The 144179-nt window shown below is 36.7% G+C and overlaps 2 protein-coding genes and 1 long non-coding RNA gene across 5 annotated transcripts in view; 1 reads left to right on the top strand and 2 right to left on the bottom strand.

Moving 5' to 3' along the window:
- The window catches only part of ccdc22 (coiled-coil domain containing 22), a 91583-nt gene extending 79927 nt beyond the window's left edge, over positions 1-11656 (bottom strand). The window contains exons 1-2 of the mRNA XM_039774576.1: positions 11343-11656; positions 2362-2539 (exon numbers count right to left, since the gene is read on the bottom strand). Of these exons, the coding sequence (XP_039630510.1) occupies positions 2362-2539; positions 11343-11392 (228 nt within the window). The 5' untranslated portion in view covers positions 11393-11656. The remainder of the gene's footprint in view (positions 1-2361; positions 2540-11342) is intronic.
- A 35802-nt stretch (positions 11657-47458) lies between these two features.
- slc38a5a (solute carrier family 38 member 5a) lies at positions 47459-142006 on the top strand. 3 transcript variants are annotated; one of them, XM_039775561.1, is made up of 16 exons: positions 47459-47654; positions 100641-100840; positions 105167-105254; positions 105361-105476; positions 113765-113838; positions 116263-116355; positions 117307-117388; positions 118075-118157; positions 120220-120278; positions 121967-122110; positions 123119-123198; positions 125012-125112; positions 135786-135910; positions 135995-136139; positions 137759-137862; positions 139522-142006. In XM_039775561.1, the coding sequence occupies exons 2-16, from the start codon at positions 100740-100742 to the stop codon at positions 139624-139626; spliced, it is 1500 nt and encodes a 499-aa protein (XP_039631495.1). In that variant the 5' UTR covers positions 47459-47654; positions 100641-100739; the 3' UTR covers positions 139627-142006. The 3 variants fall into 3 exon arrangements, with proteins under 3 accessions (XP_039631495.1, XP_039631494.1, XP_039631496.1); XM_039775560.1 differs by lacking the exon at positions 47459-47654 and adding an exon at positions 73951-74093; XM_039775562.1 differs by lacking the exon at positions 47459-47654 and adding an exon at positions 90338-90358.
- On the bottom strand, positions 58898-73883 carry LOC120542860. Its single transcript, XR_005636243.1, has 2 exons — positions 73702-73883; positions 58898-59311 (listed from the first exon to the last, which is right to left on the bottom strand). It is a non-coding gene; the product is annotated as an uncharacterized LOC120542860 (long non-coding RNA).
- Positions 142007-144179: the final 2173 nt, after the last annotated feature.

The raw sequence follows: 144179 nt of genomic DNA, 5'->3' as shown, positions 1-144179 counted from the left end.
TACTGAGGATGTATGACTGAGCGTGTCCTGTGAAAGAATATAAACTGATCCAGTCCTAGCCACAATTCTGCTTTGATATACTCTGGCAAACCATAAACCTTCTGAAATTGAATTCAGAAAATAAATGAAGGCATTTCAAATCAAATTGATAACTTTTGTCACAAAGTAGACATTTCAATTTAAACAATTATTTCTTCAGTACAAATATGAGAACAAATATCTCATTTTAAATACATTGGAAGAATCAATATTAATGTACTTGCTGAGTATTCTGAAAGTAAATAATCATTACTCAATTGCATTTCCACATTTTTATGTTAGTAGGTGTATAAAAATATCTCTGTATGTACACAGTTAACTGCACTGAGCACATTAGAGCCAATAAACAATCCATACCACTACATGCATTTATTTATCATTTTGGTAAAAAAAAGTTGTGCACACCATACCTTTTTTTAAATATACATAAATTGTTTAACCATTTAAGAACACATGCATGGCTATACAATTTTATAATTCAGTATGTATGTTTTTACCCAGCTTACCAAAATCATTCAAAATAAAAAATAAAAACATCTAAAGTAACAAAATAATTTCATGGGTTTATATTTAAATACTACACAGCACAAATGTAAATTAATTCCAGTAAACAAAGCTAGACTGATGAATCACACATTTCTGTCTAAACCAATCTCAACCCTTTTGGCTTTAAGCACATGCCTATCAGTTACTTTGTTCAAGTCTGAAGTCACTAAAAAAAACTCAGATCAGCAGGAAAGTGCAATAAAATTTCTCAATATTTCTGTAAGCATTTTCTACTAAATCACAAATAAATGGTAGGTACACTCTAGTACTGCTGCCTAAAGCAGTTCATCAGGAAGGTTTGTAAACCAGGTTTCTTTTTTTATTATATTCCTCCCACAAATGTTTCTGGAAGCATCTTTGTGCAACACTGGACAGATCTTGAAGTAATTTGTTTAAAAATTGCATCGGTTTTGGGGTTTTTTTTTTGTTTCTTTGTACTGTTTATGACAGAAAGTGTTTACATATTCTATAGTTTTTGCCTGTGCGATATTTGACAGAACTTTGGATTTTTACACTATAATACAATATGTTCTGTTCTTGGCTGTATGATGCGCAATTCACCTTAAAGCTGAGCAATTTATGTTTATCAACTCTTTAATGTTCATATCCTGTCCTTCAGTTATGATTAGTATTGTATTCCCTTTGGATTCATATCTTGTCTACATTAAGGGTAAGTGTCTGTTTAAAATGCTCGAACTATAACAGCTTTGTAATTTTTTGTGTAAATCCTGTAGGTCACTTTGAAATGGTTTACTCATACATGCACTGTTTGATCTCAGTAATATTTTGTCTGGTGATTTAAAGTTTTAAAGTTATTTTACTTCATTTTAAACTAAATAAGACAAATTTTCCTTAACTGTTGTTACCATTAATCTCATTAGTAAACTACAATTAATATCCTATTAACAAGACCAAGCTAGATCAATAAAATTTTAACACATTTTTAAAAGATGCAAGATATTGTCTAATTATTGTTATCGTCAAAGTCACAGAAAATAATTCGACATAATTTTTTGCAAATATTGTACACCCCTATGTGATACAAATAATTATTTTCAGTATTGTTTGTACAGTATTTGTTTGGCTTACACATCAGTCTGCAAGCTTCTGCACTCTTTCAGAAAGCTCCAAAAATACTTCCATTTAATTGCTTACGGCCAACTAGTGAAAAACTGAAACCGTGAATGCCTAATTCTCAAATCTGGAAGGGTGACTGTGCTCTAACCTTTAGAAACACAAAGAAATTCACAGTACAAACCGAAGAATTTGTATGAAAACTTAAGTTACACATTATACAACACATATTGCATACACTGCATATTACTTTTCACAGGAGAAAAACTTTCCATTACTCAATACAAATCCAAGAAAACATAGTTGTGCATAAACAATCTCTAATCACTAGAAAGAGCTTTAGCCAGTTTTGCCAAGAACAGGCGAAATGAAACATGTTGTACCAGTGCACAAAGCAGGAAGAGGCTTACCCAAAAGACTTAAGAGTTATAACTTTAAAAAGGGTTTTTCTGTTAAATACATTACCATCAACAGACTTAAGTTATAATTTATATAACTAAGTCTTCGTGGTCAGAGTTTAAATAAAATCTATGAACAGAAAAATAAAATTAAATACTATTAAAATTGTTCTATACATATTAATAAACAGGAATATCATATCATTAGTCTGAATACTGTTTTTATGAGCTGCTTTAGATTAGTCAGCATAATAAATTAGTAATACTCCCTGTTCAAATGGATTTTTCCAAATTAATGTCTCACCTGGCAGGCCTGTGCAAGACTCATTCCTAGTCGAAATCGAGCTGACATTCCAGGTGGTAAAATGTGGCTCAGCCCATTGGCAAGAGAGGGCTCGATCACTCGAAGACATCGGACCACAGCTTCAACAATGAGTTCACTGGAGAATTGCTTCACGCTCTGTACTTCCTCCCCGACTTCTCTGAAATTAATATAACATTTAAAATTAAATGTAGATGTGCAATTGTATTGTAACGGACTTTATGTCACTGAAAGTTAAGTTAAATTAAGTAATACAGAACTCTGATGTATCTTTGCCTCATTTACATTATGAATGCCAACAAACACAATATGTATAATATTTGTTCTCTATGAGGTGACTATATTATTAATCTAATAAAAACAATATTACATATATCAATTCATTAAAAGAAATATTCTGGAAGATTTTCTAACATACTAAAAAATAGACATTTATGCCTTCTACTTTGATGTTATTTATACTTAAAAATGTTGAAGACTTTTAATTAGTCACTGCCTGATTGCAAATACAGGTTTAGACATTGTCAGGCATTGACCAAAATGGCTTCAGGTCTGCAAAAAAAAACAAAACAAAAAAAAAAACAAAAAACGTTAGCCGAGGATTAGGTATTTATGGGTAGTTCTAAAGAAAGCCTTTTTTCAATGAACTGTCTATACTAAGTAACATTCATGCCCTAATGAGGCGTGATTAGTAGAAACTTCCATCCATCCATTTTCCAACCCACTGAATCCGAACACAGGGTCACGGGGATCTGCTAGAGCCAATCCCAGCCAACACAGGGCACAAGGCAGGAACTAATCCCGGGCAGGGTGCCAACCCACCGCAGGACACACACAAACACACCCACACAGCAAGCACACACTAGGGCCAATTTAGAATCGCCAATCCACCTAACCTGCATATCTTTGGACTGTGGCAGGAAAACAGAGCGCCTGGAGGAAACCCATGCAGACATGGGGAGAACATGCAAGCTCCACGCAGGGAGGACCCAGGAAGCGAACCTGGGTCTCCTAACTGTGAGGCAGCAGCGCTACCCACTGCACCAATGTGCCGCCCTATTAGTAGAAACTTTCTCAAACTAAATAAGAAAAAACAGAAGTCTTAGAGAATGGAAAATATGGAAATAGTGAGGGTATTAGAAATAAGCTTGACCCTTTAGGTTTAAAAGACAAGGCACAAGTAAAAAATTAAGGGATAACCATTGACTCTGACCAAAAGTTTAAATCGCATATTAACCAGATTACTAGGACTCCATTTTTTCACTTAAGGAACACATCAAAAGTCAGACCTCATAACATTACAAGACACTGAAAAATTAGTTCATGCTGTTGTTGTTAGTCGACTAGATTACTGTAAGGCATTCCTAACAGAACAACCTAAGAAAGACATCAATCGTTTGCAATTAGTCCAGAATGTAGCAGACAGAATCTTCTGTCATTCAAGTCAATACAGAATTGACTTTAAATACTACAAATCTATATATGTAATTCACTAAGGGCACACAAGACACTGAGCACAAGCAAGACAGAGACCCACCCGCCAACTCTAAGGCCATGGGATACGCTCGACAGAGCCCCGGCCACCAACTCTAACCCTTCTACCGTGTAATGGAATACGCACGACAGAGCCACACACACCAACTGTAACCATCCTCCTGAGTCCAGCGTCACTCTCGAGGCACGCAACAACTCACCAAACACAGTCTCAGTCGCTTTCGTCTGTGCAAAAGTCCACATGCCCCTCTGAGCCACTTGACTTTACACCGCACGCAAGACAGAGTGCCATGATCGCCAACTCACAGAGCCCCGCCTGCCAACTCTAACTAAGGGCAAGCAAGACAGAGAGCGCACGCAAGACAGAGAGCCCCGCCCACCAACTCTAAGACCATGGGATACGCCCACATTTAGTGTAAAAATGGATATAAATAATTGCATGTAAACGATTCGCCAAAATCTGTTGTATGTAAACAATACTGTTTAAAACGTTATTGTATTTTCATCAGAAAACCTGGTTTCCACGTCTACCTGTATTAGTTTAAATGGCACTTTTACCACTCGCAATATGGCGGACGCGCTGACTTATCGTGTTGACTGCGTAACACAGTGAATGTGGCGTCTATCTATATATGTCTATGTTTTCCATAGCCTGCTACAGGAAGGTACTCTCTTGACCATTGGCATTGGTTTCGCTCCTTGCTATTTTCGTTATACTGCAACGGTGGTTTCCTAAGCCTTTGTAATACTGAATTCTTTTCTCACCGTTTTCCGTTCCTATTCTTACACCGCCATATGCTACGGCGGGCTTCGGCTAGTGGTATATAAATCCTTAAATAATCTTGCTCGTTCCTATATTTTAGAATGCTTTTCACCCTACACTCCAAGTCGTAACCTTTGATCTTCTAATGGTGGTCTGCTTATAATTTGAAGAGGCAAGCTTTAAAGAAGTGGTGAGACAGCCTTTGTTGTTATGCACCTAAAATCTGGAATACTTTACCAAGAGAAATTCACCAGACTAATATTGTAGAACACTTTTAAAAACTTTAAAATACTCATTATTTTATTATGGCCTTTTCGTCTATTTTAGTTGTATTCCTAATAGACTATATGAGCATAGAATGATATTCTTCATGTCTCCTGTGCCACCACCACCTGATCAAGGCACCATGCAGTCACCTGTGATGATAGGAGAGCACCCCAGCTGTCCAGGAGACCAACTTTATATTTCATGATGGCTGGAAACAAAGAGGAATGACTTAAGAACATTTATGTTAGGTTGAATGCCCAGTGGAGGATAAGTGGTCTTTAGGCCTTGGAATCCCTGTAGATTTTGTTTTTTTCTCCCACCTAGATGGTGTTTATTTTGTATGCTTTTTCTGTCCTCCCGGCCATCTTACCTTATCACCGAACCCATATATATGAGCATATAAGGATGCTAGTTCTACTTGATCTTAATCTGCTTTTAAGATTGTTTAATTTTCTTTAAATTGCCTTATCTTGTTTTTTTTTTCTCGTGTAACCTTTTCTATGACATCTTGTAAAGCACTTTAAGCTACATTCTTTGTATGAAAATGTGCTATATAAATAAATGTTGTTGATGATGTTTGTGCCATTACCATACCTAGATCAAAACAGTCCTCTAAGGCCTTCAGGAAGGTTAAAGATGACTTGACTAAAGATTGCCTCTAAATATTTAGGCAAAGACCCGGACTTCTGGAACAATGTGGTATGGACAGATGAGAGAAGGATAGTGTTATCTGGCCACAGTACGAGAAGACAAGTTTGGTAAAAACCACGGACAGCATTTAACAAGAAGAACCTGATCCCAACTGTAAAATACTGTGGTGGAAATATTATGGTTCAGGGCTGCTTTGCTGAAACAGGACCTTGGCTCACTGTCAAAAAACTGAAGCTTAGATGAAAGTGGACCTGGCACTATGATGATAGCCCAACATACACTAGTAAATTCACCAAAGAATGGCTATAAAAGAAAAAAATGGAGGGTTCTGGAATGTCTAAGTCAAAGACCGAATCTGAATCATGTCGAGTTGCTGTGTGGGAATTTTTAAATGACCTATACATGTAAGACACCTCTCAAACATTACAGAGCTGAAAGAATTCTGAATGGACGAGTGGGAAAGTCAATGTCAGAGACTGCTCAATAATTATAGAAAACACCTGCTTGAAGCCATTCCTGCCAAAGGCAGCAATAGCAATTATTAGACCCAGGGGTGTACTTATGTTTTCTACAGACAGTAATGACATTCTGGTCCTCAGATCCTGTAGCAGTACAGTGAGCAAAAAGTTCACTTACCATACATACAAAACTTCATCATCAATACATCCGTACTAAAAGGCACAGTTTCTCATGTAATAAAAGAGAATATAATTGTTAAATCTATTGAATGAAGTAAAAAAGAGATCTAGGCCAAAATATATGTTAATAACTGAACAACCTGAAATGCACCTTTTGTTTTTGAAAAACTTGAAAAGACAGAAGCCTGACAACTTTTAACTCACATCACTGAACTTATCTGAAAAGTATCAGTTTGGCTTCCACATAGGTCAGAAGACTAATACATCACTGACTTATGCTGTCAAGACAGAAAATGCCATAATTATTATGCAGTTACATTTAATTACATATTTTGACCACACTATAGTATTCTATAGGCTAGAAATTGCTGAGATATCAGGCACAGTTATTGCATGGCTCACAACTATTAAATTGATTTCAGGATCAACAAGAATGTTATGATGGTTCTGACATTAGACATGGTGTTCCTAATGATTCATTACCAAATTCATTATTCTATTTACTTTACTTGGGGGCTATATAAAATATATTCAGTTTTACTATATACAGATGACATTTGGCTCTATCTTTTGTTTAGACCTAATAACTTTTTGCCTAATATGCCTTAAGTTATTGCTTCAGTTAAAAACTGCATTGCACAAGCAATATCTGTAAGGTATTTTATTTACAGGAATATTCCCTCCTACTTGAAATTGTGCTATGTCTTTTCTCCACAAAAACATGAGGTTAAAAATTCTTCTCAGCCAACAAACTACAATGGGGAAGCAACATATAAAACTATATTTTTTGGGGAGAGTATTCCTTTAAATTCAGGAAAGTAAGAATTTTAAATATTGGTAGAAAATATAGACAGTACCCTGGTGGGTCACTTTTTAACCTTATACCATTATTTTTGCTGAAATCAGCATGAAACGTTGTCATTGTTTCTAATATTGTTAGTTGTAGCAATGAAATCACCTACCACACTATCCATAATCCTTCTTTTTCTTGCTAAGTAATAAGGTTTCCTCACTGTACAGATCACAGAAACTCATTTACGCATTCCTTCCAAACTGAATTAAGTACTGTTATTTATCATTCACGGACAGTTCAAATCATTCTATTTTTTATTATGGATGCACTTTTTGACAACAATACCATTCCCAAGTAGCAGTACTTAATGAACACTGTAGGCCAATACTGAGTACTGAGTACCTAGTAGAAAGAAAAGAATGTTGCTACAATTTCACCAATAATAAACAAGGACAATTATACTTTTATTTAATAAACCACAGTGAATAAAATGTACCGGTTTTGTTCAAGATGGAATAAACATGTTATTTTAAGGAGATTTATTAAAATTAATAATAACTCTTGTAAATGTTTCCATTTTTAGCCAACAAACTCTTTTAATAAACTGGAATTTTATTAGAAATGAGCTAATGTACATCTTAACTGTAATTCTTGGTAACTAAAATAAATAGCTAGTAAGCTCACAAATATTGGAGGGAGGTTCTTTTTAATAAAAATAACATTTCAGATAATTACAAATTAGCCTGTTTTTTTATGTTATCATTTAACGTTTGCAATAAAAATCCAGGTACACCATGCTGAAAGTATTGAACCAGATTACACTTCTTGCCCAGTAGTGAAGAACACTGTCTCATTTTGTGTTTAATAGGTTCAGACAGGTATGTCTGCACTTTAAGCAAACGTTTATTGTCATGTGCACATAGCAGAATAAAACATTTCTCCTCAGACTAGTGACTATAATACAATACCAACAAAAAGCATATATATGAACTACTGTAATGTACTGTATGAGGTTTTTTTTTGTATTATCAATATTTTAACTTTTTTTTCTTGTGGTGCAGGGCATCTGTAAAGCAGAATGTTTTCATGACTCACACACTGCTGCATGATGAGAATACATATTGAGAACATAATAAAAACTTCAATCTTCGCATGCACAAAGTGACTTAATCAAAGAGAAAATTATCAACATTATATCTTCCTATATCAGTTCACCCTACTCTCAGTAACTGTTAGATTTATCCTGACAAAATACTTTTTTCCCCCATTGTGAAGCATGCACTAGTAGTATCAAACTTAAATAGATTAAGATCACAATGCTAAGTAGGTTCTTATATATACAGTAAATCGTGGCACCTCAAGTCTTTATGTGCTTTACAAATAACAGAACTGAATGTACAAAAAGCTGTGCTCTGATGGTGTTAAAGTATTTGTCCTTATCATTATCTTTCTATATAATACGCTACCGTGGCTGTTCGTTTGTCTGTCCAGGATTTTAAATCACCTGTAGCTCGCAAACCATTTGACATATTGACCTGAAATTTGGTACACATAAAGTATACTACCAGAAGTCTACTATCCACTTTCAGGGTGATGATTGACCTCCAAGGTTATTCCTCTTTTTATTTTATTTAATCAACTCTTGGCAGTGGCCAGCAGGGCGGCCATGTGGTGCATGCATACGGGCATCGTTCTCATCCCTACCACCTTCGCCATCATTTCCCCTACCTCTTCACATCTTAAATTATTCTTGAGGCAGACTGAAGACTTAAGTGCCAGTTTAAGTGAAAAATGAAAGAAAACATACTAAGTAAACGCAACACAAACACACTTTTTTTCATTCAAAAAGATGCAGATGAAAGAAGAGAAGAAGCAGGCCGCTAGGGTGGAGAAAAAGAAGAGCTGCAAAGGAAGCAGCAAGCACATCAACCTCTGAGCAAACAAATGCTAAATGTACAGAGAAAGAGGATAAAAACTATGAATGCTAAAGTCAAGTGTATTCACTTTATGTTATCGTGCAGTATGCTGTTACTGGTTTATTAATAATGATGATACAAGCTAATCACTCAAAAATTCAAACAGGCTTACTCTTGAAGTGACGAGGTTTCTGATATTTAAATTGCTAGCTACATAAAATCATCACATGCCCACAAAATTTTTCAATAAAATTTACATTTTTGCTTTGTTTTTTAATTTGAAAAACTTCCAAGCATCATACAACAATTTTAAATGAACTTGGAACAAATCGCTTTTGAATCATCGAAATAACATTAAAGAACGCCACTAATGTGTGCCGAGTTACAGTAATCTGTGAGACAACAAAACTACTACGTCCCAAGCTAAAATGCTCTTGCAACACACACTCCCACTGCCCAGTATAGATGCTTGTGGATTACCAATAATTGGCAGCTCTGCCCACCTACAGTGGAAAGCATCTCTCTACCCAAGGTTCCAACTGCCCCCAACCCTGGCCCAGGGTGTTGGTGTCATACATCATTAATGTTTTGAAAGGACGATGTGACAAGGTAAACTCTTAAGACATTACACAGCCCTACCTGCCACCTTACAGTTTTACAACTTTCTGTATTTTACACCCAGTATCTGTTTACATTTTCTGCCACCTGACCACTGAGTCCAATATTTGTTTGGTACTCATAAAATGCCAAAAGACTGCATTAATACTGAGTAAGAGTACCAAAAAAAATATGGCAATGGATCAATAGAAGTACCAACAAGCATTATTGGTGCATCCCAACTTTTAGCTTACACTGCCATTGGTATCACTACCGAGACTGTCAAGTATGTGCTACATTTAGTGCTACCTTTAAAATCCTACCTCTAGCACATTAAACTTTAAATAGTTTTGATCTTATTTATTTATGAAAAATTATTAATGTGCACATCCCAAAATGTAAAAAAATCACAAGATGCTACGGTTCTAATTATTCAATGGAAAATTACAGGAGATCAAAACTTTAACTACAGGCTCCCAAAACTGTGGCACGATCTGTCTGTTAATGTATGGGATGTCCCATCAGTCTCCGCATTTAAACTGAGGAAAAATAATTTCTACTTTAATCTAGCATAGCATTACCAAAACTGCTAATTAGGTTGTCCATACTACAATAGTATTTATTAGTTGTTTTCTCAAGAATAAAAAGGTAGCAGTCATTGTAAAATGTTACTGATCATTTTCTGTTCTACTTTTCTTCTTGGTATCCTGCTGTGGTGTGTAGTATCACTGCTACTTTTCCATCTGCCCAAAATTTGCCCTTGGAATGAAACATAACTGTGACCAAGAACCTCAGGATTGAACGTTTGCTGGTAACACGCCAGACAATTTTAAGTAATAATATTGCCAAAGGTGGAAGTTACTTTGTCTTTTATAGATAGATAGATAGATAGATAGATAGATAGATAGATAGATAGATAGATAGATAGATAGATACTTTATTAATCCCAAGGGGAAATTCACAAATGACCATCAAGACTCCAGTGGTTTATTTAGTGTTTATGGGAATTTTTTCCCCACTTCTTCACTGCCTGCCAGCAATGTCTCAACAAATATGGTAATAAGAATTTACAGTATCAAAACTTTTTTCTATTCAACTATGAAGATTGATTTTTGTTATGTGTGCTGGCGTTAGTTAATACTGTAAGGTTCATTACATTGCTGTTAACGTTTTAGCACTCGTAAAAAGTGGAATTCTCAGGACTAGGGCAAAAGAATGAAGAAAAAAGAAGTACAGTAATATTACAAAATAATACATAAATTAAATAATGTGTTCAAAAAAACCTACACTTTTCGTACAATGAGATCTAGTAACTAAGAATGAATGGAAGTAGATCCCAGCAATGACAGCTATTGTGACACTTCTTGCTTTTCGTATGGTGGTCTTATAAGATGTAAAAACCGAATACATACATCCCTACCCACACATTGATAAAGTAATACATATGCATATGCTGGCACAGTGGAGAATAATACATTTTTTTTCTATTCTATTAACTTACAGCTACTCATAATCACGTTCTTTAACCCCGCCCTAAATGGACTAACTGTCAGATGATATGTTCGAAGTAAGCAAACCAGGAAGACAGACACTTTCTATAAACTCTGCAGATTGTACGATGGAAGCGGAACTCAAAACTTGATGCAAAACTCGTGCAGTTGGCAGACCATGTACAGTATACCCTTACCCATATACGCCCATCATCTGTCTGTTTTCGATTAAGGTTTTAGTAAAAACGAGAGTTCTGCACCCGTTACACACAGGATAAAAACACTGCTGAAAGAAACAATAAGGAGACACAGGACAGTTAAAAAGAGAAATAAAAATGGCACGTGTGTACTTACGTTCCGGTTTGCCTTAAAGAATGGATCAAAATTTTATCAACTTCTTCCATAGCACAGTGAGTCTTATTTCAGGTGTGCGTTTTAACAGAACCAATAAAAAAACACACACATCTATTTACTGTCAAGTTGCTCAACCTGCTGTGGCCTTCTACTGCCGAGAATACATTGACCCCTTTCGTAGCTTGTCCACTTTCCAGCCAAGTCCTTTGTGTTAATGAAAGTTACTACACAATAAAGAGAAACATGATGCATATAAGCAACCCTGAGATACCTAGCTACTTTGCTATCCAGCAATGGGGGGAACGGAAATCATATGCTCGAAATAACCCGCGTCGTGAATTCTGGGATATGAAGTGCGCTTTCTAACGAGCCGCTCCGTGTATAAAGTTATAAAAATGGCAGCGTAAACTACAATTCCCAGAGGGCACAAAAAAATAAGAAGCGCCTGATAGGAAACTTGTGAAACGCAAGGGATGGTGGAAAATGTATTTTTTCTTTTTTTCAAAAGGTTTCGAAGTGAGCTGTGTAGTTGACAATTAAAAATTATACACCCAGTTCATAGTTTGTTTTTTCAAAACTGCTGAAGATATAGTTTTATATTCGGTATTGTCGCTTTTTATTTATATAGCTAACATTGTTCACCAATGTTTACTGTATTTTAAAATAACATTTGTTGTTGTTGCAAGCGTAGCCACGGTGGATAGTAATGCAGCCCCACCGCATCTGTGGAGCTGGCATGTTTTCTTAACGTACAAATAGCGTATAATTAAGGAAACTGCCTTCTCTAAATTGACTGTCTTTTGATGGATTAAACAGGGTTGGTTCCTGCAGTGCCTAATTCTGCCTGGACAGGCTTCAGCCCTTCAGTTCATTTTGATAATGAATACATTTACATTTAATCTAAGCCTAGTATAAATAATCTATATGCAGCATAAACAGTATGCAGCGTGTACCAAACTGTTCTTTTTCTTTATACAGATCATTTTGGATATCCCTGCATATTTTCGAAGCACTCAGTTTAAGGAGATCAAATGGAGCCTCTGTGTCAGCCCATTCTCAAGCTTCCTCTTTGTCTGGCTTTGCCTCTCTGCATCCAAATGGCAGCCCTCTAGTACTTATTTGGAGACTAGACCAAGCCCCTTATATGGCACACAGCCTACTATTTTATCGTTAGAAGTTTCCAGTCTAGTGAGACAGCCAGCTGAAATCACTATCAATCCTTGCACCCACCCATTAGGATAGGGCAGCATATTCATTTATTTTAGTCTTTTAAATTCAAAATTGTAAAATGGGGGGATTTGGGATGGGCAATCATCTGTTATGTAAATTGTCTACTTAGCTCACAAGTATCTTTTCAGTTATTTGTAATGTTCTATAGGCAAATATATGTAAACAGTATACACTGTACATGTATGGTAAATAACCCCTTGAACTGATCGAGAAATATGCAACTTTCATTTTATATTTAAGTAATTTCCCTGCTAAATGAAGGGTGTTTTCAAAGCATGCACATTTTTATAACAGCTGTGAAAACAGACTAACTGATATCCTACTGACAAACTCAGCACTGAAAATTACAGAGCTTTGTAAACTCAAATTCTGAGTACAGAAGAGCTCAGTGTGATGTCAGTGATGCTAAGTTATAAAATCATGACTAATCATTAACTGCTTATTAACCAATATAAACTAGACTAAAAGATGTCGTAAGTTCTCAGGCCTGATTAATCAAATCCGGTGTTGTGGTTGGTATATGGAGTCTATGAACAGGGCACACTACTGCACACACCCACAGTCACATTCACACAATGCCAATTTGGAATCAGCATTTAACCTAATAGGCACACATTTGCAGACGTAAGAGGAAAATCAAATTACCTAGAGTAAAATCAACACAAGTATGAGAAAAATATGAAAACTTTACAGAGACAACAGCCAAGTGCAGAATTTAAACCCAGGATTCTAAATCCAAGAGCCATATTCATTATGAAATGTGCAGCCCTGCACACACAGTTTCTTGTATCAAATTCTGCTTTATAAAAAATTTACAGCAGCAATGTCACTTACATTCTGTAACCCCAATGTTAAAAAGTCTGGTCTTGATGCTGACAATCTTAACAATTTTTGGCCTATTTCCCACTTACCTTTTCTGTCAAAAGTTCAACTCACCAACTACTTAACTTCTAATAATTTGGTGGAACCCTTTCAGTCTGGTTTCAGAGCACAGCATAGCTGTGAAACTGCTCTGCTATGGGTAACCAATGATTTGTTTATGACAGCAGACTCTGGACAAACCAGCATATTAATTCTGTTAGAACTCAGTGCAGCATTTGACACCATCAGACATGACATTCTACTGTCCAGAATGGAAAACATGCTGGGTATCTCTGGCACTGCCCTCCAGTGGTCTAAGTCCTATCTGACTGATAGGCAAGAGTTCGTTAGTCTTGGCAAAAGCAGGTCAAGTACAGCTCCAGTAACAGCAGGAGTTCCTCAGGGCTCTGTCCTCGGTCCTCTGCTTTTCTGTATTTATATGCTTCCCCTTGGCCATATTATTCATAGCTTTAGACTGGGTTATCATTTTTATGTAGACAATAGTCAACTCTATTTCAATGTTAAAAGTGGAACTTCATCAGAGCTTTCTCAGCTCACAACTTGCCTCAGTGAATTTAAAACCTGGATGGAGCAGAACCCTTTTAAAATTAAATTGCAACAAAGCTGAACTCCTGCAAATTGGGACTAATGTGCTACTTAATAAAATAAGCTTCCCAGTCAATCTTGACGGTGATCTCATCATACATGCCTCTACTGCAAAGAATCTTGGTGTCATTTTTGATTCCTCCCTTTCTTATTCCGCCCACATAAATCACATTAAGAAACTTTCTTACTTTCACCTCTGTAACATATCCCATGTTCACTCCTTCCTCTCCCTTTCTAATGCTGAGAAACTTGTCCATGCTTTTATCACATCCCGCATCAATTATTGTAATTCCCTACTAGCAGGTGCCCCTTCTAATCTTATATCACAGCTCCAGCTTATTCAAAACTCGGCTGCAAGAGTCATTACATGGACTAGAAACAGTGAGCACATCACACCCATCCTGCTTCGCCTTCATTGGCTCCCTGTGTCTTACAGAATCGAATATAAAATTCTACTAATAACCTTAAATGACCTTCCGCCAAACTACATCAGTGACCTTCTCCATCACTATGTGCCTGTCCACGCACTAAGGTCTTCTGATTCTGGCAATCTTGTTGTGTCCCACACTAATCTACACTCCATGGGTGACAGCAGGGCCTTCAGCTGTATAGCGCCCAGACTCTGGAATGACCTACCGAAATTAATCAGGTCAGCTGACTCCATGAATTCTTTTAAAAAAACAACTCAAAACCCATCTGTTCAGGAAGGCTTTTGGCTCTACCTGACTTTATTACCCTTTTTTCAGTTTACCTATATGTCAAGATGCTCATGTAACCTGTGTGTGTGTGCTATACCATCAATTATGTTGTCTGTTAGGCTTTAACTCTGAATATACTATCTTATTCTTCTTTATTTATTTATCTAGTTTAGTGGTCTTTCTCACAAATCTCTTTATAAGCTTCAACTAGTCCAGAATTCCACCGCCCACATCATCATCTATTCACCATATCACTCCTGTCTTGAAGCAGCTTCACTGGCTTCCAGTTAAGTTCCCCATTCAATTCAAAATTCTTGTGTTAACTTTTAAGGCTATCCACAATCTTGCCTCTCCATATCTGTCTGACCTCCTCCATGTTGCCATTCCCTCCATACCCTTAGATCCTCTTCCTCCATCCACTTGACTGTCCCCTTCGTACATCTAACCACCATGGGGAGCAGAGCATTCAGTTGCTCTGCTCCCCTGCTCTGGAACTCACTACCGTCCGAGCTTAGAAATATTGAATCATTTTCACTTTTCAAATCTAAACTTAAAACTCATTTATTTAAGACTGCTGGGCAGTCTCATGGTCTGGATCCCCTGCAGATTTTATTTTTTCTCCAACCGTCTGGAGTTTTTTTTGTTTTTTCTGTCCTCCCTGGTCATCGGACCTTACTTTTATTCTATGTTAATGAGTTTTGTCTTATTTTTCTTATTTATTTTGTCTTTTTTCTCTTTCTTCATCATGTAAAGCACTTTGAGCTACATTATTTGTATGAAAATGTGCTATATAAATACATGTTGTTGTTTTTCTCTTTGACTACAATTACTCTGTCTGATTTTAATTTTTGTATTTCAGTTTTGTTTATAATGTGTGTTTTATCTATTGGTCGGTGGCCTTGAGTGTTTAGAATGGCACCTATAAATAAATAAAATGTATTATTATTATTATTATTATTATTATTTACAATGCTATACAGTATACTGTATACCCTGCCGTTCTTTCTTAAACTCTCTGAAGTACCTTGAGCATGGGAAAGGCTCTATATAAATGTATTATTATTATTAATATTACACCTTACTTGTCATCATCATCATTTTAATGTAATGGCAGCCTCAGTTCAGTGCTCACTAATATTCAGTCTGTTTTTGTTTACAGGTAGTCGTCGACTTACGACCATGTTAATTTCCAACGGAATGTTCGTAAGTTGATCTGAGTGTAAGACGAACTGGTATAGGAATTCAAACCTGATCGTATGTATAGTACTGTATGATAAGTCCCTTAAGACATATTGTTTGTTTTATACTCTTTTATATCATCATTTTTAGCACATTGTGTAGATTTTCTATCAGTCTTTTTTGTAAATAATTTTTTAAATATTTTGTTTTATTATTGCCGTTCCTCACATGGGTGCCAAACCTTGAACAGCTTCACAAATCCCATTTTTGTCTGTTTTATGTTACGTCATCAGTGGAAGCCGATTATCGATTGTGCTAACTTATACTTGGAGAGTCACCAAAATCAGAGTCAAATTCCTTGTATGCTTGCATACAATGAATATGATTCTGATTCTGAGGTAATTTATGTGATTATAACCCAAATACAGGGCTGTCCAGCATTTTTTAATTCCTGTGCTACCCCAATTCTAAAATATTCATTCTGCCATTATGCTTCGGCTGCCTCAAATACAGAGACAACTTCAGTTCAGCCTGCTCCTGCCTACAGAATTAAAACTACATCTTGCATCACACATTACCCAGTAGAGTCCCACATGTCCCACAGGACTCCCATCAGAATACAAGCCTCAAACTGCCAGTGAAATGTTGCATAAATATGACCGAGACTATGTTATTTGATTGAATATCCTGAAAAGTAAATTCACACCATTTTGGTTGTTTTATTTTGAACTCATATGTCACCTTTATATTTATTGTTGTGGATATTTGCCCTTTATAATTGTGGTGAGTGTATGCTAAATTTTGCACAAATATATCTTTGCTACCAGACACCAACCAGTTTCTTTTCTTATTAACTTCAATGGAAAACAAAACACATCTGATGTGTGTAAAGTCAGTATTTTAAGACATTTTTGGAGTGAGGGACATTCTTTTTAGCTAATACACAGTTTCTGAATATTGTACGTCAAGCTTCTGACGTGATGGGGTGTGTTTCACGGTGTACATTCTCATTGACTGTTGTGTATCCATAAAAAAATCATTCAGATTTATGCAGAAACTGAAAAAAGCAAACATTTTAAAGTCTTTAGTTGTTTTAGTTTCTCATCTTATTCCTAACTCAACCATTGCTATTGGCAAGTAATAAAATTACATCCTGCACCACAGAGGATTAAACTGGGTTCCAAGGAATGTGTGGGATTACCACAGGAATGCAGGAAAGATAGTAAAACTTTCTTCCAAAAATATTAAATGTAAAGGCAAAAGTAATTATAATGTAAAGCCATTCCCATTTTTCCTAAAGATAAAGGGTCTAGCACATACTAGTATATAGAATCTGATTCACAAGAATTTCCCAGGAGCAGGGACACCCCTAAGATGACACAGTCCCACAACAAACTTCTGAAATAAAGAGACAAAGAGCTACAGTATATTGGCAGGGGGAAGGAATTCAGCATGTCAGTGTGGAAAGTCAGGGACCTCCAGGGAACTGAAGACCATATTATACATTTTGCCAAAGAAATTAAAATAATAATGGCACTTGTGTAAGATGGAATCAATAGAGGGAAAGTAATTCAACAGATGTTGCATAGACCAGTCCTCTACCTGAAGAGAGAACGTAAGAGAGAATGGCCATGGCAGGACAGGAAGAGGCCAGGCACAAGACACTCTGTCTCACAGGTGACTTCAGATGTTTCCTAGCTTAAACCAGATTCCCTAATTAAGGGGAATGTGTGGTAGGAATTTCCCAAATGTTAAAGGGCAACGCACAGCCCTGACTACAGAGAGTGATACTGTTTTACTTCTTGAAGGGGTGTCACACACGTGCGCTTAGGAGACAGTCAACAAGCCCTGAGGTGAGTGAATTATCATCAGATGGGGGGTTGTTTTGTGGTAATAATGCCTCTCTCTCTGATCTTGTAGAACAAAAGAAGATAAATAAACCAATACCATCATCAACAAACCATTTCCTAGAAAACAATGCCACAACAAATCCCACTTATGTCCATCCATGATGAAGTCACTGCCGTCCAGCCTGAATGACGTCACTTCCGGTCTCGTAATGATGACGCAACATCCATCCAGCACAAATGACATCACTTGCAGTCACACGATGATGACGTCACTCCCTGCCGCATCACCTCCGGAGGCCATTTTACCTACCGTATAAAATCCCAGCCATACTATACATGTCTGTTGATTGTTTTGATCTTTATTCGACTCAATTTGGACCAACAAATCGCTGTAAAACAATATAAGGGGCTAATCAGCAAATCTTTATGTTCGTTTGTGATCTTAATTCCATCACAGGGGCCATGAAGGGCCAAAAAACAGAACACTAAATTGGCGCGCCTATAGACAAAGAAGGGTCACCCTGACCCATGCAATATGGCAGAAAATAACATTGAGTTAGGGTTTAAAGCTGCCTCATACTAGAGGCCTAGCTGACTTTAATTCTGGAAGGAGTAAAGATATGTTGATTAAAGGAAGAGGCCAGGTTGATAATATAACTGAGAAGAAACAGAATGTTCAGGTCTAGTACAGTACTTAAAAATTAAGTGTTATGCTGAGCCAACCCATCTTATAGATAGAGACTTCCAATATAAGAACACCTAAAGAGCTGATATTTTGTTTCTTTGATTATTTTTTTACATAAACTTTGTATTCTCTCTATTTTTTCCATTATTTGTGATTTAATTGTTTAAAATAAAGGCCTCATTTTTGAAAGTTCTATCATGGCAAATATTCAGAGTTTAGATGGATTTCACGAGAATACTGTCCCCTGTTTCGAGTGTAATTCATGCTGAAAATAGCACAATAAAAGTTGCCTTCATGTAGAGAATAAGCATTGTAAAAATTCTGAGGCAAGCAAATCTGCTCTTTTAGTGATTAAATGATTTCAAAACAGTCAATTTATTAAATCAGACATAAATATTGTCTTTCATTAAATTGTTGGATCTATCCTAGGTTTATATCTTACTCAGGACACTCTCTGTATGTAGGTTGTATGTTCTCCCTTCGTCTGCTTGGATTTTCTCAAGGTCTTTGTTTTTCTCTCACATTCCTAAGATTCACAGCATAGGTCAAGTGAAATCTTTACATTGGCCCCATATGTTTGAAAGAGAGAGAGAGAGAGAGAGAAAGTGTGTGTGCCCTGCAATATACTTTGTCCTGTCTAGGCCTGCTTTCTGATTTAAACTCAGTGCTTCTGGAATAAGCTCCTCACCCCTCACAATGTTGAACTGTATTAAATAGATTGGAAGTATAGTATGTATTAGCTTTCTGACAAACCTTAAAATCCAAAAACAAAAACATTATTGTAAAATCAAATATCACAGGCAGCTGGATGGAACAGCTGTTAGTGATTGTGCCACACTGTTTCAGATGTTTCCCTAAGTGAATTTCTCAAGATACTCTGGTTTTCTGTTCCCCCAACACACATGCCAAATTAATTGGTAGCTCTAAATTACTCCTTTATGAGTATGTGTGGTGTCTGGTCTAGAGATATGCACTACTGGATTATGCTCCAGCAGATTACTAAGCATGCAGCTAAAGTTATTGGGACTGATGCAGATGATCTGGCAAGTGTGTGTCAGAGGACAATGCTAAAGAAACTGGAAATAATCTCAACTGACAACAGACATCCATTGCATGTAGAACTTAATTTCAGTAAATCAGGAAGGATAGTCGCTTTGAAAACCCATACAAATTGCTCCAGAAATTCCTTTCTTCCTAGTGTCATACAACTTTTTAATAAGGAATATCTGAGAAAATGATTAAGGTTTGATATGTATCCTGTAACAAATTTTGTGTAAATATGCATTATCAAATTGCCTAACCTTAACCTGTCTTGTCTCTTGTAAATGCCACACGGGCTGGAAGGGCATCCCAACCAGAAGAGGGGATGGTTCTATACCCTGTGAGGAGGCTCCTAGCAAGCAGACAGGCATCCTGGCCGGGGAGGAGAAGGGGATCAGACCTGGAAGAGAGACCCAGAAAGGATGGACGGACAGCCCAATGGAAAGAGATGATGTCACTGGGGTTTTTATTCCCACAGCACGCTAGATGGCAGCGGCCCTGGATATCGGTGCCCAGTGGGAAGCTTGTAGGGCATGCCGGCAAATGTAGTCCGGCAGAGCAGCCCTGCTGGGGTCACAGGTAACCGCAAGAGGGCGCTGCAGGAAGACAAGCTCCTTGCTTTAATGGACTTTCATATGACCTGGAAGTGCTTCCATCAGGCAGTGGCACTGGCACTAGAAGTACTACTGGGTCCTTAATAATAGGAGCTGCACTCCCTTACCCAGGTGAATCGGAGCTGGAAGAAAGAAAGGCAACACTCAAATGGAGGAGGGCAGTATGGTGGTAAGAATTGGAAGGAGAGAGAATTTTGTCTATTGGACAGAGAAACCTGTGCTTTCGTGCTACTTTATAGTACTGTAGAAGGAATTGGGTTAAATAAACCATCCTTTATTTGCACCTGGGACTCTTGGTGTGTTCATGTTGGGGGTTTGGACCCTTGATGCCCTGGTTTCCTTCACATTCTATTTGTTTAGTTTCATTTCTTTCTGTCTTGTTATTAGATGCAACTGAGGAGGACAATTTCATGTTTTCTTCTGTAAACATAACTAAATAAAGCAACCTTGAACCTTGGCTTATACTCTGGTTCCTTGCAATATTTGTACTTTAAAAAATAAAAACATGGAAGTAAGTTACATTTCCTTGACCTACTTGCTAAGCACTCTCATTGTTTTAGTTTTTGGATAGAAGCTGAAGAGCTATGAAAAGCAGACATAATGTCAAGAAGAGAAGCAGCTTGTTCATGCTAACAAATACCTCTGCCTGATGTTACATATTTCTATCAGAGCTATTTACAAAAGTTACAGCAGGTAAGATACATTATGGAGAGACTGCATTGCTTTGTACTAAAAGTCTTCATGTATTCTGTTCTAAAGATCCATTTGTCCCTACAGACTGACTGAAAAAAGAATAAGCAATATTAATAGCGTGTCTTCATAACAGAGTGGTTGAGATGGTCACCTTTAAAAAAAGGTGGTTCCTGCTCTTGTGGGTTTGAAACCGATTTTTGGAAAGAAAAAAAAATATGTTTATAGTGAGACCCAGAAAGCAGTTAGAAAACCAGCAATCCTAATTTAAAAGCAAAGAGACTTTCACGTTAGAGGATGAATTAGGTTGTTTTGAAAAGTATCTTTCTATTTTATAAGAAAAAAAAATCCTGGAGAGAAACACTAGGGCGTCGAGACGTGATCTTCACGTGAAGATCACGGAAGACACTTAAAAGAAACCGTAAGATGAAAGAGATTGGCCATGGAGCGTCTCGCAGGGACCTTAAACATGAGACTTTGTGCCAAGAGATTGACCCAGGACCGTCTCGTGATGACGTGGAACATGACATTCTTGTAAGACACACCCTACTTACAATTTATATCAAATAAGCTCAGTTGTGTAAAGGAGGCTTTGAGCACACACAGATCCAGGGCTCTCAGCGCATATAAAGTGTAAAAGGACAATACGTTATAAATGAAACGCAGATGACTAAGCGAAGAAGAAAGCAGCACAGAGAAAAGAGACTCAAAAGCATTGGAGAGAAAAAAAGGAAAAAAGAAGAATCTAGGTGCAAATTCAGAAAATAAGGAAAGTAATTATGAGCCTGGAAGAAGTGGAATTGAAAAAAAGCAAGTCCAATTGGGCTCAGAATTAAAAGACAGAGTAAAAGAAAAAGTAGAACTTCATAAAGACGTTCACAAACGTTGGCGCTATACACATGCAGAGCAGGTTAGAGATTATGAAAGCAGTGGAATTCGAAAGGCTAAAAAAAAAATGGCATGATACACATGTGGAGAAAGTTAAAGAATATGAAAGTAGGAAAATTAAAAAGTATAAAAAAAAGAAAGTAAAGATTGAAGTAGCGCAAACAGATGGAAATTATTACTCGAAAAAGGGAAAATAATCACCACGGACCATGTGTCCTTGAAACAAAGCAGGATAAAGCAAGGACAGAAATAAAAGACAGAGTAGAAAACAAAGTAAAACGTCATTAAGAGGTTAACAAACAAGGGGGCCAGACATGCAGAACAGGTTAGAGATAATGAAAACTGGAATTCAAAAGACTCAATAAAAACGTAGGCGTGAAACACATGCAGAATAAGATACAAAATATGAAAACAGAAAAAAACAACAGTGTCAAAACAAAGAAAGTAAACATGGCATTAGTGCAATTAAGAGAAATTATTACTCAGAGAAATAATAAAAAGGCGAATAGAGACCGAATATATGAACATAGGTGATATGTCAGAAGTATGTAAATATTGTAAGGCTTTGAAGTTTAAGTCAAAAGATTTCAAAAACGGAGTTTACCTCACGTGCATTTATTGGTTACTTTGCAAAAAAAATTATTAACTACTGATGATGTAGATCGTTTTGTCTGTGCTGAAATTCCAACAAGAGAAACCTATACTGAATTATGGTACAAAGTCATTAAACACATGTCTCACTGACCTCATTTAAAAGATTCAGCATACAGGGACTCCAAAGATTTCAAATATTGTTTTTACAGAAGTTCTGAAATCAAAGTGAAACTAATGAAATAGCAACAATTCAAAGAAAAAAAAATCTTATAAGTGTGTAGCCGGAAAAACAAAAACGGGTTGGCGAGCGAAGCGAGCAGGGACGAAGCCCCCAGTTTGTAAAATTATTAAAGCACTTTGTTCTCCTGGTTGATGATTGAGGTGTCAGAGGGACACAAAATAAGAAAATCACTAGAATGTTGAAAATGCATTAATAAGGTAAGGGTCATAGTTCAAATTCAGTCTTAAGGCTGATTTGAAATTATTTAAAATTAATTCAAAGCTGATTTGAAATTATTTAAAGTTAATTCAAATGATGGGCATAAGGTCTTGTGGTCTGGTATGTTTAGAGGTTTGGGAGAGGTACCATGAACATGCTAAAACCGACGCTTAGTTTAATCTGACTGACTAGCAAAGAGAGTATTGCAGTAATTTAATATAAAGGAACAAAATATGAGGAATTTAATTGAATTAGGCGGTAGACAATAGCAGAGCTGAATTTTATTGATGAGCTGGATATGTGATGATTTAAAAGTATTGTGTTTGTATTGTGATGATTACTAGTGTTGTGTAGTCGAAATGAAAGATTTACATTATCTCTTTTTAATGTGCGCAACTTCCTAAATAATAACATGGCATCATTTAAACTGAAAATATTTGCTGTGCTGTCTTTTTGTGGTTACATATAGTTGATGTTTTTTAACTCTTCAGGAATAATGAGAGTGACATTAATCATTTAACAGTAAAATTCTCACACCTACATTTGTATTTACTTAAGTAAAAGTTTTGTTTAGATTGTCATACCTAAGTTCTACTCATCTGTCAGTAATGAAGTAATATTTAAATATTAAAAAACTTTTCTTAACTGCTTATCGAGATCAAGGGTTGCAGAATTAGTAGCAAGACATAAAGCAAGCCTGGTCAAGTGCCAGCCAATCCCTGGCACTTTTAAGCACCTACCTATACATGCACATTGTCCAGTTGGCCTAACGTGCATTTTTATGATGTTAAGAGAAAAAAAAAACTAATATTCTCTTAAAAAAACTAAACATACTTGGAGAAAATACAGAAACTCCACATAGGCAGGCAGTGTGCTGGGATTCAAATTCTGGATACTAGTGCTGTGAAGCAGCAACGCTAATCTCTTATTGTGCATTAACTTTGTATTATTAAATGAATCTTACATACTTGAAAGAAAAAAAACAGGGAATCTTGCATAAATACCCAGAGAAGACTAACTGGCCACCAGCTTCAATACATAATATGTTTTGTTACAATCTGGCCAGGGTTGGCATCTGTCTTGATCACTTAGGTTCTGGGATGTTATGTTAAAGATTTGATGTTTGCTGTTGAATTGTAGTTTAACTTTCATAGCTGATATTTCTTGATAATGTAAGTATTTGTTTCTACATTCTTTGAGACTAATTACTTATGAGATGTGCCATGAATTAAAGTTTCTGTTTGAACTTAAAAACTTTCCAGATCCATTTGAAAAGTATTTTATATTTATTTGTCTGGACATAGTAATTACCAAATAAGTGATGCATTTTACTTATCCCTTGTTTACAAACAAGGAAAATCTTGAAAATGCCTCACAGAAGGTAGTAGTGCAAGGGATCCAGTGTCCAGATAGATAGGTAGATAGATAGATAGATAGATAGATAGATAGATAGATAGATAGATAGTGTAACGGACAGCCGGGTCCCATGCCCGGCCGGGACGCCTCTGCTGCATACGTCCCGGGGGAGCCATCATGGACATTGCAGTACCTTCCCCGGGGTGCTTGGGGGGCAGCCTCCCTGGCCATGGATCCCTCCTCAATCTTCCCCGTGGCTCCATGGGACATGGAGTCCACCACAGCAGCCCGGTTGGGAGATGGGGTGGCCGCTAGGGGGTTCTGTGGACAACCAGCCACCACGCTGGACGGTTTATCAGCCCCACCCGGAGGAGCAATTAAGACCAGCTGGTCAGGCACCTGGAACACTTCCAGGTGGGGTATAAAAGGGCCTGCCTCCCAGCAATCAAGGCCAGAATGGGGAGGAAGAGGACGAGGTTGCCTGGGAGGAGTGGTGGTGCCAGGAAGCGTTTGGTTGTGTGGGTTATTTTGTGCTTTAGACTGTGTTGGGCCTGTGGGACACGGGGAAGGCGTGTGCCCACAGCTTAAGAAAATAAAAAGCCCTTTGAGTGTGAACACGTGCCTTTGCGTAGTCTGTGCCGGGTCGGGCGCTATATAGTGTGCCTTTATCACAATAGATAGATAGATACTTTATTAATCCCAAGGGTAAATTCACCTACTCCATTCCATTTTTATACCATTTTTGTTAAACATCAAAGGTAAGGCACTAAATTTCAATCTGGTATAAGCACACATGTAACTTTAACTCTCCCTCGCTGGTGCTACTGCCTGCTACCCTTTCAGTACAAACAGTACATGTACTGGGAAGTACTGCCTTTAACTCCCATCATTCTGAAGGTAATGCAGAGCGGGTATAGGCCAAGGCTGTGGGGTTGGGGTTACAAAAAATAAAAATGCTAAGTATAGAGCACATATAAAAGATGTTTGTGTTTATTTCAAGTTTGTTTGGAGAAATTATTTTTCCTTCATTTCTGTGGTCCCAGTTGCCTTTTAATAATGAATAATAATGATTACAGTCCTTACAGTATTTTTTTTTCTGCAGTATGTTCTGTGCTTATATATTTACTTCTGCATTCATCAGTTCCAGTTACATTTACTTATTTGGCTGACGCCTTTATCTAGGGTGACATTTATGATACAATTTTTAGTTTTTTCTGATTGGAGCAGAGGCATGTCAAGTGACTTGCTCATGGTCACACTAAGTCAGTAGTGGGATTTGAAGCCACAACCTCAGGGTTTGAAGTCCACAGCCTTATTCAGCAAGTGCCCAACCTGAAGAAACAGACAACTGTTATTACATTGGCAGAAACCACACAACCCAAAGCATTAAGTGACTTTAGACAAACCCTTTGAGAAGTTATTTAAGGGACAACTGTTTAACAAAATCCAGGACAATCCTTACCCTTACCAATCTGCATACAGAGTAAAAAGGAGTGTGGAGGATGCCACAGCAACATTTCTGAATTTACTGTATGAGCACTTGGAAGGATCGAAAAACCAAGCAAGATTGCTGGTTATAGACTTTTCATCAGCTTTTAACATGATCCAACCCCACATTTTAATTGACAAACTGATTACCGGTAATCAGTTCTGTTTGGACCCTAACTTGTTGGGATGGATTCCGGATTTTTCTAACAAACAGAACACAAATAGTGAGTGTTAATGGCTGTTTCTCTAATAGCCTAAGTGCACCTGTTGGTACTCAGCAAGATTTCTGCCTATCTCCTCTTTTTTATCTTATATACAAATGACTGCAGGAGTTTACACAAGGATAGATATATCCTGAAATTTGTAGAAGACTTTGTTATAGTGATGTCTTTTACATTACAAGGAAAACAGCCATGGACGTGTTTGTCAATGTGTTTGTACAATGGCACAATCACTCCAAATTATGACTAAATATTTCAAAGACAGAAGATATGGTTGTAGATTTTAGGTGCTCCCTACCATCTACTGTCTCACCTATAATTAAAGGAGAGACAGTGGAGATGGTAGACCAATACAAATATCTGGAAACAATCAACTTTACTTTAACAAACTAAACTAATCTTAACACAGCAAACCTGTAAAAAGGGTCAATCACAACTTTTCTTTCTTAGGAAACTCAACTGTTTTAAGGTGGACAAAACAATAATTACACTTTTTTTCTTTATTGAATCCATTGTTATATTTGCTTTTATCTATTGGTTTGGCAATCTCAGCAATAAAAATAGAAACCATCTTAACCACATTCTAAACATTAGTAGTAACATTATTGGTTCATACCAGGCCTCCATCACTAAAATGGATTGCAAACAAGTTAGAAAGAAAGCCAATGAGTTCTGCCAGACAGTAGCCATCCCCATTGCTCTAAATTCCAGCTGTTGCCATCAGACTGCAGATTTAGGTTTCTAAAGGTAAAGAGCAACAGGTTTAACAACTCTTTTATTCCTAGAGCTATACACATTTTATATACTGTTACTTGTAGGGATCCTGCTAAATGTTAAATCCTGTATTATTGTTTTGTGTTCTGCTGAAAGAATGTATTCTTTTTTTACTAGTGTGTGAGTGTGTGTTTATGCAATAACATTGGTTGTGAAATGTTGCGTCTTTGTTTATCTGATCTCTGTAACATTGTCTTCAGGTTTTGTACTTTTTTTCTTCTGCAAACAGAAGTCTACCTAGCCTAACCTAACCACTACATCACACTGCCAGTTAAATGCACATTCTTTCCAGAGAGCAGAATGCTTTTTATACTTATTTTTCCAGTACTGGCTGCCAGGATGGTCAGGCATTTCAACACAGATTGTAGTCACTGTAGCTTTAGCCTTTTCTTCTGCAGACCTAACATGGTCAGTAGGCATATTTCCCTTGGCAGGTTCAGCAGACCTGTCACCAATTCCAAAAACATGGTCGGAAGAGCCACTGCTAGCAGAATTTGGTGGTGTAATGCAGAAAGCACAGGGAAGGTTACTCATTTTAGATTGTTTTGACAATTAGAAAGCTAGGAACTGTGTTTTGTTTTAGACATTGTTGCTGAAAGCCACAATGAAAAGAGTTAATGTTATAAGTGACTTTGTTCTTTTTTGTGAACCAAAACACCTAAAATTGACTTGAAAGTTTGTGGGCTTTCACCTGAAAATCTAAAAATAGTGCATTCCAGTTTATAATAATACATTTGCCTCATCAGTTTGATAACCAAGGTAACATAACTTAGGAGGAAATGTTGCCTATAACATATATTTTATACTTTTAAGTTTGCGTGTGTAAAATAGTAAAATATTAGAAACTGGCCATTTAAATTATAATAGAGACTCTCACAAATTTTCACAATTGGGTCTTTTAGGGCAGCTATTTTAGGAGAGCTGAGCCATTTCCAGTTCCTTTGCAATTCAAACCATGACTTCTCCTTTTGGGATGCTGTCTTTCTTCGGTATTAGAATGTTGATTTGCCTTCCAATTACCTGTGTGGGATTTTTTTCATACCTTCTTAACCCTGTCCATGTCCTATGGCACCCTTTCTTCTCTGTCAACTCAATTCCAAATAGGCAATTCATCACACAATCCATCATAGCATGGCTAGCATGAAGAAGCAGTATCATGGAATCACACTACTTGGGAGAGGCCAGTGTGCCTTTTCTGTTATGGAATTTTTAGTTGATATATAATCTTTTACAATTTATTACAAGTATATAGCTTTATATGAAGCCATAACACAATGAATTATTAAACATAAGGAAAAGGACTGAAAGTAACTCAAGGGATAACTAAATGTAGCTTAAAGCTTAAGCATGTGAGGTCTGCCTTATCTTAGAGAAACCACCAGTGATTTTTCCAAGGTTGTAATAAGGTAAATAAGTAATAAACAACCCTCTAGAAAGCAAGTGTAGCAATATTCAAGGGAAGAAAACACACCAGACAATGTTTTCTCGATGCAGGCAAAAACTGCTGAACTTTATTATTGAACGTACTTAAACTATATACATAAATGTTGCCTTTCCATTCATCACACCTCCTGCCACACTGCAGTGCATGTGAACTGTGTCCTTTAGAGGCACAGAGCCTCTAGCAGCTACACAGCCCCTATCAGAATTCACGTGCACAGGCAACATTAACCTGGTTGGGGCATGCACTATGCGCCTAGTCCTAGTGCGACTAGTTAGGGTTGTTATTTGACCCAGAGAACTAACATCTACATGCAAAGTAGGTACAGGTGTGTTAAGGGAAGCAGGGGCCAAATCACCAACAGGGGCTGGAAAAGAGTCAAAAGCCTGAGAGGATTCTGTATGCGAGACCATCCGCTGTATGCCACAGATGTCAAGCATGAATGTTTTGTCTCCACGTTACAGGACTCTGAAAGGGCTGTCATAAGGTGGTTTCAGTGGGTCATGGTGTGCCTCGTACCAGACAAACACAAATTTTGCTGATTGCAGGTGGTATGGGAACCAGAAGTGAGGTGAGCCATGTTGAGCAGGAGGTACTGGCTGGAAGTTGACTGCTGTGAGATTAGTGTCAGGATTAAGTCCAGCACACAGAACTCTAAGGGATAAAATCCCTGGGCACATGGAGAGGCTGACCAAACACCTGTTCAGTGGATTAGACCTGCAGATCCTCTTTCGAAGTGGTATGCAGCCCCAACAGCACCCACGGCAGGAGGTTGACCCAGCTGTTGTTGGTAATAGGGGCCTTGAGGGCTGACTTTAGCAGCCAGTGAAATGACTCACAAAGGCTGTTAGCTTGGGGGTGGTAGGCAGTGGTATGGTGCAGTGTCATTCCAAGGTCCTGTGCCATTGAAGCCCAGAGCTGTAAAGTGAGCAGTGTGCCTTGGTCGGAAGTGATGTGGGAAGGTGTGCCAAACTGTGCAACCCAAGTGCTGATAAAATCCCTCGCTACTTCTGCTGCAGTTATGGACATCAGAGTAATAGCTTGAGGCCACCTGGTAGTCCTGTCAACAACAGTGAGCAGGTGTATACTGGGAATATATTTGGCAATATATTTTAGCCTTCTGGCATGCAACACAAGCTGCTGCCCAGGTCCGAACATTTTTTTAGAGGCCCCGACCATCAAATGTTGGGATGCCCTCCACCCTGGATATAAGAGGCTGTATATGGTGTCAAAAATGTGCCGTCTCCAGTTCCTGGTGACAATTGGGCATGGGTAACCTGTGCAGGTGTCACACCAGAGCTTAGCAGTACTGCTGTCCAACTGCTCCTCTGACAACTGTAGGTCAGTTTCTGCCGAGTGAAGTTCCTGGACTTCTTTGTTCTTAGCTTGGTCAGCCACTAGCTTAGCATAGTCAATTCCAACATGTATGGTTGCTAGTGCAGACTGAAAGAGACAGTCAAACACCACATTGTTCTTACCATCAACATACTGGACGTCTGTTGTGAACTTTGATATGTATGCCAGGTGCTGGCTCAATGATTTTGGACATTGTAAAGACAAGTGGTTTGTGGTCGACAAATGCAGTGGAAAGTTGGCCTTCAAGCAAGAAGCAGAAATGCCGAATGGCCAGGTACCAACTCAGCAGTTCCTGGTCGATACTGCTATACTGTACTTTCTGAATACTGCAAATGTTTGCTGAAACATCAGTCCACTGTTCAAACACCACCCTCACTGCATAGTCTGAACCATGAGTTTCAAGAGCGAATGGAGCTTCGGACAGCGGGTGTGCGAGCATATCCGCATCAGCTAAAGCATGTTTGGTGTTTGCAAATGCCTCATCCAGGTCTTTGGACCACATGACAGGGGACTTTGCAGACTGGCCCTGTAGTGCCTCATATACTGTAAAGGTTGCATGATAAGTGCTGCCCAAGGAATGAAGCGATGGTAGAAATTGACCATGAGCAAGAATACCCAGAGAGCGCGTGTGGTGCAGGGCTGTGGAAAACTGGTGACAGCAGAGACTTCGAAAGGCAAAGGAATCACACCCTCTTTTGAAATGCAATGCCCCAGGAAGTCAGTGACAAGCTCTCCAAATAGACACAGAATTGATCAACCCATTCAGGCTCAGGCATTCAAACAAGATTGGGAAATGGGTGAGGTGTTCAACTCTGGAGGAGCTGGCAAACAAGATGTCATCTACATAGACAAAAAAAGAAGTCAAAATTGCCAAGGAGAGAGTCCATCAACCTTTGGAATGTTTGCACAGTGCTTTTAAGGCTGAATGGTATACACACAGAAATTCAAATAATTGGAAGGGGGTGATGCCTGCCGTTTTGAGGATGTCCATTGGGTGCACAGGTACTTGGTGGTAGCCACAGACCAGGTCCACCTTTGAAAAGACTACTTTCCCAGAGAGCCGTGCCGAGAAATCCTGTATGTGTGGAATTGGGTACTGGTCCAGGACAGTGTGATCGTTCAGGCAGTGGTAATTCCCACACGGTCGGAAACCTCCACCTGCTTTGGGTATCATAAGGAAGGATGATGCCCATAGGCTCTTTGAATGGCACATAATTCCTAGCCGTTCCATGTTGGCAAGTTCAGCTTTGCAATAGCCAGCTTGTCATGGGCCAGCCCCCAGCTGTGGCCATGGACTGGTGAACCAGAAGTGGAAGTATAGTGTTCCACGCCATGCTTGATTTCCTCTGTGGAAAAAGTGGGTTTGGATAGCTGGAGGAATTCTTTGAGAAGGCGAGAAAAATCACAAGTTGCAGCCATCATGTTGTACATGGCAGAGGTAGTGACACTGCTGAGTGTGCAGGGAAGGGTGGCAAAGGCCTTTGCATTTACGAGGTGATGGTTAACATCAACTACCAACCCATTTGCACACAGGAAGTCCACACCCAGCAGTGGCCTGGCCACCTTGGCCAAGACAAATATCCAATTGAAATGTCTTCCACTGAAAGATAAGGTGGTATGCTGTGTTCCGTAGGTGGGGATCCTAATGCCATTAGCAGCCTCCAGAATGGGCCTTTCTCTCCCTGAAGCCACATGAATAGGTGATGCAGGTAGCATTCTCACTTGTGCACCATTATCACATAGAAAACGGTGGCCAGACTGGGCATCAGTAGAGGCTAATAATATGGTGTTAACTGACCCGGGTGGGGTAAACTTACAAGGAGCATGGCATTTCTTTACATTCTTGCCAAATTAGTCAGTTGTAAGGATCGTGGCTGGAGGAGGAAGAGCAGTGCGAGCTGAAGGCTTGCTAATGAAGCTGACGAGGGTTGCAGGAGAAAGGTAGCTCTGTGAAGCAGAGTGCAGGCTGTCAGCTATCTTAACTAACTCATGGTAGTACCTTGGCCAAGACAGTGCACACTTGTTTGAGCATCTATTATAGAAGTAGTTCTCTAAATATAAAACAGGGCTTATGGCTGCCTAGTCAAGTTTGTCAACATGGCCGGTTTCACATCTCTGAAGCCTGGTAATGATAATAGTCGCCATAACTGCTCTGACTCCATCAGGCCATACTTTTTCGTGTCCAAGGGATTTTCAAGCAGACTCACCACTCTGGATGCTGTGGAGACACTGAGAGCTGCAACGATGTAGTAGTACCTCGTGTCATCTGCCATAATGTCCCACCCTCCATTATGGCCAAACAGATCAATCTTGAATTCATCAGACCAGATGACATTTCTCCAGACAGGAAGATCTTTGTCCCCATTTGCCATTTTAAACAGGAGTGAATTGTTCCTTGCTGAGCAGCCTTTCAAGTTATGTCAACATAGGACTCGTTTTACTATGGATACAGATACTTATCTACCTGTTTCCTCCAGCATCTTCACAAGGTACTTTGCTGTTGTTCTGGGATTGACTTGCACTTTTCATGCCACAGTACATTCTTTTTTAGGAGACAGAATGAGTCTCCTGCCTGAGCGGTTTGATGGCTATGTGGTCCCAAGGTGTTTATAGTTGCACGTACAGATGCATCATTGGACCTTCAGGCATTCGGAAACTGTTTCCAAGGATGAACCAGAATTGTGGAGATCCACAATTTTTTTCTAAGATCTTAGCTGATTTCTTATCATTTTCCCATTATTTCAAGCAAAGAGGCAGTGAGTTTGATGGTAGCATACATCCACATGTTGACTCCAATTAGATTAATTGGCTATCATAGACTAATTGTCTAATTCCCTGAAGGATTGACATAATTTTCTGGAATTTTCCAGGCTGTTTAAAGGCACAGTTAACAAAGTGTATGTAAACTTATGACCCACTGGAATTGTGGTATAGTTAATAAAAAGTGAATCTGTCTGTGAACAGTGTTAGAAAAAGTTACTTTTATCTGCACAAAGTAAATGTCTTAAACTATATGACAAATTTATAGTTTGTTAGTATACATTCTGTGGAGGGGTTCTTAAGTGAGTTTTAAAGAATTCACCATAAGTGTATGTATGTAACAAGCTAGTTTTTTTCAACATTTTTGCATATTTTTCTTAATAGAATTCTACAACGGTAGTTTAAATACACTGTCGTATTCATTATCTATGCTGAACTATGGATGTGTGTACGTAACTGTCAATAGATCTAGTAGATAACATTGTGAAAGAAGTGGTGTGTACTGCTGCCTTGCAGGGTTATGGTATGTATTGGTTTTACACTTAGTCCATAAAACTGTGTATATTTCATAAATGTATATCAGTTACTTCTCAAATATTTGCAGGTAATCAATAATCCTAAATTGGCATTGTGTGAGTGTGTGTTTCAGTATTACCTACAGTGCACTATTCTGCATCCAAAGCATGCTGAAATGGATCCTATCCCTCTGTTGCACTATAAAAAGCCGCATCATTCTGGGTTGCATTCATTATATAAATTTTACCTCCCCATCAATTTTAATTTTAATTTCAATTTTAGGTTAAAATAAATACAGAAAGTGTTGTATGGATGTGATATATTTGTTGCAAAACCTCTAGCCGTTAAAAGTCACTTTCTCACTCACTCATGATTAAGTCAATCTTCCTGGCTTTATTGTTGTCAATGCGTTATGCATTGCCAACACTAACCTCTTTTTATTTTTGTTAAAATAATTGATCAAAAGGGAAAACATTTAACCTTTTCCAGTATTTAATCATAAGAAATTTATGTGAATTATTTTTTGTTCTTAATCATTAAAGGCAGTTTTGCAGTTGCTGCCAAGACTAGGATTACAGTATTTACATAAAATGTATCAAGTGAACAATTTTTAGATGGCACACTTTACAAAATTACCAGTAGATGGCGCAAAATACTTTTAGTGTAGCATTCCTTGAAGTGGTTTAATGTGCATACCTTGTTAATAGCCTGAAATTTAATGCAGTACAATTTTATATATTTTTATAAGAATGTGCAAGGATTCAGTTCAGAAAAAATATGCTGTTAATGATTCATGCAAGTGTATAACAATCTGAGGTGAACTATCTTTGTTTAATAAAATAATTAGAAATGTGTTTTTTAAAGAACCTATTTAAAGAAATAAGACTCACCAATTTGGGTAAAAAAAAATGTGCATACATTTTTAGCAGATAAGTTTGACTTAGTGCTCTCTCTGAATTCTAAATGTGTTGACAATTGATCATATATGCATATATTCTCCAAACCAGCCAATTGCATTCAGGATTAGAGAGGATAAGTTGCCAGTCAAGCACAAGGGCACACAAGCAACAACACTCATACTCACCCACACTCACTTTCATTAATCCATTTTTTTTATTTGTTTTTGTTTTTTTTACAGTAATGGGCAATTTGCTTGAAAATGGACTGTCAACAGACATAAAAATGGCATGTTGTATTACAGACTGTACCATTTTAAATACATCTTATTTAATTTGCTTTTGTAAAAGAAGTATAAAACAAAAAATGTGATGATTACATCATTGTAATTCTTTTTTCAGCAGAATGGACTCTTCCTACCAACTGTCGCCTTGATTTTTCAATGTCTGTCGAACTGGCCATGATGCGGTTCTTTTTATTCCTATTTAGCTCAGTTTAATCCTATTTTTTATATTAGAAGTTTTCAGGCAGAAATTATTCAGTAAAACATAGGTAAAAATATATTTCTGAAATATTTATTATTAACTTTCTTGGCCTTGGAATTCTATGCAATAACAGTTAAACCTGTGTCAGACTTGGGGTGATGTTTAAAGATCCGCTTTATAGTGTTAAACCCAAATAACTCTTGGGACAGTATTCTGCTGCCATCTAGTGGATGAAATAACATTGTGCCACAAAAAAGAATATATATATATATAGTGGAATATGGCCGGCCATTCATCCCAGCCAATACCCCCAGGCCACCAGGTGGAGCTCTCCCTGCAGCATGGAGGTGCCCCGAATGCCAGCAGGGAATTATGGAAAATGAAGTTTTTATCCACAGCCCTGCTGGATACCACAGGGGCAGCTAGATGGAGCTGCAGGGAGGAGCAAAGAATATTTTCCCTACGCCCTGGAAGTACATCCGAGTCACATGGACAAGAGGAATGACATGCTTCCGGGGTGAAGAAAAGGACTTTTTTATCTGACCCGGAAGTGGAAGGAGATCACATGGACTGGGGATTGGAAACACTTCCAGGTCAGGGAATATAAAAGGACTATGGGAAATCCCAGATGTAGAGCTGAGCTGGGTGGAAGGGTGGCAATGCGTCTGGGGGAGGAGGATTGGTTTATTGAATGAGTTTTGTGGAGAGGAGGGTGCTTTGTGCACTGTTGTATATTAATAAAGTCAACATTTGGACTTTTTTCTGGTGTCTGGTGTATTGTCCGAGGGTTCAAGGAAGCGATAGCGCCACTTATCTGTCACAATATATATATCCATCCATCCATCTCTGAACACAGGGTCACGGGGGTCTGCTGGAGCCAATCCCAGCCAACACAGGGCACAAGGCAGGAACCAATCCTGGGCAGGGTGCCAACCCACTGCAGGACACACACAAACACACCAAGCACACACCAGGGCCAATTTAGAATCGCCAATCCACCTAACCTGCATGTCTTCGGACTGCGGGAGGAAACCAGAGTGCCCGGAGGAAACCCACGCAGACATGGGGAGAACATGCAAACTCCACGCAGGGAGGACCCGGGAAGCGAACCCGGGTCTCCTAACTGCTAGGCAGCAGTGCTACCACTGTGCCACCGTGCCGCCCTAATAAAAAAAAAAATATATATATATAGAGCGATAAGAATTAGTCTCCAGACATCATAAAGGTTTGGGGCAGCCACCCGTATATTATTTCCCAGCTACAAAAAGTTTTTAGATATTTGAACAGAGATGTTCACAAGACTGAGTCCAAAACAGAACTGATCATTTGGAGGTAAGAGGGCAGTTTTAAGGGCTAGGGAAGGAAATGATGTAATCTAGTCCGGAGCCGGAAGTGACATCATCAGAGGTGCCGGAGCTGGAAGTGATGTCATCACAGGCACCGGAATCTGGTGAGATTTCCCAGGAATGGTCTGCAAGAAACTGAGAGAGACAGTCAGCTCACCCTGCCACCCCCTGGTCTGGTGTAGCATTACAGTTCCCTGGGCCCTTTAGTTGTTTCCTAAATGCACATGTGTGACAATATATATTAAGGTAATCCCACCATCATATTCATAGTGTAAGTGGATGGATCTTCCAGCTGGAAACACATTGGAAAATGAAAAGCCATAAAGACAGTTTTAGAACAAACTGAAGTTGAGACACTGTCTGCATTGAGTGATTGTGATGACAATGTGAATTGGTCATCAGACATTGACATATGGCACTGTATGATCGAACTGCAGTGATATGACTGGTAAATATGGTCGTGTGAAGCCGCACCATGGTGCAACAGTAGCTGCATAACAAAAAGGTAAATCAATGAATATCAATGTTCACGTAGGGCAAATGTGGAAGTCACTTACCCTTGTGCTGTGGTAGCCTACAATAATCATGTGGATCATGTACTGACATTCTACCTTCTCTCGTGCAAACAACAGAAAAAATATTATGAGAAAACAAGCTTCAATAATGCAGCACTGGTGTGTGGGTTGGTTTCAAAACATATCACACTGAAACATGTACTAAATATGTATCAGTACAGCAGTGGTCACTAGAAATACCTTTCGTATTGTATTTATACTGATATTTTGGTATTTACATGCTTCTGTTACATGTATTACATTTTTACTTCTTGGAAAAAAATCAATGTTTTTAGCTCTTTTTTCTGGGAGTAAACATAATGGTAAGGAAGCTACAATAAACGCCATAAAGAGTTGGTCTTTGGAATGTTCCAAGTGTTGCCTGGATAAGTTGTGACCCTCCAGAGATTGGATTAAGCATAACTGGATAGATGGATTTGCTAAGAAAACAATATAGTAAAATTAAATTTCAGCCACATGAATGGAAGCATGTGTGAAGTTTTTTTAATGCAAACTCTTCCCTATTAAAAATATTATGCTAAAATATTAACACAAGCAGTAACCAAAAGTGTTTTTCAAGTTCTTCTTCACTGTCATATATTTATTGAGCGTGGTTACATACAGTATAGTTTATAAATTGGCAGTCTTCCTATAGTGTGATGTAATTCATTTCAAAAAATTGTAAAAATGGATGCAATTTAAAAAGGATAGATATACTGGTATGTGCAAATTGTTTTTACATTTACCTGTAAATGTTGTCACATAGCAAATAATTGTGTTAATTTAAACAGCTTAATAACAAAAACATGGTACAATGTATCAATATTATTCTGCAGCCACAGGTCATCTACATGACAAGATTAGCAAAATATTGCACAAAATTCCAGAGAAGTGCACTGAAGTGTAAATGTTACAATTACAGCAAAAGATTAATCAGCATTAACCCATGCAAATAACACATTAAAAAATTCTTAAATTAAAATTCTGAACTGAATTATTACATTTTTTAACACAACCCCAAAACGTGTTTAATCTGATTAATTTGACTGTGCTTCATAATGAGATAGAGCCAAATGAATCCAAGTCTGTAAATAGTAGTAGCAGGTCACCATCGCTTAATTGTTTCCTATGTTGTTTCTTATAATATGAGGTTGTCCCATATTGGAACATAAAATGCTGTGTTAAACGTAAAAACGTGACTTGTAAGAGGCTGTTGAGGTACAGGTCTGAGCTGGAGATAGAATGTTAGTAAGTTAGCCCTGTCTCTGGTTTGGGTGGTTGTTAAGTGTTGTTTTTGTTAAACCAAACTGTTCAATAAACTAATTGGAATACTATAATATGCATAGACAAGTGATTATTAAAACTATTTTGTATTAGAAATTAACCACTGAGTTATTTTAGTTTTTAAGAAAATCATTAATATGCATGAAGGAAATACATTAAACTGTGATTAATATGCAGTTAATTTTGATTAAACATTTTAATCGCCATTGTATTTTTTAATCATATAACAGCCCTAGTTACAGTCCATTGATATAATTATCATAATTTCCAAACCAAGTTGTATAGTATATAAAGGCAAAAACTCACCAAAAATGCACAATTAAAATGTCAAACGTTAAAGGTTATGTAAAGTCAAAACAGATGAGTCACGTCATTTCTTGAAATGGTCTTGGTATCAGCAGCTTTACCATTAATAATTAATTTGGGGATGCCAAAGCTAGAAGCAGATTTCAATAGCTGTGTTACCCCATGGCTTTGCCATCCTTCGATTTTGAATGAATTGAATTTGTTCGCATTCAGCGGGTTGGAAAATGGGTGGATGGATGGGTGATTACAGAGTTTTGGTCTGCTTATATGCTATAAGTACAGTCTGAAAGTACACATGGTTAGATCACTTGACAGACCAGCACACCGACACTAAATCTGATATGTTGTAAAACTGCTGTCCAGCACAAAGAAATAGATTGAGAGAAAAATGAGAATGAATGTATGCATGATAGAATTTTGTACATCAGCTAAGATGTTGGATTCTGCAAATACAGAATCAATCTGGTCAGTGGCGTAGCGTGGGGAAAATTTCGCCACCTACTTATTTAGGTATTTCAATTTAAAAGACTAAAATATACAGTAATTCTTTGCCGTCCCCTAAAAGTGCCGCCTGGGGCGCCCCCACTACGCTACGCCACTGAATCTGATGGTACAGTCTAATTAGGTGAAAGTTGCAGTAGTTCATTCAAAAGATGGCCAACATTTGGACTAAGAACTACATTTGAGATGTAATCAGATGTGAGTTGATCCTTCAGATGTAGAAGACAAAGGTTCAGAAGCAAGTCACTAATACACTAAAGGTAAGATCTTCTTCAGGAATGAGGTCTAGATTAGAGATGGCCTTGAATCCTTAAAGTAGTTGTGTTTGAGGGAGCATGATTCTTACCACAACCAATGTGTTGTAGGAAACTACAAGCTTTGCTATATATTCCAGATTATGTAGAAAGTAAGGGTGTCAAGCTGTTGCAATAAAAGCGCATCATCCTGGTATGGCATGTTGTTTCAATATACATTTAGAGCCCTGTCTAGGTAGGACCCCTTTGTCATCCAGAATAGCTCAAACAATTCAAGTCAAAGATTCAACAAGATAGTGGAAACATTCCTTGGCAATTTTGATCAATGCTGTCTCGATAGCATCTTGTACTTTCCAAAGATTTTTCAGTCATTTCCAAAGAGCTCTACTGGATTGAGACCATGAAACAGAGCAGACAACTGGAGTAAACCGAAGTCACTGTCATATTAGAGCAACCAGTTTCATATGAAGCTTGCCTTGTGACTTGGCACATTATCTTTGTTGAAGTATTCATTTAATGATTGTTTCCATAAAAGTACACACATGGTCAACAATAGTGCTTAGGTATGCTGTAGCATTCAGATGGTATTCATTTGGTATTAAGTAACCTAATATGTACCAAGAAAGCATTACTTACACCATTACACTGCCAACAACTTTTTAATGTCACAGCAGAAATAAACTTTTGATAGTGTGGAAGAAATTAAATGGAAATATATATAAAAAAAAGAAGCTGCGTCATCAACTAGGACCTCTTTGAGTCAGGAACCAGGCAGGAGGAAACTTGTCCATTGTGTCTCTTATTTTTCTTCATGAAGCGGGATACACTCCATCACAGTAGCCTGTGACAGAATGATCACATAAAATAAAATAAGAGTCATTCTTACAGATTGGTCCACTAGCTTGAATTCACACCGAGTGGCTAAAGAGACATGGAATGTTTCCAGCAGTGAGCAAAAGCAGCTTACATAACCCAAAATAAAAGTCTCATGTTACTTATATTCTTGGTCCTTATAATACTTTCCAATACTGTTTGAGTTCCTGCGTATGTGACATCTCTCAAGTCTTACTGGGTACATGATAGTCAGCCAACATCCATCTCCCAGAACCATTTTTGTTCTTTGTTGTTCACTTGACCTTTATCTGGTCTCCTGAAATGTTTAGACTATATTTATTAACCCTTTATACAACTCCTAAGAAAGATGCTATATTTTTAATGTGGAAAGCAAACCAGAACACTTTATGTGCAATAACTATATTACTCCTAAATGACAATGTGAACACTAAGTCTACTTTTTCTTCCACAGCAGACCAAGCAACATTTTTCAATTTTCAGTTATCAAGTTGTGTTGATCATGCAACCAGTGTAGCCTCATCTTCCCAACAAAAGTGAAACCTGCTGTGGTCTTCTACTACATTTGACATGTGTTGTGTTCAACATTGTCCTACACCATTGTTGCAAAGAGAGCTTAATTTCAGTGTTCTGTTAAGTTTGAACAAATTTGATCAGTCTCCTGTAACTTGTTTTGTTAATAAGTGTTTTTCATGCAGAACTCAAAAATTAATTCATACTTTCAGTAATTGGACTGTTTGATGGTAAAGGATAGCTCAAAGCCTGTAATGGATTCATTAATTCAAATGACTGAACAAAATATCTGTGTACATTGCACTTCATGTTAGTTGATTCCATGGCTTACTGCATCTGTTTTCTCTTTCTTATTGTCTAACATTTGTATAAATTAAATTAATTTGAAAAAATGTTACCTTGACCTCAACTTTACCCTTGAAAGATACAGTCAAGTAAACAGTTACCATAACTGAAACTAATAGGGGGTTCAAAGAGAAAGCCTTAGAGGTTTCTGTATTTTGTAGATGGGCCTGTGCTATCTCCTTAAGAGAATGGAAACTGTAGAGCTCTCTTGGAGACCCATTCATCTGAGGACTGTGAGGTTCAAGGTCTTGGTTAAAAGTATCTGGACAAAGAAGGAAGGGTGGAGTGAGGGCTTATTGGGGGAAGTTGACAGGAGATAAGAAGGACGTGCTTGCTTGGAAAATGGATTAGAGAGTGAGACTCCCCACCTGATAGACCCTCTTCCATTAGGAAAGCCTAGAGGGGCAGCAGGATTTTGTTTCTCTTTGTTCTTTTTATAGGCTTTGATCTTCCTTGTGTAGTCTATTCCTGTATGTGCTGTATAAATAATTACAGTCCTTGTGGCATAGCTGGGGCCTTCTTGCTAATATCCCTACTATGCAGGGATACCAAAAGAATTCCCGCCCTTTTTTATGATATTATACATACGCACCTTCTAAATAAAACTAGCTTCTAAAAATAAATATTCCATTTACAAATAGAAAGCAGAGAGCTTAATTCATTCAAAAAGCACTGCAATTTAAAGACTTTTAAGAACAAAGTTTAACATGACTGCTTTAGAACATAAAAAATGGGACCTTTTGCTTCAACCCCAGCATGGTGCTAACTTGTGGAATTGAAGCATCTGGTGCTAAAAGATACAGGAAACTGCAGTGCAGCAAGGATAGGCAGCTTTCCCAGACTTTATAGTTTGGTATTTTAATGAAGCTTAGGAAATAACAAGAATGGTTCTTAAAGAAGTTAAATTGTTTTGATCTAAGTTTGTTTGAATCTCACTAATCTCTATTTGAAACACCTTCCTGAAAAAAACTTTAATGTTTGCTTATGATTTAGAAATGGTATATTTAAAAAGACAATCAGTGTATTGTTGACACAGTGGGCCAACAAAAATAAAACAATGAAAATTACCTCTCTTTTTCTAGTTTATCCAATGTTAGACACAGCATTTAAGGAATTATGTTTTGGTACAAACTTTCTTGAGTAAACTGAACAATAAGCTATTACCCTGTATATATTCTTTCTATATATAGTTTAATTCTTTCAACCCTAGTCACTGACCCCACTCTTCTTAACTACAATGCACTCAGCATCTAGTAATGCAATACTCCTACATTTAAGGCCAATGAAACATGGTACCCCAATGAGCTTTGCGAACTGGAATACAAAAGAGGCCACATGACTGAATATATATTGTATAATGGTACAGTGCCATGTAGTACCTCAAAACCGCAAAAATACCTGGTCTGAATACTAGATTGGCGACTCTGTTATGAAAACGTGCATGTTCTCCATGTGTTTGTGTGAGGTTTTAAGAATATTCTGTTTTTTCTCCCATATGCAAAGTATATTAAAGTTTAAGTGTGCCTTGCAATAAATAAGCTACTCCTTAAGGTTGATTTCTCTTTTGCACTGGGTACTGTCAGGATAAGCCCTAGCTTTCCATAACCCTAGATTGGATTGAGCAGGTTTAGAAGTGAGTGGCTAAATGGATCCCAAAGACATGCAAGTTAGGTTTATTGGTGACTTGAAATTAGCCAATAAACATAAACAACATGTAGTAAGTAATGTTCTCTGGATATGCTAGGGATGACTGTGACCATGATGTAGTATATCTGGATTTGGAAAATAGGCAGAAGGACTACTCAATTTTTGAACTTCATACTGGCATAATTAAATGTTTAACTTCATAATGGCATAATGTCAAGAGAATGACAGAAAATGCCACTATAATTGCCCAAATAACTTGATAACATCGCAGGGAATAGTTTTAATTTGAGAACTTAAATAAATTAGTACACAATGGCACTGCACAAACAAGTCTATCAAATTAAAACCCAATTATGGAGATTTTGTGTTTAATCCTTTTGATCATACATTCCTTAACTTGCATGAATGGGCCCTGTCACTCTGACACGGGTTGTTTAAATGTGCCTAGTGCTGCTGGAATAGGCTTCAGCTTCTTGCAAACGTGAATGAAAACAAGTAGTTCAGTGAATATTATTTTAACAATTCTCTTCAGAAAATTACATGTTCTAGCAGTGTAGTTAATTTTGTTTTATCGTGAAGGAGTCGTTCCAAAATCAGGTGCATGTTATTGAGACATTTCAGTTACACACAGAGTATACAGAGTGTTAAAAGTGTACATTTCATATTATAAATTTTTATTTTGTAACAAACTGTCAGTAAAAAAGAAAATGCATTGGGTCTTTGATTTGAAGCCAGTATCAATATAAAAACATTTTCACTCTCATTTCACTACTGCAGCCTAGATGGAGTAGAAAACTTGAATAGCTTTAGGAAACCCCCATCACACTCTTAGTTCTTCATCCATTCTGAAACTCAAATCATATATACAGTATAATATCTGAGCTGTTACAGCCTGGTGTCTCTTTTTATTTTGCACACAGACTTTGGGAGTATTTTTTTATTAATAATAAAATGTCATCTTAGATCTTTCTAATTTTGAAACTCTAAAGTAATTCACATGTGATTTCTAGAGTTTCCCACAGTGATGAGCCCAAATCATCCATTCTAACATCTTTCTTTACTCTGTTGCATTCAGTTTTATTTTTAGTACAGTAACAATGTTCTTTCAAATGTAACGGATGGCTGGGGCCCATGTCCAGCAGGGATGCCCTTGCAGCATATGTTCCAGGGGAGCAAGCATGGGAAACCCAATTTCTCCCCCTGGACGCTAGATGGCAGCCTCCCTGGGTTGCAGCGGTGCCTCGGACTCCCGCAGGGCTTCATGGGGGTTGGAGTTTGGTGCAGCCCTGTTGGTTTCCGCAGGCACAGCTGCGAGCCCCTTCTGGGCACTAGTTTTGCCACTCCCAGAAGTGCAGCCGGATGTTGGCAATCAAACACCTGAAGCACTTCCGAGTGCCTAATAAAAGGAGCCAGCAACCACCACTCATTGGCCAGAGTCGGGAGAAGGAGGACAAAGTTTAGAAGAGGAGTGGTGGTGCAGAAAGAGAGGAGTGGGGTTTGTTTTAAGTGCGATATTTGTACACTTGGGACTGTGTTGTGCCTGTGGAGATTATAGGGAAGACGTACCCCACAGGTGAAGAACAATAAAAGTTTATTTATTTTATGCGTGCCTCCCGTGTCCATCTGTGTTGGGTCAGGCGCTTATATAGTGCCTTTGTTACACAGATATTTTTCAATATTAAAATGTTCTGCATTTTGTAATGAATAAATACACTAAATGTATACACATATTCTATCAGATATTTTTCCCTTTAACATTAATTAATTGGAAGCATACAAAGCTACTGTATTCTGTTACACAATAGTCTATTTTAGTCTATTCTGAAAACTAAAAATAAAAGTTAAACATACATTAACAATACTAAAGATACGCACATTTACTCAAAAATCTATGGCACAATTCCCTCAACCCCCAATTAATAGTGACTAGACTAATTGCAAGAAGGCTATTACTTTTCGCTACCTCTAAAAAAAAATTGCCATTATATATACTCCATGAGTGAGTTTTTCACTATGGTGGATAATTCAGGCAGCAACGATTATAATTCTGATGGACAATCTTCTTCTTCCTCTTTTGGCTGCTCCCGTTAGGATAATCTTCCGCAAATTGATTTGGCAACATTTTACACTGGATGCCCTTCCTGATGTAACCCTCTCCATTTATCCGGGCTTGGGACCGGCACAAAGAAACACACTGGTTTGTGCATCCCCTGTGGCTGGGTTACTGTTGGTCACTTATCACTTGTTGGTCTTGGCATGCCACAAATGCAATTGAGCCTTGGAATATAAAAATAAACATCATTAATAATATTAAATTAGTGATGTTTTAAAAAAGTCATAAAGTGATGCTAGCGAGTCCTTTAACAACAATAAAAATGTATTCAGTTTTAACAGCAAAAGATACATCTTTTGTATATCTTCAGAAAACTAGATGTCTTTACTAGCCAGGTTGCTTTGACAGCCTCTTAAGTGCTTTATTTAAAGAGGCACAACAATTCAGTCAGCACTAGGCTGGCCTGGAGAAGCATTGATAGATTTTGCTCAGGCTGCTGTTGTTTCTTCTTAGTACTGGTGTCCCTGTTGCACCAGTGCTGCATCTATTCAGGCTATAGTGTCCTAAATTCATGAATAAATACAAGTTTACAAAATGGAAGAATGCATTGACATTATACTGTAGAATACTGGTCTTAGAGAAAGAATGCTGCTTAGCTTTTTGCTAGATGTGTTAGTCAAGAGTTTTTATTATTTTTTTTTAGATTTGAATATATCTAGCAAAGGTTTGCATCGTTTTATCTAATATTACCTAAATTGTCAAAACTTTGAAAATACTCAAAACTCACAATCCTAAATCTTTGTTTCTAAAAGATGCAATTGTTTAATTTGCACTGACTTCCAAATACCATTCATTGCAGTAGATTTTTTTTTCATAGGTCTTAACATTTATAAATCTTTTATACTGCAGAAATACTCAAGAAAGAAATCAGTGTGTGCCAGATAAAGTGCTTCCAGTTTCTATGGTACTTATAGTTTCAAGATTGTCAATTTACCTTTCAATCCACTAGCTAAATTTATATTAGGTCATATACTTAACAATAGTATTGCTATAGCACTAGTATAGTGCTGGGACAAAATTAAACAGTTTGAAGTTTTCAAATTAATGAAAACCCATCTCTTCTTTCATTCATTTTCTAGATCTGCTTTTTCTCAGATTTGGAGGTGCTGATTCCCATCCCAGCCACTTCACACTCAACTGTGAACCGATGCAGAGAGAGCTGAAGATCACGGCCTGATGAAGCAAACAGGACAACATCATCTGCAAAAAGCAGTGGCCCAATCCTGAGTCCACCAAACTGGACCCCCTCAATGCCCTGGCTGCTCCTAGAAATTCTGTCCATAAAAGTTAGGAACAGAATCTTTGACAAAGGGCAGCCCTGGCAGAATCCAACTGTCACTGAAAACGGGTTCGACTTGCGGACCAAGCTCTGACACCGGTTGTACAGGGACCGAACAGCCGTTATCAAGGTGTCCGGTACCCCATACTCCCAGAGCACCCCCCACAGGATTCCCCAAGGGACATGGTTGAACACCTTTTCCAAGTCCATAAAACACATGTAGACTGGTTGGGCAAACTCCCATGCACCCTCCAGGACCTTGCTAAGGGTGTAGAGCTGGTCCACTTTTCTGCGACCAGGATGAAAACCACACTGTTCCTCCTGAATCCGACTTTTCCAGGAAGGCTGATGAGTGTGATCCCTCTGTAGTTGAAACACACCCTCCGGTCCCTCTTCTTAAAGAGGGGGACCACCACCCCAGTCTTCCAGTCCAGAGGCACTGTCCCTGATGTCCATGCAATGTTGCAGAGGCGTGTCAACCAGGACAGTCCTACAACATCCAGAGCCTTGAGGAACTCTGGGCGTATCTCATCCACCCCCGGGGCCCTGCCACCAAGGAGTTTTTTGACCACCTCGGAGTCCCCAGGCTCTGCTTCCTCATTGGAAGGCATGTAGTGGGATTAAGGAGGTCTTCAAAGTACTCCCCCTACCAACCATCCCCACCATATACAGTATTGACACTGCACTGCTTCCCCCTCCTGAGACGCTGGATGGTGGACCAGAATCTCCTCAAAGCTGTCTGAAAGTCATTTTCCATGGCTTCCCCAAACTGCTCCCATGCCCGAGTTTTTTCTTCAGCAACCACTGAAGCCACATTCCGCTTGACCTGCCAGTACATATCAGCTGCCTCCAGAGTCCCACGGGACAAAAGGGTCCTGTAGGACTCCTTCTTCAGCTTTACGGCATCCCTCACCGCCAGTGTCCACCAACAGGTTTGGGGATTGCGGCCATGAACGGATCATTTGTAGTAACTCTCCTAGCGTTATCCACAAAGAAAGTGAATTAAGATAAAATATATGTGAACAACCTTCAGTTCCCCATTACCCTTACTGCAATATATGGTAAGAGTTTTGAAACTGAATGAATTAATAAATGCGGGCAATTCCTCATTTAATTTGCTCTGACATAGTCAAAGAAGGAAAAAAGCTCACAATTAAAACAGTAGTTTTTTTAGCCATTACTTCAGTCTAAGATTCCTTTCAGATAGGTTACAATGAGTAAGGGAACTCAAAAAAAATATTAAGAAAAATTGTAAAGCCTGGAACATGATTTCAGCACTAACAAGATATTTGTTTTCAGTATAACCACTCAAATTGCAAATACATCCTTGTGAATGATCGACTTGTTGCATTAATAAATGTTCTTTTAAATAAAACTCTGGTAGGTTCCCTGTTGGTTGTAATTCTACATTCATTCCAGTCTATTCATTTGGACTAATCCCTGGTCCTAATCATGTAGAGTTGGAGTTTTCCATCTTAAATGACAGTCATAAAAAATGGATCAGCACAATAGCAAAATTAGATTTCAGGCAAAGGCTGATACACACATAGGAAAGTCAAGTAAAAAGGGCAAGTCTGACAAGTCTATCAAATAAAAACCCAATCATGGAGGTCAGTTATTACAGCCCTGAACTTTTACTCAAAACTGCATCAGTAAGTCAATTATCTTACTTTGCTCTCACATAAACAAGAATGTCAGCTGGATTAAGTGGACTTAAAAAGGAATGGATAGATAATTCAGTCCATTAATTGTAAATAAGCCTTAACATAAAAGACTGTTAAACCAATGGTTACAGTTACATGCTAAAGTATATGTAAGAGAAAAACAACAGAATAGTATGTTGTAGTAGATGAACAGCCCGTGATGACAGCCATTCAAGCATTAGAATGGAGGAAGGGTTTCATTTGAGGCCAAGAGGACTTAAATACAAGAGAAAAGAGAAGGGAAACACATGCTGTACTTTCATGTATAATAGGAACTCAAACATCTTTTTGCCCTGTGAAACATGGGTGGTGTTTGTACAATGTCAAGAAAAGTAAAAAGTGATTATTTTACTATATAATGGCAGTTATACCAAAACTATTTTTAAGCTGCATAGTAATTGGCAATAATGTTTAAAATGAAGATCACATATAACATAAAATGTTACCATCTGCAATGAATTTGAAGAGCAGTTCTTTAGCTCATTAATGTGAGTGATTTTTCAGAAGTAACGAGAGGTCCTTTTTTGCTGTAGCCATCTTAAAGCATGCCTTATAAGCCATGAGACAGAGCCACGAAACAATAGTTTTCTGTGAGTTTTTCATTCTGAGAAGTCATTCCCCTTCAGGCCTCAGCCCAGCCTCCCTCTGGCTGTGTGTGGGATATGAGGAGGGGCTTCTAAGGCATACGAAATTTGACACTTAGCTAATTTCTAAGGTTTCTAAAAAACTGGCCATATCTCTCTCTCTCTCTCTCTCTCCCTTTTGCTCACTTGCTCTCTTACTCTCCACATATGTGGTACTTTCCACGACAGGCTTCCTCTCTTTCATACTACCAGCTTTAAAAAAATAACTGTCCAAATCCTGTGTTTTCTTTTAAGACGTGGATCAAATCATAGCTGCATTCTTTCTTCCCAGCCAAGTGGACTGAAATTCAAGGCTTTGAAAGGTATGTTATTACCACACTTTCACCAGTCCTCCCACCCCACCACGTGTCTGCAAAATGAAAGTAACTGAAGACGAATCTGAGCTTAAGTGAACAATGGGCTGTGTACTTTAATGCTAATAGTGCCTTTATATCTGCTTTTTGAGAGGACTCTGATACAGAACTTTTGGAGATGAGGATTTCAAGAGTTATGATTCTGTGGCTTTTGTTTCTTGCCATTTTGACTTGGTGTAATGAGTTGTTTAGAAAGATTATAACAAGTAATCATATACATAGGTTTTCTAGGAATAATTTCATTCCAGGTGTAACACTTTTTAAGCACTGTTTATGTTTGCAAACTTAATCTGAAAATGTCTTCTGCTACAGTTTTTCTACACTAAAAGCCCAATCTGGAAATATGTATAGTTTTAAATTTTACTTAATTGCCTAAAGTGTTCTATATTTGTTTTTTTTTTTTTAATTGAAGAGCTTTCGTGTTAATGCCCATGATTAGTGGTTAATCTCCTTCTAATCAAATCTGATCATTTTGATGGTAATCCTTCTGTTTCCTCATGTTATATGATGGTTGTCTGATTGCATATTTTCAAGGCTGCCTGTTGTAAGTTTAGCACAGCATGTCCCAGCTGGTGCTCATTGCTAATTAGATGTACTTCACCGTGTTTCCTACTCACTAATTATTAATTATTCTTAAAAATTCACTTTGAAGTTCAAAGCCATTTTAAATCATGTACTTTGTCTGTAATTGTACAAATCTTATGACTAACTGATCATTGTGTGACCGATTAGTGTGGGCCTTGCCAGAATTATTTGAAATGCTTTGGAGACTTGTGGCATCATTTATTACTTCCTGAAATGTGATTCCAAAGTTTTCATTTAATATACAGTAGTAATAAAGTACAAAGAAATAATTTTTGTAATACTAAAAATGATAGGATAGTACCCTGTTCAGTGAAAATTGTCACTGTATTTTTCACTTAGTTATTTTGTATTGTTTGTTTTACATTAACTTACCTAAATACATTGATAGTAGTATCACTATGTTTGGTTGCTTGTTGATTTATTCACTTTCTAAATTCATTTTATTCAATTTATAGTAGCATGGCAGAAACCAAACCTCTTGGTTGTGGTGATGTATTTTTTCTGGTTATTTTTATGATCCTTCAATACTTTTATAGCCATCTGAAAAACATTCAATAATAAAGTATACTCATGTAAATATTTTGTTAGATGAGCTGGATTCATACAAATGCCAGTTGCTTGCCCACTAATTTTACAGAAAAACAATAGTATCAAGGTATGAACAGCTGCATACTGCACAATCTTTTACTTTGCTAATAGGGGAACCTTTTCAATAAACAATATTTGAAAATTAAAAATTAAGGTGGATACAATGTCGGCTCTGTGAATTTATATGCCAGATTTCTTATACTTACATGCATAACTCACAACCTTTAGGTGTTTTTGTGTGCTTGTACTTTAAATGGGCAGAAACCATAGAGGAGAACACATGGCATTTGATTTAGATTTTCTAGGTTAATACTTTGTTTCATTTACAATGCACATTCTAAACAAATTAGGTTAGCTTTCATTTGTTGTATTGTGTAATATTATGAATGGTATAATATTAGATCAGAGTTGGCTAGTTGAACAGAGCACCAGAGTCTGTTCAATAACTAAGTGAAGAACATCTTCTCTGTTTGAACCTACATAAATAGTATGAACCATGGATGGTTTTTTGGGCGGTTCAGCTATCAATATGGTAGAGACTTTAGAGAAATCTAAAATGCTTTAAGGTGCTAAATAAGTGTGCTAAGGGGTGTTGAGAATATTAACTTTAAAGGCCTGATGATAAAAGAGAGCCGCAGTAACAGACTTTTAGATGGCAATGAGGGTAATCACCCTTTAGATATTTTCTCCCTGTGGCAGATTGTGTATAATAGTCATTTGAAAACTAAAATCTAAAGGTCAGAATTACTGGAATTAAGTGCATTTGACTTGTTTTCAAGTATTTTATGTGTAACCCCATGCCTTTAAGATAAAATATTGATTTTGGACTCATCGTCTGTCTCTAAGGTGTTCATACACCAAGTGACTGGGGTCCCTGTGGCCTTGTACACACAATTAAATACACCAGCACCATTTTTGAATCACTGCACATGTTTTAAAATTATTATCAATAAACAAAATTATGTGGACAGAATGAACAAATTAAATATTAACTAGTAAGATTGGGTAGTGTTTGCAATTTTTGTATAATGTATAAAATATATTTTTGTTTTTTTTATTATCATTATTTATTTTCCTTAATGAATTAATTCATTTATTTTCCATAATTACTATTATTTGTCCTTTGGTAAAGCTGCATTTTATATTTGGCTACACAAACTTATACAAATCTCTAAGGACTAATATCCACCCATCTGCTCATTCATTTTGTAATTTGCTTAACCAGTTCAGGACAGTAGGGAGACCAGAACCTGTCCTGACTGAAATGGGTACAACGCCAAAACCATCCCTGAATGAGGTACTGGTCTGTTGCAGGGCACAATCACGTTCACTCAGTCTAGGTCAATTTAAAAAGACCAGTGAAACAAATATGACACTGTCTGGGATGTAGACGGGAAGATCAAAGTAATGGGAGGAAAGACAACACAGACACTGGGAGAATATGCGTACTCCACACAGACAGATGTGGGTTTTGAACCTAGAGCTTTAAGGCAGAAGCACTAACCACCGCACCATTGTGCTGCAATGATAAACAATATATTCTGTTAAGCTGTAAAAGCGGGATTTAAAAAAAAAATACAATTTTGTATTTGACATCAGTGCTGCACAGTGTGATTGGCAAAGCTGATTTATTTCATGTCCTTATAAAATGTCTATGATGTATGTGTTTTGATCAATGCTTTGTTAGGACACTGAATTGAGAAAGTGCTGATGTGCCTCTCTGCACTCATAAAAACAGAGGATCTCCCATTCACAATTTCACAGCTTACGGAAGTGTGGCTTTTGGTGATGGGATGAATAAAGTTACAAAACATTGGGCCTCTCTTTAATAACTCATAACCACAAGCACTGCTTGTCATTTTACTATAAACTTGTATCCTCACCTCCGTGGGCTGTAAGAGCCAAGAAAATCATTTTCCTTTTAGCCATGTGTTTTAACATGTACTTTTCTGTCTTCCTGTATTTGACATGGAAGAAGCTAAATAATTTTAATCTGAACAAAAGTGTACTGAAATCATTGGTTTAGAGAGGTTATTCTGCAAGTGTCTGTGATAGAGTAACTGTTGAACGAACCTAAAGGCAATTGATTATTGAGCTCTAAGACACTTAACTTCAGCATTTTAATTTTTTCTTTCCAGCAGTTGCAATTCATTGTTAAAAAGGCCAAGTAGCCAAGAGCTGGCAAGTATCATGCGCATATAGTAACTGAATGGACCATCTGCCTGTGGTCAGATAAAGAAGGCGTGCTGGGAATTAGCAGATGCGACAGCAAATTATCTGTTGTAACTCTCAGAATGACTAGTACTCTACTCAGTACAAGTAACATGTGCTGCTTGCTGTGGTAACAATGTAAGTTCTACATGACCTGCTGACATAAGAGTTTCACCTGTTTCTCCCAAAGCTGTATCATATTAGTTTGGTTTTTAATCAATTTCTAGATTTCACAGTACTGTTATAAATTGTATCTGTTTGCAGGCTTGTCTAGTGAAATCCACAAAGTGAATTTCTTTTGCTGTACTTTTTGTTAATCCTTATTAGAACTATGTCTGCTTGGAATCTATTTTTTCAGCCTGCAAAGAATGTTAGCTTTTAGTATTTGCCTCATTTATTCTTAAAGATATTCTTAGTTTGAACTATGGCTTCATATAGTTTCAAAAAATAAAGACAAGAGCTTTATATTGTGGTCTTAACATATTTATCCTCTGAAAGGTGTGATAAGTTTCTAAAAAAAAATCCCATCCTGTTTCATAAACATGCCAAAAGTTCCAATCAATAACCAAATCAGCTTACCCTTGTGTCTCATGCTTCTAATGATCGCATTGATTGAAATTCAGCCTCATTAGCATCTAACATTTTGTTAGGAGAAAACTGCCATTTTCTCAGTCTCTAAAAACAATTTCTAATCCAATTGTGACATATAAATACTTAGAAAAGTCATGCTTGCCTTTCAGCATAATTTATATTTATCTAGAGTGTATGTCATATATTTATGCATAACATAAGTACCCTGTACTGTGTTTAGTTTTGTTTTACAGGATTTGTTTTGTATTCCGCAATATAAAACGTTAACATTGAACAAAGACCTACTAATCTTCACTCAGCTAAAATTCTTACAAGTAGATTACCTATAAACATCTCAAATCATTATTTTGAAGAAATAGTTTTTTTTCCAAACCTCAGAAAATGGAGTCAAAAATCTGCAGAGTGAGTCACTGTGAAAACTTTTCCGTACAGTTTCTCTGGAGATCTCAGTAGCATAATGTTTAGTTTGTTAGATCATGCATTTTTTGCACGTAGGTGAAGTGCTTGCCAAAAAATGGTACAAATAAAGAAGTCAGCTTTCATCATCTATTTAGAAAATCCATTTAATCACGAAAAGAAATAAGAAAAAAACACTTTCTTTGGTTTTGTGTCTATTTACCTTCCAACAAATCCCAATCATTAGATTATAAACAGCACCTAAAAAAGAATAACAAAGAAGAAGAAAGTACGTTATATGAACCAACAAGTACCTCCACATGTTTAAACCTCACTAACCAAGCATTTTTGCTGAATAACCCTTTATGATTTTTACCAGATTTTTGTGCTAACTTACTGTCGCTTTATCTCAGTCTCTCCTCTTTACTTCTCTAACTGAAATGTTCTCTTCTCCTCCAAATTTCAGTAGGGATAATATAACATCTATCTATCTATCTATCTATCTATCTATCTATCTATCTATCTATCTATCTATCTATCTATCTATCTATCTATCTATCTATCTATCTATCTATCTATCTATCTATCTATCTACCTACCTACCTACAAGTGTTCTTACTGTTCAAAACATTTCAAATGGTAGAGAATTATAATTAGTACTTAGATGTCTTGTTTCAGTCAGATTGTTTCAATCTGTTTTTATTGCATACTCATTAAGGAATATATTGCCTTGCAGTATTTTCTTGCACTCTGGTCCATCCATGTTTTATTTAGTATTATTACAAGTTGCCTAATCTCTGCAGATGTGAAGCACACCCATAGTCTAATGATATTCCATCATACTTTACTATGAAGAAAGTGTTTTTTTGGGATGTGGGCAATGCCAAGTTTGTACCACACATAGTATTGGCTAAAAGCACAGTTATGGTGTCAAAAGACCTTTTCCATGGTTTTTGGAAGACTCCAGATGGGCCTTAAGACAGTTCTTTTTGATTTATTTTTTCTGTCTTGCCACCTGGCATCATTCAGTGATGCATATTTAGCTCATTTTTAGGCACTTAACTCTGCAAGTCCTTAAAAGTTAATAGTAGCCTCTCAGTATGGTGCACCCTAAATTTGAATGTACATTGATTTCTAGGTAGTGTGCAGACAATGTGATGCAACTTCCATTCATTGAGTACTGGGCCAACAATGATCAGGAGAAAATTCAAACATTTTAATATACGTAGTTTTATACTCTTTTCCTAACTGCTGTGTCTATTAGTCTTTCTCTGTCTTGGGGAACTTTGGGTACATACAGTATGTTTAGAACTGCTGCCTTATGGATTCTGAATCCTTGAAATCCTTCACAATGAATATACCTGTCCTTGTGGTGTTTGGATTTTTCCCTGTGTCTGTGTGGTTGTTCTAGAAATTCTGTATGTGTTAAGTGTCAGTTTTAAATCTACCATTCTTTGTGTGTTTGTGCATGTGTCTGAGTGTGCCTCAGTGCCCTGCATCCTAGTGAACCACTTTTAACTAATCCAAACCCTAATTTGAACGCTGACCATAACCCTAAACTGGATGCTATATTATGTTTCATCTATCTTTTATTTTATTAAAATGTTTTTCTTATTTATATGTACAACTTTTATTTACAGATTAACTTTTTGACCAATAAGGCATGAATATGTTCTTATGTCCAAGTGGTCAGCTAAACTACACCAAATTTGCTAACAATATAATTCTCAATGATTTTGAGTCAAACATGCCTTCACATTATTTGTTATTTGATGTACACAGCATTTTATAAAATTGGGAATCAAATTGAGCACTATGTATTTTTTCCAAGGATTTGTATTCTATCTTTTGTATTTTATATGTAATATAAAATATCTCCTGCTGCAAACAGTAATGTATATGCCTTACAGAGATGAGAAGCATCCTTAAAAGTTGGAGGCATGCATAGCCACTTAACTTCAATTGGAGTCATATGATTACAGTTTTTCTGAGTTGCTTTGATGCATTTCTCACAACAGACTTAACATTTGCATAACAGCGAGTGCATTTCTCAAAACACTTAGTGCAAATGGCAAAACATCATGGATGACAAGCAAAAGCAGGTAACCTCTTCAAAATCCTTAATCCATGCCTCACAAGCAAGTATTTACATCACTGAATGTGTCAGTGCCATCAAAATGCCAAGTCCATGAATCATCATCCACGGACATGACAGCCAAAATGTAAAGTCATGTTATCAATATAAAATTGCCACAATCTAAACATTTTCTGATGCACAAAACATCTGAATGACAAGGGCAGGAAACATAAAAATACAAAACACCGATTACGGGAGATTGATTCAAGAAGAATATTTTATTGATTGCACAGGTATATGGTGACATACCATGCACTGCACTTGGAGTCTAGCAAAAAATGCATTTCAATACTTTATGCATAACATATGAAATGAAGGAAAAAAAATTACAATATCGAAAACAATATATACATACCGAAACTCTAAATGCTCTCTACAATTGCTGCTGATCCTGTATATTGGGCCACATGACTAAAGGTTGTGGGAATTGAACGAGCAGTTTTGAGAACTGCAATTCTGTTGTGAGAAATGCACCAAAGCAACTGAGAACAACTGTAATATTGTAATACACCATTCTCAACCCCGCTTAATACAATTCAGGATAACGGAGCAGTCAGAAGCTTATAAATCACAGGGCCCACTCATTTGAATACCCACCCAGAACCAATTTTCAATCGCCAGTTAGCCTTTGAGATTCAAGGGGAAAACCAGAGGAAAAACTCATGAAGACAAAGTGAGAACATGCAGACCCCACACAGACAGTGGCTAGCATTGGATTTAACTCTTAGATGTTGGGGCATCTTGCAAATGTGTGAACACATTAAAACAAAACCAAAGACAATATGAAGATAATATGATCTTTCAAGAAGATGTCACTCTGTGCAGATCTCTGAAGTAAATAGTTTCTTTGCAATAAAACGTATCTATTACATACCTGTGAAGCTGCAAATGTACCCTGTGTGTTCACTGAGCACTTGAGAAAAATCATACTGAACATTTGCATTACAACAGTTAATAATACACTTATGCAGAACATGTACTTTGTTTATGCCAATTTGTGCTAGGTATACCATATGTTGACTTTAGTAAAAACTTTAACTAACTGATTTTGTGGTCATTTAATTCTTGTTAACCCTTTAATGTGAAATCTTATTGTAGCTATTATTTTTTCAAAATACTACCCAGTCTAACTATACTACTGTGCAATCTCAAGGTTTTATAGGATCTTGCATGTAAAAGCTTATGTAGGGCATTGAATCACTGTTTATTCTTCCTGCTTACAAGTCTGCTACAGGTGTTGCTGAATTTTCAACGTAAATGTGAGCACTAGACATGATAAGCACCATGCTGGCTTAAGCCTTTTCTTGAATAATGATGGGTGCCTGAACTAGTCTGACCAGTAAGTTCGAAGCAATAGCTGGGAGTGGAGATGGTGGGAGGAGCACAGCAGCATTCTTCCTCACCAACAGTGACTGTTTTAGATCCCAGTGGATATGAGTTTACAGTTGAGAAAAGTAACCCTATATTTAGACCAGGCTGAAAAAGCCAATGCTATTTCCTGACACTATCCAGATTGTGTAAGCCACAGAAAACTAGGAGAGAGGCAAAGTTGTGCACAGCCCAATTTTAATAATCCAGTTTTAAAAATAATTTTCTGTATACTGTAATTTACTCTACAAATCCATGTGATGTATTATACACCATAACCAGTTTACTCACTGCAAGTTATCCTAAGCATTTGCTCTTCGCACAGACTCACGTGAATTTCAGGGGAATACAGTTCTTTAATATAGCAGCCCAAAACTTCAATTAAAAAAAGAATTAAATCAATTAAATAGCCAGTCTTTGTTTAATGTGGTGTATGTAGCAGACTTAAATTAACATTACAGCACAACATGACACAATTTAATCTGAAATAGTATGCATCAGTCAGTCTTGTCATATTTACATGGTGCTACCATAAGAAAATGAACATTTTTTATGACCTGTAGGTCCTGGAATTGTTCAAGTAGCCCAAAATAAGAATGGTAAACCTAAAAGACTTTGTAGAAAAAAGAATGGTGGATGAACGATTAGCACTGCCGACTCACAGGTAGAGTGACCACTGTTTGATATTTGGCCTAACTGCTGTCTCTGTGAAGTTGGTGCTGACATCTGTCTAAAGATAATTCCTATCTTGCATCAAAAGCTGCTGCCATTGGCTGTGGGTGCTGGTAAAATCAGTAATGTGAAATGCAGGTTCAAGAAATAAATGGAAGCACAAATATTACACATACCAATTTCTGAAGAGGATCTGAATTTGAAAATGTAAAAGTCTCTCTTGTCATCATTGTCAATTGCTTCTTTTTCAGAAATGGTTTGTGTCATCTTTGTACATACATACAGGTACATATTGAAAGTGCCCTACTGCATGCACATTAGTAGAAATAATCATCCTACCATCCATTTTGTAGATCCCTTATTCGTTTCAGGGACCAACATTAAAAGAAAATGTGAAAGGTATTATGTCTTAACATAATTTTAAATTTGTGTTAGAAAAATGCTGGCTTGTTTCCTAATTTAAAAACAACCATGAAAGTAGAAGATAGGTTAATTTGAAACTTTAAATTGTTCTTGTAGGTTTTACGTGAGTTTGCTCTTCAATGAATGGCTACCCTGTTAAGGGGCAGCTCCTGCCTTGTAACCATTTTTTTTTGCTTGGCACAAGCTTTGGCACTCAGAATTCAATGAATGGGTTATGCAATGGATGGATATATGGATATATGGAACTTTTTAGAGATTCTAGAATAATACATCTATACAGTATTATGGACTCTGTGCAACCTGTTATACAAAGAACATATTAAGCAATAAAAAGTCTGATTTGAATTTCCATATTGCATTGTTATGTCTTATCTTCTATCTTTTTTATAATTGTTTGCAAGCAGCATTACCTTTTCATGGTGAAAGTACTAGGAGTGTTCTTACCTATTCTGAATCACAAAAGGCTGTTAAAGGAAAATGTTGTCTCACAGGGGTTAAGTAGACAGGTTCTTACCTGTCTTGTAAATTTGATACCATTGCCATCAGTGCTTGTGGAATTTAAAAGGTGGGGATTGGACATTCCCCCTTTTCAAGTTAACACCCAGACAGCCATTTTTGAGCATTTGTAAGCATTTTACATGTCACCCTTATTCAAAAGCAAAATTTTCTTTTTGTATACTTTTATTTCTTTTTTCCTTAGTGGGCATATACTGTCTTTTATTGATAAGCACACCAGTGTATTGTATTTTATTTTGTTAATGACAAGAAAGCTGTGGTATAAATTACTGAAAATATAAATTAACATCTTTTATGTTGTATAGCTTTGTATTTTAAAATATACTGCTAAATTTCAACTATTCACACAAACACATTTAAATATACTCACCTAAAGGATTTTTAGGAACACCATACTAATACGGTGTTTGACCCCCTTTCGCCTTCAGAACTGCCTTAATTCTACGTGGCATTGATTCAACAAGGTGCTGAAAGCATTCTTTAGAAATGTTGGCCCATATTGATAGGATAGCATCTTGCAGTTGATGGAGATTTGTGGGATGCACATCCAGGGCACGAAGCTCCCGTTCCACCACATCCCAAAGATGCTCTATTGGGTTGAGATCTGGTGACTGTGGGGGCCACTTTAGTACAGTGAACTCATTGTCATGTTCAAGAAACCAATTTGAAATGATTCGAGCTTTGTGACATGGTGCATTATCCTGCTGGAAGTAGTCATCAGAGGATGTGTACATGGTGGTCATGAAGGGATGGACGTGGTCAGAAGCAATGCTCAGGTAGCCCGTGGCATTTAAACGATGCCCAATTGGCACTAAGGGGCCTAAAGTGTGCCAAGAAAACATCCCCCACACCATTACACCATCACCACCAGCCTGCACAGTGGTAACAAGGCATGATGGATCCATGTTCTCATTCTGTTTACGCCAAATTCTGACTCTACCATTTGAATGTCTCAACAGAAATGGAGACTCATCAGACCAGGCAACATTTTTCCAGTCTTCAACTGTCCAATTTTGGTGAGCTTGTGCAAATTGTAGCCTCTTTTTCCTGTTTGTAGTGGAGATGAGTGGTACCCGGTGGGGTCTTCTGCTGTTGTAGCCCATCCGCCTCAAGGTTGTGCGTATTGTGGCTTCACAAATGCTTTGCTGCATACCTCGGTTGTAACGAGTGCTTTTTTCAGTCAAAGTTGCTCTTCTATCAGCTTGAATCAGTCGGCGCATTCTCCTCTGACCTCTAGCATCAACAAGGCATTTTCGCCCACAGGACTGCCGCATACTGGATGTTTTTCCCTTTACACACCTTTTCTTTGTAAACCCTAGAAATGGTTGTGCGTGAAAATCCCAGTAACTGAGAAGATTGTGAAATACTCAGACCGGCCCGTCTGGCAGTCCTGACATTTCTACTTTTTAGTGGTTTGAGCATGGTCACTTTTTCATTTGGTACTCTGTACCCACACTTTTCACACTTCTCCCAACTTCTCATCTACACTTGTTAACTAGCAGAGATCTCCTTAGAATTGCAGCAAGGGGGACAGACTAAAAAGTGGGGCATTGATGTATATACTACAGTATATACACTAAGCAATCAATTCTATTATGTATAAGTACCCCACACATCTTGTTGATTGGAATGAAGTGTTGTAAACATTTTGTAACACTGTTAAAAATAAAATGCAAGTAAATATTATATATATTGTGACTGCTACTTGGATGATCAACCAACCAAAACACCAGTTCTTTAATGACTGACTCAAATCTATCCATATGGCATTACTTTAACAATGTTCTTTTTCACATAAAATAAGGAAAAGAAAGTGTACAGCAAAGTAAATATTGTTCTTAGTCTCTTGTTTATCAGAGTTGACCTCTTTTAAAATAGCTGTTTCTCATAAACAAGTGTTTTAAACATTTTCAATAGCTTCATCACTAGTTAGCAGAGTACAGTTTCCACAGAGCCCCTTTCCTTATTGCCCTTTCGCCTTTTCTGTTCACCCTTTATAGTATGTTGAGTTCAGGTGACCAAAAGGGATAACAGGAAGTCATACTGAGCTGAGTGGAGTCCTGTCAGCTTGTGGGTTCTTTCTGGTGTGTGTCCATCTTGAGATGCTCCTGGACCCCTCCTGAAAAAAGAAGAATACACTTTGAGGTATCTGGAGCCCTTCATCTTTTCTCCCTGGCTTTCCTCCATGTTACCCATAACTCATCCATGACAAGAAGAAGGGGCAATCTGAGAATATATACAAAAATTAAGATTGCCCAGGAAGTTAAACCTTGGGAGGCATCTCTGAGGGTTTCAAACAGATATAAATACATTTAGTTTTTACTGTTCATGAATTTTACTCATTCCTTCACTACCTCAAGAAATTAATAGTGTTGAGCAAACCCTCTGTAGTTTGCTTTGCTGTGAGTTTGGCAAAAATCAGGTAAATGTTTGGGAATTTTGCAAAACTACAGTAAATACATTTATGTCAGTGGGGAAGGAGGAACTGAACTAGTTTTGAATGACTTATAATGGTGCAATGGTGTTTTAAATATCCAAATGGCTAGAAAGTGTCTGCCAGCTATACTACGATAATAATTGTGGCCAGAAATGCGATCTAAGTGAGCTGTGCAGCAGTAGCTCTCACCACTCCACTACCATGACTCAAACAAGAAAAGACACAGACAGAACAATAACAACAAACAAATTGCCACAAACTACCAAAAAATAAAAAAAACAATTTCATTGGCCTCACAGAGTACTAGTGTTGGGGCACACATTAGCCGTGTCAATCAGCATCGTGGGACTGGCTCATTCAATTGTTTGAAATCTTGCTTTTCCAATCTTTTTGTTTACAAAAAAATGTCTGTCTAAGCTGGCCGCAGGGCATGTTTCAATGGAACTGTTCTTCGAGCAAGGTCACCAGTGAATACAGCATATTTGCTGCAAATGAAGGTTAGTGAATTTTGCCAATCAACACTAGAAATCAATAAGATACCACAGATTAAAATTTGCTTCATTCACCATATGAAGCCAGATTGAAAGCCAATTGCACATTGTGCTAGGAAATGGATTGTTCTATGGCACCGTAGTAGCAAGTTGGGAATTTCTAATTAAACCCACTATAAATTGCATGCATCTCCTGTTATGTTTAATTGAAGTACAGAAAGTTTGAAGAATTTTTTAGGAAGCCTGGATTAAAACACCTACAAGGCCTGGGTGTCTTTGCACCTTAACAGATGATCTTACTTTTAGTAATGCAGTGTGCGAACACTCAGTAGTTTTAATGCTGCACGTTATTTTGTTTTGGGGTGGGAGTGGAGTCCCTGTTGGTCATTTTGACACAGTGTCGTCTTAATTTCACTGAGAGAGGGCATTAGGGTGAATTAAAAGGCCCCTTGCTATGCACCCGGAACATCCTGATAGTAGATCCACCCCTAAGTGTGCAAATGCTAGATACATACTGTATATTTATGCCCTTGTATAAGACAAGCTTGCAGCTAGGTCTGTATTTTACTTGCCCCTGAAAAGGACTATCCCAAAGTGATAATTTGAATTATCTTCCAATGAAGAATTTTGAAAACTTTTAGAAAATAGTAAAAATGTGTCTGAAACATGTAATGTAAGCAGTAAAGTTTTATGTAGATCTCATATACATAAAAATGGCTGATATCTCCAGGTGACGTATAGACAAAAATGGAAAAAGTAAAATCATTTGTTTAGTGCGTTTTGAGAGAACTAGAAGCACTTCCTCCAGAAAATCCTTTATGAAGGGACATAGTTACTAGTTGGAGAGCATACAGTATATTAGGGTGGGGTGATGACCAAAAAAGACGATATTAATGAAGCCAAACATAGTAGTAGCAATGCTACTGTAAATAAAGCACTACACCAAGATGTTTGCTATGACTCACAGATATCCAGTAAAAAAAAATATATCTAGAAAAGTAGTGATTCATGTTGAAATCTGATATACTGGTACGTCAGTGAACTGTGTTTAAGCATGTGAGATGTTGGTGAGAAACTACTGTGGTAAACTCCTTCAGGCAACACCTGAGGGTATTCAAACGTGCTGCATAACATCCCAAGCTGACAGTTACATCGCTGGGAAGTTTGGCTTGCCATGAAGTCTGTACAGGCTGCTTAGTTCCCATCAAGTTTGGCTTTAGTGAGGCTAGTAGCAACAGAAAACAATGGTAAAGGCTGATATTGCCCTAAAAATCTGAGTCCTGTAAAATTTCTTTTAAGTCTGGTAATTGATTTAAGTAATCAGCTTCTGAGAATGAACACAATAGAATGCTATAATTACTGCAGAAAGTTAGACAGATAATGTTATCAAACCCAATTTATTAAAGAGCTACTGTCAAGTACAATAGTCAGTAAACCATGTTATATTATATTAAAGGGCATTAAAATATAGACATGCTGGAAAATACATATTTTTGTATTTAAATATAAATTTAATGTCTTTACAGAGAGACATTTAAAATTTGAGGTGTAAATGGTATATAAATTGAATTTAGCTGTAATTTTAAATATAAATATATAAAATATTAAGGCAGTGGCAGCCTCAGAAAAGTGACCTGTGGTTGTGGGTTTATTACGGTAAAGTGATCACAAAAGCAAGTAACAGCAGAAAGAAAAATAAGAGCAGCGACATCTAATGGACATCAAGCAAATCATAGAAGCCAATTACGTGACAAAGAACACCTTAATAGGAAAGAGAAGAAGAAGATCAGCTCCATCTGCCGAGTAATTGGATACAGAATGCAAAACCAGCTAAAATGTAAAAATGCAAGCCGGCAATTGAGAAGATCATCAAATACATGTTGAGAATTCATATTTCAAGTGTAACTTCTTACATGTATAAACAATTGGCAGCGGGCTTACTGTGTGTCTCAAAATCCCTCCCATATTCAAAAGGTTCCTTACTTTACCTTCTAAAAACAGTGCCTACATCTATAACATCACTGAGATCACCACCACCTAAACAGCCCCATTATGCCCTGGTGGAAGAACTAATCATCCAGTAATGAAAGTGGGCAAAAGAGTGAATGTCCAGAGCAAGGAAAAAGTTACAAGCTCTTGATGAAAGAGGCAAAAATCCAGAGAGGACTAAAGCAGAAAGGATTCAGACCTGGGCCGACTTCATATAATGAGAAATGTGCATAGCTTTCATATAAATTGTTTGAACTGTTATACTGTATCTCATAGCGAATTATTAGTGAAGCAGTAGGAGGCCTGATGATTTTTGTGAACTTTTTTGTGATGAAGAAAGGAGCACCATATAATTGAAAACTAAATGTGTGATCCAGGCATTGAATTGCAGACTGAATTCATCATTTCTCTGCCTGGGAAAGTAACTTACATCATCCATGCTGACTCAGCAAGAGAAATGACACTCTGTACCAATGTCTTTGTGATGAATAATTCTTAATTCTGTGACTTCAAAGAAAGAATCAAACCATATATATCTTTCTTGGACACTCCTCTATCCAAATATTAATGCCTTTAAATATAAACCTGTGGCACACTCCGAGCAGGTCTGACCTCCCTTTGCTGCCACCTACAAGCCTGTATTGGCAGTAGCAGCTATTAGTTGTCCTAGCCAGAAGTTTTTTTTAAGTTATTTTTTTAATTATTATTGTTTATTTTTATCACATTTTATTTATTTATTAATTTATTGGGGCTTTTGTAAACTTTAATTTCCCCTTAAGGACAAATAAAGTATAATCTAATCTAACGTCCTATTTTTTAATTTATTGATCATTGATCTTTTATTAAATGTACATAAAGGACTGCAAAGTGACCTGTGGTCATGTGTTTACAACAAAGTGATCACAAAGCAAAGTGCTAGCAAGGAGTAATATTTATTTCATTTATTGTTTAATGTTTTTATTCTTCATGTATTTTTACTTTTTAATAAAACAATTATTTCATTTTTATCTTGAACAGTCAATACAGCCTTGCACTATTTGAGTCACCACAAGTAATAAAACATATTATAAATACATTATAAACTCTATAGGAACTGAAAGAAGTAACTATTTAGAAGAAAGAGAGAAGCAGCTGTTTAGAAAACATATGAAGTATCAACAGCTCCTTATCTTTAATTTGGAATTTAGTTGTATTTAATTTTAGGACCACTGGTTCATGTGTTTCACTAGTTAAAAATAAAAAGCAAATAAAAAAATATAATACAGTATATGTAAATTACCAACAAAATATTCTTTGCAACAAAAGATTTTTGACAATATTCAATAGTTTTTACAATATAATTCATCAATCTATTTGGATTTTACTTACTTCTGCACATTAAAGTACTCTTTCTATCTATCTATCTACAGTGGTGTGAAAAACTATTTGCCCCCTTCCTGATTTCTTATTCTTTTGCATGTTTGTCACACAAAATCTTTCTGATCATCAAACACATTTAACCATTAGTCAAATATAACACAAGTAAACACAAAATGCAGTTTTTAAATGATGGTTTTTATTATTTAGGGAGAAAAAAAAATTCAAACCTACATGGCCCTGTGTGAAAAAGCAATTGCCCCCTGAACCTAATAACTGGTTGGGCCACCCTTAGCAGCAATAACTGCAATCAAGCGTTTGCGATAACTTGCAATGAGTCTTTTACAGCGCTCTGGAGGAATTTTGGCCCACTCATCTTTGCAGAATTGTTGTAATTCAGCTTTATTTGAGGGTTTTCTAGCATGAACCGCCTTTTTAAGGTCATGCCATAGCATCTCAATTGGATTCAGGTCAGGACTTTGACTAGGCTACTCCAAAGTCTTCATTTTGTTTTTCTTCAGCCATTCAGAGGTGGATTTGCTGGTGTGTTTTGGGTCATTGTCCTGTTGCAGCACCCAAGATCGCTTCAGCTTGAGTTGACGAACAGATGGCCGGACATTCTCCTTCAGGATTTTTTGGTAGACAGTAGAATTCATGGTTCCATCTATCACAGGAAGCCTTCCAGGTCCTGAAGCAGCAAAACAACCCCAGACCATCACACTACCACCACCATATTTTACTGTTGGTATGATGTTCTTTTTCTGAAATGCTATGTTCCTTTTACGCCAGATGTAACGGGACATTTGCCTTCCAAAAAGTTCAACTTTTGTCTCATCAGTCCACAAGGTATTTTCCCAAAAGTCTTGGCAATCATTGAGATGTTTCTTAGCAAAATTGAGACGAGCCCTAATGTTCTTTTTGCTTAACAGTGGTTTGTGTCTTGGAAATCTGCCATGCAGGCCGTTTTTGCCCAGCCTCTTTCTTATGGTGGAGTCCTGAACACTGACCTTAATTGAGGCAAGTGAGGCCTGCAGTTCTTTAGACGTTGTCCTGGGGTCTTTTGTGACCTTTCAGATGAGTCGTCTCTGCACTCTTGGGGTAATTTTGGTCGTCCGGCCACTCCTGGGAAGGTTCACCACTGTTCCATGTTTTTGCCATTTGTGGATAATGGCTCTCACTGTGGTTCGCTGGAGTCCCAAAGCTTTAGAAATGGCTTTATAACCTTTACCAGACTGATAGATCTCAATTACTTCTGTTCTCATTTGTTCCTGAATTTCTTTGGATCTTGGCATGATGTCTAGCTTTTGAGGTGCTTTTGGTCTACTTCTCTGTGTCAGGCAGCTCCTATTTAAGTGATTTCTTGATTGAAACAGGTGTGGCAGTAATCGGGCCTGGGGTGGCTACGGAAATTGAACTCAGGTGTGATACACCACAGTTAGGTTATTTTTTAACAAGGGGGCAATTACTTTTTCACACAGGGCCTTGTAGGTTTGGATTTTATTTCTCCCTAAATAATAAAAACCATAATTAAAAAACTGCATTTTGTGTTTACTTGTGTTATATTTGACTAATGGTTAAATGTGTTTGATGATCAGAAACATTTTGTGTGACAAACATGCAAAAGAATAAGAAATCAGGAAGGGGGCAAATAGTTTTTCACACCACTCTATCTATCTATCTATCTATCTATCTATCTATCTATCTATCTATCTATCTATCTATCTATCTATCTAAATGATGAGACTATTGTGCCAAGTAAACCAAGTCAAGTGGCTTTATTTTCATACCATCCTAAATCCTTCTCAGAGGTTACTTCCTACAAGACACAATTGCCCAAATATTTTCAGTATTAAACCAAATTTTCCAAAGGTTTGTTCTGAAGATGGTATAGGTCTTTTTGAATTGTCTTGCTGCCTTTCCGGTATCTGCGTTCTATCCATTTATAATTTAATCTGCAAATTAATCTGTGAATTTTATGTGTTTACCAGCAATATCAGAATCAGTATCATTATTTTAGTTTAGAAAAAGGTGCAGTCCAAGGACAGATAAATAGAATAGGGCATCTTTTGTCCCCATGTTATAATGAACAGAGAAGAATTTTTTGGATTACATAAAATAAGGCAATTCCCAAAGAAGGTTTATAGGGTCATTATTGTTATTTGTAGAGTACAGTAAAATTCTTATCTTGCATATGCTTATGAACATGCAACACATTGCTACTATACTCTCCAGCACCACAGATTAGCAAGTATGACTACAATAACTTACAACTTACATCTTCCCTACCTGAAAAATCTCAACTTATTTGTCATTAACATTAATATATTGTAGGACAGCACAGAAATAATGAAAATAAACACAGTATTTCTAGTACTTAATTAGTAAGTTAAGAGGTGATAGAGCTGAGAGTGCACCAACATCTGTGTAGCACTGTTAATGCTTAATCAAGTCATCAACCTAATAAATGCATTAAATCAGTACTGTTTACACATACAGTATACTCACATACATAACTTAGTATTTCCATTGGATATCTTGCAATGTTAAATTGTACTGCTATCCAAACTCTGTGAAGCACACTCCTATTGGAGCTTTTGCTCCCCTCAACCTCATCTGATGCATCAATGTCCCCATTGTCTCACTCCCATTTCTTTTATCAGTCAATCCCCATATCAGTACCCACACCTGCCGCACCAGAAACAGCTGCTCTATTTTTCTTAACTATACTGACCTTAAAATTTTGCTGATTCTGTCACATTTTTTTATTTTTCAGCCAATCAAAATACAGATATGTACAATTTTAGGATACCAGTATAAAATTTATTTAAAGACTGCATAATAAACTTTGTTTATTTAAACATTATAAAAAGTTAGAAACATATATTTATGTGGATTTTGGAGTCCTGGAACATACAGGGCTCAGAATCAGAGGTACAGAAGTTGAGCTCTGGCACAAATTAAGCACTGAGTATTTCTATATCACTCTCTTTCAAAAGATCCCCCTAGATGACTTGAGGTGGCACTTGCAAAGGGACTTTTCAGTCCACATTTCAAACAAAGAGTGGAGCTGTGCCACTGACAAGGACATTTCTCATGTGCAAAGCATGGTGTAAATCAACTAAACACTGCACACACTTATCACAAAATAGGGTCTCTATAATATATTTATTTGTAGGGTATGTGGTCAGACACACCTCAGTTGCTCATATTTTTGGGGTCGGGATTGTTTTTGGAATATTATTAAATAGAATAATATTGCATATAGAAAAACTGAAAAAATCTGTTGTGGAATCTTGTACTCATTCATCTCCTTATCTTAACAGGAAAAAATGTAATCCATAGACCATACAGAATACTTTCAGAAGATATTCTGTTCCATATGCAGTGCAAAGTAAGGACAAATATATTCTTTACAGAGTGTCCTTTCACTTATTATCTTTACTTATAAATTTAAGTTTTTCAGGTGCACATTGGCTTGACAAAAATATTAGTCAAAACACTATCAAAATGTCATATACAGGAACCAAAAAAAAGAACAAAAACAGTAAACACAACTCAAAAATTCAAAACAAAACCAAAACAAGCAGAATGCACTATATACTCTGGATAACAGTTCAAACTACAAACAAGGAAAGGTTTCACATTTGCCTAATTCATCTCTCCAACCTCTTCATTGTTGAACTACTAGGGGACACTTGTTACATAGCACCAGACAACAATGGGAGGAGCCTGGGGTTATATGCATATACAGTATAAGAAGATATTACAGAGCCCAATCCTATTTCTGACAAAAGTCATCCTTTTATTTTTCTTCCTTTCATTTATTTATGAAATCTCAGACAGTTTTTATTTATATGTTCATATGATTTGGCAGCTTTGACTGTAGTGTGTGTATAGAGGTAATAGTGTGATTCTGGAAACTGAAGTATACCACAATGAACAAAATCCACCCTGGCATCTCCTTTTACGTGTCACTTACTCCTGGCCCTGACCCACCTGGCTGTGTTGTTGTGCAACAGTAATCATGTATCATTACATAGAATGGGTAAAGAAAAATAACAATAGACAAATGGCTACATTCATTGTTCTAGCAGTCTGACATGCATGCACTGGCCGACGTTGCCTTCAAAACTTACTGTAATTCTTTTCCCCACAAACATAACCTTCTGTAGTGTAAAAGTCAAGCTAAAATGGTGGTGTAGGTCAGTAGGAGTAGAATCATGCAGTGTTGCTGTAACAAGCCAAGTATAAATCAAAGAAATATTTTATCAAAGTGTGCAAAATAACAACAAAAAAAAAACAGTCAGTCAAAGCTCCACTCCAAAATAGGCTAGTAAAGAGAAGCAGACTTTTCCATTATAACAAAATCAGGGAAAAAATAAAAAAAATCAACACAAGTCAAAAGCACAAAACACTAAAATCAAATGAAGTGCTACACCAAACAATATAAATGACATTTACAAAGTAGTAATTTGACTCAAAATTCCATTTTTATTTCCTGTAATGTTAGGTGATAATGCACCCTCTACCTGTAGCAGGTGCCCACAAAGTAATTCACCAAAGACCAACAGACAGACCCAATGAGAGACAAATTAAAGTTTGACAAAAACATAAAACATGTCCTATCCAAAAGGATTAGCACTTTGTCCCAAGTCAGGAGAACTGGGGTATAGTTACTCATTCAAGTGTGGCAAGCAGGAGAACTGGAAGGAGGATAGCCATTTATCTCAAGTCCATTAGGTAGCAACACATGGCCCCATTATGACATAATGGAGATTTAGTTTCTCTTAGATAAAGCAAATAGGTGAATTGACCACAAAATTCTTTTAAAACTGTAAACTGCTTAGGGTTGCAAAGAAACCAGGGGCAAATAGTGGCAGTTCAATCCTAGATTCACTGTAGCTTACAAAGACTGCCTTGACCCTAGATGTGATTTAAGAATTTGGCCAGAAATAATCTTGGTTGGGAGTTTAAAGTTGTTATATGATAAGAAAGTTAATTAAACTCTGAACAGTGAGTTGAGCTTACAGTAAGAGCTCTTAGGTGCTCTTAGGTAAGAGGAAGAGGACAAAGTAAAATGTGTAGAATGAGGTTGGAGGTGAGAAAGCAGAGTATTTTTGGTGGTACTGTACTTTGAAAGGTGGGAAAGTGTGCATGTTACCCCATCAAAGAGACCTTGGTTTAATCCAAGTAATGGCTAGGCAGAAGGGCCTAGGGTTTTGCTTGTTAATCCAATTCTTTTGAATTTTCTATTGATTCTATTCATCTCTTCTTTGTGTGTTTTCTTTATTTCCAAGAGGACTCACTCCTTATACACAATAAAGGTAGAAATGTCAACAGCACGTCACTTTATTGATACTTTTTATTACAGACCACACTGACAACAAAAGAAATGGTGAGTCATTAGAGAGGCAAGTACTTAAGTCAGAAATAGCACACCTATTGTCAGAAATTGTAGCTTATATTGATGCCTCTTTAAGGTCATAAAGACAAAAATAAAGGAAAAACTTGTAAGTAGTATTCTAACAGCACTTCACAAAGATACATGCCGGCCTGCTTAACTACAGGCTGTGTTTATACCTGCAAGCAGATAGTACAGCCAAATGGCTATGTTATATTGCACGAGTATTTCTTAAAATCATAAATTTGGTCTTGTAATACAAAATGTTAGCATTTAAGATGAACTTCTGACTCCAATAAATTCAACCACTAACTCACTTCTGATTGGACTTAGTGAGGTAGACAAAAGAAATGAAACCTTATAAGATGCGCATTAATTATTACTGGATTAACTATATTTGGTAAATACACAAATGAAGGAAGGAATAAATCCAGTAGCATATTTTCAATAAAAATATGATACCTTCTATATAATAGAATTTAATATTAATTACTAATAAGTATGCATTAAGTATAATAATTATAAATAACAGATAATATTTAATTACATTTTAATAGTATGAATGTGTTAAATGATGAACCGTTTAACATAATATAGCAATTTTGCAGTTGTGACTGCCAATACTTCTTTACCCTAGTTGCATTTATTATAGTGCATCCAACACAAATGATACATTTAGTATGACCTCTGCCAAATTATGAATAGAACTTACAGTATGCAATCTGTGTATAAACCATGGTGCTGTTCACTTGCCATGAAATGAACAATACTAAGTAAAGCCTTAATTCAAATACATTTTTTAAGTTCCCAAACGATAACGGCAATTTTTGGATACTCTTCCTTTCAATTATAACTTTGCTCATAGATTTCTGTGAGTTATGGAGAGTACCGTGAGAGTCTCTTCTGATAGATCTAGGAAATCATCTGGAGATGCACAATCAGAGAATACCTATGAATGAAGTGTTCCTATTTGATTGTTGCCGAAGCATCCGACTAAGTTAGTTTTAAATTTCTTAAAGGTCATATTTTTCAAGTGAAACAAAATGGCCTGGATGTTTCCTTTATGTTTGCTCGGAGCAGGTTGAGGAGACCCTGGAGAGGTGGAGATATGCTCTTGAGAGGAGAGGAATGAAGGTCAGTAGGAACAAAACAGAATACATGTGTGTAAATGAGAGGGAGGTCAGTGGAATGGTGAGGATGCAGGGAGTAGAGTTGGCGAAGGTGGATGAGTTTAAATACTTGGGATCAACAGTACAGAGTAATGCGGATTGAGGAAAAGAGGTGAAAAAGAGAGTGCAGGCAGAGTGGAATGGGTGGAGAAGAGCGTCAGGAGTAATTTGTGACAGACGGCAAGAGTGAAAGGGAAGGCCTACAGGACGGTAGTGAGAACAGCTATGTTATATGGGTTTGAGACGGTGGCACTCACCAGAAAGCAGGAGAAAGAGCTGGAGGTGGCAGAGTTAAAGATGCTAAGATTTGCACTGGGCGTGATGAGGATGAACAGGATTAGAAATTAGTACATTAGAGGGTCAGCTCAATTTGGACGGTTGGGAGACAAAGTCAGAGAGGTGAGATTGCATTGGTTTGGACATGTGCAGAGGAGAGATGCTGGGTATATTGGGAGAAGGATGCTAAGGATAGAGCTGCCAGGGAAGAGGGAAAAAAGGAAGGCCTAAGCGAAGGTTTATGGATGTGGTGAGAGAGGACATGCAAGTGATGGGTGTAACAGAACAAGATGCAGAGGACAGAAAGATATGGAAGAAAATGATCCGCTGTGGGGACCCCTAATGGGAGCAGCCAAAGGAAGAAGAAGAAGATAGAAACCAAGACCATGCACTAAGAATCCCTGTATTTTTTGAGGTTGAGTGGTGCAATGCACTGGGAGTCTTTGTGCTTTTATGAGGTAGACTGGGACCATGCACTAGGAAACGTACTGCTTTGGAATAAAGAAAAAATTTTATTTCTTGCTCCTGAGACTGGGTTTGGATCTTAGCCCTTTCGTTGGCACAGTTGAGTTTTGCAATGTTTCCATGTCAGCTGAGTACATTAATTGACAACTTTAAAATGGTTGGTATATGTCAGTGTGCCCATTTTCAAATGAGTTCTGTTCCTATCTCACAATAGGAGCATCTATTTTCTCCAGTAAACCACTTCCCAATATAGGGTGCATACAATAATACAGAAATTCAACATTATAAAAAAGAGCATAATATTATTATGCTCTTTCATATTGCCATGTTGTGGGTAGCCAATAAATAATGGGTCATGTGAGGCAAAGCAACATATTTGCACCATGGCATGAAACAGGATATCAAACACTAGCAGAGGAGAATGATGCTATACTTCTCAGAGTTAATATTTGCTTTATCCTGTAAAACGATGTGCAAACACTAATAACATTTAAGTAATTGTTTTCTCATGCCTGAATGATCTCTGGATATCATCGGGCAAGTAGGAAACATGTCAAATCAGGATGTCTATAAAATCTCCAGGAACTTGTTCCTTGCTGGCCTCTAGGGATTAATAAAGGTTAGTAGTAATATTAAACAAAATGTGATGGATATATGAGCATTTCTTCTATGGAATTCCTGGCAAAATGGTGGATTAGATTGAGAGTAAATTAATCTCAACATTGTAGATAACGTGCCCTCAAGAACTATTTTTTCTAATTACAGTTTTAAGGCTTTTATTATTTTTTTTCTACTTTTTCTTTTTACAGAGAGAATTTGTTTTTTTTTATTCACTCGATTTCCCTGTGACCACCTGACATGTTTTAGATGAAAAACAATGGGTTTGATAGATCTTACTTTAGTCATTTACTCACAATTCAGATATTAAATTATGCCAATTTGTTCTAACATAATGTTGTACTTGTTGGGTCACATTTCTAGTCTTTTATTTATTTTGACCTTGTCATGGTTATGAGTTACAGTAAAAGTAATAATTGTGGGAATTAGGACTGTCATGGATGTTAATTAACAGTTTTTGGACAACATTCAATCAAACTAAGTTACAAATTTGATTATTTAATTTGTTTAGTCTGAAGCTGAATATACCCCTGTGTGGTACACTACTATTGGGGTGTTTGAATATTTTGTAGATTGAGTCTTTTCTTTTTATGGTACATCTTTTATTTTTACCCTTGTAACTTGTATTGTGTGTTGTATAGATTACTTAGTGTATTTGCCTACCATTTGTTTCATAATATTCTTTTATGATTGGGGTGTCATTGAGATTTGGACTGTATCTCAGCAGCATCAGCTCAAATTTAGAAAGAAGCACTGGATGCTGTTCTAAAACACAGCACTCTAAAGTACTCGAATGCATCAGTCCATCCACCATACATTTATCAGCTGTCTATCTATGCTTCTGTTTTCTAACCCACTTAGCCAGTTTAAGGGTCATAGCTAGAAACAAGCCAGGAAGCAACCCTGGGTGCCGATTTTAATATAGGATTGCAGTGGGCAGAAGCCTATCTTGGCAGCAATGGAAGAAAAGCAGGATCTGCATCAAACAGTGTACCAGTCCTTGAAAGAGCCACCTATCGACCTAACCTGCATATATTGGAAGAGCAGCAGAAAATCCTAATTGAGATCAGATCATCCTTTGAGCAGGTGCTAAATTATGTACCACCATACCACTTGTATTTAATATAAAATATTTTTCATTTTACTCATGAATTTACTGCGGTGGGCTGGCGCCCTGCCCAGGAATTTGCTCCTGCCTTGTGCCCTGTGTTGGCTGGGATTGGCTCCAGCAGACCCCCGTGACCCTGTTTTAGGATATAGCGGGTTGGAAGATGATTGACTGACTGACTCATGACTTTATTAGCTTGCTATTGTGTTTTTAAATTGCTTCCTTTGTAAAGTTCCCTGAAATTGTTCAGGCTATCCATCCATTTTCGAACCTGCTGAATCCGAACACAGGGTCACGGGAGTCTGCTGGAGCCAATCCCAGCCAACACAAGGCACAAGGCAGGAACCAATCACGGGCAGGGTGCCAAGCACTGTGTAAATTGATTGGACACTATATGCTTTGTACAATTATTGTCAGTATTACCTATGTTTAAACAATGTGACATCAACTTATATAGTGTGCAATACTACTCTAATGCATCCATCCACCCACCATATATTTATCAACTGACTATCCATGCTTCTGTTTTCTAACAGCAATACAGTACAGCAAAGTTGTGACCTGCTGCTGTGGCACATTGTGTTCATTTTGTTTCTGTTTTCATTATTCTGATGTTTCTAAAAATATCAGAGCAGTCCGTCTTCAGCATCAAGCAAAGGTGTAAATGATCATAAAATGGTTTCTAACTTTCTGAACACAATGTCTATTTATCATAACTGTTACAAGTTTCATCACCTTCTCCATTTGCTAGATTTGTAGAAAAACAAAACATATACCAAATATCACTTTCAAAAATCCATTAGTATAATGCATATTCTGGAATCATTTACACCAATGGATGACCACAGGAGGCTGGTGTGTTTCCTGACAACACTAGACATCAGGTAGCAACTAACCCTGGATGGAACATGCACGATCAGATGCTCAGGGCAACTTATTCCTGGTAAATGTGCATAACCTGAATGTCTTTAAGATGACAGGGGTGTCCGGAGAAACCATATATGGAAATAGGGAGAGCTTCCAAACTTCCACACAGTAACATTAAACAACAAGCTCTAAAAGAGACCAATAAATAAAAGAATTATAAAACAACAAATTAGGAATTTGTCTCTAAACACTAATATTTAAATATTTGTCTCAGGATAACTTATCATTCTGTTTTAAAAAGGATTTGGAACATTTCCTAAAACAGTACTCACCTAATTTTTGGCATTGCTGTTATTTTTTCCCATTGGAAACAAGGTTGGGTTTGTCTTTCTTTATATTATTCAACCTCCTGAGAATCGATATAGAGCCACAGAGATTCAGTTTTCTCATTCACAAACATTAACACTGTTGCTTCTTGGAGATAGCAAGTAAGAGTATTGGAAAGAAAAGAGTTAAGAAAGGGGTGGGGGGGGGGTGTTGGAGGGGGTGGCCTCGTCAGTTCCCGCTCCTCCTCTTTCTCCTCCTCCACGCAAGCAGCTGCAGCGAAGAATTGACGGCTTGAATGACAATAAAGCACAAGCAGAGGGCATCTATTGGATTTCAAATTATACACACACACAGAAAAACGACTTTAAAGGGCAGAGAAAACTGTCGTTCAATGTGGGTGAGTACAGGAAAGAATAGTAGTCCTTTTAATGTCTGAAAGCTTCAAGGAACTTTTGGGAGAGTTAAGTCAAATTGTACACTGCTTGATTTAACACCATATGAGGGTTGCATCATACAAGGAACTGAACACATGGCGGGCTACTGAGCAGTGGGTGGCGCTGAGAAAGAAAGGAGAGGGTCTTGAGGATTTGGCAGTTTGCTTTGTCTGTTTCTAAAGTCTCTTTTTATTCCTTCTGAATTGCTTAAAGTGTAAACTTCTTTAGTCTTGAGCTGATCATACAGTCTGTTGTACTGAGCCTAACTGAAAAGTTAGTGAAAATGTACTGAAATGTGTTAGTAATCTGTTGCTCCAGTTCAAACTATTGCAAACTGTTCTGTAATTCTTAGTCATCTTGTCACTATGCCTGAACACTTTCTTATGTTTCTACTTTATATGCTGAGTGTAGTTCTAATGAATTCAGTTCTGGGTTATTTCCTCTCTCGTTCTTCACCTTTTGCTGCACATTCTTCTATCACATAACAACTCGTCCACGGTGTGTGTTTAGTGCCGCATGTTGTAGTACAATATTTTGCTGAACCAGTTCCATGTGTGTTTTGCTACTAACTCCTTGGCGACTGCACTTTATTACTCTTTGAGCTTACATTTTTCTGTGATCATAATATGTATTATACCTCAGTTGTTTTTGCTACCCTGTTATCATGTTGCTGTGTTTTGTAAACAGTTTCAACACTTTGTAATCAATCAGTATACAATAATTGGTATGACGTTGTCCAGCCGTGACTCTCGGCCATATCACATCCTTGTCTTAGTTTCAGATTTCTGTGTTGGTTGAGCAGTGTGTACACAACAAAGTTGTATGTTTTTTCAGGATGCGTAGAAACCTTAATTCTGAGCAAAACCAGGCTTCTTAAAAAAAGTTTAAAATCAAATTCACGATATTATCATAGTGGTGATACTGTGGTATGTTTTTTTTTCTTACTGCTACATCGGGCTTTCACATGCTAATAAAACATGTTTTTTTACCTCACTTTTTATTTGAGCTTCATATACTACTTACGTTTAACTTACTATTTACCAGACAGAGTATCTTAGAGACTAAAACGAAATACATTAATTCATAACGAGGCATATTTTATGCCCACTTGTGACTCACTGTATTACCCTGTGCCAGCGCTCCAGCTGTAGTGCACCAATTAGACTACAGAATAGCCTGGTGGTTATAAAGGAATTTGTTAATGGTATTCATTTTAGGCAAATGTTTTTGAAAAAAAATTTTTTTCTGTCTGTTTAGTACCCCACAATGCTGTTTTTTTTTTGTGATTTTCATGTCAATTTATTCTTTGCCTCTGTTGTATTTCTTTGTATTTAAAGTAGACAGGGGTGGTGATGTGCCATCCTTTCTCTATACTGTGCCTTTCCCTACGATTAACACATTTTTCTGAGCTCAATTTCTCCGCACCTCATGCCACTTGGAGCTGTGCGAAACTATATATTGCTTGCATTTGGCTCACGTGCCCCATTATGAAGATTTCCATTTCCTCGCCACATCAGAACGTTTATTTTATTAAAAGACGATTTCTATAAATCGTTCCCTTTGATTATGAATTTTCTACAGTATTATTTGTAAATTCGAATCATATTCTTGATCTTCGCATTATATTGGTCTGTTGGTAAGCAGTGAAATAGTTTAGATTTGTGTATGAAAAATGAGCCTCTGAAGGCAGAGCACACTCACACTGTATTGTTAATTAGCCTTTGAGTTCACAAGTTTCTTTTCTGCCCCCTGTAATCCTTCTGTTTCCCCTCCCTCCAAAGGCGCTAGCATATTTGTCCCTGAGAAACGCAGAGATTTACACAGTTGGAGCTGAGTTTACCTTTCCAGGTGACAGGGCTTTACAGTCTTTACCTACTAATGCTGGTTTTATATTTTAAAAATAAACTCAGTCAGAATTTTGACTTTTTACATAATTTTCTCAGACTATATAACAGACACAGATATGGAGTTAGAGAATTTCCTTGTCAGCACACAAAACTCATTTGGACGCAAAAGGTTTACTAAGCAGGTTCAGTGTTTGCAGGAATGGATGCAATATGCATAGATATAGAAATGGTAAGTGAAGTGATGTTTCTTTAAAAGTAATTAAAGTCCATGAGTCCAAAATAAAACGATTTGATTAATGTTAACATGTCTTTCTGGTTATGCTATTAAAAAAATAAAGTTATTTAAGGTTCAGAATATGTAAGTGAATATGCCAAAATACTAAAAATGACAAGAATTGCTTTTAAAGCCTAACCTAAAGGCAGGACTCACTACCTCAAGCGGGTCTCATAGTTTCCATTGCATGCATTCCATATATCTGTTTCTGTCATTCTTTATTATAGTAGAACACACCTGTGATTATTGATCATATCACACAGCTGTAATAATGGACAAGGGCGCCTTCTACTTTCTCAGAAGTCCATCATTATACACTAGTTAACTTTTTCAGATGCTCTTAGTCTTTTTTACATACCTCTGCTGGTGTCTCATGGTGTATTTTATTATACAACTAATATATTTTGCAGTATCCATCCAGTACAGTATATTTGACACTGCTGTAATTACATTGCTTATACTTTCAATATTCCCTGAAGTAACTGAATTTTTAATTACTAACGCATCTGGTTGTTAACTGGACATGCAATTCACCCTTTGTTTTTTTACAAGAAAATTTCAAAATCAAGCATTTATCTTTTTAATTGTACCCATTCATATGCTTTATTCACACCTTCAATGACTGCAGGAGCCATAACCCAAAAAAGGCAGTATCCCCATGAACAATGTGAATGTTCAATGCAAGGCATACTGTACATACCCACATATAACATACTAAGCAACTGGGTGTCTCCAGTCAAGCTAATTGCATCTTTTTGGACTGTGTGGAAACTCATGAAAATTGTGCAGTCTAGCCCCAGGACGCTTTCTAATGTCAATAGTTATTCTTCTCACTCCCATGCAAATGATGTAAATTTCTTGCAAACAGTATGTCTGTATATTCTTGTGTTTCTTGGGGACAAAAGTACATACATCTGTGGATATTTCTTGTTATAGTTATGTCAGACTATACATGTAGATAGAACTCAAAAATAAGCAAAGTGTGGCTGCTTGCAGAAGCCTGCTTGTGTTGAGAACATAATAGTATAAGCAAGGTGTGTCTGCTTGGCTGTATAGGACGTTATGAATCACAAGATGCAATGCCTAGGGCACTTCTAGAGAAAATGTGCTGTTCCACCCCTCTGCTTAGCCAATCACCCATGCTTCCCTAGCCTGTCTGTTTACATTTTAGGCGTACCTAGCCAGCTTGTGTTGAGAATGCGTCATGTACTCAGGTATAATGCTTTTAAATTACATGGCTACGTGCTACTAACTTGGCGGGTCTCATGAAGAAAAGGACTTGCCTATGTGGTTATACAAACAAGCAATGGAAACATAACTGAGCAGAATAAAATATAACTATCAAACAAAAAAGTACGTTTATTTTAATCTGGTAATATATTTGATTTGACCAATGAGAAAAAAATATAGGCCTTTAGCTTTATTTTATATAGCCCCGTTCACAGTAGCCTTTGTTATTAAGAATTTTACAAAGTAATTGATAAACCAAATGTGATGGGAGAGCAGATCTTATAGAAGCTTGCAAAAACATCTAAATGGAAAGGCTGTAGAATAGGAAAATGGAAAACAGGAAAAGTGAACTGAAATATAAGATAAAGCATGTATTGTTAGCCAAATGGGTATAAAGCAAGGGAATGGGAAAATAGGAAAGACTTGTTTTGTAAGGTGTTGCTAGAATGTCTGCCATAAGAGCTAACAAAATGTACAGTACAGTGTAAACAGCAGTTTTGTTAGGAACATTTTTTTCCCTCATCCAATAAAAATAAATTGATAAAATGGTTGGGGTGTAGCGCATGTTACTTTCCTACTTGATCAATAAGGGTTCTCTTTAGCAATATCTTACCTGTAGATTCGAAATGCACCAAGGATTAGTCTAGCTCTGACACACAAGCTTGACACTCAGCTTGGTTTCCATGCTTTTACACAGTCAAGAAATGTCAGTTTGGTAAAAGTGAACAATATTTACTGATGATTTTAAGCATGATGATATAAATGGCAGGTGTAGGCAGACATGGGCTAATCACACAGACAAATGACAAGGCTGTGGGAAAGTAAAAAGTAAACCAGGGTGTTTCCATTCCCTAGCCATGTGTTGGAGTTGGACAGCACCTTGGAAAATATTGCATAGAGCAAGGTCATTGGCTTTAAGAAAAGCTCAATGTATACCCTGTATTTGCTTAAGTTATAAAGCAGGGTTTGTCGAACTCTGGGCCAGGAGGGCCGCATTGGCTACAGGTTTTCATTATAACCCTTTTCCTAATCAGTCACTAGTTTTCACTGCTAATTAACATCTTTTTCATTCATTTTAACTGCTCTGTTTTTAAGAATTCAGTCCTCTGAATGTATTCCGTTCTTCATTAAATGACAGCCAAACAGAAATGAGATGTGAAACAAGCCAAACGATAACCAGTTAAACTGGGATTTCAAACTCCAACCAGTTTCACTCCAACCAATCTCTTAATGAGAAGCCGGTTTTTGCTGTTAGTTGAACCTGTTATTTAATTCCGTGGCTTGTTGCTGCTCTCATTCTGCCACAGCAAACATTTCCAAAACTGTTGATTTTTTCTGTTTTTCTAAGAACAAAGTCAAAATGTTTTGGTGACCTGAGAGATCAGCCTTACTGATACCATCACCTTTCTTTATTTTGAGATTTTGTGTGCTGGGCACAGGTGAACTGGTCATGTGGCAGCTTGTTTTGTGTCTTATTATTGTTTGGCTACTAGTTAAGGAAAAAGAGACAAATAAGGGGCCTGAGTCAAGTTAATTAAAACTAAGGCAAAAGAAGTTAATTAGCAGCAAAAACTGATCACTAATGAAGCAAATGGTTAGAAAGAAAACCTGCAGCCACTACAGCCCTCCAGGACTGGAGTTCGACACCCATGTTATAAAGTGTTGCAAGTATAGAATCCAGATTGGTTGGACTAAAATTCCTTTTCCTAATATGTTCTGTTTGTTTCTGCATGTATGGTGTGTTACCATTATATCAAAAAACGTTGCACCCAGAAGGAATTTTTCAACAATAAAAACATGTAGTTCAGGTTCTACTTCAAGTTTAGGTTTGTCACATGTAGGGAGTACAATGAAATTCTTACTTGCATGTTTCACCAACAGGCAACATGTCTCCACTCTCTAAGTGCCATGTTGGTCTAGCATTACTAGTCAAATGTGGACCCTGCCTTCAAATCTCTGACAGTATTTTACTTAGGGCCTATTTCTGCCCCTCACTGAATGATGCCTGGACTTGCCCCGTTCCCTGGAGAACCTTAATTGGGTTTGGAATGTATGAGTTCCAGTAGTTACACTGGTTGTTGTTGTAAAAAAAAGATATGGTTGACAGAGCTAGACATGAAGGTCATTACCATCAGGAAATACCAAAATGGCTGTTCATACAAACTGCTTTGCATTTTGTTGTGAATGCTGTCTTGTAATATATTCAGCCCATTATTGTTCACATGGTGATGGTGTGGGTTGGCTCCATGCTACCACACCTGTTTGGGAGCCTCTTGAACCTGTTGCCATCGATGCCATAAAAGAGATGAGCAGGGCAGTTGAGCACATATAAGGTCAAACAAGGGGTAGGTGCAAAAGTGAATCAGTGCTTTTATTAAAGTCAATAAAAAAATAGTGTCCAAAGTCAAATAGTGCAATGCTCAAAAATGAACATCCTTAAATTAATCTATAAAAATTGTGTGAAAGTCCACAAGCTAAAATCTAGCTTTCAAACATGAGTAAATCTAACACAGACATTGGTTCCTTAATGTTCCATCAGACAAGCCCAGCACCACTCCATCTTTGTCTCCCAGGCTCACCCATTGCTCAGTCAGCTAGCAGGGACACCAGGAGCTGTGGTCCATACCACTTGACCCCTGTCTTAGGTGCCCTCAAGCGGTGCTTGCCAAACTGCTTAGGGTTGGTTATCCTCCCATCATCCTTCACATTCCCTTGTCATACCTCGAATCTCTGGGGCAGGACTTCACCTCATTCAAACCAACTCTACTAATACAAATCAGTGCGGACGAAGTGCCCCTGGAGCACCTTTCCTCCGCTCCTCCATGTGCCGAACAACCAAGCTGCCTTACCCACACTAACTGGTTGGCTGGCTTGTCTTGCCTCTCCACCCAATGCTCTGCTGTCATAGCTGTTTCTGCTCTGCCTTTTCTTTCTCAGTTTCTCCCATTCCGTCCCATGCAGGCTATTCTATCCAGCAAGTTTATTTAGGTGCAAGTGTGACAAGCCACTCCTTCTAAGGAGCAATTAAGGTGCCCAACTTATCTGCCTACCTCTGCACATCTGTGCAGCTTGGCCGGCCAGGTACCCCAATTAACTGCGGAGTGAATTGTGTCTGCACACACCCACACCCATTTGAAGCCCTGCATGCAATTATTTATTTAAAAAGTTGTGCAGCAGACTCTAAAGTAGGTGTCACACACAGTTGGAAGTTCCTAAGAAATGGCTGCTTATTTTAAAATGTTAACTGGCAAGCCTGTCATAAAAAGCAATGGGAGATGTTTGGCTATTGTAGTCAATTGTGCCCCACCCTTTGACCTTTTGCTATAGAAGTGTTGCTTTTGTCTTCCTTATTTACAAATGTGAGGCAGTGACTTTTGGTCTAAAGGGAAAAGCAAGACTCATGGTTGCTGTTGACTAGATACAAGCCCACAGTACTACAGGCTGCTTGAGTCCAATATTAGTACAGGCACAGTCTACGATAGTGAGTGGTTAATGACCATAGATGATATGAATGTTTTTTTCATCCAGGAAGCCATTGAACACTCTGAAACATTACTTGGTGATCCACTGACAGCATCATATCTCATTATTTGGAGAAAACTGTTTATTTAGGCATTGTGAAAATCTAATGCATGGATAGTAAGTAGATCTAAAGTGTTGTTAGTGTTGGTCTTTCATACCTGTCCTTATGAATATGGGAGCAAACATTGCCATCAGTATCATCCCATTATTACATCCTTATAGCCAATGTGTGTCAAGAACAGTTTGTTTGACCATGTAAACTTGTAAAGATCTATCCTTTTGGCAACAATCAAATTCTAAATTGTTTGTGAATTATAAACATGGTCACAGTTTCCCATAGTTTTCATTATAGCAATGCATCTGTATTGAATACCTTATATCTGATCAAATAAAGTTATTATCAGTCAATTCTGGGAGACATGTAATAAAGTAGAAGAAAAAATCTATCCAGAATCACAGTGGATTTAAGGGTCTTTGGTGAAAAACAGTGCAGAATACTCATGAACAAATTGTCCAAAATGTACCAATGCTACATTCTCATACCTCGGGATTCACTCCGTCCTTTCTAATACCACCAATTACTACACTGTTACCAGAGATTAGATCTGCTTTAATTATTTTTGTATTCAAACAGGATCTTGTCACTGACTCAACACTATTTATTGAGTGGCTTCAGTAATTTCAAGCTTTGCTAATTACAGTTTGATGCACACCTTTCCATAGCACTTTAAAGATTTTTATTTCAAGTAGGAAGCACCTAAAGTGTTCATCATCTTCAGAATCTTTGTCTGAATCTTCTGTGATTTAATATCATTGCAGCTGTCTATGAGAGTAAACACAAAAAATCCCATTGTTTAAACCACCAGCTTCCCAAAACTAAAGGAAAATAAATGGGTCAATTTATAACTACTATACTGTATTCCTTCACCATTAGCAGGTCACAACTGTAATGCACTAAGTGGAAAAAGGAACACGTGACATGAATTTCCAGGGCAGATTCCTACCAATCCGGCTTTGTGAGTGCTAAGACATAGCTGATTAATGACATGTGACAAGGATGTATGTGTTTGTGTGTGTGTTTATGCATGTCCATAAATGTGACTGTGTGTGTGAATGCAGTTTATCATTCTAATAGAAGTACATTCGGACATAATGTCTTCTCTAAGATAGAACAAAAAAAGTACAGACATTGGGTCGGTACTTTAAATATGTAATTTGAGATTTTTGGAGGAACTTAAAGTGCAAGACAGATTAATGCTTATTACCATTTGTGGAGGTTTCTTTGAAACAGTGTTGAGAATCCTATATAAAAAAAAAAAATAACAGTAAGTAAGTAGACCTAACACATACCAGTATATCAGTAATATGTCTGTTGTTTTGGGGGTAAGATTAAGCTCCAGTTTAATTAGTTGTTTAAACTAATATTTAACTCACTTGCTTGTCCAGTAAAAGAACAAGGCATTAAATACAATACATAGGAGATTCAAAAGTACTTGTGTGTGACTAAATACATGTTTAGAAATATATTAGCTATTAAAAACATAATTCCTTTTTTAAGTGGATAATTACAGGTGAAAGATAACGGGTATTTAAGTTGTGGACTTGGCCCGGACACAGACAGGCGGACATGTTGTTTCTCAACCACCACACGTTTATTTACAATTATTTACAATTATTTCAACGGTCACACAGACCCAAATACAGTAATGGTCACTAAGACCCAGTTCAGTGCACAATACGCCTCCTCCCGACTCCAGCCTCGAATGAATGGAGACGGCCCCTTTTATACAGTTCCCGGATGAGCGCCAGGTGTTCCCGGCATTCCTCCCTTGGCCACGCCCCAGCGTGGCGGAAGTGCCGGCTGTCCTCCCGGCAGCTCTCTGGGTGTCTTCCAAAATCTTCCCCCCAGCACTTCCTGGTGTGGCGGAAGTGCTGGGGCAACAGGTCCCCAAGGCATTGGGGCGCCTCCTGGCGGTGACCACGGGCCCCTACAGGGTAGGGCTTCCATGCCCTCAACCCGTGGCCCCTAGAGCAACCAGGAAGGCGGCCCCCACGTGATCCAGAGTGGGCTTTGACCCTCTTCCGGACGCCGTGATCCAGGGTGGGCTTTGACCCTCTTCCGGTCCCTCACGGCTTCCCGGCCGTGTCATTACCCCTTGGCATCCCTGACAAAGTAAAGGATCAAACTAGATGTTGCCAGCAATAGTGAAACAGAGCTGCTTCACTGTTCTTTTATCTGTAGAGCTAGAAGGGAAAAGTTGCTTCATTTACTGATTCAAAGTGACCTAAAGAAGGTGGCAATGAAAGATATTGGCTACAGCTTGACCCCCTATGATGCAAATTAGCAGATACAGTGAAATGGTGAAATGTAATGTTGTGCCCTGTTGAAAAGATTTAATTCTAGTCATTTGGTGACCAAAGACACAGAAATGCTGAAAGGTACGGTTTACTGATCAGGTAACTTGGGAGATTTTATTGGTTCAGTTTAGTGGTCAAGAATACAGAAACTATGACTAATGTTTTAAGAATAAAAAACTGGGAAACGGGGGCCTAGTGTTCCAGTGGTTCAATCTAGAGGACCAACAGACAGGCTGAATCCTGAGTGTTTTGGATTGTTGAAATAGAATTCAGAATAAAGATCAAGAAGCCGGTAAGTGTAGCTAGAACTTTATGACATGAGCTTCAGTAAAAGTCTGGGAATAGAGAGGTTTTGTGCTTCCTAGTGGCAGACCTGGAAATTTTATTAGCAGTGCTTAGTGGTCATATGTGCAGTGTAAGCTTTCATGATAGATTGTGGGCAATGTGCTATTTCTGTACTAACATCAGTAAACTGAGAGTCTGGATGCTTTTCTGTTAGTCATTGTAGCATTATAGCTCCACCTAATGCTGTGCAACGTGGCATAACGCATGCGGTCAGTCATGTCAGTACATGAGTACATGCTGTACTACATTATCTGTGGTGTATTAAAAAGAAAGCAAGGTCATAGTTTCTTTTTAATTGCAATCAAAGCTCCAAACATTGTTATTAGTAGCATTACAAATTCATGAACTAAATGAGCCTGACATGTTGGAAGCAAAGGGTTGAGGAGGAGACTAAAGCTGCAGTTAATCAGCCTGCCTGACTACAAAGGTCTAAAGAGTTCCTTAAATAAGAGAGCAGCTTCTCTTGGCTCATTTCGTTTTGTGGGTGTCTTCATTTTTTTCTTCAAAATTCTATTTCAAGTGGCAATACTGTACTTGCCAAGTGGAAAATTACTACTGCTCTGAATGCATTTCTGCTAAACTGAGACACAGAGAGAGAGAGAGAGGAAGGGGGAGAGAGGGGGAGAGATAATTCAACCGCCTTGTGGAAGTGTGAAGCAACCACCTTACATAGCACTCTTACTTCAAGTAATTTCTGTCACAGAAAATATTTTTTGGAAATACTTTCCATGCCTTTTACCCCAAATAAAGTAGCATAACATTGAATTCTCAGTCTTGCTTAATGAATATTTCAAGTTCAAGCTCAGATTTATTGTAAAGCTCCCCTCCTTAATTCTAATGCAGCGTTAAAGCTTTGAATGGAATCCAGTCTTTAATATGTTGCAATCTATTGCAGGGCTTACTTGTGCATCTAGTCACACTCACACATCCAAAGAGGTCAGTTTGGAATCTCCACCTAATATAAACTGCACATTTTTGGGTATGCAGGAGGGAAACCCATAAAAACACAGAAAGAACATGCAAACTCCACGTGGAATATGTCCTGGCATGGGTTTCAAAACCAGGATGCTAGATTTGTGAGGCAGGAGGGCTACATAGTGAACCACCATGTCAAAGCGCTAATATTACGTTGACAAATAATGATTTAGATAAACTAATATTTGCATTCAATCATTTTCACATCCTGTATATTCCGAAGGAACACTGTTGTGTTCTAGCTGCTTCAACTGCAAGTCTAAATTGACCCTTGATGTAGAGCCACCTACAAGTACAATAAATATAGTAATCTTAAATTAATTAAGTCTTTAAATAAGTCCAATTTGTTTTGACTTGCTCGGTCAATATTAGGAGACTTGTCACAGATCACAAAAGAATTTCTGTTCTTGGCTTTTCAGATTGTTTGACACATCCTGCAAAAAACTGTGCCTGTATGGGGGACTGTTAGTGAGGGAGGAAATCTATGTGAGTGTGCAAACAAAGATATCAATGTCTCTGAAAGTTCTCTAAAATGTAAAGCACTTTTCTAAGGAACCCAACGTGCCTGAACATTATAACATTCACTACTTTAGTCTTCATACCTGTCTTCATACCTTCATATACATATCTGTAGAGCCGATATGCCAAGGGATAAATGTCCTCAAAGTTTATTTATTGGGTATAGCTCAAGTAGATCTTGTTGCAGAGCTATTTTGTTGCAGAGCTAATTAGTTACATGTACAGGTATACATTGACGTACATCCTTTCTAGTAACATCCGATTATACATACATCTAAGATCTGTAGCGGCTATCTATCTTACATCTTCCTTAACATCCAATCCAACACCCCCCTAAAGACGAAGAGGATGATTGGAGTCTGATCAAGGTTAACACCTGGAGCTGATCAGGGTCTTTTCTTAAAGGTACAATAAACGTCCCTTTCAAGGAACATAAAAACAGCTGCTTATGTGTCAGATGGTGTGTCATCCTGCCACTCATCCTATGAAAATGATTATGAAAATATCTAAATAATTGAGTTAATTATTACATACACATTTTACTTTTTCATGTTTCACACACCAGTTTGTGAATTGCTATATTGTATTGTGATAGGGTTTGTCTCACCCAAGGCCTAATACTAATATTCAGCCCTACCTATTATGTTAGCACATTTATGTCAAAAAAAAGATTGGATTGCAATGTAGAAATTAAAAGCTGTGAATGAATGTATTGAATCTCCTTGTGGGAGGAACTATTTGCCAAAATGAAATGAGCAAATGATTTAAAAATCAATTATTTTTGTTTTTCAAACAGTAAAAACGTATACAGCATGAGTATTCTTGTATATGTACAGACTGCTTCAAGATGAACAGTCCACTGTGTTGGGTTATGGTTTCACTTTTGCTCCCAGGTTCTCTCTGGTTTTGATAAGGGGTGATTTGGTAATATGGTGTTCTCTATTTGCGTCCAGAATTTCTCAGAGCAACCTATATGCAGCACAGCTTGTTAAAAATGGTTTATTTTCTCGTGATAAATACTGCAATGATCCATTTGAACACACAGTGCAATTCATGGTGTTTTCCATATTAATCAGTCAATGAAGAAGTCTTTATTTTGTATAATGCTTTTCAACAATCACATGTGCTTTACAAACCTTCAAGGCTACAATTAAAAGTAACAAGTTTAAATACAAGATCATTCCAAAAATGTATGCCAGATATGTACTAAATAGCCATTCATTGATAGCTACAGAATGGTATTAAATTAAGATGCTGACTAACATGACAATACAATTTAACTGTTTTCAAACATGCATTTCGGAATGCTCAATGAAATGCTATTCAGACTTAACCCAATGTTATTTTCTAAATAAATAGTGTGGGTACCATAAAGAGAGAATAGAACCATGGGAATGTGTGTTCGTCCTTACCCCGTTGTCAGAATGACCGAAAATCACAATATGAAACAGTCAAGTGATAAACTAAACTTAGTCATCATTACATACACCACTGTCTTGCAGCAAAATACAAAATAGTAATTTTTACCATAAATGATTTAAAATGCAATTTAAATGAAATTTTCTAAGTAGTATTTAGACTGATGATTCTTTCTGTTTAGCACAGAATTTTTAAATTTGTCCATTTTCTGAACTTACTTTTCAAGGACATGATCATGAGGTAGAATATCAGAGCAGTACCAGCCATAAGGCAGAAGCACCAACTGTGGAAAGGACAGCAATCAGTTGTTGGTCATACTTTCAAACACTCCATGATTTTCTCATACCAAGCCAATTCAGAATTTCCACTGTAGAATGTATGTTTTTAGAATTTAGAAGGAAACCAAATGCCCCCAAAAAACACACAAGCATGGAGAGAATATGCAAACTACACACACATGGTGAACAAACAATGGGTCAAATTCTAGTCACTGCCACACAGAGGCTGCAGTACTAATGTTAGTCCTGCCCATAGCAATTCCATGCCACCAGAAACTGTTTGCTCAGATCTTGTAATTTTATGCATAGCAATATACAATTAAATGACAAGCTCTCACAATTTTAGTTCTCATATACTGTATAAGTGAAAGAATTTAGTCCTCATATACTGTATAAGTGAAAGAATTACGGTTTTATAGATAGAGATGGTTATCCCTTGTACAGTATATTTTACAAAAGATGTTAGCAAGAATTTCCAATAGGTTCTTGTGTAATCTCAATAATCCTATCAAGTACGGTAAAATTCAGATTTTTTTCTAAATCTCTTTGCTAACTCCCAAGAAGCATTCAACAATATTGTTTTCAGGTTCATTAAAGAAAAATAAACCGGTACTATGACCTATTCAAGAAGTAGTAAAAATTTATTGAGAAACCAACAAGGTGGCATAGTGCAATGAATAGTGTTGCTGCCTCACAGGTGCTTGGTCTGAATCATGAGGTCATTTGTATAGAGTTTGCACATTCTTCCAGTGTTTGTGTGGCTTTCTCCAGGAACTCAGATTTCCTTTCAGAGTTGTGCATGCTTGGTTAACAGGAAACACTAAATGGGTTCCATATGAATGAGTCTGAGTGTGCTTTAGTCTTGGTAACATACGCGTATATTGGTTCATAATCAATTTTTGAAAGCTTCCGTTTCAGTCTTTTTACAGTTTGCTTACTTCTTGTGAATAAATGAATGAGTTAATGAATGAATAAATGAAAGCAGATTATGTACACAGATTTCAATGTGCCATGGCTGTGCAATAATTCCAAATTCCATTTAATTGTGGAACTTATGATAAACTGTATGTAAAAGATACGTGGCTGGTGTGTGTATGTGTTACGCTATTAGTCAGAAGGTCTCTTACGTTGTTACAGATGTGCACATCCCTTGCAGTATACAGTAAGCCACATGTGAAAACAACAATCTTATTATTTAAAATTTATGTAAAATGTGAGTATAATAACTTCATACTAAAATTGAATAAATTAAAGATCCAGCTTTTAAATATTTTAAAAGTTTGTGTGAATATGATAGTAAATTAGACAAGCCTGTGACAGATCGCTATCGCTCCCTTGAAACCCTGTCCAAGACTCCAGACACCAGGAAAAAGTCCAAATGTTGACTTTATTAATTCTACACAGTGCACAAAACACCCTCTCCTCCACAATACTCATAAACAAACCAATAATAACTACAATAATACAATCCTCCACTACCAGATGCGTTGCCACCCTTCCACCCAGCTCAGCTCGCCGTCTGGGAGCTGCCACAGTCCTTTTATATTCCCTGACCCGGAAGTGTTCCAATCCCCAGTCCATGTGATCTTCTATCACTTCCGGGTCAGATCAAAAGTCCTTTTCTTCACCTCGGAAGTACGTCAACCCCCTTGTCCATGTGACTCGGACGTACTTCTGGAGCGTAGGGTAAATAAACACTGTTCCTCCCTGCAGCGTCTTCTAGTGGTCCCCATGGTATCCAGCAGGGCTGTGTATAAAAACTCCAATGTCCATGATGCCCTGCTGGTCTTCGGGGAACCTCCATACTGCAGGGAGGGCTCCACCTGGCGGCTTGTGGGTATTGGCCGGGATGAACAGCCGGCCATACACCACAAGCCATATTAGTAAATTCTTAGTATGCTATGTATGAAATACAGAGGAAAAAAATATTATTGCTACTATAAATAAGAAAGAATTAATAAATGTATGAAATGATTGATAACTAATAAGTAATTTAAAAGAAAAGCATACATCATTTAAACAAAAATTACAAAACGAATCCTTAACGCAAATAACTGAAGGATACAGGGTGTGAAATTACCAGCATAAATATTACAACTTTAATTATATAAAATAAATTATACCACCTAATTGCAATGATATCTCACTCACAATATAACCTGCCTTGTTTTACCTTTGAAATCACCAAAGTTTACCTTCTATCATTTTGCCTGGTTTTTCCATGTGCAGCTCTAGAAATTGTAGGTCATGCTGCTGAACTCTGGGTAGAAGCAAATGAAGTTTGTAATGAGAAAATCTTAGTAATATTGGAGAAAGTCCATTGAAAAGCTACAGCTACTCCCCTTACTCCAGGGTTACCGTGTACGTGTGCGCTGTGAGCTAAGATTAAATGAGGTGAATCTTTTACTCCTTAACAAACTGATGAGACTAAGGGGAAGCATGTTAAAGCATGTATAATTAAGAAAGGAGTAAAATGTAATTTCTAGGTTTTTACTTAAAATACTTTTTCCAATGGAAACACTACATTCTAAATTGATTTTTCGATGAATACATTTTGTACAAAAATTAGAGAATATTTATTTAACCAGAGAACTGTATGTTTATGGAACAAATTGCCTCCTGTAGACATACTATTGAAAAGTGTAAGATAGACACCTTCAGACCTTGACTTGACTGTTTCGGTGTATGTCAGGTGTATATAAACTGGCTAGTTGTGTTTGGCTAAATGGTGTAAAAATTATTTTGACACTGATATGTCGGTGTCTATGTCAATATTGTTGGTTGCCATTTATGTTTAATCAGTTTATACCTTGTTCTCTGTCTGTTTTAACAGATATATATTTATATATATGCCAGTTCTGTATATAGTAATTAGTATAATCTATACTTGTATTTTAACTGAGTGTTGTTCACAGGGCTGTGCATCTGATATATATATGTGATGAATCTAAACTTTTAAAAATATTGCTTATATCTGGCTGATGCCTTTATTCAAGGCAGCTTACAAAATCAGGATAAGGTACAATTGTTGGTATACAGTCTAAGGGAGTTTCAAGGATTACATAGTGTGATAGAAGCAAAAACCGAACTGGCCACATTGTGATTTAGACTAGTGCTTCTATCCCACACAACTGAATGAAAGTTGTCAACTAAAAAAAAAAAAAAGTGAAGTTTTAATTAAAGCAAATAATCCACCTCTTATAATAGTTGAATCTAATGAAACACACCTTGATAATTAGGCATCTTGTTAGTTTTACTGTTGTGATCAAATGTAAAAATATACAAATGTACTAAAATGTCTTTCTGCTCTTCCAAAACCAGGCACAAGCACAATCTGACAGAGATGATCAAGTGCTATAACTGTGCTGGCAGCGGTGGTGCCAAATGGGAAAAGGATGTCTTGGAAGCAACAGCTGTCTATGTACACACTGCATGGGTTGCATCAGATTTGCCACCAGCTGGTATTCGATTAAATGAGTTTATTTAATTTCTCACAGGAATGTCTAAAGGAAATGCTTTAATCACACTAAGTTGGTTTTACAAGAAATGGTGATTCACTGATAGGAGAAACTGAGTACATTCTTTTATGTTTTTTTTATGAGAGCATACTGCTCCATGGCTTTAAAATCAAAAAGTACAACATTAATTGGCCATTATAAACATTCACCTGGAAGTGCTGCTTTTCAGTGATCTAGGTTTAATGAAATTAACTTAACAGACACTGAGCTACAGGCAAATCATTCACATTAATCTATGACAAGAATTTCCCTAAACAAACAAGTATGGCCAAAGTTGAATGTAAAGCAGGATAGACCTGCCACACTTTGACCAATAAAATAGCTGTTTTAGTTCTACATTTGCTACAATTGCAGTTTATGATATTAGCAAGATTCTGAGTCTAAGTATCATTTCTTTTGTAGCAAAGTTATTTTTTTTAATTAATTTCGAATGTAGAGTGAAATGTTTATTGATTCATATGTATTGTCTATGTTGCTCAAACAGTATTTACAAAGTAACAAATAATGCTCTGTGCCATATTAAACAAATTAGAAACTGTACACATGGCATAACATTCAGTGCATTTGGGGACTCATCTTTTTTGATAGATGAAACATTTTTCTTAATTTTTAAAATTTTTTTATTACTTCTTCAAAGAGACAAATGCAAGATTTTCATTAATAAATACTTTTGTAATATTGAGTTATATCCAGAAGTAACAGTGATAACAGAAGTACATGATTTGTATTAGAAGAGTATATAAAATATTTGTTTTTAACAGCATTTTACATTATTATGAAGTTAGAAACCAAACCCAGATAGGCTTGAGGAGGCTGAAATAGTTTTCAGAGGCATGAGATTCTAACTCAAGCAATGTAAAAGTTGCATTTTTGTACTGCTGTTAGTTGTGGGATGTGGTGAGGTTATGGCTAATTGTAATTGATTATTTTCTTAAATGCTAAACTTTTTTAAGAAGAGCATGATGGAAAGTTTAACATTTTTGTTGAAGTTTCAGGCTAAAGCTGTGTTTCACTTAGTCAAAATATGGAACCAATGTAGAAGACACTTGAAAGTAAGAAATGCTGTTCTTTGCTGTTTCATTATGGAACAATTTTGTATTTCCAGATGGGCTAAGTGCAATTTTTTGTTTTTTTATAATTTTTTATAATTATGAAAGTCATTTAGTTGACCTGGTACAACATGAAGCAGTAGGAGAAGTGAGTTGATGTAGGAGAGGTTTGCACAAAAACTGCTGATGTTAAGGCATGTTCCTGGCCACATGCGCAACTCAGCTACCACTTCAATAACTTGATTTAGTGATCTGTTTTCCCATCAGGAGTGGTTATCAGACAGCTAAAAGAGGAAAATATATAAAGTGTACAAGTTGAACTGCCTCTCTTAAGGTAAATTTGAAACAGTAAATTGATACTCAGTAATGGAGGTTGGTAAAAACAAAGATGGCTTTGAAAATTCAGCAGTGCTTTGATATGAGAATTTTCAGATATTAATGTTTACAGTGCACTCTATTCAATACATCTCAATGAAATGTAAACTTTCCCAACAAATTTCCTTGAAGAATAAGTGTGGCATATGTAAACAAAATCAGTCCACTGGGACCGAGTAATTTCATGGAGTTAAACAGGTAGATATCACAATGACATGTAACGTCTTACCGTATTCAAGTTGCTCTTTTTAGGTACTCCATTTGTATTAGATTTAAGAAGCAATTCTAAAATGGTCTGATGTGTGATAGTCTGATGTCCAGTCCAGCACTGGTTTACACCTTGCACCCAATGAAGTTCTGGCTTCCAGTCACTCAGTGGTGGAAAACGCAAATTCAGAAAATGGGTAGATAGATATTAGATATTAATTTTATTTATTTACTCTTATTTTAAGTGTTTATTATATACAGAAAGGTGATACAATGTGCTAGGAAACATTGGAGGTGCAGTAAATAATGTTGCAGCCTAGCGGCTCTAGAAAACTGGATTTCAGTTTTAGCCTTGTAGCTCCTATCAAACCTTCACATCCCCTGGGTACTTCCACAACCCAAAGACATGAATGCTTGGTTAATTAATGACCATAAACCCCTGACCCTTACTTGGATTAAATCAGTTCGATAGTTAATGGAACAGTGGTGCATAATTTATAATTAATAGAATAATAGTGCATAATTTGTTGCACTGCGTTACTGATTACTTTTCTTAATATTGTACTTTATATGTGTTAGGTACATTTAATCACACAGGAGAGCTGCCCTCCCCCACATAAATCAGAGGAAGGAATCAGGGGTAAGGTGAAAACAGATATAAAACCTGCAGCTCTCAGTAGTATTCCATTCTTGAATTTATTTTTATACCTGGATATCTCATTCACATAACTCCAATGCTTATTCCAGCAACATTGAGTGTAAGGTGGGAGACAAACCTGGATAAGGCACTTGTCAAACACAGGCCACACTCACGCTGGGATGATTTAGAGTTGCCAGCTAACCTAACCTGTACATCAAAAGAATGAAATAAATAAAATGGGGAATTCAGTTCATGGAAAGTACCAAACCACAGAGTACAGTAAGAGAGAGAGAGAGGTTAGGAGCACACACTGATACAGCGCACTGCCGCACCCACCATATTACAAACCAACTCAGGATCACAGATTAGGACCCAAGTGCAACCATGCAATGGGTGACACCTCAGCACCACACCAGTTCAGATGGAATGGAACCAGTGTGAGGTTTCTTATGGTGGCTGGAGTGCCAATTCTGTCACCAACCACCAGGTCTTTCCCTGCAGTTGGAGGGCCTACATGCAGGGCTGGATGCAGGTTAACATCATACCTGGGACGGAGCAATTGCAGGTTAAGGGCCTTGCTCTAGGGCCCAATGAAGTAGAGTCACTTTTGGCGTTTACGGGATTCACGCCGGCAACCTTCCGACTGCCAGTACAAATCCCTAGCCTCAGAGCCACTACTCCGCCCACACAATTGGAAAACACGATTATTCATTTACATTTGCTTATGTAGCAAATACTTTTATCCAAAACACGGAAATAATGGTAAAAATATTGTGATATGGTAAAAGAAAGCAGTCCAATAACCAGAGAGCTTTCACCTATCCTCAGTACATAACGCTTGGGTAGTAAAAATTATTATTTGGTTTTTTTTTGTTTTTTTTTACTCAGTGATCTCAGGTTTTTCATTTCTGTTTGTGGTGCAATCTGCCATGACAAGGGGATGAAAATAGATTGATCCTTCATGGCTGGACTCCTGTATTAATTTTAAGGCTTTTTAACTGGAGTTTGATGTGACGTCTACAGTATTTGGTAAATCCATCCATTCATCCATTATCCAACCCGCTATATCCTAACTACAGGTTCATGGGGGGTGTTATGCTGGAGCCAATCCCAGCCAACACAGGGTGCAAGGCAGGAAACCCCGGGCAGGGTGCCAGCCCACCTCAGTATTTGGTAAATCAGATATCTTAAGTATTTCTCACTTCCTTTTGAATGAGTAATTTTTTGCTTTATGCTATCCTACAACACAATGCCACCATTAGTCAGGATAATTTATATAGCACAGTGATGGAAATTTTAAAGTATCCAGGTATTTGTTCCATGTTCCTTAAAAAGTAAAAATGACCTTCTGCTGATTGACCTCTGTGTGGTGGGTTCAATCTAAATATTAAAGACTTGTAATCCAAGGAATCTGAAGCATCTAACAGTTTTAACTGGTCCTGAGATATACAGTAGTTCTCTTTGTGTCCTTTGAACTTCACAATGCGTTCTTTTGTATTGCTGTTTTGAGTCTCAATGACACATAAAACAGAGAGAATCTCCAATCAGACTGTATTGCTGTTATATTTTACTATTAGATAGATAGATAGATACTTTATTAATCCCAAGGGGAAATTCACATAATCCAGCAGCAGTATACTTATACAAAGAAACAATATTAAATTAAATAATAATAATAAAAATGAAAATAAATGGAAAAAAAAAAAAGCAGACAATAACTTTAAGTAATGTTAGCATTTACTCCCCCGGGTGGAATTGAAGAGTCGCATAGTGTGGGGGAGGAACGATCTCCTCAGTCTGTCACTGAAGCTACTCCTCTGCCTGGCGATGACACTGTTCAGTGGATGCAGTGGATTATTCATGATTGACAGGAGTTTGCTTAATGCCCGTCGTTCTGCCACAGATGTTAAACTATTATTATTATTAGTAGTAATAGTAGTAGTAATGGCATGTCAGCACAGTGGTTACAACTACTGTGTCACATGTCCATTGTGGAGTTTGCACATTTTACATGTATTAGTGCAGTGCTTTTTTCATATGTTCTATTTTTTTCTCCCATGTGTTAGGTGTGATAACAGATTTCCATCTTTAAACTAGATTGGGTATGAGGTGTGGTGTGCTCTGTATGGCACGTTATCTGTAACTTACCCTGGAGTGGCTCCTGATGCTGCAGTGATTCACTTGGGATTTACACAACATGGAAATGGAATTAGCAATTTTGGAAAATAATATGAAATTTTCAGAAAATAATGCCATATTATTATTATTATTATTAAGAAAAAAATAAAGGCTATTCCACTACTGAATAAAGGAAGTTTGGAGACAGAACATATTGGTTGTATAGCCTTCATCAGGTGTATCAAACGTTGGAGACTCACACCTTTTCATTTTTCAGCATAACCATTATTTTATTTCTTCCTTTTGTGAATACAAGCTGGTTCTTCACAACACCGTGAATATTATTGTTTTTAATATTATTCTGTACTGTTATTATTGATGCTTTTTGTGATGTTATGCATTGCTTGCAGACAAACAAAAAAAGATCCCCAACAGCTTAGTAAATTATTGATGAAAACTACTTTGACTGGAAAACTATGCTCAGGTTCTCTTTTATTACAAAAAAAGTACTGATGATTATTGTAATGACATTTTATAACTGCAGTACGCCACTAGAGGTTTATTTTTATTCAATATTCAATAGGTAAGCTAAAGAGATAGTCAGAAGTCTTTTTAAGATTATTTTGCATTAAAACTATCTCATGTTTTACTTTTTAGCTGCAGTATTAAGGAGGTACAATAATAATAGCCCAAAGAGGGAAATACAAAGTTTATGTCTTTTACTAAAAATGGCAGAGTGAATGGATTAATAAAAAGTGCAATCCATCCGAAAACTAGCAGCAAACAGTCCAATCTGATAGGCGATGAGATTCCATGATACTTTTTCATGTTGTGTTTTTACCTGACTACCAAAATAAAAAAATACCTATACAATTTTATGGCAGCCTTCTGTGAGGTTGCTAAAACAACAACAGCAACATTTAAGTTACTATTGAAGAACTTACTGTTGGGAAAGGTCAGCATTTTATGTAGTGAGATAGAATTTAATGTGTTTCTTTATTTAGATTTGCAGATATATACATGTTTAGGATTGATTTCGGATACTTAAGGTGAACTAATTACAGACTGAAACATAACACAGCCCCAGACATAAGTAAGGGAGAGGGACTAAAGTTAAAGTGAGAGGTAGAGTTGGCAGGAGAAGTAGCCTAAAACACTACTGCACAAGGCCTGAAAGTTGTAGTCTGAACCTGGATCCACTATGTTTAATAAAAAGTGTACTTTTTGTACTTTAACAGAACCTATTTTGAATCAAATGCCAGGCCTTTTCCTGGAGTAAATGTTTTTGTTCTTTTCAATTGAAAATCACTGCCACAATACGTGATAAATCTATTGCAAGTTCATTATGTTTGCAAGTGTTTTTTATTACTATTAAATAGGGGTCATGCATGTAAGTATAGCACTTAGAATTTATTGTTGATACTTGTTTGTTTGGTTCTTTTCCCCTTTGTTCTGGTACATTGTATTAATCCCTGAAGGAAAATTGCATTTTTGTAATTGCTAGCACCATTTTTAAGGTTTTAACTTTTCAATTAATTTAAACTTTTTTTTTTGAGAAATTAACATTTTTGAGACATGAGCTTGAATACTGTCTGGACTCTTTGTTTATATTTCATTTAGTTTCTTTGAAACATTTAGTGATTTTATTAACATATTGTTTGTTATTATATTTGTTTGGTTTGTCATCACATTTGGCCTTTTATCAAACTGTTTATGCAAACTATTTTGAAGATATATTTCTCATGGTTGTTAATTAAACGTATCTGGCCTTCTATTTCTAAGTGATGTATTAGTGACAGCGAGTAATCCAATCAGGAAATGTAAGCAAGGTCCTAAAAGACTGCAGATCATTTTTATATCTGTGAATTATGATATTTTGCCATAGTTGCCAAAACACAAACAACTTCCAAATTATGCAGAAGGCTGACATGTCTTTTTGTTTATTTTTATTTACAAATTATGTTATACTGAGACATATTTGTGACAGTCCGGATAAAAGAAAATAAAACACGCTGGTCATAATGCTAAAATTGTTGTTTTAATGATGATTTTCTTTACCTTGAGGTGTACAGTATTACATTGGTGAACAGTGTTATAGTCATAAATGCAAAACAGCAATTGGCTATGATGTTACCACATATCACCAAAAGAATGCACCAAACCTTGGAAGAGTCACAAAAGACAAAAATGTTTTTTGTCTGCCAATGTATCTATTTTGTCTTTCAACACATTGTTCTGTTTTTTTTTATAATATTTTTTACTTCTTTGCTGGATTTATATTGTGTAATCACATTTAATATTTTGCTAGCACACTCCCATTTTTTTTACAATACCACAGAAATCATCACTCATGTTTTTTCTAGGTTGTAATGTAAACCTCACTTATTTTCGTATTACTTAAAAGTGCACCGATTTCTGTTAGTTTTTTACAAATAAATTGAAGTACCAATTAGAAATGCTTTTGTATGGTTGTATATGTGTTACATCTCATGTTCTAATATTTACTAAGTACGCTAAATACCTCTGTATTAATTTCAGTCCTCTGAAGTTGATTTTGTTTTGAAAATATTTTGTGTAACATTTTGAATACAGTAAGAAGTACAGTAGAGTAATCTTAGAGAATGGATTGGAGAGACTAATGTATTTAGAATGAACCTCTGCTTCATTAATAGGGCTTCATTAAACTGGCATCATTAGACTTTAAATGTTTAAAATAAGAATGCAATTCAGTCTCCTTTAACATTATTAGGTTAGGATGAGCTACTTAAACAAAACATTCAAATGAGCATATTAATACTAGTAATAAAACTGAATCACTTAAAAAAACTGACAGAAGATTTGCAAGTGTTTTGTTTAAATATGTCTGCAAGGTATGCTTCAGCAGTCACTACTGTGATAATGCCATTTCCTTGAAAGAGTAGTCCGTGATGTGGAGAACAAGAGGCTGGATATTAATTTCACAGTTGCCCTATTCCCGGCAGCTGCTTTGGTTTAAAATTAGACTTGGCAATCTCCAGTAGTGCCAAAAAGATTATTTAGCTATTTTCATTGGCTGTCTCTAAAAGATGAATATGAAAAGTACAGTAACAGCTAACAATTTTAAGAGTCCAAAATAAGACATCATTAGCTGTATAGGAAGTAATAATGTTAAAAAAGAAAATAAAATTTAAGCAAGACCGTAATGAACTAAGACTGGTTTTCCTCTTTGATGTCCGTTAAATCTTGGCAATAAATGTGTTGAATTTGCCATTGCATGGCAATAACAATTATTCCCTGAGTCATTAGTGGCCATTTTAGTGCTAATTGTCAGAATCTATTAGCAGGCCTCCTTTATTTTTAAAGAGATATGTTAAATTTCTTGCTTTCTTTCTTCAAGATGTGTACATTGTAGATGAGATTGTAAATCCCTGTAGGGATTCACGAGATACAGCGTAGGATGAGTTAAGCCTTGTGACTTTAGTCTGACTAGAATGGCATGCCCCAATCAAGCACTTGTCTTGTTAGGTATCTGGTGCTTGGAATGAGGAAAAAATAGCACGCAGAATCATAGCAACCCCCTTTGTATCTGAACAGTGCTTCACCTTAGCCTGTTTTTATGTCATTAGTTGAGTTTTTATATTCTAGCTGCATTTCTAGTTGTTAGCTCAGAATTATTAATGAATACAATTGATATCTTAATATTTACATCAGTTTGATCATTTACTATTCATTGTATTTGCTGGATGCGAAGAGATGCTTTATGGCTTTGGTTATGTATTTCTTTTTTATCTGTTAATTACTTAGTTTAAAATGAAATACCAGACTTGAAGGGTTTTGTGGGTGAAACAGCGGGAGCTGCTAGATAGTGTAGGGGATGCATGTGCCTGTCCTTAAGTTATACTTGTCTTCAGGTAGCAGCGATCTGGAGAAGGCACAGGTACATGGCAGTGGGGCAGATGTTTTACAAAGCAGGGTTACTGGTGGTTGACTGGCATGAAATGCACAAAGTTAATACTAAAGTATGGCTCTCAGTGATGCAAGTTGACAAGGGATCACAGGCACACACACATAGACTGGACACAATTTTAAATGGGGCACATGCACATGAAGAAGTGGAACAGGTATGTGAAGCACAGAGCATTGTCAGGTGGTATCCTGAATTGAGTATCTCTGCCACCCATGGGAATCAGATAGGGCTGTTTTGTGTATCTTCAGTTTGTATGATACAATGAGGGACGGCTGCAAAAGGAACTTCAGTGCTGGCTGCCAAGCTAGCTTTTCCATAATTCCAAAACTATTATATTCAGATGTTTATGAACACTGTACTGGCTTTGTAACTCCTACTCTATACAACTCTCTAACCTACGTCTATCGTAAAATTTTCATAATACTTCATAATATTTAAACAGCACTTCAAAGTTGACATTTCCTGTCTTACATTTTACATCTACTAACCCATTGTTTTATTATGTTAGATTCACTATTTGGTACTACCCATACTGATGGTGACTCATCCTAATTTCCTATTAATTCTCACTCTGAGCTATTTCCTATCAATAGTAGGGTATTTGATATTGATTTTTATTCTCCTATGATGCAATGAAATTTGCTTGTCTTCCTCTATCATCAACATTTTTTGTATTCTATCTTGTACTAGAATATTCTTGTATTCTGATTTATTGCCTTGTGCTTAATTCTTGAGTAGTACATAAAGTGCTTTGTGATGGTACGTTGACAGTTGGTTTAAGTTTTATATTATTATGATTGCGTTGGACTGAGTATTAATTTTAGGAATTGCAGAAATAAACAACCTATGGCCTGAAGGGGTTGTTTTAAAGCCCCAAAGCCCAAGCATAACTACACTAAACTCAGTTGCACATTTAAGACAATTTCTTTATTTAAATAAATACCTTTTACTGGATTTTCTTTTACACCAATACAAGTATAATTATTTCTCCTCCACTTCTCCTGGGTGAGCTTTGCCCTTCTTTACTCCTGACTCTTAGCCACCAAGGTTTGGCAAAGGCCTCCTTTAAATCTGGAGCAGGAAGTAACTCCGGCACACCAGCAATGTAACCAAGAAGCACCTCCAGTTCAGGCAGAACCTCTCCCTGAGAGAGGAGCCAGCTATCAGCAGCTCCCTCTAGCAGCACCAAAGACCTTAATGGGGCAGCCCAACAGAACAACAACTCCCATGCAGCCCTTAAGTAAAATTGGATTTTTTTTCACCAGGAGTCATTAAGGATTCCCCCATCAGTTAAATAACAGAGTTCAGACACTTGTTTAATGTGAGCAACCTTCTGGAAGGTCATGGGTCACACAGCACATGCATCAAATACCTAGCAACCTTGGAGCACCACAAACAACAGACAACAAAATGGAAATGCAAATAAAATCCAGAAACACATAGTGATGGGATTCATGAAAAAACAAACATCCAACATGGCAACAATTTATTGTCACAAAAATAATAATAAAAAATATTTAAACTAACACATATTATTGTTAAAAAATAAACAAAAGAAAGCAAAAATGATATAACCAGTTGTAGTGCATCCCATAAAAGCATAATTTCATGATTTGTATTGTGGAATATTTTAATGCTATCTTTGAGATGTTCCCTTTTAATCTTTTAGTAGTGCCACACAATCAGTACTGAAAAAAAGCTATATTTTTAGATCTGGTGCTGTTCTATATATTGACATCATCCAATCTAATGTGCCTAGTATACCATTTTTATTAAAGCTTATCATCCTTCAATAAAGCACTTACCTGTGCGTAAATAAAATATTAAACCTTATTTTAAGTGTGATCTTTTTAATAAAATGAATTTTTCTCTATTTTACTTATCTTACAGATCAAAGTGAGCTCTTAAGAAACAGAAAAACAGGGCAAAAGCAAGTGCCCAATCTGCTGACTTTATTTTGTTGACCCTTCCAACCTTTTTTGTGACAATATGGAGCTTGAAAAACTGTCTCCCTCTGAATCACTAGACATGATGGCCAACGGGAATCACATGAGTGATCTAAGTCCAGAAAAAATTACACTGGAAGATGGGTAAGTGCAGACTTTGTTTAAGTGTCGCCAAGTCCAACATCAACTGCCATTGTTTGGCTTTTGTACTATATTGAATTCAAAGCTTAAATAAATCTTACATTTGTTTTGACATTTCCTTTGGTCACTTAATAGCGGATATGGAGCTTAACTGACCTTCTTTTTATGTTGAAATCTTCAGAAAAGGGATTAGTCTCCATGTTATTTGAAGATGGAGTTTACAGAAGGAAAAAGGTTCCATGCATGAGCCAAGTTTCGTGAGAGATATCAAAGGAAAATTTGAAGTATAGTCTGCCTTAAAATATTATATTATTAATTGAATATACTGAGTTTAACTGTCTCCTTGTGACAACATGTCCTTATTTGGCCTATACTGTAATCACTGTGGTACATGTCTGTCTTAATCAAATATTGATCTCAAACTTTGAGATAGGAGGCTATAGAGACTGTAATATGATGTAAACCAATGATAATTTGTGTTAATAACTGATCATTTTATTTATCATGTCTGCCCATTTAAACTCTAAATTATATACATCAGAATATAACCAACAATAATGTAGTTCACCCTTCCTAAAAATGTAATAAGTTAATATCCAGTGATAAACAACACACTATTATTGTCATTTTTATTTATCAAACTGAAGACAACATGTTGAAGCAATATATGCAAAGGAAAGTACAGTATACTCCTTAATTAAGTAACTTGTTGAACTAAAGTGAAATCTGTTACACAATGTTTGCCACCTGAGCTTAGATGTATCTGTTGTTTACTTTTTTTAAACAAAGGAACCTACTCTGAACAATATGTTTTTCTTCAAATAGGCTTAAGAAGTTTTGTGTGCACCTTTTTAGTTTATTTCAAAGTTACACTTTTTTAAATCTTTTTTACTACTTCTATCACTAATACAAGTTTATGATGGCAACTAGAACCTTGATGGAATGGTGCCCTGTCTAGGCCTTTTTCCTGCCTTGCACTGGAATAAGCTTTAGCCCCCGCAATTCTGAATTGGATTAAGCAGATTTGAGATTATTATGATGCCAAAATATATTTGCTTCTGTGAACTATTATTATTTATCAAATGGCTCTGGTTTATGTTAATTTTTCAGTAATTTGCATTTTAAAGCCTTCCAAAATAAAAGAGTAGCCATGATAGATGTAAACATTTGCATTGTTACCAAAAAGGCAGTTTGCAGTTAACATGCAACCAGTGTAACAGATCTGCTGGCCTAGCTTCAACACTGTGCCAACAGTAGTTTGTCTAGTGACCACGATTCTAAAAATGTTAATCTACATGTGATGCCCCAGTGCCTGCAACCATGGGCACCACCTTCTGTTGGGACATCATGTAGTCATGAACTGAGATGGACCAGGGCATGTGAGGAGGCTGTCAAGATTTTCAGTTCAACACTATAGCAGACGTTTATTCAAAAAACAAAAAAAAAAAATATAAGTACTACAGTACATTCAATAGTCATTAAATAAATAATTATTCTTTAAAAACAAATTGTGCCTTTAAAACAATGTCTTAGGGTGCTCAATAAATAAATGTCCATTAAATAAAGAAAAAATAAACTTTTAAAATCCAAACACCATCCTTCACAAGGTGTAGACCTGAACTTCCACCTCAGTTAGTGCCCCGCAGCTCACACTGGCTTCTTCTCCTCTATGTGGATGCAACTATATTATGTATCCTCCTTTCTATGTATCGATCATGCGGCTTCTCTCCACTCTTGTCTGCTTGCTGCAAGTACACCAGCAGACTCATACATAGCCACACTCTGGAACCTTCACACCAGCCATCTGTCCTTTACCCATCTGCACATCAACAGAACCGCAATTTTTTCCTTTCAACCCAGAGTTCTACTCAACCTGACATACTTACAGTCTTGACTTACAAGAGAACTGTTTCTCTTTGTGTTGTTTTGTTGACTTCCCCTCCCTACCACTAACCCATTTCACCTTTTTAAGCTTGCTTGCTTTCATCTGCTGCCTGCTGCCAACCTACATGTTGATATGCACACTGTAAGGAAGTGCAATTAGAAAGTCAGGCAGTGCCTAAAATCCATCAAAACTATTAATAAATTAACCCATTAAAACATCACCATACTCATCTTATCACACTGCATTAAAAACGTAGACTAAAAATACAGCATGTCTGTCAACAATTATACTCCATTCCTGCTGTATCAACAATGCAAACATCTTAATCAGCAGGAGATTCATTACCTCATTACTAGCACACACGTTGTGTCCTTTCTGGATCATTGATGTTATTCCTATTGTTGAAATTCAACAATTTAGTAATGACAAAAATGAAAGCACCATACCGTGCTAATTTTGGAAACTACTGCAGAAGTGCTCACAACATTCTTTGCTCTCTTAATACTTCTTGGTCTTCAAACTGGCCAATAATCAGTTACTTAGTTCCAGCTGTCCAGGATAATTTGCACAAGTTTCCCTGCTCTTAGGATACAGTAGCAGTGCTACATAATTAATCTCTTTATTGGACTGAGTTCAGTTTCCATCTTTCACTCTGTCATCACACGCTAAATTGACTTATAGAATAACAAGTAGTCTAATATATAAACATTTGAACTAAATGGAAAAAAATCAAGAAAGTAAACACATAACCCTTCAGCTTTACTGCTTACGCCAGTCTGTGAAAATCAGACTGCAGCAGATAATGGCAGTGGCCACATCGACATCATTCACAACCTGCTGAGCAAAGGAGGATGATTCTATTATCTTAGCAAATAAATATGTTGGAAGGGCAGAGTAGATGGTATCCCATGTGGGTGACTAGTGTCCATGGCGAGGATTAATGCTATACCTCACCACAGCCACAACTGTGCTATAACCAGAAAAAAGTGATTATTCAGTAGACTCACACAACAATTCATGTGTGAATATCACACAGCTTAGCCATGATTCTGTAGACCTGCCTTCAAGCAGCTAATAAAATGAGCTTGAGGTGTGAAATTCAGTACCTAGGTGTCAGGTGCCTGAAGAATCAACAACACATGTATACTGCTCTTATTTATTACAATATTTGTTTTATTATGAATTTTGTTAGATTGAGTTTCTAAGCTTCTTTATGTTCTTTTCATACCATGTCATTGACCTAATTCAGGATAAAATATTTGCTGCAAGTGTAGCTGTAGCTGTAAAGATGGAATTAGTCTGTTCAGTACAACTGCTTGATTATGATATTATAAACAGTTTTCCATTAAGAGCTGATAAGGAATTTGGTCTGTCTGGCTTTTTCAGAATGTATCACTCAATATCTTTTCTCAAGACCATTATCATTGTTTTCTTTGCAATTAAATTTGCTCCATGTAGAACAGAGCTGGAGTTAGCAGCGTTAGGTATGCTGGACATCTTATCTGCAGCCTCTTTCTATTTGAACATTTAATGGATTTGTTTTGCTGTACCACTGTGCCCCATTTCCTTATTCTACCTTATGCTACCTCCTAGTTATTCCAAATATAACCAAACATTTTCAAACTTCTAGACTGTGCTATTCATGTTTTGCCTCATTCTGTTTATTATTTCTAGAAAGTCATTGTGTAGAGATAGAAAGTTATAAATTTAAAGGCAGGTGTAAGACTGTGTAAGGTGTAAGAGTATTTCATTAAAATCATAATGCACTTAATATTTGATTTACATCTCTCTAAAAACAAGAAAAAAAAACAAGAATTATCCTATGACTTTCTGACTATTTGTATCTCAGTCAGTACTCTGACATAGTTCTGGCATTTGTGCAGTAATTGGACAATCATGAACAATCAAACTCTTGTTTGAATCTATCCATTCCTTGCCTCAACCTTCTCAATCCACTTTTCAGGGTCTCTTCAGCCTAAGGTACAAGGCAGGAAATGACCCTACATGAAACACCAATTTAGAATAACAAATTAATCTAGTCTTCCCATCTTTAAAATGCAGGTGTAAAATCAGAGTGTGTGGGAACATGTGGTCAGGTGGATAATATGTAAATTCTATGTAGAAAATGATAAAGCTAAGATTCATATGCAAAATGTTGAAGCTATGAAGCAGTAGCACTCACTACTGGACCAGCATGCCACCTAGCATTACATTTACTTTTCAACAGAAATTATTGTTTTGCAACTGGTGGTCACATACCTGCATAAGACAATTAGGCAGTCAGCATCACTAGACAGAAATGGGCAAAGAGAAGCAGGAGGTGATGAATGTGGAGCACAATGTTTAGGACTTCATCACTGAGAACGACTAACAAGATCAAGGTTCATTCATGTTAGATTTGAATTGATGAGAGTTGTAAAGATGTGTTTGTTCCTAACTGGCAGGTATGAAGGCCCTGGAGCAGAAGAAGCAGAATGTGAAGAATTTATCCCCCATAAGACTACTACTAAGAAGCAGCCACAGTTTACAGATGTGAGTTATAACAAGGACAAAGGTTGGAGCGAAAGGATTGCAAAAGTCATGGTCGCTGACCTCTTTATTTCACATTTCAATGCATGCTTCATCCTTCTCATTTCAGTTTGAAGGGAAGACCTCCTTTGGAATGTCTGTATTCAACCTCAGCAATGCTATTATGGGAAGTGGAATATTGGGATTGGCATATGCCATGTCAAACACCGGAATTGTCCTTTTTATGTAAGTATTTGCTAAGTAATGTAATTTGTTGATGTCTCACATGGTGAACTGGAGTGATAGTAAGGCTATTATGTCCCCGTGTTTTATTTTCTGCTACTTCTGGATAGTAAGGCTATTATGTCCCCATGTTTTATTTTCTGCTATTTCTGTGGACCACTACACAATTTATAGCCCATAAAAGTATTCTGACAACTTGTATATGAAAACGATTGTGACTTAGAAGCTATTCATTTTTGTGTTTTTTTTAAGTCACTTTACTATTTTTTTTAGGCAAAAAAGTCATATCCTCAAAGATGTAAATTAAAACAATCACTTAGCTTTGGTGGTGTAGCTAACAAGTGAAGGATGAAAATAAAGGCCTGGGAATTCTAACACGAACAACAAACTCTGTTCCAATATTATAATCTTGTAAAGATAAGGCAGCCCTAGATAACAGCAGGCTAAGCAGTATACTGTTTGATAATAAAGAAGGGCTAAGCTATAGACACTCTACACATTTTTCTCTCAGTCAAGAGGCATTTAAACTGAATTACTTTTCAGTTTCTAGTTAATTTTCTTCAGTCTCATTCCTAGCCCTCCCCGCTAGTACGACATGACCTGATCAATGTCTTTTTTGTATGTTCAGTGAGAGGCCTGTTAAACCAGCTTATTACAAACTTAGTTGCACAGCTGCCCTACATGTTAGGCACCATGCCCATGATGCCATGGCTCTGAGGTCAATGCTATTTGCAGTTAATTCCATCTACTGATTAATTCTTTCTGTGCCTACGAGACTCCAGGTACTCCAGCAGGCAACACATACTAAGTAGTTGGATTCAATTTTTACAAATTTGTGCAGTGAAAGAAAAAAAGTACTACAATTAATGTTGTACTTGAAAAGGGTCAAAATTACAAAAAAAATTGTAACATTTTGGTCACTTTTTTGTCTTATTTCTCTTCATTTATTTTCACCTTTATTCCAGTTGTTTATCATTATCTGTCACCATTTTGGAAGGGCTACTATGACAAAACTCCTTACTAGGGGGAATACTTTCTTGTCTGCATGTGTGCATATGATGTCATTGTGGTCATCTTTAAAAGAGCAAGCCACATGCTCAGAAAGAGTCTGCACTTAGTTTTAAAGTAAAGAGAATAGTCTAGGAAAAGAAAGTTAGCTTCTCAGGCCATTTCTTTTCAAGCTTTTTGTTTTATTCTCATTTTGTCCTGACTTCAAGCATGCCCTAATATTCTTTGTTCTTGCTGTTGGAAGGATTTCCCTCTCTTACTCGCTCAAACAACAACAGGTTAATGCAGGCAGTAAATAAAATATACATGGTATGTCTGAGGTAGGGTGGATTGAAGAGGTACCATTCAGTTTCATGAGATATGTATGGGACATCATACTAAATAGCTACCCATGATTGTTTATAGTCTACATTGCTGTGTTTGTGGAAATGTGTTATATATGGTAAATATCTCCCTCCACACATCTACTTGAACACTATGTTACAGCAACATTTCCTAAAGTGTTTAATTTGTCTTGATGATCTGAATATCGGCATTTCCCAATTTCACTTTTTTTTCATTTCTAATCAAGAGAATGCGCCTTGCGTACCTGAAGTAGATGTTTATGCCACATCACTTTTTTTTTCTTTTTATCATTTATTATCTGACAAATGTGAAGCAACTGTGCTTTCTATGTGCCTTAAGAATTCTGACAGAGTCTAGTATATAGATGAGCATTTCTTTGTGCATTTAATTATATATCATTTTAATTTTCTGATTTTAAAATGATCAGACATTTTACTTTGAATTTGAATTAAATAAATATAAATCAATCACACCAATTAAAGGCTAACACTCAACTTAGTGCTCAAAACCTTCTTTCCTCTTTTTCTTTCTCTGACTGTGGTTATGCTCATGTGCTTAGAAGCAACTCTAAATGCAATTCAGTACTTTATCCAGAATTAGAAAATTGGGGTGTAATCACTTACAGGAGATTTCAATATATGTGAGCCTGAAAAGTTTTCATTGTGACATACCTTAAAGTGCCCAGGTAAGTTCACAAAATCAATGGCAAATTCTGTTCAGCTGAAATTTCAGGATGTTAAGGCCCCAGCGTATTTCTTCACAAACATGGTATATATACATTTGCTACATGAAATTGTGTTCTAAAGTTAAGCATTTTCTATAAATTTAAAAAAATGCATTTCATGTTTCCGGTGTTTTATTATGGAAGCCATTGGACACCACCAGAAAAGAAAAGCTTAACATAGCATTGATCTGCAACTTGACATTACATACACATTGTAAAATAGCTTATAAACATCATTTTCAAGCAAAAAAATACCAATATTATGAGACTCGCCATTTTTAAAGAAGACCAGACGTGTGCACTTGTCTTCCTCCGCAAGGGATGTGGTTTCCTTGCGAAAGACATAATCACACTAAACTGTTCCTGCTCTATGCTGTATCGTATTGATTTACTTCCGTATTTATGTGAGAACTCCTTTTACAAAGGCCACTGCTGTCAACCCAGCAAATAGAAAATGTATCCCACTGCGATGTGTGATAAAATTATTTCCAGATCCTTTTTATTGTTACAAACATTCGTTGGAAATACTGAAGGCGTATTTTCTTATATTGAAACTTTTGCCGCTTCAAGGTTGACATATGTGGTAAGTTTTTAAGCTTTTTTTTTTCTAGAGGTGCCCATTACCTCATGCCTTCTATCATAAAATACCAGGGCAGGATATGTATTTTTTAAAATTGAATAAAACACTTGATTTTAGCACACAATTTTGCATGGCAAATGCATATATACAGTACCGTGTTTGTGAATAAATAACTTTTGACTGCTCAAAAACACTTTTGTACCCCGGTCTCTCCAAAATACTTATGATATAGTCTAGATACCAGCAATGCAATTTCAAAAGGTTTTTCATTCCTACCTTGGAAAAATACACGGTGTCACATAGAGACAGATTGAGCTTGTTTATTCTGCATAAATGAGGCTTTTGAGGTCATTAATTCTTTTTAACAATTACTCACCACTGTCTTATATCTATCTGTCATTTAGCAGTTTCACCAGTTGCAAAATCCACTAGCTCTTATGGTTCACAGTTTTCCCTTTTTAATCCAGAGAGCACCTTTAAACCTCTATAACATGCCTAGGCTTCAATATGAAATACAAGGAATTTGAAAACATTTTTATAATGTATCTGTAATGGTCATGAAGTCTCCAACCTTGTTATCATTGGTATAACCTTACAAAACCATTTGTGAGTTCTCTCTAAATTATAAGCACAAATGCCACTTAAACTTCCACAGAGCTTGCAGAGAAAAGTGTTTGGGGAATAAGGTTTTGTGGTAGATCATCGATTTGTATTCTCAAATGATTGGGAAGCTGTGTTTCAGGAAACAGGAGTTCTTTTCATAACCTTTTAGACTGCACATAATATTCTGAACCCCCCTTTTAGGCCCAAAATGGAAATTGTTCCAAAAAATAAATGATAATCTTTATGCATTTGTACATTTTAGCTGTGCCAACATGTTTCAAAATCAAATCTTTGTAGCATGGTCCCCTCACCCTCCAGCAAACACTCACTTCTCTTCTACTAAATATCTCAATAACCTCGGCAGCACATTCAGTTGCTTGCTCCAGCAGGTAGTATTGATCTTGACTAGAAAAGATGAAGCAATTTAACTAGCCATGTCAGAATTTTCAATGTGAATGTGTTTAATCCCATTAACTAGCTTGTTTACTAATGATGTTTGCTTTCAACTATAGGAACATTTCTAGCTGAGCACTATCTCTGTGATGGGCCCTTCTCAGAACATTATTCTGAGAAAAGGTGTCATTCTGTATAATTTATTGTAAATTTTTAACAATTTAAAAAGAGACTGTTACTGTTTAAGTACAGTAGCCACTCTTGCTGAAACACAATATGTGTTTCCAAGTGGTAGCAGAATTCTGTTTCTTCCATATAAAAACACTTTAGGTCGAGTAACATATACACTATAATAACACAACCACTCAGCCGGATCTGTTTTATACAGCTCCTTCATTACAAAAGACGTTATTAGCGGTGCATTGTACATGAATGCATATTCCCATAGTTTAATCCCAATGTAACCTAATCACTAGTAAAATGTTATCAATTTAGATAAAAAATTTAAACCAACACAGAAAAGTTTAAGTATTTTTTTGTATGGAGGCATTTTTCTAAGATTCTAAATAATGGAAAAGACGATGAAAAGACATTAGAGCAGGTGTATATGCCACTGATTACTGAGAGGAAAAAAATCTGTAGTGATTAGAGATGTGTGGGAAAAGAAGCTGTTAGTAAAAGTAGGGGGCTTCACTGCTGTGCAGGGCATTGTTATTCATTTTTTGTAGATATTTTAAACTTTGAGGTAGAGGAATTTTGTTTAGGCTCATTTTGTTTGTTTTATTCAGAGAACACTTTTGTTCCAATTTTGTTTTTTTCTTTGGCTTTTCATGTCTTGTTTTGCTTTCTTCATATCTGTAACAAGTGCAGTGTGCAGTTATTTGATCTGTAAATTGCAGGAAAAAAAATGTACAAAAACATTCTTGGAATGTTTAAGAGGAAGCGAACCTGTGAGCAACGGAAGGAAGGCAGTGAGGCCTACCATTTCTGCATGGGGTAACCCCTTTAAAACTGCCCAACTTGGGACTTAATATCATTTACATATCCCTCTAGTCTAGATGAGGGGTCATGCAAGCTGACTGGTAATAAAGTTAATTATTTATATCAAGCAATTGAGGCTCATCTTAAATTGCAGAGATGCCAGAACCCTCTTTAAAGCGATTAATCTGGTCTTTCCCTAGTTTAGACCAGAAAAGGCCTTTTTCTTTAGAAGCTAGAATGGTTTACTAGATATTGGTACTGGTTTTGTTAATTTCTCAGAAAGACATCTCCTTCAGTGTAGTTCTTATTGCCTTATGAAAATCTTTACAGCAGAAATTTACTTTACTTTTGTGATAGTTTAGTCTTTTTTAAATAAAGAGAAAAAAGTTAAACCAAATTGAGTTTAGCTGTGTGATATGCAGGAAGTAAAATCTTTTTTGCACAAAATGCAAATTTTTATTCATTTTTAAGCATACTTCTCGTATTGTGAAAAAAAAAATCTTTATTCTATTTATTCTTAAATGATAAATTCTGTTCAGGCACACTATAGCAGGGAAAAAAATAACATGTTTGGTAGAACTGCATTTTCATTTTTTAATATGAAAGAGGTACTGTACATATACAACACTTCAAGTGAACTTTGTTCATGCCAATGAGTTGAGTGCATTTGCCCCTGGTAGCTTTGTTTTTAAAATAAGTATATTGAAATTACCAAGTTGTTGTATTTTTCCTTCTTCAGTTTTATTTGGCCTTATAAAAGATCCAAGTCAGTATGGAAGGTGTGAAAACATGTTGAGTATTGTGCTTTTCTTTTTTTTTATTCTTAAAAAAGCATTCTATAGATGGATAATGACAATATGTAGCTAAAAGCGAACTACACCACAGTGCATTGGAATATCATCTTGGAGTCAAATATGCCCTTGAAATGGAAACCCAGTGGGGAGCTTTAATGTCCATGTGCTAAGCGTGGGGCTCTACACATACTAAGAAGATTATCATGCTGCATGATTAAAGGATTCAAAGAATAACCCAAAGAGCTCTGATAAGCAGCCTGCAATCTATTCACCTGAGTCCACCCAATCTGCCTTGTAAACCAGAATCCTGGTGTGGCTTTCTACTCTGTAAAACCAGAGTAGACTGACTTTTACCACCTGTGATCACAGTGTAGAATCCAATATACTAGCTCTCCAGTAGTGTTCATTAGATGCCGACACTCTGAGAACTCGGGGGGCGGCACAGTGGCGCTGTGGTAGCACTGCTGCCTTGCAGTAAGGAGACCTGGATTCGCTTCTCGGGTCCTCCCTGCTTGGAGATGGCATGTTATCCCTGTGTCTGCATGGGTTTCCTCCCACAGTCCAAAGACATGCAGGTTAGGTGCATTGGTGATCCTAAATTGTCCCTAGTGTGTGTGTGTGCCCTGTGGTTGGATGGCACCCTGCCTGGGACTTGTTCCTGCCTTGTGCCCTATGCTGACTGGGATTGGCTCCAGCAGACCCCCGTGACCCTGTGTTAGGATGTAGCGGGTTGGACAATGAGTGACTGACTCATGCCATTCAAATGCAGACCACAGTTAGAAATGCTTGCCAGCAGTAATAATACAGTTATAATTTTCAGCTTGTATTTGTGATACTGTAGATTGCCCAGGAGGTAGAGGGCAGCCATGTGGCCCAAATTATTAAAACTGTGATTTTGTCTTTAATGAAGGATTATGGAGTTTTGTCTTTTTTCATGTGCTCATTTCTGAATTATAATGTTAATCAAGACTTTATATTGGTATAAGTTTTTATTTTTAAATACTAATGTTTATGTTAAATATACAAGTGTTGTAAGATATAGTACTTATCATGCTCTTGTTTATACAATGTACTTTGGCACTGTATTCTGTGAAGAATGTAAGTGTAAACTAAATTATGTGAAACCTTTCTATTCACTAAGTCAGCTCAGTTCTTACTAAATATTAAGATGGCTTTCATGGGACTGTACACAGAAGGGTGCAGACACTTTCTTAGTTCTGTAGTAGCTTTTAACTTTTCATTTACTATTCAGTTGTTTCTTAAAGCTCTTACTTATTCAACATTAGTTAACAAAGTGAGTGGCAGATAAAAATAACTTTTTTCATTTTCACATTCACTTCTGATTTCTTGTTAAACATGTTTTTGGTTATTGGGTGAACAGAATGGGCATTTCTTGAATTATTTCCTAAATTTCTTACATTTCTTAAATTATTTGCTATTCAGCTATGACCTGGAGCCATTTAGTCACTTATTTTCCCAAGACTACTTCTTGAATAGTTTGCTGAACCTGTGCTAACCTAGGAAGACCGTACTGACATTGTGGTTACTGATTGGCAGCTTTTGGTATCATGATAATGACAAGACTGCCATTGCTGCTTTGATACCATTTTTTAGCTGTCACATTGTTTTAGATCATCTTGGCTTGGAAACTTAGACCTGAAGTTACAATTTTCACAGGCAAACAAGACAGAAAAAGAGGGAATTATATGCAGTGTAAAATAACAGGAGAAAAAAAAAACAACTAAAACCACAATATAAAAAGTAGTAATGTTTGCTATAATTTCCATTTAGGTAACTAAACAAATATCTACTGTAAAGTAGAATGATTTGGAACAAGGCTGTCAGCCTAGTTCAGATTCCTAGTGTTAGTAGAAAAGGTGTAAAAACAGCTTTGCCTACATAACCTATGAGCCAGGATGTTGTATGCAATTTGTTTTAGTACTTCTTCGCCTTTATTGTATAAGATTGCTGTTGACTATGTAAAGGCAGCACAATGTAGTAAGCATGTTGTATGAGTGGCGATCTTAAAGCTTAGCCTATGAACTAGCCTATTGTAAAAGGATCAGGCAGGCTCCCTTTCTCTCTGAATATATTTATATAATGTAAAAATGGTAATGTAAATTAATCTTTCAAGTTGTATTGTTTTAAGGAAGTTTTCCAGCATAGGAAGTTCTTCACTATTAAAGCTCAAAATATTTTCCAATATCTGCTTTTAATTGAGAAGTGTATTGGCTCAGTTGTTACCAGTGGTCTGTCACTTTTATGGTCCCATGCATTTGAATTTCTCATCCTGTCACTGACAGTGTGGAATTTGCATTTTCTCTCCAGGCCTCCATAAACTTTCATATGGCCACTCTGGTTTTCCATATCTCAGTCTAAATGTGTGTATTTGCTAAATTGTCAGTTCCAAACTGGCTCTGTGTCTGGCTGAGTAGGGCATTTTTAGTGTTGATCTCTTCCTTAAGCCTGTTGCTTCCAGGATAGCTTCAGATCTTTGTGACCCTGAACCGAATAAAGAAAGTTTGACAATGTTATGATGTAACATGTTACTTTATAGAATAAATCTCTTTTAAGCAAGAATCATTTTTATTCTAAGTAATCACATGCACCATTTATATTAAGGATAATAATGCAATTTTTAAAGATTGTAAATTGGCACAGAATTAGTATGGGCTTTTAAGAGTCTGTACTCTGCAATTGACTGGTGTTCTATGTTGACTTGACATTCTCACAGCAGTACGTTCCTTGGGTCCGATTCACCAGAAAAAGAAAGAACACAGGTTGAAATAAAAATATTAAATATTGTAATGAATGTTATATATAAAAGTAACATACATCTTGTTATTTTCCCTTGTTCTTGCAGAATCCTCTTAGTATGTATTGCCATTCTCTCTGCATATTCCATCCATCTGCTGCTGAAATCTGCTGGAGTTGTGGGTAAGAAATTCTCACTTTTGATGTTACTTTGGATATACAGGTATATTTAGCCTGGAGCTGGGGCCTCATGCTTGCTTTGTAAGACATGCGCTTTTTGTATGTATTGTTGAAATATAACCTATATAAAGCAGTTGTGAATGTATACTGTATACAGCGAAATGTGGGAAGAGTGAATGACCCTACTTGATGGGGTTAAGTGCTGATGAAAAAAGAAGGTGTTTACAAGTTGCTTATGTGTTGCTCACACTGGTGTGCAGCTATCACATTAGTGGAAGCTAACATTAGATCTTAGCTGTTGTGGTTTTATTGATGATATCTAGGGAAGTGACAGGCACAGAGGTTGTTAACAGAGGACTTAAATGAGTTCTTTCAGGTTATTTCAGCTGTTAGGAAAGAAAACAGTCCCCTGTATGTCAGGCTCAATAAGGCTAATGGACTGTCCTTGCATTTGACCTAGTCTTTTATAACAGTATCAATAGATATTTCTTTTCTGTTTCTCCATTGAATCTTTTAATACCAAATAAACATGAAAATTAAAAGTGAATATTTACAGGTTCAATTGTTTTAAAATAAAGGAAATATTTTTTTCTCATTTTATAGTAGTTTATTATTGTTATTCTGCTAGCTTTTCTGTCTCAGTTGTTACTTTCTGATGCTCATTGGGTCCATAATACAGGTCAGAAAAGCCAATACAGTAATTTCAGCAGGTACTTTACTGGTAAACCTCGTGTTTTGCCAAGTCAGACTTTGTGCATCACACTAGGCACTGTCAGCTTCCATCTCATTCACCAAGTGCTAACATATGAAGTCAAGCAGCGCAACTGTCACTCCTTATTTACATGAAAAGCAACACAGTTGGGTGAAGCAGTAGGATGCCAGTAATGAAAAACTTGGACAACATTCATGGATGAAGGCTGGGTTATGGTGCCATGACATAAAGTGTTCATTTACTAATGAATTAAGCAAATCACAGTAGTATTGAAAATTACCACTGCAGTACAAAAAAAGTACCTGTAAACCTGTATTTTTGAAAACAAATGTATACCACAATTTGGATATACAAAAGTGCTTCTATTTATGTGCGTATGTGTATACTTACTAATTTGTTTATTTTTGGTTTTCAGTAAAAATATTTGACTCTCAAAAAATTGAAGGGGTAATCCAGGCTCAAACTATAAAAGATACTATGCAAAATAAATAAAATTACTTTCTTGTTTTGTTTTGTTGTTATTTAGTGCTCATGTAAATGAGACTTCAGTCTTTCAATAGCCTACTTAACACTTTCACTAATATATTTAATTGGTAGTAAATTAATATTTTAAAAGGAACTACATTTTTAGAAACTCACTCTCTTAATCTTACCCAATACTGATCTGCTAACACTGCCAATTAAACTCTGCTTCCTATCCTCCATCCCCCTAATGAGGAATGCATGTGCAGTAAAAGCTCATTGCAAGTATTTTTCAACTTTCCTGTTCTCTTCATTGCATTTCTTGTAGATGCATTGACTGAACAATTTGAAACCATATCCATATAGGTGCTTTCAGGGCTTGGTTTTATGTTGATTTCAGAAAAAGCATATATACATGTCCACTATGATCAGGTATGATTTGTTATCCCATTATTAGTCATATTTTCAAATTTGACAGTTTGTAACATAAATACAGCGTTGAAATTAGGATAAGTGTCTTTTGCCATTGCTTTCTTGTAAATGTGTTTAGCTCTGTGATTTTTTTTGTAAACTTAGCCCTATTAGTCGGCACAGAGAATGGTGTGGATGAAGAGTGGTTGGTGCTGCTGCTGTTTTACAGAATCAGGGTCTGGGGTTTAAATCATATCCCCTTTACACATTCTCACTGTATCTGTGTTTTCATCACACATCTCCAATTGCATACAAGTTAGGTTAGCCATGTGTTAATGAGTGTGAGTGGGTCCTTTAATGGACTGGCACTCTGGGTTTAGCAGGTGTGTAAGGTGGTGAACAGTATTAGTAATCATTTTCTATGTTCTGTTGTTTGGTCAATTTTTAGTGTATCTGTATCAGTGATGTACAGATATAGTAAAGAAGAGTGCATGGACTTTAGGATAAAATACAATGAAGGCCATCACAGTCTATAGCTGCCCTATAGCTATTTTACCAAGTAACCTCATGTTATAAGTTGCATGATTCGGAAAACCAGAACAAGAACAAGTCAACTAAACCTTCATTTTAGTTTTTTTTTTGTTTTTTTTTCCCACTCCAGGGCATTATGTGTCCTAAATCTTCCAATCTATATCAGGTGCTACCTATGTTTGCAAATCTTTTTCCAAATTGTTAACAAACATTCCTTACACACACTGTTCTACTACCAAGCTGTGCATGAATACAGGGAAATGACGTCTGAACATATTTAAGTAAATCATGCCCTGTCGCAATTTTCATAGGAATACGTGCATATGAGCAGCTCGGCTACCGGGCATTTGGGCCTCCAGGGAAAGTGTTGGCTGCCATTATTATCACTATGCATAACATTGGAGGTAAGAATTTTTCCACTTACAGCTAAACTTATTTCATGATAGAATAAGTTCTTTAAAATCTGTAGTCTCAAAATGTAAACTGATTTTATCAGTGAGTTTCCAGAGCTAATGATCTGTGCATCTTTTATATTTTTGATGTTCAGGGGCTTTTTGCCATTGATTGGAAGCAAGCAAATATAGAAATATATTATAATGAAGCATCTTTATGTAATATTGTCAGATTCCTTTTTTTTATACTAGAAAGCTCACAGATTACATCAGCTTGTTGAGTGATGGAACAAAATGATGATTAGAAATGATGATTATTGCTGCCAGCAGCATCTGCCTCATTCATACACAATTACAGAAGTCAATGTAGTTAGCTCCCAAAAGCATGCAGTGAAAGCTGTTTTTGTTAGTCCTTGAAAATAGTCTAAAAATACTGTGGAGCAGACCACTGTGTGCTCAGCGTGGTCAAGTGACTAAAGATCTAGACTTGAACTCAAAGGATATCGTCTCATGGTAAAAGGCAACCCTGCAATATGTGACCCTTAGCTTACTTGCATTTTAACTGTAAGGAAGATGTACTCGGTGTAGATTTTGTAATACTCAACTGTCATGTTCACTGTAAAAGGTGCTTTATTTAATAAAAACTGGCAGTACAACTTGTTATATAATTAGACATTCCATTTACCAGTTAAAAGAAACCTACAGGAAGGAAGTGAATCTCAAACAACGTATCTTCTGAACTCATCTGAAGCATAGAACAGTGAAAAACAAATATTGCTCTGCATGCAAGAAATTTTAAAAATGTATTTGAGAATCTGACTCCAGGGTAAAAGATCTGTATTGATCTGAACAGATAAATGTCACTTACATGAGAAACTAAAGGAATAATGTCATTTTTTGCTTGGGTAAGGATTGAATGATATATTTAGATTAATTTAAAATAGCATCTCTTTTTGCTTGCAGCCATGTCAAGCTACCTCTTCATTGTAAAATATGAACTTCCTCTAGTGATTATGTCCTTTTTGGGCAAAACCGAATCTAAAGGGTGAGTTGCTCCCTTTCATATTCATTCTTCTCCCTGTTTTTTTTTTGTTGTATTTGTTTGATCTTCCCCCTGATTTTGTATTGTTTATAGTAAAATGATTCTCATGTAATTTTGTCTGTAATATTAATTGTCCACTTTTTGAACCAGTTAAACTAATTTTAAATAATTAAACAAATGTAATATTTTAAAATTTCACTTAAAATTGTTACTGTCATGTGTTCTCCCAAATCATAACTGCATGGGCAGTGACTTCCTGTTTGCCTTTATTTTTAGCATGCTGCTATAAATACATTAATTATAATATAGGGTTTGGTAAGTACTAGGAGCCCACACAATTATTTAGCTTTATCATTATACTCATCATCATACATATCATCATAATCTAAACCATTATAATAACATGAATCAGCTTCATACAATATTTCATATTAATCTCATTTTAAATTAAATTGATATACATTAATATTATGGGCCTAGAGTATTTGCTAACATTTTCCTTAATGTTTCTGTTTAAAAAATGCATAAAAGAAAAACCAAACTGTGAAAACAAATTATTATATGTTTGTCTTTGTTTTACAATTTTCAAGGGGTTGAATTTATTATTGCCTTTTGATATAATATTGAAATTTAGGTAGATTTGTGCAAGGAAGTATCTTCTTATCCCAGCTGTTTGTTTTTATTTACAGGGAATGGTTTCTAAATGGAAACTACCTGATCATCTTGGTCAGTATTCTAGTGATCCTTCCCTTGGCTTTAATGAAGCAACTTGGTATGGCTCACAATTTATCTTATTTGTTGAGTAACTTTCATTCTTGATAATGCATATTGCCTTTTCTTTCCGGTAGTAACACAATAAGTGCACTTTAAGGTATATGTGCATATTATACTGTTTAGTTGTTTTATGATTTTGAGATCATCATTTTTTATTAGTAATATTATTAGCTACTGTACACACATATACCTACAAGTTAGAATTTTCCTTATGTAAATGTGGTGAATGTGCCCTGTAGAGAATTGGTGTTTCATCCATTGCTGGGTCCTGTGTTTTACCCGATGCCACTGTAATTAGCTCTGCTCCATGCAACCCAGTAATGCAAAATTCCATTCCAAGACCTTGATTAGCAAAACCTAGCAGTCTTAAACCCATTTGATTCAGTTCTGTGTTATTAAGGACCTAAGCCTACCCTGGCAGCAGTGGGTGCAAGTCTGCAGTCAGTCCTGCACAAGTCATCAGTCTGCAGTTGGGTCTCTCACATATACATCCTCTCTTGTATTCATAAAAGACCCCTTTAACTATACTATTTAACTTAACTTGCACATTTCTTGGAAAGGGGTGGGAAATCTGGACTGCCTACAGGAATACTACACTGACAACAATCAATCATGGGATTTCAGCCCTGAACATTGGGTACATGAGACAGTAGTGCTATCTACTGTACCACCATGCCGTCCTTCATTATTGTGCCAGAGAGCGGCAAAGTATTGCATGTTGGTTGGACGTACAAATAAGAATTTTACTGTAATCTTAATAGGTGACAATACTATTACTACTATTTTCCAAATTACCTAGTCTTTCCTTAGATCAACTCTTTAAATCTAACTCACAACCATCTCTCTTCCTCCGTATTGCACTATGGATTAGAAACTTTACCTTGTAGCACTTTAGTGTATTCCACTCTCAGTGTACTCCAAAAACAGTCGCCTTGGCAGAATATGCCATTATCTCACAAATACATGAATTTTCCAAGCAAAATATAATAGATGTTTTAATGGGTGATTTGTACTAAAAGATGTAGAGAGAACAATATGAATCTTGGTAAAAGGGAGAATTTTTGAAAGTATCAAACTCACAATGTTAAATATGTAACAACAAAAAAGTTCATGCTTGGTGTAGAAATATGGTTCTGTCCATTAGGAATCCATTTACTACCCATTAGGTCAGGAAAACATACAAAATTTGAAAGTGATTGATGCAGTATGAAGGACATGCAGACAGGCACATAGTCATCTTATTATATGACTACACTAACATACCCAGCTTGCAAAGGTTGGCAATACCAGTGCCAGGGTCACCAAAAAGTTGAAATAAGGCATAGTTCAGAGAAGGTCAAACATTAATTCTTGAAGAGAGAAAGAGAGGGAGGGATGGAGACAGGGGCCACTAGAAACCCTGTAATGTGTCCTAAAAATGTAATCCACAGAGACAATACTGACAATGGTTGCACAGTTCTTTGATACTGGTGAAAAATTTGTAAAGTTCATAAATCTGTTTATGTATGCATGTAATGAATGGTCTTGATAACTTGTAAGATACTTTATAATTAGTCATTAATATGTCATATCTGTATTAAATAACAAATGATTGCTGAATGCAATGACACAGTTGCCTTTAAACTGTTTGAAATGTAGTTTTTCTGCATTGTCGTGATGTGTCATTTGCGTTTTATTGTTGTCAGTCATATACGGTATACAGAGAGATACTTAATCTGTGAAGTTGTGCTGCCCCTTTATACAGTATTCTTATCTCCCATATTTTATGTGAGGCCCCCCAAACTAAATAAGAGATCAGGCATGAGTAAGAAGTCTGTTGTACCTGTCAGTACATTAAATGAAACCGAAGCAAAAATTTGAAATACATGTATACTATATATTGTGGAAGATGAAGAAAATATAGTTTAAGTGTCATCTTCTGTTTTCATTCTTAGTACCCACAATGAACCATATACTTCAAATGCTTAAAGACTCCTTTCTTGACTTGCTCTTTTACCTGCCCTAAATTTCTCTTAACTCCTTACATCTTTTGATTGAGTTCATGTTTTCTTCTTTTTTAGGGTATTTAGGGTATACCAGTGGATTTTCACTGACTTGCATGGTATTTTTCCTTATATCGGTAAGTCATTTTTGGAAAATGAACATAATTCACTTTATTTTTCAACTGTGGCAGATCTGGTAAACATATGAGCATCCCATTTTTAGTATACGTTAACTTTACTAAAATATGCTAATTAGATGTGCTTGAACCCTAACAATCACTTTACATGCAATTCATAGAAAATGTAAAAACTAGTGAAAAAACTACTCACAAAGCCTATTTTCTCCATAAAGCCTGCTGCTTCACCAATCACTCATTTTTCTATTAATGACTTTTAAGGACATACCAATACTATTAGGCTGACATACTTGGGGATGTCTTGTTTAGCCAAACCTTCAAGGTTCAATTTGTGCTTTGTGTCCTTTATAAACATAGTGTAATTACATCATCCATCCATTATTAAACCAGCTTGATTTTGTTTGGGATCACCTAGACTATAGCTAATACTTGCAGCATCAGGGAAAAGGCAGGAACTAACACTAAAGATGGGGTGTGCTTACTTTTTCACCATAAAATATGAAAGACAACCAAAACTCATTGAACCATACACAAGTTTTTTTTTTTACATTCTTTTTCTTCTGCCATTACATTGCATTGTTTTTTATGCAACAAAAACAATTAAAGTGTATTTAATGAATTCTGAATCACGTCTGCTTCATTCTAGTTTCCTTCCATACTAGTGTAAGCTGTTCCATTATAACTGATTTTATAATGTGTGGCATATCAATGGTTTTGTTTTCCACAGTTATGCAGAACTAAAAATGTATACATTTTAGTCCACTATTACAAAAAAAGCTTTTAGAAATATAACCGGAAGTTTTTCTTGATTTAATTTGAAAACCTGTTTGATTTAATGTTTTATTATTGAATAAGTGTTAAATTCAGAGATTGCATTCTCATTTGAAATAAAAAGCACAATGTTTCTGAGTGAAACACCTACAGTCAGGGAATTTGAACTCATTATATTGTAAGGGAGTGACTCAATGTCCAACCTGGAGCTAAAGATTTAATGAACTCCAAATATATGGCAAAATCGTGATTTTGCTGAAGAATATAAGAAAACGATGCAAGAATCAAAAGCCTCTGTTTGGATATATTCTACTAGTTTCCTGTGACCTCTCTTGCTAAAACTGCTTGGATCTATTTTGCTTGTTCATTTTTTTTCCAAATATAGTGGGGGTCTTTAAAATCCTATTTTTTTGTTTTTAGTACTATTCTTATAGTCACAACAATCATATACACCCCAGACAAAGGAAGTTTCTTGAAAGGAGAAAATGTCTTTGATCAGATGCATTAGATCAGTAAAGAAGGAAGCAGAACTTATAATTGTTAATTTAAACAATAACCCCTTGCAGATTTACACACCTGTATCTAGGAAAAACATTCAAGTCATTGTTCATAGTAATATACTGTGAGTGGATAAAATCTATCAAGGTACTGTATTACTTTCTTTGCAAATAGAGTTCATTTTGACCTCAAACCAGGAAAAAAGCATATAAAAAGTGCCAACAAATATTGTGTGAGAAGCGTATGTGTCAGGTGGTTTCAAGTGTATGGGTCCTGTTTAGATTGATAAAATGAGTTGGAAGCCCTTTTATACTTAATAGTTTATATTAGAGACCAAAAGAAATTGACTGTATACATTGATGTTACATAAATATGCAAATGCTTCATATATCAATATTAATATGATCATTCCCTCTTAGGTAATTTATAAGAAATACAGCATTCCCTGCCCTCTGCCTTTTTCTAACATCACAAGCCATAACTGGACTACCAACAGCAGTCATCACTTTGATCCTCATAATGAAGACACATGTCAAGGAAAACTATTCACTATCAACTCTCAGGTTAGGTGGACATGTTCGTTAAACTATTATACATGTGACCACTCTTGTAAAAGATAAATGTTCAAGACTTAGTGAACAACCAGTCTGTAAGGGTGGCATGGATGTGGGGTTTCAGTTACAAAGGTAGGCTAACAAACAGAAGCAATGTGAAAACCTTCAAGGTTTATTAAATAATAACAGACAGTCCTTCTGCTACCCATGTTTCAGTGCTGAGTGACGCCAACTGATGCTTGTGTGGATTGTTTTAACTTTTCAGTCATCACACTATCAATCAATCCATTTAAATTTTACATAGTGCTTTTGAAAGTGTGTGCCATTAAAAGCTGTTTTACAGGGCTAACAATGTTATTATATAATGGCAATATTTAATAACATTTGAGTTAAGTCCTTGCATTCATAGTGAAATGATTTAAATATGTATTTTCATTCTTTTGCCATTTTAAGCTTTAAAACTTTCTGTCCACTATGAAATTATGAATTGAATGTTTTGACCCCTGCACTTCACTACTCCTACCAAATAGTCAAAAATAAGAGAAACTCCCCTGGTATGTGAGGTTTGCTCGCTTTTGACTGGAGTTACAGTGCAGTTACTCCTTTTGTTTTAGATGGCTTCCATAGTGTTGCTATCACACTTTTTGACAATTGAGGATTAAGTTCATATTCTCAGATGCTGCTGACCTGATTACTTTATAACTACTGAATGCCAGTGTAAGATAGTTTCAGAAGTTTTAGAGAGAGATTTTGTTTTATTATCAGGCTCATTTTCAGGATTGAAGAAATACATTTAAACAAGCTCAGTTTATAATGATTTTGTGGAGTTAGTGTGAAAACACAACACACTAATCATATGTATTGTTTGTGCATTTCATGTTTCTGTTTTATTTAGGAATAAAAATGTAGTGTTTGATTGAATTTCACTAAAAATGAAAGTAAAAGAATCTCTATTTTATAAAAAAGAAATAAAAATAATTCTGAACTTCTTTTTTGTTTGCTGCTTTTGCTTTTCAGACCGCCTACACTATCCCTATTCTGGCATTTGCCTTTGTGTGCCACCCAGAAGTACTACCCATTTACACAGAGCTGCGGAGGTATGTGATCCACATATATTGAAAATTATGGTAAAGAAGTGTCATTTTTCACCTCATATATTCATATTTTAAGTTTTCCTCATTCATTGTTACTTAGTTAGGAACTAATGTAGTTCCCTTTAAAACAAGACAATTGCTATACAATTTGTTATAGCACTGTTTGTAATAATTGCCTCATAGATCTTTTACAAAATAGTTACACACAAAATTTCATAAAGTACAATATAGACCATGAAATGTAATGCAAAAAATGAAGAAACTACTCTTAGTTGTATGCTATGTATGTATGTATGCTTGGAAACAGAAGAAGCAAGCAAAACTTATTACTTCTTAAAATAAGTGTATGTGGTATGAAGTTTTTCATGTCTTTCTGCCTTTGGATGTCCAGATCACTATATACACCCACTACGTGAAACCATTCCTGGAAGCATTGAGCACAATACTGGAACAATTTCCTGGGAGTGATTTATCATATGGCACAGTCACACACATATTCTTGCTCAAACTGGATTGATTTAGCATTGTCAGTTAACTTATTAGGTACATTTTTGTGATAAAGGAGGAAACTGAAATACCTGAATAGTCAGCCTCAACACAGACATTGATCAGGTTGTAAACTGAATTTCCATACTTTGGGGTAACCACTGTGCCACCATGCCATTTATAAGGGTTACAGCTTTCGTAATTTAAATAAGGAGTCATACATGGTGGTAAGCTCTTCTTGTCTGCACCTCTCTGATCTGTCCTGGGTGCTGATTCTTGAGGCTATCTCTAATTTTGAGGCCTTTTTTAATGTTAGATGTGCTGTGAAAATAAAAACAACTTAGATATGCACTTGAATTGCCCGAGTTAAGTTGTGATTAGTGAAATGGTGACATTGAACTTTCCAGTTCTACACCTTGCAGCAGTGCATCAGAGGTGTTGTCTGTTTTTGCTGTTTGATTGATAGACATCCAGTAACATTTTGAAATGTGTCTATGGCACTGTACACTTGTGGCGCAACAAATAAGGGTAAAAATATCTTCCTGCATATCTGCAGACTTGCTTAGATTTTGAAATTCTCAGGAAGGCTGAATGTTAAAGTAGAAATCATATATTGTGCATTTTAGTGTTGTTGTGGAGGGTTGGCTAAAGGAGCTTCATGTTGATTTTACATTTAGTGGTATAATTGGAGCCATGTAAATAAAGTTGGACTTGTGATTTTATGATGTATTGCTCCTTTGTGTCTGTTTTACAGAAATCACTTGAGAGTAGTTTAAACCTGCATTACCACACTGCCAGCTACATCCATTTATATGATTTTCATTGGCTTAATAGTACATTACACATTGTTGATTTAATGGCTTACCATTATTCTCTTTCAGTCATGCATTCAGGCAACATATTCTTTTATATATATCATTTTTGTTTAGATTGATTATTTGAAAATTTTATATTTTGTAAAGATAAATTATTTCTCTACTTGACTATCAGTTCCTGAATTACTGTGAGGTTGAGTACTGTACTTATGCCTGCAATTACTATGGAACTACTGGGTTATTAGAGAGTCCCAAGCAAGTGTTATCAAGGATTTTGTTATTCAATAGATTTAAGAGGAATGAAAACACCAAATTAAAATTGATATTTTTTTTAAAAAATCATCAAATATTGCAAGTAGGTGGTGCAGTACATTGTTTCATTTCGTTGCACAGAAAATAATCTTTTCAGGTATATCGATCCTCTACATGACATAAGGAATTACTGTCTGTACTCATTTTATTTAAAAGAAAAATGTGAGAGAAATGACATGTGTTATTCTTTTATTTTATAATAGTGCCACCAAGAAGCGGATGCAAAATGTTGCCAACATCTCCATCATGGCCATGTTTATTATGTATCTTCTAACTGCTATTTTTGGCTACTTAACATTTTATGGTAAGATTTGCACAAGGAAAAACTATGTTACTTTAATTTTTGAGGGGTTGGGGGTGCAACAATTAAAATTATTAATTTCTTTTGGTCTAAGCAAAAGCTGGGAAATTTTGCCAGTTTCAGTACAATGGGATTTATTTCAGTTAGGCCTCAAATGTACAACATGACAATGAGAAGAAGGTAAGACAACTGAGAGGGGTGATTTATTTCAGTTAGGCCTAAAATTTACAACATGAATGGGGATTTTAATATCTTGTCTGACTCCATACAATGCTGGAGTCAACCACCATCATTAAAATTTTTAATTAAATTTTAATGCTTTTACAGTACAACCTGGTCACAATAGAACTGGGAAAAGGTATGGATGAAAAATATAATACACTTTCAGTTGTTCAGTATTATTAATATACAGTATTTTTAAATGCAAATGGTTCATCTCACCAGCCAACTAGAGAAAAAGACAAAAGATGTTACATATACACTATTATATTTAAAAGCAGTGGATTGTATTACATTTCTAATCTTATCAATGTCTATTCTCTAATGGATTGTATTGCATTTCTAACACACTGTTGATTCTTTTGAGAGCGTAACAGATGCATACATTAATATTAACAATATGCCATGAATAATGATTTTAAAAAGTTTACCTCTTGTAAAGCATGCACTTTCCATGAATCCAGTGCTTATGTTATATAAAAGAGACTTATTTATGCTAACGGTGTAAGTGTGTAAGTTGGATTAAACAAACAGGTACAGGACGAACCAATAATAGTACTAATATTGTGTGTGTATATAACACTACCAGTCAAAGGTTTTAGAACACCTCAGTTTTTCTTGAAATGTAATCAGTTGAAATGCAATGAATGACCTTAAAATGGTGAAAAGGTAAGCGGTAAACTACCAGAGGTTTAAATTTAAAGTTTAGGGTAGGAAAAACTTAAAAACAAAGGAAATTTCAGATTACAAATAGGCCTACTTCAATGAACAAGTAACAGGTTATAAACCACAGATTTTCTGCAGCAGTTGGAGCAAATTAAGCTTTCCAAGTTGAAGGAAACAATTTGTACACATTAGAACATTAGAACAATCTAGACGAGAACAGGCCATTCAGCCCAACAAAGCTCGCCAGTCCTATCCACTTGTTTCCTCCAAGAAAACATCAAGTCGAGTTTTGAAAGCCCCTAATGTCTTACTGTCTACCACCCTACTTGGTAACTTATTCCAAGTGTCTATCGTTCTTTGTGGAAAGAAAAACTTCCTAATGTTTGTGCGAAATTTACCCTTAGTAAGTTTCCAACTGTGTCCCCGTGTTCTTGATGAACTCATTTTAAAATAACAGTCTCGATCCACTGTACTAATTCCCTTCATAAGAACACTTCAATCCTGTCACCTCTTAATCTTCTTTTGCTTAAACTGTAAAGGCTCAGCTCTTTTAATGTTTCCTCATAATTCAACCCCTGTAGACCTGGAATCAGCCTAGTCACTCTTCTCTGGACCTTTTTGTAGCCTGGAGACCAAAACTGCACACAGTACTCAAGATGAGGCCTCACCAGTGTATTATAAAGGTTGAGCAGAACCTCCTTGGACTTGTACTCCACAGATCGTGCAATATAACCTAACATTCTGTTAGCCTTCTTAATGGCTTCTGAACACTGTTGGGAAGTTGATAGCTTAGAGTCCACTATGACTCCGAAATCCTTCTCATAAGGTGTACTCTCGATTTTCTGACCGCCCATTGTGTATTCAAACCTAATATTTTTACTTCCTATGTGTAATACTTTACATTTACTGACATTAAATTTCATCTGCCACAAATCTGCCCAATTCTGTATGCTATCCAAGTCCTTCTGTAATGATATAACGGATTCCAAATTATCTGCTAATCCACCTATCTTGGTATCATCTGCAAACTTAACCAGCTTGTTACTTATATTCCTATCTAAATCATTTATATATATATATTAAAATAGCAGCGGCCCTAGCACTGACCCCTGTGGAACACCACTCTTAACATCGGCCAGTTCTGAAAAGGTTCTTCGCACCATCACCCTCTGCTCCCTGTGTCTGAGCCAAATCTGAACCCATCTAAAAACATCACCCTGAACTCCCACTTTTAATTTGATGCCCAACCACTCATGTGGCACCTTATTAAATGCTGTCTGAAAGTCCAGATAAATAATATCATATGCTCCACTTTGATCGAATGCTTTTATTGCAACCTCATAGAATTCCAACATGTTAGTAAAACATGACCTCCCTCTTCTGAACCCATGCTGACTGTTCAGAATAACTCCTGTCCTTGCCATGTGTTGCTCAATCTTATCCTTAATAATTCCTTCCATTAATTTTCCTGTGATGCATGTTAAGCTTACTGGCCTATAGTTGCTTGGATCTGTACTGTCACCCTTTTTATATAATGGGATGATATTTGCCATTTTCCAGTCCTTCGGAATCTCTCCAGTGCTCAGTGACTTCCTAAAAATGTGTCAAGGGGTTATATATGTACTCAATAGCCTCCTTAAGAACACAAGGATAAATATTATCTGGGCCTGGTGATTTGTTTGATTTCATCTTATTTAATCTGAACAGCACGTCTCCCTCTACAATTTCCAAATCCCTCAGTACCTCCTTAGTAAGTATCTATCTATCTATCTATCTATCTATCTATCTATCTATCTATCTATCTATCTATCTATCTATCTATCTATCTATCTATCTATCTATCTATCTATCTATCTATCTATCTATCTATCTATCTATCTATCTAGTAGTTGCGTTTACCTCTGGGAGATTATCCATTTGCTAACTTGTAAACACCTCAGAAAAATGTAAGTTTAGGGCATCTGCTATTTCATTGTCTGTATCTTTTAATTCCCCTTTACTATTCCTGATGAACTTGACCTCCTCCTTAACTGTTCTTTTACTACTAAAATACTGAAAGAATCTCTTGGGGTCTTCTTTTGCCTTATCTGCTATATTCCTCTCCAACTGTCTTTTAGCCTCTCTGATATCCTTCTTGTCCTAGCTTCTGTTGATTACTTAAAAACATTCTGTGTGTGTTGAAACAGAGTTGGAACAGACTGTAACTGCACCCTCTGAAGTACTTGGACAAAGTTACTCTGTAGAAACTTGTAAATTCCAGTGATAATGGCTAGAAAATGGCAATTAACAAATGAAATGAGGCAGAGTATGATTGCACATAGAAGTGTAGGCCTTTCATTTAAAGAAATTAAAAAAATATGGTGTCCTACATGTCCTATACAATCCAAAGGTTTGTTGTGATATCAGCAAAAGGTGGCTAATTTCATGAATCAATTTTTTTTTTATTTGCTACTGTTTATTTTTTCTATGCCTTGATTTCATGAAACATTAAGACATTAAACTACGTGCATTTCCATAAAAAACTGAGGTGTTCTAAAACTTTTGGCCGGTGTGTATATATATCTTATATATAAACGTCTACGCGTGGAAGGGTGTGTGTGTCTGTCTGTCTGGCCAGCCCGGAAGTGCGAGGCTGCAGCATGAAGCTCAAAGAGCCGGCAAGGTGGCCCCAAGTTAACGAGTCAGATAAAGAAAGAAGTATGAGGCTACAGCATGAAGCTGAAAGAAAACGACTCTGTTGCCAAAATGAAACCGCAAAGGAAAGACAAACGAGAGAGAAACTCACTTAGCCGCTGATAGACAAAGCGGGCGAGCATGTTTGCAAAACAAAGCTGCGACACCGCATTTCAATTTTTTTTCTGATGATCTCAATAGTTTCTAGGAGCTTAACTTTTATAGTGCTGAAATGAAGGATCAGAAATTATAGGAGGTGTGGTTGTTGTGTGTGTGGCAGTCAGAATGTTAAAACAGCATCCCTGTTATGAATAAACTACCTGAATTTCTCCAGATTACACATGTATTTTTTTGTAAAGAACTTTGGGTTTTTAGAAAATATTCATTTTTGAGGATAACAGATAAATTGCTTGCAATAGGCAGCACTTTGTTGTGTTAGCCACTGCAAACTGTGAACAGCTATAGCAGCTGGATGGTAACAAATAATAATACATATCATTAATCAGCAGACACTTTGGAAAATTCATGCAAAATGGTTTTATTGAATCCTGAAAAAGATAGGATTTACAGAGCTTTTTAAGGAAGTAAACTAAAAGTTGTGTGTACTATTTAAATTACGAGTATTACTTATTTGCATGAAACAACATTGCTACTGCACTGTAAACAGTAAATTGCCTATGCAAAGTCCACACATAACACACCTTAGGTGGACAGAAAGAAAATTCAGTACTCTAGTTCTGGTCTCTGCACCAAACCCAAGTCTTTGAATGTAACCTGCACACAAACTGAATATAGCACTATGTTATAAATCACACTAGCAGAATTACCAAGATTACAGGGTTTAGTTATGTGCAAAAGCCAAAAGACTTTTCAAAAACTTGGGTGGTACGCTAATATCTACATCATTTAATTGGATCTGATTGAATACTTTCTCTTTCCAAGTCATTTACTCAGTCAAAGAGTACAAAACACATGGGTAGACATCCTGTTGTGATCATCTGGACATTAAATTGTACAAATTAATGCATTTCCTTAAAACTGGCTTAACAGTAATTCATTAAGATAGGTTAGTTAGGCAATTGTATTGCCTATCAGAAGGAAAGCAGACAAAAACAGCCCAAAAAAATTCATTTCTCCTTTGCTTGTGTTCTTCCTGTCCTAATGATCCCTCTCTGCTGTGATTCACTTTGCTCATGTTGCATGGTGCTGAGCAGAGTCCACTTTGCTTTGATCTCAGTGAAATGGATCATTGACTTGATGCTTGTATGTTTTCCACTATAACTTTTCTTTTTTTTTACTGGTGGTCTTTTGACTTAGGACACAGGATGCTGAAATTAGTAGCTGAACCTCTTGTAACATAAAATGAACCACAATATTTTTATCTTTTATTTTAATGTCATTCATTTGTGGAAACCAGCAAAGGCTCATTATGAATGGTTTCCATTTTTCTCTGTGTCGTCATGTGGTCTTCTTTAGTTTGTCTGCGATGGCATGAGTGGTAGTTAAGCAGTGCCCGCAGAGTGTGGAGACTAGTTGGTAAACATGATAAATCTGGGCTAAATTAGCTTACAGTCAAAGAAATTAATATTATATATTAATATATATGTTACAGTATTTGTTGCTTTTTCACTCAGCTAGTTTGGATTTTCTTCAAAAGTCATTGCACTGTGTGGTCATTTGGCAGTGTATGTAAGTTCATTAGCAGCAAATTACTATCAATTACACGTTTTTTGTAAAGCTTCATGAGCCTCAGATTCATTAAAATAATGCAAATGTTGTACCTACTGATTTTCTGACAATTCATAATACATTCAAAATTATAGTAATCCTTCTTTTTAATTTGCTCAGTGTATGCTTTTGCAAAAATATCAATTGTGTAGAGTAAATTTATTGCAATTTCATGGCCTCTTCATTCCTTAAAATTCTTTAAACCTTCAGTTAGGAATAATTGGAAAACTTGTTGGACCCTCTTAACTCACACATATACACACACAAGCTAATAGATGCATAGGTATAATGAAAGAGTAAACAGTTTTACTGCAGGATTCTATTATTAAATAACCTCATCACGAGCAAGCAGTATTAAAAGCATAGTAGTCAGTGCTGTAATGTTAAGGGCAGAGGACATCTGCCATCCATTTTCTGACCTCATATTTTATGTAAGGGTTTCGTCCAGCAGCATTAGATGTGATGCAGCTCAGTTGCAGAGTACAGTTCCACACTTCCATACACAATCACAATGGGTTCAATTTAAATCCCACAATTAAACTAATATGCCAATGTTTGATATATGAAAGAAAAACCTTAATCTTTTGAGAAAAGCTCACATAAACCATTTCTCTTATGGCGAAAAAGAAGGAATGATGGAAAAATACAAAACAGAAGAAAGTCACAAAGTCATGTTCTCAACATCGGCTCCCTCCTGATGTAATTTGTTCTTGATGTAATCTGTGCCATCCACCTGCTATATCAATTCCTTATTTATCCTTTTAGCATGTAGTAGAATATACAGTAACATCCATTATGGATCCATTATTCATTACTGCTTTTATGTAAATCTTTATGTAATCTGCCAGAGATTGAGATTAGCAATTTTTTAATATTAACTGTAGTGTTAACAAATGTATTATAATTTAATTGCTATCTGCAAGTTGGGGTGTTTATGAGTATTTCCTATAATGGGTTGATACCCACACCTTGTGCCTGATATTGTCAGGATAGACTCTAACATCCCACAATATGTGGAATAGAAGCCCTGAATAGAAATAAGTAGGTTCAGGAAATGGAAAAATAAATGAATTGATAAAAAGCTCTTTAGTATGCATTGTTTTGAAACAATTCATGTAAGACTCTCCAGAAACATTAAGGATTCCAGCCCTTTTAGTTTATATTCCATTCTAGACAATATCTATCACTTATGTCATATCAAATCAGTATGTTGGGGAGGGAAGGGTGTTGTTTGTTTTTATTATATTTATTTTCTAATTTAACAGGTTTGTCACTGTAATACTATATGTTATGTTTATATCTAACAGCTCTTAATTGGCCCAAGGGGAGACTGGATATAAGTATGAATATGTCCTGCCATGGTGATTTCATGCCTTGCAAGAATGTAATTACAGATTTGATAATAGCTTACTAGAAGGTAAAAATGCTCCCATTTAACTATTCCCCACTGCCGAACAAGAATCAAGCAGTCACCACCAGTGAGCTAGTGGATGTGAATTGCTTTTTGATGCCACCTTGTGGTGTGTGGTGGCATCATCTATTTTTGCCATTCTCCAAGGAATCCCTCACTAAATGCTGCTGTAAAAAATGAAGGGAAAGTGCAGTTTGGTGATTTTTATACATTAGTATATTATAGATAAGACTTGCAAAATGTGAAATAAACATATCAATAGTATACAGTATGTTATATGTTTCATCCAACAATACAAACACAGTCAAACAGGGACTCTAAACTGACTCAGTGAGGGTGAGTGTAGTTGTGTGTATGATTGTTGGATTGTTTCTCCTTCCATTCTTGGTTCCTGTCTTGTGTTTGCTGATGGTTGTAAAAGTAACAACTCCTTATAACACCACACTAGAGAAGCTTAGCTCAGTAGATGGTAGGTAATAAAATGAAAAACTAATTTATACACTAATAGGAACTTTTGATTTGGCAGAAGGAGAAAAAGTATTAGGTCACCCATTTTACTGACTTAAAAAAACATGACTGACGTTAATACCTTTGGTCACCATCTGAATTTGACATGAAAGTAAAATCTGCCATGGCAATCTCATGTTAGACTACAGGCTTAAAGGTTGATCAAGTAATTTAATTAAACAAGATGTTTGGTCTGATCGGAAAGGAACAAATAGGCTGAGCAACCTGAAGCAAATGTTTTACTTAACAACAAGGATTGACAACACATGTCCTGTAGATTACAACAATACTACTGAATGTTTTGAGTTGCTCACAAGTTCTCCTGTCAAGACGAGAGTTACCATTAGATGGCAGAGGTTAGGTTAAGAAGGCACCATGCAAAGAAAGCAACAAGTTAAGAATATAAATACATTGCATCCTGTTTATAACAGATCTTGCATGGATGTCATTTCACTATCCACACTAAAGAGTACAGCACAGAGGGTGGTGTGGTGGTACAGTAGTTAGCCCTGACAACACAAGCCAAGCTAATGTTGCAGTCTACTCATGGTCTTTGAGGTTTGTACATTCCACTCATGTCCACATGAGTTATTGCCAGTTTTTTTGCAGTTATCCTTTAACGTCCCAAACACTCCTGTCAAATTCCTGGTTCTTTTGGTGTGAGCTGAGTGACAAAAAGTTAAACTAGGTTAGGAAAAGTGTATGGAGAGATTTATAATATATCTATGCACTTAATAGGCAAACACAATTGTTATGTGCAAGTTTAAAAAAAATGTTCCTACAAATAACCATGGATTATAAGCCAACCATGTCATTTTGATTCATATGTGGCCAGTGTGAATTAATAAAGCATACGTTTGTGGTTGCATTTTTTCACATGTTTACAGTGCAGCATATGCAAATGTCCGCCTTCTTTTAAGGAGAAGAAATGATCGTGCTTTTTTTAAGTGGAAAGATCTCTGACAGTTACCTTGTTTAATGGGCTGGCTACCTCTATAAGGTTGGTTCCTATCTTTTTCCCAATCATATCTATGTGGGCATAAGATTCTGTTGATCCATAATTAAATTATGTGGGTTTAATAATGGATGGGTAGAATACTAAAATTAGCCCAGTTTATTAAAAATATGTTTTGTCCAAATGTTCTCCCTGATGTACTGGTAAATGTCACTTTGATGAACTTGTAGCCCTCCTTGTGTATGAAGTGTTTAAGTACAATTTATTCCTAAAGATGAATCTTTATAAGTTTCATCCACAGCAGTCCAAATTTCAAACTTTGCAGAGTATACAGAAAAACCTTTCCTTATAATGTCATATTTCAGCAAGTTTGTTGTGCAAAGCCCATTAGCATAAGTAGGCATGTTTATTTTGCTGTATTGCATTGGTATTTGGCAAAAAAGATAACACAACAATTAAGAGTCTGCAGTAATTTTCTGATGCCACAAATATTAACAGTTTGACTTAGTCAGTATTTTTAAATACTTCAATTTGGGAAATAAATGTATTCATTCTTTAATTTTGACTCTAAGCAATGAGGGAACCACCACTGGCTTCAACACCAGATCACTGCAGTTCACACTCACCCACACAACCTAGTAGCATAATCTGATTATTTCTAGCATGTAAAGGGAAACCAGCGAGTGTGGGGAAATTTTCACATAAGCACAGTAAACATGTAAACTTCACTCAGCCAGTTACTGGGCCTTTGATTGACCTCCAAGTCCCTGGCATTGTAAGGTAGCAGTGTTGATCCCTGTCACCAGTAGAGCAGAAGTTACCAAAAGCACTAACAATTAAAAGGGGAAATTCACTGCTGAGAGCCCATCTTTACCCAGAATGTTATCCTTTTAATATCTGACTTTTTCACTGCACAGTGAATGATGTTGTGCCTCTTTTTTTCCTTTGGCCCTCCAGGGTGATTGCAACTGGTTGTGTTTTCTATAATCAATTTGTTAAACAAACCAAACTTCTACCTTTGTATGACCTCCCTTTCTTGTTAAGCAACTCATTATTTTCTTATATTCTGTCATCAGAATTGACACATATTGCATATTTGAGAATAGTTAAGGTGACTTTTAGTTTAATAGATTAATTTTTTAATACTTTGTACTTTTAAAAATGTGTCTATATCTTTACTACAGTATTTGCTCCAGTGTGAGGTTTGATGCTAGGCTGCCAATTTATTTCTGTTTAATAGGAACCATTTTGGGGAGAATTCTGAGGCGGTAAAACATCCCTGCTAACTGCAACACTTTATCCATATCAGGAAATGCAGTGCTGTGTACTGTGTACCTGTTCATGAGGTGAGGATTCTCAGGGTAATCAGCTTTTCTCAAGCATCCCTTGCCTCACACAAACAGAACATGGTTGTATATTTTTGTAGACTACCTTATAGGGTATGACACAATGATTGTTACTTTTGAAAGCTTGCTTCAGGTCACTCACTTTGTTGCATTATGCCTGTTAAATGTTGCATATTTTTAATCTGACATTTGACTTCTTTGGTTTTTCTAGACTCTCCCTGATTATAAGATCTGGGGTCATTTTTGTCTTGTAGGCATTTTGCTTTATAATCCAACTGGAATGTTATCTCAGTTATCATGTTTTTTTCCATTCAGGGCAAATTGCGTAAATTGATACCCTGGGTTCAGTTATTTAGTAATTTCCTCTTCAGGCTTTTTTTAGTATGTTTTTAGATTTAATACCTCAGACCTTTCTGTTTTACTTCAGAAATGTTCTGGGTAGTTCTAGAATATTTACTTTAGATAAATACAGAAATGTTATGCTGACCTCTGTTGTCAGCTACAACCTCATTATTGCCTTGGTAAAGAAGTCTGCCATGCCTTATTTTATATATCTGTTCTAACTCAATGGTCTCTTGTAATTTGACTACTATAACTGTTCTGTTTGTAGTTAATTCCTTGATACATACTGAATTTTGCAGCCAAGTTAAGTATTTTATCCACACCTGTGGTTATAGCTCCAAGGAACAAATCCTCATTTCTAGCTGTGGTCACTCTAGCTCTCCTTTATTCTTTCCATAAAAGTTTTCAATAATGTAAATATCTGTCCTATTTCAGGGCCTGTATTAGTTGTTTTTATCTGTAAATAGCACTTGGAACTTGTCTCATTAAACCTAATTTTCATGAATGTCCATGTAGTCTTGGATAGAAGGATTTCAAAGACATGTATCTTCTTTTTTCGGATGCTCCCGTTAGGGGTCGCCACAGCAGATCATCTTCTTCCATATCTTTCTGTCCTCTGAATCTTGTTTTGTTACCCCCATCACTTGCATGTCCTCTCTCAGCACTTCCATAAACCTCCTCTTAGGCCTTCTTCTTTTTCAGTTGCCTGGCAGCTCTGTCCTTAGCATCCTTTTCCCAATATACCCAGCATCTCTCCTCTGCACATGTCCAAACAAACGCAATCTTTTCTATCTAAAGGTTGGATTTTCTGTCTATACTTTCATTTTAGGCAATGTGGAGGCAGAACTCCTTCATACCTACAGCAAGGTCAACCCTCTGGATAAACTGATCCTTTGTGTTCGTCTGGCTGTCCTCGTTGCCGTTACCCTTACTGTCCCTGTTGTACTTTTCCCGGTATGTAAAACTACAGACTTCTTTAAATAAATTATATTGTTTCCTGAAAATAAATGCATAGACTGAAAATTTTTGATCTTCTAGATTCGTCGAGCTGTACAGCAATTGCTTTTTCCTGGAAAGGAGTTCCACTGGGTGCGACATGTAACCATTGCCATCTGTTTGCTTTTTGTTGTCAACCTACTGGTCATCTTCGTTCCCAATATTCGAGACATTTTTGGAATAATTGGTAAGATTAAGCAGAGAAAACCTTTTCATTATTATAGTTCATTTTTGTACACAGTAATATGTTTTTCAAATAACTACAGGATGTTAATGTTTGTATTTTATGCTTTTATTTATTTATGTGGAAAAAATACTTATTTCATTTTTACTTTTACTTTACTATGGCAGATTTTTTGGCGTTGTGTTTTGGAGATGTTTGATACCTTGTATTGGTCTTGCTGGGTTTTTTGCCGTCAATATTTTTTCAGCTAATGCACAAGTCAGTGTTTGAAAATATTATAATATTATAATATCTATAATGAGCACTTCAAATTACCAGTCAGTACTTTGTGGCTCCAGCAGTTAAGATCCTTTTTGGCCCTGCATATACAATAATGGGGTCACATTAAACACATTTCCATTCTTGCAGTTCAGCCCAATATCCTTTCACTTTTCTAAAATGTCCAATAACATGCATTACACAGTATGAAAACTAGATACTTTCAATGGAATTAAGGCCCATGATTATTATAAAATTAACTATCAGCGGGCAGCACGGTAGTGCGGTGCGTAACGCTGCTGCCTCGCAGTTAGCAGACCCGGGTTCGCTTCCCGGGACCTTCCTGCGTGGCGTTTGCATGTTCTCCCCATGTCTGCGTGGGTTTCCTCCCACAGTCCAAAGACATGCAGGTTAGGTGCATTGGTCATTCTAAATTGTCCGTAGTGTGTGTCTGTGTATGTGCGCCCTGTGGTGGGCCGGCACCCTGCCTGGGATTTATTTCCTGCCTTGCGCCCTGTGTTGGCTGGGATTGGCTCCAGCAGACCCCTGTGACCCTGTAGTTAGGATATAGTGGGTTGGATAATGGATGGATGAACTATCAGCTATATAATATGATCTGTAATATGCTATTTTGCTTAAGCCAAAATTACATTTTGTATTCATAATAATTATTTCAATTGTTTTTTTTTTTGCCCGACACACCCTGATGCTCCAGTATAAGAAAGTTGTCAGATTTGATCTGATGCTTTACTCATCTTGATGACTAGTTATACAAGACATTGAGTTTTTGGGGTTTACCTCTATTCTAGACCAGAAATAAAAAAACTTAGGCCATCTTTTTAATCCAACAAGTGTTTTCAGGAAAAATGATCAGAAGGACTTAAAGTTGTGCATGTCACATCAACCGACCCCAGAGGTTCATCTCCTAATGGGATACAAGGGTTCAGAGTTAATCCTTTTAACAAAACTTGGAAAAAAAATGGGGATTGGTAATATAAGAATGTACTGCAGAGTGTTGTCTTACTTAGGCTGTTTCGAGGTTACTGAAAAGGTCAAGGTTAAGGTCAATGATATGAAGTAAATTTTGGTTTTTGATCCTTGACTAGGGATGTGGCCCTCTAAGGACCTCTGTCAGGGGGTGAAAAATGACAAATACTTGATGCAGCAGTTCTTATTTATTTCATGAAGTAAATTATTACATGACCAACACGAATTAGGATAGCTTATGCTAATTCAGACTTTGTATTCTTATATAGGTAGGGCTGTTTTGTTTAAAAGTAAAATGAAGGTTGCATTGAATTAAAATTTACAAGACTACTTAATATGTCATTTTCTTCCTGTCATCTTTTTTTATTTTTTTGCAGGTGCCACATCAGCTCCAAGTCTCATCTTCATCCTCCCTGGTATCTTCTATATACGGATTGTTCCCACAGAGAGAGAACCAATGAATTCAAGATCTAAAATCCAGGTACAGTATCTTAGTGGAAGGTTTGTGTGGTTTCCCTTACTGAGTTTCACAAAAATTTCAAATAGCCTGACTGATTGATGAATTGATGTATACGTATTCTGTTAGCAAAGTGTTGTATGGCATGGTTCTGTATCCACCTTTGTTATTTGGTTTCTACGTCACAGAAGCAGTGATCATTTGCTGCGTATCCAACAAACCAGATGCTGTAATGCACTTGTAAGATCACATCTGGAATACTGGGTGCAGTTCTGGTCACCATAAAAGCACAAAGACAGCATCACTGTTGCAGTAGCTGTATAAGATTCATAGACTAAAAAGCATGTCCCATTGTGACAGACTCAGTCAATTACATTTCTTTATTATTGAACAGAGAAGGATACATGTAGACCTGCTATAGATCTACAAATTTTTTTACATTTTTTAAAGCAGTGATAAAGTGCTTCTTCAACAATTCTTTCAGAGAAATAATGAATCAGATACTCAAGGACATTAATGAAAATTAAGGGGAAGAATATTCAAGACATATACCAGGAAGCATATCTTCATACAAAAGGTTGAGGAAATTTAGCACATGCTACCCACTTAACTATTGCTGGGCTACTGAAATGTTACTTTAAATTGTATCATATGGTAGTTGTGGTCTGTTTGTTACTGACTCATTAGATTTTCAATAATTATATTTCTGATGATGGAGTGTTCGCAGCTCATAATTTTACAAGGCATCAAAAGGTCTTGTTCACCGAATACTGTATACCAGTACCCAATTTTTAAAACTGTATGGTTCCAGCATTTTAATATTTTTAGTACTGTAAATAAATGTTATTTTTCTACCCTACCCCAACACACAGTAGTCTATACAGGGTAAAACAAGCTTTGACATGCTGGAGACCACCTCCTTGCTTTGTTGTGATTGATACTTCAAGAGGGATTCTTCCTTGACTAGACACAATTGAGACTTCATGGGGTATCCCCTGGTTGCTTTAACACAATTGAGACAACACACGTACCTCAAAAATACCCCTCTATCTTGCTTTGATGTAATGAAGACGTCACCTACATTGGATGCTGGAAAGAGGGAAGCAACACAGAGTGCAGCACAATGGTGTAGCACACCGTGGAGACATACAATGCACCAGGGTGGCTGGAGTAAGACCAGGAAGTTTTAAAGTTATCCACTATTTTCTTTGGAACCATTTTGGTACCAGTACTAAGGTCTGAAAGCTGGTGTCGATCCAGTGTCAGACCAGGCTGCTGTTATGGGTCCTGGTATTAATGCTGTGGCTACACTGGCTCTCATGAGCGTCACCTATAGATCGCTGTTAGTTTTGCCACTCCACTTGTACATCCAGAGAAAACAGCTATATGTATCAATAAGCCATTCAACCTTCCCTAACTCAAAGCATCAGAAAGGGGACTGGTGGATGTTATCTGTTGTGATGACAAAGAAGTCAAAGTGACATGAGACAAATAATTGAAATTTTAAATGAAATATAAAAGAGTAAACATTGTGAGCGATACTCATGCTCAATCAAGGCTGTTCTGTAGTTCTGAACAGTCTTTCATCTTGATCCATAGACAGCAAACATTTGTTAAACAGAGCCCTCCAAGGTTCTTTTCCACAATTTATGCTAATTTATATATGTTCTTTCCTATTTCCAGGCTGCCTGCTTTGCTACAGTTGGATTCATCTTCATGATTATGAGTCTATCCTTCATCATTGCGGACTGGGCCAAAGGAGGAGGAAACAGTGTAGGAGGACACTAACAGGATCTGAAGAAAAACAAATAAACCAAAAATATGGCACAGTAAAAAAAAATACAAAAAACAAAACCAAGACAAACCCCGTCCCTTTTTAGCCTTCTTCCTACAGACACGGTTGAACAGGCTGACTCAATGGTGGCTGGATACCTGATTACTTCATCCCATCAGGACTCATTGCTGGAAAAGACCTTTTATTAGCATCTGGTAGAATGCTGATGCTAATGTTATTTCTTTTGGTTTATAATTAATTACAAAAAAGAAAAACAATTCAGATTTTATCAGTATTTTAAAAAATGGAAGAAATGGACATATGGACACGGAAGAAAAGTGTGGCTTCTGGAACTCAGATGTCACAACGTTTGTATGTTTTCTTTGGAGAACAAGTGAGCAGTTTTCCAGTACCTCATACTCTACAGCAGTCGTAGCTGGAGGGTTATATTTTATTACCTCATTTCACCTTTTTGAGTGATAAAAAATGGTGGGAGGAAAGACAATACCATCAAAAGCAGACAAACTTAAATTATGTCACTTTTCTTCATCTTCTCACTCCCTCATCTTAACACGTGACACTTGGTTCTGGGCCTGCTGATAGCATTATTGTGACATTCATTATTATGCAAGAAAACATAACAGCATGGTGTTCATCTAAACTATGAAGAAGATGGAAAAATTTGTGGAAAGTTTATTCAAGTCAACCCGTGACTCCTTAAATGCTCCTTTACTCCAGATTTAAGTCAACTTTTGTATCCTATTTTTACAAAATGCATATAATCACACTTCACTACAAAGTCCTCACAGTTAATAAATTATTAGTTCCAGAGCATGCATAACTAGATGATCAAAGCAACGGTTCAGAAAGAGCCACCATAAGGTCCACATGCAGGAAAGATTATGTGGGCTGTGCCAAAAGTCCAGATGTTGAAGAAAACAACAGGACCTATGAAAAAGTCTAAAGCCTAGATGATTTCAAAATTTTTGTACTAGTGAAAGAAGTAGTTAGAAATATAAAGAATGATTGAGTGGTGTAGGAATCAATTGCAATTATTTTAAATCAATTTACCATAAAATGTGTGCAACATTTCCCAAAAATGAAGATGATGGCCCCAATACATTTTGAGTTAGGGTTTCAGATGAATTGCTGAGTGATGTAAAGTGGAGCCTTCTAGCACCACTTCTCATCACCAAGTGCTATGGCTGGACTCATCCACAATGGATAGGGATGTGTTGTGTGGCTTCATTTCTTAAAAGACACAGAACATTCTTAATCATGAGGAACACCAACGATCATCAGGTATATCCACTTTCCCAAGACAATGAAAGTAAATTTTCCTCAGGTGCTGTGCTAGAACAGAAGGAACATTTATCAAGATGGAAATCTCCAAAATATTACTGTTAATGCCTCAATTCTGTCTAAATATATAACAAAATATCAAAATGCCCCTTACCCTGCAGGCCTTGAATGAATGCTGATGAACATGCCAGAGAACATATTAAGAGGACCCAATGCAAAGCACATCAAGACAGCAACAGACTATTTGAGAAAATGAAAATCATGTAAAAACAACAAGGGTCATGGCAAGTGTAGAAGTCAACATGACGCTGGGCTAAATTTAAATTGTATATAGTAATGTTTTATGCTTTGTATTCACATACAAAGCCAAATATAATTATATAATTGGGTGTTCATCCTGTTCATCCTGCTCTCTAGCAAGGCACCATGTTAAGAACAAAAAATCAAATGATTTGGTATACCAGTCCTTATTTATTTCTTATGTCTTCTATATAATAGGCAGCTGGCCTCATATAAAAGAAAATCGTTTACTCAACTGATCTGGTTCATGCCTACACTTTTGTCAAGCTGTTAACTAGCAAAAGGCTTAACTTATCATATTTCAAACTGGCACATTTCAGTAGACTTAGTAGACTTGGACTCTCTTACATGAGAGGTTTGGTCTTTGAGTTGTCCTTAATTCAACACAGCCTTGTGCGTACGTTGGCATCTTACATTCACTCAAAATGTAAAAAAAAAAAAACTGTACCAAAGACATTAAACCAATTACGAATGTTGGCCAAACAAGGCACTTATGTAGCATTTTTTGGACTGTTATTGAATCACAAATGTCAACGGGGACCAGTCAGTATTACCGTGTGCTACATCAAAATCTGCTAGGATCTGCGGGAAAGTTCAGATCAGATTCTGTTGATTCTTAGATTAGAACTCAAGCGGAGAAATCGATCTGATAACATGCAGATGTTTTATGCTCCTGGTCACCGAAAACCATTGGTCAAACAAAGCAATGAAATTTTAACTATATATGTATATATATATTTTGACTTGTCTATTATTTGGGGTCATTAAAGCTGTCTAATTTTAAACTGTTGTTATTTATGGCTATTTGTGTGGTTTGTTTTATCTTCTTCCAGGAAATATGACGCCACAGTGGCAAGCTTGGCTGCTCACAAATCCATGCAGGTTTAGATGAATTGACTGTTGCATGTGTGCATCAGGGAGCCCTATGATGGACAAGCACCCTGGTCCAAAATGTTCTTTGCTTTACACTGAGTGCTGCCAGGATAAGCAAGCTTCAGAATCTTATTTTAGTACATCTAACTTGCAAATTGAGTTTTGACAGGGCTGCAGAAATCATTTCAACATGAGTCCCCTAAAACAGTAATCTTCAAGAGTGTTTCTCATTCTAAACCAGGAGGATCAAACTTGAGGAAAACAATATGAAACAGACTTGACCTGCCATCAGTCAGAAAAAAATGTGTGGTCATTACCTGTAATAAGCAAACTTTCATAAGGGGATCGTGAGGCTATTTCTCAGACATGAATTTCATCCCTACAAGAACCAGCTCTTGTGTTTTTAGAAATCCTCGTTTTTGTTTTTACACTCACCAAATCTTAAAATGTAGTGTGTACAGTGGAAACAGCTTTTATGCAGTATGTCTTAAACGTCTTAATAGCCTGTATTCTCCCTGAAATATGCTTTATTATATAAAACTCAATTTATGACAAAGCCTTTCCTGAAATCTGGCCATCATCAGAAATAACCGTTTACAGAAAAATGTGTAAGTTTCCAAAAACCTAACTACCAATTTACTCAATAACAAGACATTCACTAAATGTCAAAACATTTTGCATGTGCCATTAGATGGGGAGTTTTCCATCCATGTTCCAACCCGCTGAATCCAAACACGGGTCTGCTGGAGCCAATCCCAGCCAACACAGGAACCAATCCTAGGTAGGGTGCCAACCCACCATAGGACACACACAAACACCAAGCACACACTAGGGCCAATTTAGAATCGCCAATCCACCTAACCTGCATGTCTTTGGAAGGAAACCCACACAGACACGGGGAGAACATGCAAACTCCACACAGGGAGGACCCGGGAAGCGAACCCGGGTCTCCTAACTGCGAGGCAGCAGCGCTACCACTGCCCCACCGTGCTGCCCGTCGGGAGTTTTATCACCCGTAAATATTTGTAAACTCATCGAGGTACAAGTACATATTCTGGAATTGTGCTTTGTCTATGTTTTAGGTCAGTTCTGTCTTCTTCTATTTGTCTAAACATTTTACAGCATCTGCTTGATCCATCTTCAGGTTTGGCTACATCAGGACAGTCACACGCACATCCAGACTCAAGTCATGCTGGGCCAATTTAGAGAAATGCATGTCATTCGGATATGAAGGTGGAGAGGATTAGTGGGACAACAGAAAAATCTCAAATGGAGAAAGAACATGCAATCTGCACACACACAGTGACCGGGCCAGGATTCAAACCCAATCTCCTGGGCCTGTGAGGCAAAAACAGTAACCTCTATACCACCATGACAGCATTCTGTCACATTTTCTTGGTTTAAAGTTTCTAACCTCCTCTAATATCCCTTAGTTGTTGTCTCTTTAATATTTTATTTATTCTTTATCTAATCAAATATGATTTTCCTAGGTTCTGTCACATCCTAGCTTTCTTAGAATCGCATAGAAACCTTTTGAATCATAAATCTGCTCTGATCTGTCTTATTTAATACGCAGTCAACACAAAGCGGTTCACAGAAAAGACTCAACAGGCACCTCACAACACCACCAGTCTCTGCGTGAAAGTAGCATACACAAAAATGAACCTTCCCAGCGCACAGAATGTGTTGTGCTCATGATGGTGGTGGGTGTGAGAGGTAGAATAATGCTGCACTTTCTTCTTTACATTCCTCCTCACACTTCTTGAGTAGGCAAACCTCCCATATCCTGTCTCCATGTTCAAGCTTATGTGCTCCATTTCTCTATAAACAAGTGTTCCACAGAATCGGTAAGGCTTTATATAGTAATTACAGTTGTATTCCAGGAGCATGAGGGTAGAGGGTTACAAAATAGGACCAACTACATCCACAGCACGGTCATTTTAGTTACATTTTTTTGTCCTCAAATTATAATAACGGTGGCGGGGGGCTGCTGCCTTGCAGTTAGGAGACCCAGGTTCGCTTCCTGGGTCCTCCCTGCTGCGTGTTCTCCCCGTGTCTGTGTGGGTTTCCTCTGGGTGCTCTGGTTTCCTCC

Source organism: Polypterus senegalus, chromosome 13 (assembly GCF_016835505.1).
Source record: "Polypterus senegalus isolate Bchr_013 chromosome 13, ASM1683550v1, whole genome shotgun sequence".
In the NCBI taxonomy this organism is placed as follows: domain Eukaryota; kingdom Metazoa; phylum Chordata; class Cladistia; order Polypteriformes; family Polypteridae; genus Polypterus; species Polypterus senegalus.
Note: the sequence above shows the minus strand (reverse complement) of the source record. Positions and strands in the feature narration are given on the sequence as shown.

Excerpts from the sequence above, each read along its gene's own strand:
- slc38a5a (XM_039775561.1), top strand. The coding sequence starts at position 100,740 with ATGGAGCTTGAAAAACTGTCTCCCTCTGAATCACTAGACATGATGGCC. Across the intron at positions 118,158-120,219 it reads GGCTTTAATGAAGCAACTTG|GGTATTTAGGGTATACCAGT; the intron begins GTATGGCTCACA and ends CTTCTTTTTTAG. Across the intron at positions 136,140-137,758 it reads AGACATTTTTGGAATAATTG|GTGCCACATCAGCTCCAAGT; the intron begins GTAAGATTAAGC and ends ATTTTTTTGCAG.